Source organism: Platalea leucorodia (assembly GCF_965183815.1).
Source record: "Platalea leucorodia genome assembly, chromosome: 20".
Taxonomy (NCBI): Eukaryota; Metazoa; Chordata; class Aves; order Pelecaniformes; family Threskiornithidae; genus Platalea; species Platalea leucorodia.
The window spans coordinates 1,798,005-1,919,900 of record NC_138842.1 but is presented as its reverse complement, the minus strand read 5'-3'; the positions used below and the strand labels follow the sequence as shown (position 1 = coordinate 1,919,900).

The 121,896-nt window shown below is 51.1% G+C and overlaps 1 protein-coding gene across 2 annotated transcripts; it reads left to right on the top strand.

The window, feature by feature from the left end:
* Window positions 1-277: 277 nt before the first annotated feature.
* Window positions 278-77,987, top strand: ETS1 (ETS proto-oncogene 1, transcription factor). Of its 2 annotated transcripts, XM_082330661.1 has the most exons (10): window positions 278-370; window positions 7,010-7,092; window positions 9,205-9,349; window positions 53,461-53,580; window positions 54,230-54,430; window positions 57,848-57,925; window positions 58,834-59,082; window positions 62,549-62,809; window positions 72,650-72,768; window positions 73,341-77,987. In XM_082330661.1, the coding sequence occupies exons 2-10, from the start codon at window positions 7,021-7,023 to the stop codon at window positions 73,554-73,556; spliced, it is 1,461 nt and encodes a 486-aa protein (XP_082186787.1). In that variant the 5' UTR covers window positions 278-370; window positions 7,010-7,020; the 3' UTR covers window positions 73,557-77,987. The 2 variants fall into 2 exon arrangements, with proteins under 2 accessions (XP_082186787.1, XP_082186788.1); XM_082330662.1 differs by lacking the exons at window positions 278-370; window positions 7,010-7,092; window positions 9,205-9,349 and adding an exon at window positions 29,675-29,854.
* The last annotated feature ends 43,909 nt before the right edge of the window (window positions 77,988-121,896 follow it).

Below are 121,896 nucleotides of genomic sequence, written 5' to 3'. Positions count from 1 at the left end.
GAGCAGCGCGGACCCAAAGGCCACCCCGCACCGGCGGGGCTGGCAGGAGGCTGTCCCCCATGACCGCCTCCAAACAACGTTATTTTGTTTTTCCCCACCGGCGTGACATCTGCCAGAGGTGGCTTTTTTCCCGGCTGGCGGTGGCCTCCGGAGCGTGAGCGGCGTGGAGCTCGCCATTCCCACCGCCCTGGATGCGGGGCTGACCACTCCCCCTCCCTTTGAATAGGCGGCCCTGCTGCAAACACTATGGTATTTCCATCCTCTCCAGCTCCGGCGCAGAGGATAGCACCAGGTAGTTGGAAAGAGATCGGAGACAAGTGTGGGAAGCCGTGGAGGACATAAGCTTTTCCCCTGGTCTTTCAGCTAAGTAGTAAGTGGTGGTGGGGAGAGAGTTGCTTTAAACTCTTTTGCGGGTTGTAGGTACCTGTGTTCATTTTCAGGACATCTAAGATTTGTTTTGCCGGTGATTTACTTTTACTCTCTCCATTTCCAGTTTCACCCAGTAACTGATTCATATGCTTGCTAAGAGTACTGCAGGATCTTATATAAATGTCTGAGCTGATGTTTCCCTTTAAAAATCCCTTTTTTTTATATGGAGTGTATAAAGTTTACATGTATGTTTAGGGGAACATTATTGTTTTCCTCATCTAGGTAGAAGGCTGCGCCTTGGCATTATTACAGTGGATTAAACTTGCAGTTCCTTTTACGTTTTGAGTTGCATTTTGGTTTGGATGGGGGTTGGTTTGTTTTTCTTGCGAGGCAGGGGGAGAAGCGAAGTGCCCGGGGTCAGATGCTCACTCGACTCCCTCTAGCCCTGCGCACAGACAGACAGACAGACAGACAAGGAGCGGACCCCCTCAGACCGGGGCTGATTCCTGTCTTTGGAGGGATGCTTGTAAGGGGTTCGCTGCCGCACCTCCGCATGTTTTCAGTGGCAATGCCATCCCCCAAAGAGCAGAAAGTGCCACAGGTGCCAGCGTTTGCTTTTGGGAGGAATCGGAGCCCCGAGTGTGACGGCCGCAGCGCCGTGCTGCCGTGCCGCCGCCGTTCCTTGGGAAGGGCACAATCCTGCACCCCTCACCCAGCCAAAAAGGGCCAGCGGGAGTTACGAGTCCCTGAGGAGCAGAGCCAAGGCCTTCCCCCTTCCCATTAGTCTCTAAATCATTGCTTTGCATGTGGCCACTCATTTGGTATTACAGTTACCATCAACTTCCCATCCTGCGCTGTCAACTGACACCTTTGGGGGCTGTGGGCTGGGTCCGGAGCGGTTTCCTGCTCACGGGCTATTCACGCTGCCTCTAATTCGGCTGTTTTTTTAAGTTCACCCCTGCGTGTCGTGTAAATAATTTTCTGGCAAGGCAGACTTTTTGGGCTACCCAGACATTTTCGCCTTGGGCAGCAGGGAATGGCAGTGCTCACCCAGCGGCTGGGGTTTCTGTGCAAGTTGGCCGTGCATTTTATGCATGCAGCACGGGGATGTGTGTGTGTGTCCCTTGTCCTCAGCTTCACCGCTGAGCTTTCGGGTACCACGTGCCCCTCCAAGTCAGAAAACACCCTCGTGCTATTTTCCTCTTCATACATCTGGCAAGTTGAGGCACAGAGAAACGAAAGGTAACCCAACTTTCTAAAGCGGTTTGGATGGAGAGAGGTGCTTAGTGGGATTTTCAAAGCCCCAGCAGGTCTGGGCAGGCTGGCCCCGAGCGTCCTGCTGGGGGTCATACAGGGAGTCTGGAGCAGACTACAGCTGGGCCTTCAATCCCTAACCAAGAGCCCTTTGCCACGGGGCAGATGGGGCTCTCTGAGACGGGGAACGCACGCTCCTTGCAGGGCCAGATCCTTCCCTGGTGCTGGGGATCCCTCGCTGAACAGCGGGAAACTCATCCAGTTCTTTCCCCTTTTGCTTTGCCCCAGCTGAGGATATGGCCCGTGACGTTGTGCTGCAAGTCTATTATTTCACGGAGGGAAATTCGTGAGTGGAATAACAGATGACCTAATTAACCCCCCCCACCCATTCACATCTTCCTGCAATTGCAAGTGGCTGCTAGGATCCAAGAGAGAGCAACATGATTTAACGGCTACAGCCTCTCTGGTTTAGTAGCCCACCTAAACCCCTCTCCTTGCCATGACCTGCGCTGCCAGCTTGCTCTAGATTTGGTGGTGCTGTGGACGGTGGCATTATTTTAGCTTAATTATAAAATAGCAGCTGAGTAATAGACGAATGAGCAGGGCAAAGGAGAAGGCTGAGGCAGAAAGCAGTTTACTACCAAGCACGAAGCACAAGGGCTCATGGGTGCATGTGTATACGAGACTGGTCCAACCCTCAGCTGTCCTGGCACTATCTCGCGACCGCTGTCATCCATCCCAGCTAGAGTTTGTCCAGCCAAATGGGAAGGCTCTTAAGGTACCATCCTATCTCCTTCAGATCTGACAGCTACTGAGAAAAGAAAGAGCGCAGCGTTAAAGCAGAAAGTGATGTGCTGACAGGCAGCCCCTCCTGCCCCTGCGAGCCGCATCGTTCCCAGAAACAGCGCCGACAACCTTCTTACGGCAATGCTAATCCGACTGCAATCACCACCGTGTAGTTAAGATAGCGGCTCAGGGGCTCAGATACTCGGCCTCTCACCCTCACTTTCTCTGCATGACCTTAGCCAAGTCCTTTAATCTCTCGGAGTATCTCCTGCGGGTGCAGAAGGGCAATTGCTATATTGCTCTATTTACCAGAGCATCATTATTTACTGCCCTGCCCGGCTTCCCTTCAGTAAATCAGGTATTACCTTTGAGAACGCTGCAAAGTTTTAAAATCATAACAAACGTGGGATCCCCTGATATGAAACGGAGACAGGAGGTGGCCGATCTGTTAAAAAGCCTGGCTTGGAAATAGGCAGCAAGAGAAACATGCTCCTTTCTATTGCTTGTATCCCTGCATTAGGGATGCTCCTTTTATTTTAAGCTGGTGCCAGGGTTTGATGAATTGAATGAGGTTTTTAACATGCCAACAGATCAACAAACACTCTTTCCCCTGAGAACTGAATTGGCAGGCAGCCTGGAAAGTGCCAGGATTTCAAGGGTTAAAGCCTTGCGGAAGAATGTCATTTCCATGAGCTATTTTCCCCACCCCCTCAAAGATGATAAATTATTACTTGATGCAAAAATAAAATGGCCATCACTAAGCAGCTTTGGGTCAGGGAGGCTGGTCGTGTTGAAGGTGCTGCTTCTCATTTTTAAAGTCTTCATTCACGTTCTTGAAGTTAGAAATATTTTGATGGGGTTGCTGATGCTGCCCCATCCTCCTGCCTTCCCATCTAACCCCGCGGAAAGGGAATCTTCTTGGCTTGTGGGGATGGAGAAAGGTGCCCGACTACAGTTTTGTAGCTGTCCCAGTCGGGTCACCCTTCAGTGACACCTTTACTGGGTTGCCAGCCCGGGGCTGAGGGATATGGGATGGGCAGAAGCTGAAGTTTCCTACAACTCGGAAACTGGGGAGCAATCTGAGCCCGAGGATTTTGCAAGAGACAGGGGAGACCCGTGCCCAGAGCATTAAACTGGGAAACAGAGATGGGAGCTGCTGGTCTTGACTCTGCCACGGGAAAGCCACCGCGTCTCCCTCCGCTTCCCTTTCCCCATCCTTACAACAATATAATACTTAGACATTGTGTGGGAATATTGTGAAGGGTCTTCATACATCCAATAGACAAAGTTTGCTTTGTTTTAATAGACATTTTTAACTCCTTCCTAACTTCTGCATGGGTGTGTGTCTTAATCATGAGGACAAACAGCTTTTGCCTTTTTAAACTAAGCTTGGTAATGCGTTTAAAAAAAAAATCTCTTGTAAAAGAGGAGGGATGGATGTTGAAATGAAATTAAAATTTTAATTTAGTTTAGAAATGACCCAAGAGTCTAATAGCTTTGGCTGGTACTTGATCAAGTCCCAAAATAAATGCTGTTTCTCCCACACATGTTTTCACAATAAGACAGGAATAATAAGAGCAAACAATAAGACTGAAGTCAAGCTGTTAAGTCATTAAGGATTTTACCAAATGGCTCTGATTCTCTTCTATTTATTAGCAGCTCTCAGCAAGCTGTGGATCTTGATTATCTCGGTGTAAATCTGCAGCGATTTCCTTAATATCGGCCAAGTTACCTGCCACGAAGCGCGCTATCATTGAATTTAGCTCGGCTGCAAGCTCCTGAGCGGTCATTAAAGCTATCTAATGGCATCCAAGGGGAGGAGAGGAACTATTTAGGCTCTTATTAGAGGAAGCTAAAGAGAAGAAAAATATCGCCCAAGCATCAGGGAAACTTGCTGACAGTGAGAGATGTATTGGGCTGTGAAGTAGTTTCCTATGGGAAGTGGTGGAAGTTCTGTTAAAATTAGCCTGGACAAAGCACTCCGGAGCTCCCTTTCTGCTGTCGTCTTGCCTCCTGTTGCTGGCCTTGCAGACCTGTTTTTCCAGAGCACGATGATTTTGTGCACAGAATCTGCTCACCTGCCTTTTTCTAGCAGGGCTTCTCCTCCAGGTCCTTTTCGCAGCCTAAAGCCCGCGTCTCTCTGTCGTTTAACCGTTACCACCCACCAAATCTGCGTCAGGTTGGGGGACTGATTTGACTTGCGTTTAAGTTGGACTTGTCTTGAACAGACAGGGCTGGGGGTGCAAGTGGTTGCTGAGGTTTGCATTGCATTTCTGACCCCCCTTTGTGCTTTTTAACAGTACAGCTTGCAGGGGAAGAGAAACCGAAAAGCAAACTGTCCTCGCTATAAATCTGTTGGAGCTGCTGTCTAGAGATGATAATTCCCCTTTTCCAGTCCAGGGCTCGGGAGGGGGTTGCTGCTGCTGCTTTACAGCTCTGGCAATCTTATCGGTATTCTTTACTGCATGAAGCCTTGTCCTGGGTGTCAGGATGGGTTTAGCGCTTCTCCTGCGACCGAAGCTCATGCTGCTTCGAGCATCAACGTGTGGTACTTTGCTGGAAGGTCCAGCTGGCAACGGCATCCTGAGAATGACGCAAACGACCTTCGGAGAGGCACGAAAGCGGTTCTCGAGAACCAGCGCGACTTAGGTGTCTTGATCAAAGGAAAAAGAAAAAAAAACCAACCCCAACTGCCTACTGCACAAGCTGCAAAGCAGGAAAAGAGCTGCTCATGGGGACTGCTGTTTTAACTGCTGTTTTAACGCCGTAACTCCTTACTCTCGGACACGTGCATGTCATTGAAATAGGTGAATCAGCCCGGAGGTTTCTCCGTCTCCATTTTGCAGTGTCTGTCTTGCTTTGGTACAGTTTGGCAGCACTTTAGAGCAAGAGGGAGATCAGTTCATGTTTACGGGAGACGGCTTACTCTTGTTTAAGGTTAGGATCAGGGGGCAGGTGGATGGACGGATGGACAGACGGATGGACTGGGACTGAGCACCGTGCCCTTCATGCAGAAACGGGCTCCGTGCACCTTCGTTGTTTTCCCCAGCTGCAGGCTGACCCAGCCGCAACGAGATTTAAGCAAACGTGTTTTAACACCTAGTTAGGCAGGCTGGTAGGGTGTGCACAGATGCTGAGATTAGTTAAGGCTTCTTAGGCACAGTAACTTACAACATGTGCGGTTTTGGGTTGCTCTAAGTGCAAAGAGAAACAGGCTCGTTATTCTTTCACCACGTAGGTAGTTTTCAGTTTTGTGAATTAAAAAAGAGAAATTAAAAAAAAAATACTGGTGTTAGAGCAAAAGTTAGTAATAACAAGCAGGAAATGATGATAATAATTTAATACGCATACACAGGCAGGTGTTTCGCATTTGGGCATTAGTCAGAGCGCGGTGGGAGACGCTCTCTGGAGTCCCTGTGTGCCGAGGTGGCGAGTGAGGCACAGCTGAAGCGGGCTCTGCCCCTTGCCCGGGCGGCTGCTGGCCGGCCCCCGCAGCGGCGAAGCCCCTGGCTCCCCGCGCGGGGAAGGAGCGGAGGGGAGAAATCAAAAGGGAGGCCTGCAGAACTCAAAAGGGAGGTATTTCAGAGGAGCCGCTGTGTCCTCAGAGAGGTTAAAGCAGCGGCAGCTCTGCCGTCTCGCAGGCTCTGCCGCGTACCAGCGGGATGCAAATAGCCATTCCCCTTGGCTCCCAGTCGTATCCTGCCTGAGCGAGCCCTTCCGAGCCCCGGCTACTCCCCCTTTACTCTTTCCTCCCAGCACCTTTGAGTCATATTCCCCAAAACACAGAAAGCGCATTCGTCGGCCTCACGTTTTCCGCTGGGCATTTAATGGAGAGGGGGGAGAAACAGCTACATGTTTGAAAGCAGAGCCAGATTGCAGCTCCTCTGCCTCAGCTACACAAATGGGCTAATTGGTGATTAAAAATCGCGCCTAATGAGCAACGCTGGCAGAAGGAGTTGCTCAGAGGAGTGCATCCCGTGCTAGGAATGACAGGTGAAGCTGTGACATGCTCCTGTGGGCTGAGGTGGGTATTTAGGGAGCTGTACATTACCCAGGAATACAAATCTTAGCAATGCAAGGGCGAGCTTTAGCAAGGGAGACGTAAGCTAATGCAGGAAAACAGAAGATGTCTCTTGAAAACAGTGACGTTCTTTGAGAAACAGATTGTTTTCGACGAAACTTTTACAGGAAAGGTGTTGATCTCGACAAACTGGCTTTTTTTTTTGGTTTTTTTTTTTTTTTGTCAAAAGAAAAAAATTGGCAACAATTTCCCACCGATTCTACAGCAAAGGAAATATGACCTCATCTTCCCTCAGAGGAGCTCCATCAGCGTCCAGGTGATAATTCATTCACCATTGTCAGGCTCTCATCAGTTTACACTAATGGATCCCTCTGTTTGCATTGTTGGTACAACACATCTAATCACAATATCTGCTATTAATACAGATATTTTTCCTCTTAACCTTTCCAGCTTAAACTCATTAAGACGATAGTCCGGTCCTAGCTTTGTATGGCTGTGAGAAAGCACACGTTTAGCTGACGCTATCAATTTTTATGCTTTCTGCAGCAGGGCATCTAATGTCCGTCTCCATTTCTGCAGGCACCTCTGAGATGATGAGTTATTATATGGACACAACCATCGGCAACACAGCCCCTTATCCTTTGGCTCGCCCTGGAGTGATGGTAAGAAAGGAGTTTGGGTTGTTTTTCTATCCCTAGCAGTGGGTTTTCTCTTGGGTTGCTGTGACTTTGCCAAGCCGTTCACTGACACGGCTTGGTGTCGGCCGCTGAATCGTTCCAAGGTTTCACGTAGTTCGGAGCAGCGTCCGAACGCTGGGTGTTTACCCGCAGCTTATCTGAACCTCTCGAGCTCGCAAACCTCAACTGGAAACAGGATCGCTGCATCGGATTTCCTGCGCTTGCGTCCGGAGGAGGATTGTTAGGGTAACCATTGTCCCGGCGCCTCCGCTCCCCGTGCTGACCTTCGCCTGCTGGGGACGAGCGCAGCGGGATCAGCACAAAGCAGACCGGGCTTCGGAAAAGGCCCGGGTGGTTTGGCTGGAGCTTTTGGACAACTTCGGTGCTCCCTCTCCCGAGCCAGCTCCTTTCTGTCTGTGCAGCCGATGGGTGGTTAGGTATAATATATATCAGACTGGGATCCTGGGCATGCCCGTGCCGACTGCCAGCAGCTACGGGACAGGTTTGACCGTGCTTCGACCCTTATTTAGAGAAATCACATTAATAGACGCTTGCCCAAAGATATGCTGGCCGGCGTTAAAGATCCCAGACAAGGTCAGATGAAAGCGCTAACTCTGAGCCGAGACACCAGGCTGCAGAGAAAACTTGCTAGAAAGCAACGTTTTCACCAAATTAGGAAGAAAAGACCACTCTGACACATGAAATATTTCTAACACAGCTCGATATTTTGCCATTAAATGGTTCCAAGCATGCGTTTGGCATTTAAATATTGATTGGAAACGAAGCAAAACTATTTCCCTGCAGTGAAATAATAACAACAGCAACAACAACAACAACAACAACAACAACAACAACAATAATAATAATAATAAAGAAAAAAAATGAAAACATCCTGAATTTATTTATATGTATGTACATGTTGTTATCCTCTTATACAGAGATATACACATATATGTACCATATCTATTTTTTGTGGTATGTATGTATATACATGTATGTATGTACAGTAAATATGTATATAAGGTATATACATACATACACACAATAGCTATACATATTTATAATATATATGTATAAAATAGGTATGTATAAAATAAAATGAAAATTATATCCTGGGATTATTTCCATATACCTATATATGCTTGGATATATAATACATATATTTTCTTTATAAAGTATAAATATAACTTTATGTACAATAAAACCAAACGTGTATAATATATAATGACAGTTATAACCTAGGATTACGTACATGTGGGTATATACATGCCTATAGCACACATACAATCAATACATGTATATACATATAATGTATTATGTGTAATCATACAATAATACAGTATATTATGTAATATATATGTAATAATACATAAGTTTATCCAAATATACACGTGTATATACTTCATGTGTGCATACCACATAGGTATATACACATATATGTCCATGGCCACATATATGTCCGGACACATGTATGGCCATACACATATACGTCCGTGGCCACATAAATACACCTAACATAAGTACAAATAACACAAATATAAAGATAGACATAAATATAAACATAATAATGACAAATAATATCAATACAAATAGGAGCATGAGCATAAACACGAGGGCTTGCCGCAGCTCCCACCAGCGTGGGGCCGGGCTCCCCCGTAGTGCCAGGGCTGCCACCCAGGCAGGGCTGTGGCCTCTCCGCCCCCTCACAAGCCCCCCACATTTTTGGGGGGGAATACGGGGGTTCTGCCTCACGCTGCCAAAAACCACCACTTCCACCTGGGGGGGCTGAACCGAGCCCCCTCTCATGGCGGTGCCCTCCCACAGCCGGCCCTGAGGAAAGCCCCTCCCCGCCGCCATCTTGCTGAGCACAGCCTCACTGCAGGCCTTCAGGTTTTTTCCTCATGTTTGTCTAAAAAAGGGCCTTCCCGGCCTCGTCATGATGCCCCTCAGCCAGGTGAGTTTGGATGACGGTGCTTCTTCTGAGCAAACGCGGGGCTTCGCGCCTGATCTGCGGGGGGAAAGGTGCGCTGCCACCTTGCAGAGGGTGGGCATTTCGGGGTCCCGCTCCCCTGACGCTTGTCCCTCTCCTGCTCCCAGAAGCAAGGTGCCGCCGGCCCCTGCGAGGATCCCTGGGTGACCTGCGGCTTTCAGTCCGCCTGCTGCCAGCCGAGGACGTGCTGCCCGCTCTGGGACGAGCCTGCCACCCAAGAAGTGCCCACCGGCCTGGAGCACTACAGCACGGGTAGGACACCATTGTGGGGGTGGGTTCGCGAACCGGGATGGCGCCTTTCCCTCCCGTGCCGTGGGGCTTGGCTCGGGTGCGAAGATGAGCCTTAAAGCCCCGCTATTTGTTGTCTGGTGTGTCCCCCTTGTCTCCTTCCTCCTATATTTGCTTTCTGCCCCAATCCTGACTTACTTAATTTATTGGGGCGTTTTGCCCTTAACACAGCCATAAGGCAGCTACCATAGCATCGCCAGTTTGGTACCTGCCTTGCTGGCCGCCAAGGGTCTCCCTCAGTGGAGATGGGGCCGGAAAGCAGATAAAAACCTTAAAGCTGCTTTGTTTAACTATTAACTATTGTCGGAGCAGTGCTGAAGGATGGGAGCTTCCTTCTTCCCTGCCATGGCATGGGTGCCTGGCTGGGAGGACCCCTCTCCTCTTTCAGGTGGTGATTTTGATGTCTTGTGTGCACCTCCTTTGCATTTAGGGACTGCAGCCCTGGTTACTGCTCCCTCAGGTCTTGACAGACATGGAGGTCTCTGGGAGGACACCATGGGCAAGGTGGACCTGCCAACCTGCTGGTTGCATCTTCAGCATTTCTCATAATGTTTGCAGGACTGATGTCCTTGCCAGTGGCTTTGGAAAGTGGCCTTCATGGAGGGTTGCAAGGAGCTGGGGACTCCCAAGTTTTAATTCCACTGTGGTTGTAATTTTGGGTCTCTTGTAGCTCATTGCCTTGCTCCTTGGGACGGTGGTGACATGGTCTTCAGGTCACCACAACTGGAGATGTGTGGTCACACTGAGCTGTCAGGGCTGCGTGGTTGCAATGTGCTGCACAGCTAAAGCAATTCACTGACTTGGACTAGGTGATCATCTTCTCTAATGCATTCATAATTTGAAAGTCGTTACAAAATCGCTGGTGACTAATTCTTGCCCCGCACGTTGTTCAACCCGTGAATCTTCAAGCTGAGTTTGCAGTTTGGGCTGCTTCTTGTATAACCAACTGGCATTGCAGATGTCGGGCAGGCAGTGGGTCCTCCTGCCTGCGGGACGGGTGACGAGGCAGCAGCAAAGAGCCCGGTTGTGCAGTGGCCGAGGAGAAGGCTCAGGTACGCCGTGGCACAGGCCAACTGCAGGAACTAAGCGAAAGAGCTCAAGTTGCATGAATGTGACCTTTGCAAAGGGCCAATATGAAGTTTATGTTTCGCTTAAGTCCGACATAAGCCTATCATGAAGCATTTAAATCCCATGTAAGCTTTTGCATGGCATGTGCTGGTCTTCTGCGACTTGTTCCCGGCTCGTTAGTTATGCACATTGGCCCCTTGGGAGGGGAAAAGCCCTGATGTTTAGAGACTTTTTGCAGCTAAAGAGTTCAGCAGAACCAGTGACTGTTGCGGTCAAATGTACAGTTTGAAATCTCTCCTTGGCAAATATTCAGGCATTTCAGTTTTTTTTTTTCTCCTTTGGTGAGCACTTGTGTGTGAGCAGGAGATGGACGCAGAGTGCTGCGCCTGTGGCTGGAGTAAAACTCTGCTGCCTATTCCCAGCCGTTCTTATTTCAGCTATTTGCTCAACTCCTGTGGGTGACCTCTCTCAGCATGATGTCAACTCTGCTCTGACGAAATCTGCCCTTGCAGCATTTGGATTTACTCAAACATTTTGCAAATCTGTGCCTGGAAAGTTTTCTTTGTGTTTTTTTTCCCTACCCTCTCCCCTTTTCTATGAAAGTGCTCTCTCGAGGGACCAACATATCTGCAACCCAGATCTTCATTGCCCCATGCTGGGTCTGTGAAATTTCTTGTTGCAGAGACTGGAGCCTGGTTCAAACCTCAGCGAAGCCAGTAAAAAAAAAGCTGTCGTTGTCTTCAACAGGTTTCGATCAAACTTTCGGTGCATTGGGACGGGTAGGGCAGGCCTCTGATTCTCTTGCAATACCTAAGAATTACTTTTCAGTTCTTCCTGTTGCACTGCAAGGTACTCTTTCTCTGATTTTTTTTTAATACTGCTGTTTTTTCAGCCTAGAGCAGTTGCTAATTTTAAATGAGAGGAAACTCTTATTTGTATATACTGCTAGGAACGGTCTTTCATTTCTCCTTTGTGTTTCGGGTGCACATTAAAACCATTTGTCATCTATTCTTCTAGCGTACTAGAGGCTATTTTGGTTTTCATGGTCTTGATGTTGGTGAAAGAAAGAAGTCAACAAGGAAAATGCAAGTGTGAATATATCCTCTTGCAATAGAAACCCACAACATTTCTAAAAGTTTTAGAGCTGCTTGCGTTTAGAGAAGATACTTTGCCTTTGAAGCTTGGGTGAGTTTATTTACATTGTGCTTGAAGTCCGATTAGATTATTCAGTGATATGGATAAAGGAGAGCCTGATATGGATTTAGTTTGTTGATAAAGACAAGAAGGGGTGGTGGTGGTTTTTGTTTAAAAAGCAAAAATTTGGAAATGGTATAGAGTCCGTTTTATTTGGTAGCTTGCTACCACAATCTGCGGTGCATATGTTGGGACTATTACTGCTCAGAGAATCAACCTAAACTGGGTCCACAGCAAGCAAAGGGCACATCCCAGAGGAAAAAAACTAGCAAGAAGGGAGCTGCTCCCTGTTTATGACAAGTAGCTCTGCTCCTTGGACAGGTGGGAGCAGGAGCGCAGAGGCCATTGCACCTTAGCTGAACCATCTGGCAGCCCAAAATTAAGGGTGCCATGTGTCTGCCCGCAGCGGCAGGGTTGCTGAAAGGATGCTGCAAGCCACACTTAGCCCCGTATGCTTAATTCCTAAGGTAATAGTATCCTAATGTTACCCTCTGGTAGTGTTTTCTGGCTGAGACAAGGTTAGGTACAAAACTGGAGTGGAGGAAAAGATTTGATAGCAGTATTATCATTTCAGTACGGACATAGTCCTGACTGCGCTGCCTTTCTGAGCCAAGGCCTCTTTGACAGCCCCTTCCACTCTGAACTCGTTTGTTTTCCTTAGTGATAGGGGAGATAAAACTGTTGTTAATGGCAAGCGAGGGATGAAACGACTCTGGCTGAAGAAGTTTCTACGACTGTTGTGCTGAATTAGCAGGCTTGGACTGAAGGTGCTCCCAGCCTTTTGGACACTACAGGAGCTTTTGGGGGAGTGATCTTGCTTTCACTAAGGCAAATGGGATTGGCTTTGGGATTTGCAAGGCAAGAAATGAAATGAAAGCGTTTTCTAGAGGAGAAATTAGAGCTGCGTGTCTGATGCCGCCGTGAAAGCAGTCCAGCAGATTTCGGTCAGACTTCCCGCACGGAGACACTGTCACGAATAAAAGGTATCACCGTAGGCTCATCCCCAGCACCCAGCGCCGTTCAGGCCGGTGCTGTGGGAGACCAGCCTTACCCAATCTGTTGCTGATGCCGTCTGGACATAAGAGCTTAGTGCCACCTCTCAGCCCAGAATATTTTGGGTTTCTTGCTTTGGGGGTGGCATGTCCCTAACGCAGCAAACGTGCAGCTGACCCCCCGGTGCTTCACGGACACCGGGTCCCTGCAGCCTGGGCCACAGCGGTGTTGTGCTGGGTTTGGCAGGAAAGCAAAGCCCTTGTAGCTGGAGCAACGCATTGCAGCGTGCCACGTTGCCCCACGCCCACGCAGACAAAATAGGGCTGCCTTCCCTTTGCCCCCACCCTGCTAACTCTGGCTGTGATCGTCCTTCAAGCCCAGCTCTCAGCTCAGCCTGGGCTGCAGGCAGGAGTCCCATGGGGACTGCCTGCATCCATGGCGAACTCTCCCTGCTTTTCCCCACATTGCCCCCTCCTTCGCCGCGAGACCTGCTCTTTCCCTGGTGGAGATCCCCGGAGGAAAGCTCTTTCTGTGAGCGGTTTCTGGGCCGTCTTCCAGGCCCACGCTCGGAGGAAGGGGGCTCGGGGAGGAGGAGAGAGGGGGGGAAGGTGAAAGCTGACCAGGCTCAGCCCGATGGCTTCTCCAGCTGCAGCACATTTTCCGAGCGACGCTTTTAAAAAAAAAAAATAAAAAAAATCTGCATTTTTTTTCATGTCCTTTTATCCTATTTTTAACTGCGGCCTCCTTCCTTTTCTCAGCCTCCTCCAACACTTCCCCCCTCCCCTGCGCTGCTGCCGCCTCCCCCGCACGCTCTCCGCAGAGATGAATGGGCGTCTTTTCACAGGGCACGCACATCTGCTTGCGGCTGCGAGACCTAGCAGGACTTCTCAGGCAGTTCCCCTGGACTGGCCGGTCTGTCCTCTCCCTCCTTAATAAACGAGGAGCAGGCAAGGGAGGACGTGGAGGAAGGTGAAGGGAAACAGAACAGGGGGAGAAAAAAAAAAGGGGTGAGCCACCACGAGCGAGAGCCGAGGCGATGGAGGCTAATTCATTTCAAGGCTCAACAAAAGCCGTGCACAAAATACCGCCTCTGCCCAACCTGCTGCCCGTCGTTCCCCCAGCTCCGCAGCCCTCCCTGGCCGTTCGCTCCGGCCCGGGGGATGAATGAGCCCTTTCTGCTGGGCTCTGTTGTCATCCTCTGGCCGGCGAGGCGGCGCAGCCTCTTGCAAGCCTTGGGGTCTGGCGCTGTTTATAGCCTGGTTGGAACGGGGTTTTTCTTTGACCCTTGTTCTTCCTGGCAGTCGTTGGGTGTTTCATTGGCTCCAGTTAAAGGCATGTCACACCTACTATACTCCGGCGCTCTGCGTTTGTTGAAGGACACGCATAATTTTCTCCATTAAGAGCACTTACTCCAATCTGTTGGCGGAGAGAAAGGATCCCTCTATGCCTTGTGAATTAATTGCAGAGCCGTGGGCTGCCTGCGGTGTCTTAGACTTGGCTGGCCCTTTTGCACGGGCCCTGTGAAGGATGCTGAGCGGTTACTGGTTTGCTCTTCAGTGGGAGCTGGACTCAGCGTCTGATTCGTGTGGATCCTTGTTGTTTCGCAGGTGAGGAAAAGATGTGCAGGTGACCCTGTGATAGCTGGTGATGCTCCCTCTGCATCCCCTGCTGTAACCTGCTGCAAGTCAGCACTTGGAGAGGTTTATTTGCGCTGAAGTAATAGAATGACAAAAATCCAGGCTTTCATTTTTCCATTTGTTTCCTGCCTGACTCTGGAAAAATCCCTGTCTCGCCTCTCAAAGACAAAACCCAAGGGAGCTCCCTGCGTGTTGGGTCATCACCAGAGAATGAGCGCTGAGCTCTTTTCCCACTTGAGCTGCAGACTGGTGTCAGCTGGGGATCAGCTGCCACGCAGGGAGGAATCGTGCTCGGAGCAGGGCGTTGGTCCCCTGGATGAGGCTGGGTGAAAGCTGGAAGGTTGTTGCTTGGTTTTTGGGTGATGCCGGCAGGTTTGCGGAGGGCCTCCAGTATAACAGGGGGACGGGAGCTCCGTGAGAAGCAAAACTCAAGTTAGCGCGCTGCACCGGGACCGTCGCAAAAATGAGCAGCAGCACTGGCAGTTTCGGTATGTGGTGGGGAAGGAATAACTTGATATAGCGTCGAGGGGGAAAGGGACTAAGCAACAGGCTATCCAGGGCTTCTGTGGTGCCTCGAGGATGACTGCAGAAGATGTCTTGTTTTGGGTTGGTCCTGGAGTAGGACTGATCCCTCTATAGGGATGGAGTGTGGTGGATATACCTGTTTCTTTTTCCGGAGGGCTATCCTGAGCCACCAAACACTTGCTTCAGATGGGCCACACAAAGCACAGCTGCTTTTTCTTTTGACCTTTCCCAACCTGCTTTGCCTTCAGAACCATGCTGGGACCCCTGAGCGCTTGCCTCTGGGGATAGTGAGCAGCAGAGCACCCTCTCTAGAGGGTTTGAGTTGCACGTGGCCAGCCCTTCTTGTAGCAGCACCTAGGTGGGCTTTGCTACGCTGGCGTGGAGCCGGGAAGGCAACATAAGTGAGGCCAGCTACTATTTTCTCTCCGGATGGACAGGACTGGCTGGGTGATGCCAGGAGAGCAGCGTGCGTATGTGCAGGGCAGGCAGAGGGGGACGTGGGGAGCGCGGGGGGCTGGGACCCTGAAAACAGCCTGTTTCTTTCAGCTCCTGGCAGCGTGAAGCACCTCTCTCTCCCTCCAGATGTTCACTGTGTTTATAGCTGCTGAAGCAAGAGACTGAACTCTCTCATTAATACATTTCTCTCTCCCTTTCTCTCTCTCTCTCTCACATTGAAGCCAGAAGTCTCAGCTCAGAGATTGCAGCTGGAAAGGAGCTGGGGGTGAGGGGTGGGAGAGAGAAGGGAGGTGTATGCAAGCCTCCCATCCCATTCAACTCCCCCTCTCCACTTTCCTCCCCCCGAATCCTCCCAAAATACACATGCCCCGAAAAAAGAAAAACACTAGCAGATTTTTTATTTCAGAAAGTAAACACTTAGGCCATGGGGGTCTGGAGGTTATGGGAAAAGAGGAAACCATTGGGCTAATCAGGCCGGGACACACTTCCCCTGCTGAAATAAACCAGAAATCATTGCATTACAGGGCGCCGCCGCGGTTAACCCTGGTGCTGCCAACACAGCTGAGCGCTGGGGAGCTGCGGAGAGCCCGTAGCCTGCCCACGCGTTTTCCCCGGCTCCCTGGTTTTTAGCCAGGGCGAAGCGCCGATGCGGAAGGGGAGCCAGCACTCTGCAGCAGCCCTTTGGCATGCCGGCCCTTTGGGAACGAGCCGTTGGGAATTTTTTAGTAGGAAATGAAACCTTTTTTTCTATGGTTTATGAGCCATCCTATAGAATTTCATAGTTATTCTTGCCTGAGAACTCTGCCTGACGGTTGCAAACCTCTACAGAGAGGAAATCTTTCTCTGCTTGAATCAGCGAGATTTGGGGGTAATTTCTGCAGAGCTTTGAACGGTTTTCAGAAAGCTCTTTTTTTCATCCTTGCTAGATTTGCATTAGGTGTATAAATGATTAGATTACTGATTATTTGGTTGCAAACCCTTTGGGGAGGAATCCTTCTTGCTGTCTTTTACCCCTCTGTTTGTAGAGCACCCAGCATATGGGATCTGGCTGTAAGATGGGGGACCCTTGATGCTCCTGCAGCACAAAGAATAACTGTAGTCCAGGTGTAAGTGAGCTAATGGGCCCTTTGTACCAACTTTACAAAGAGATCTCAATTTACCCTCTCTAAGCCTGGCCTTGGACTTCCCCTGGCTCCTTTCACAGTCTGAGTTGCATGCTATAAATGGATGCTTGCTACCAGGTCTCACACATTTTGAGACCGCTGCAGCTATCTGTGTTTCAGAAAGGCTGGATCTCTAAGCACAAATGTTTATCGCTGTAAACGAATATTAGAGATTGTCCATTACTGTGAGCCTGGGTCTGTTTCATCAGAGCTCCTCGCCGCGATTGCCGACTCCTTTATATCCTGCCAGGCTGAGATTTTCGGAGAAGCCCGGGTGGGCTTCGCAGCCAGCTCCATGTTGCATCCAGGCTGCTTTGGAAAGCCCAAATCTCAGCACGACGCCCATGCTGACACAGTCTGTGACGGAGTTCACGGCGAGGCACCCTAAGCCGATGCTCTCCCGCAAGCCTTCCCTCTGCTAGCAATTACTGAGAGGGAACACGGCTGGAAGGAAAAGCCAGCATGGAGCACTTTTTAGCCAAGGGAAAGTGATCTTTCCATTGACACCACCGAAGAAGGTTTTACCTCATCTGTTACAGTGTAAGCGCTAGCGGTGAAAGGTGCCGTCACCGGTTCCTTGAGCCATCATCCCGGCTCTTGCAGCATTCCCACCAGAAGGCAAATCCCCAGATAGCGCATGATAGGGGAGCTGCAGACCTGCCGTGTCCCACCCCGCTATCTCAAGAATGCATTTGAACAGTAGCTGTTACTGCAGCCTCTGGAGGTCGAGGCTTCAGATGGAAATCGAGCTCTATGGAGATAGTCCCACAGGGCAAATTTCAGAATTTTTGGAGTTGGTGTTCGAGTCAGATAAGCCCTTGAGAGCTCAGATACTTTATCTGAACCTTATCTGAGCTATTTGCATCACTTCAATCTGAGAAACCAGGCTGTCAGACACTTGGGGAGGGGGGCAAGTTGTATTAGGATGGTCTGTCTGGGGTTTTTTTGTTATTTCTAACACACAGACACCTCCAGGAGGACTGGACTGTCCTGTGCCCCGTGCAGCTCAAGGGGCTTATATGCAGGCTGGATAGATGAAGAGCAGGAAGGAGAAATACCATGCCTAGAGCCACACAAGAGTAAGGACAGGATTAGGACCAATATTCCCTGAAAACCCTGTAAGGGATTGCATCTCTCTGTTCTCTTTCTAAAATTGAATAGAAATAAGCTCAAGCTGCCCCTGTTGTCAACTGCGGATGGAAATGATTCCTCCTTTTCAGAGCAGACCCAGGTCGGAGCTTTCTCTAACGCAGTGTGCTTTCTGCGCCTTGCTTACTAGACTCTGTTTTGTGCACGTGAGGTTTCTCACTTTGGAGCTCCTGGGGGGAGATACAGAGTCCGTGCTCTCTCGCTGCTCTCAGCATCTCTCCTCTTCGTTCCTGCTTTGCAATCAGCTGTTTGACCGAAAGGACCCTGCAATGCCTGGTCTGTATAACACAGCATCCTCTTCCCAGACCGTGGGGTGGTTTCATTCACCTGAGCTCTAGGTCCTGCTGGCTCTTCCCCAGCATCCATGGTCTTTTTCTGGAGGAAGGGTTCTCGGGGGTAAGAACAGCAGATTTAGGAGATCTGGCTGAGATGACGGGGTTTTACAGCTGGGATTTGGAAGACCTTGGCTACTTCACTTAACACAAAGTCTTTAGGCATCTAAACCCCACTGACTTCCATTGGAGCGAGATGCCTAAATCATTCAAAAGGCTGCCTGTGAGCCACTGCGTAGCAGTTTCTCACGTTGGAGATGCAGATGATTAATTCATTGCACATTTTGTTGCGATGCTTAATTCATTGAGGTCAGGCAAGTGGCTGGAAGTCCCTGGAGAACGGTGTTGTACAAGTGCTTGATATTGTAAAAAAAAAAAAAAATAGACGTCTTAAGTGACACTGAGCTGCTAGCGTGGCCGAGCCCTTGAAGCTGCTGAACACGTGCTGAAGTTTACACAGCCCACCGGATGGACCTTACCCTCTGGGGTTTTGTATCAATAGGCTTTGAAAAAGTTGCAGCGGGTCAATTGTTGGCTCTTTCACAATAGATGAAATACAGTTTCTCTCTCTGCAGCTGGTTCCCGGGAAGGGAGGCTGCCTCTCTGGCAGCCGGCAGGGCTAATGAGGTTGCGTGTGCACGTCGGGAAGATGGTTTCTCTGCAGAAGAGCCATGGGAGAGTTGCAGCGGGCAGCTTGCCGGCCTCCAAGTTACTTGAGTGAGGTGTGGGAAAAGCATGGGATGGAGGGCGGAATTTGCACGCGGGCTTATTTTTGGCGTTAGGCTTATGAAAGGAGATTGTCAGCCAGCGTGAGCAGTGCAGGTCCATCCTTTGGGAGCTGCCTTCGGAGACCTGTGATCCCCTCTTAGAGGTAGGGTTCCTCTTTCAGCATTTTTTCTTCCCCCGCAATGCTGCAAGGGCAGGTTTGGATTCAAGGCCAGGATCCAGCCTTTAAACCCCCGAAGCCGGCTGCAGCCCTCGGCGAGCCTGCAGGAAAACAGGGTTGGCTTCAACCCGCTCAGTAGGAACGCTGCCATTGATTTTCGCGATGGAGGGGGTGGGTGCACACACCAAAAAGCAATATAATAAAGTTCATGACAGGACTTCCCTTCCTGGAAAGGGAAACAAGGCCGCTGACATGGCACACGCTGCGTGAGCAGGGGCGCGCAGGGCGGCAAAAACACTTGCAGATACTCGTGCTTCCCGTAACACAAATGGGATGGAGCAAAAGAAACTGCTCTGCCAAAGCAGAGATTGATTTCTAAGAGGAGCTGGCCCGAACTACTTCTCCCTAACTCATCAGCAACTATTTTTCAGGAGTCAGAAATACCTTTCTGCCCTGGTTTGTGTGATTCACTCTCCACATCCTAAGTTCAGGGGGGGCCTGAGGGCACTCGTTTTGGCCAGACTGATGTCAGCATTGAGGTAGAATACGAAAAAAGGAGGAGATGCCCCAAGGGAGCCAGTTCATGGAAAATTTCTAATTTGGTCAGTTCCAGGCATCTCACAGAAGAGCCTGCACTTGGGAGATTTCAACCCAGTTTTGCAGGCTCAAGAGGCATGAATAATTACAGAAGGTAGTGATGGAAATAAAGCTGGCATCTCAGTCCTGCCCTGGACCAGCTCCTCTCCACACTGCAACCTTGGGCTATCTACATCTCCTGTGAAACGTCTCCAGAGACGGTCAGACCTTCTCTTGCCCTGCTTTGCATCTAGTTACTGCCTAACCCTAGGAGACGGGATGCTTCCTTTGTCTGGCAGCTTTGGTTGTGTTTCTATCCAGGCAAACAGCTACTACGTGAAAGTAGTAGCAGTTTCCCTTGCGTTGCAGTAATCAAAATGACAGGATAACGAGGCAACCCGGTAGCCTGCTTTGCTTTCCACTTGTGCTGAGTTCCAGGCTGGGTGTCAGCTTAGTCCCCTGTCTAGATGAAATACGGCTTTTTGACTTTTTTTCTTGTTGCTGCCAAAAGTAACGGATTGTTCTGCGGAAATCATCAATATTTTGTCAAAATGAAATCCAAACATTTCCAGCCAAAACTCAGCATTTTCTGGTGCTGGCTGTGTTGATGCAAAAACAGAATCTCCGTGGGAAATGCCAACATGGAAAGAAAATGGAGAAATAGGTTGGACTATTTTGCAGAATACTTCTCTTGGCTCTCCAATTCAGATGCGTCTAAGGGCCTGCAAGGCAGAGGGTGGTTGAACCCAAGAGCTTAATCTGGATCACTCCTATGTTTATTTAGACCAGATTGGTGTAAACAGACGTGCTCTGTTGACATGCACAAGGAGCCTGGTCTGCGCAGTTTGTGCCACAAAGTATGCGTGCACAGTAACTACCGATTCTCGCTCCCTGCTTTCCAATATCGGGACGTGGCGCTTCATCCGAGCTACAGCTTCAAGTTAAGGGAACTGATTTTTAAGGTTTCATCCATCTGCTCTTGCCTCAATTCACGTCGCCCTGTCTTCCTTCCCCCCACATTTGCACCTAGTAAGGCTGTCGGTCTGCCTCTGTGTTTAGCGTAGCAGATACTTCCATAACCATCCATCTTCTGAAATCCCTCCCCGGGGGCCACGCAGGGCTGTAGTCGGCAGCCTACAGTGGCACCGAACCGCGGTGGGAGGACTTTCCGCTCCACACCCACCTGAAACAAAATGGTTTTATCGGGGCTCTCCCACGCCTGCCAAGTGCATCTCGACGCTCCCCTCCCCGTTGCTGCCGCTCCTTCACTTCATTAGCGCTGGAGATGTTTATAAATGGAAGAGATAATATTTTTCGTTTCCAGTTTGGGTTTCCAGGGCAGCCACTTTCTAAAGCACTTAGGAAGTTTAGAGAAGATGAGGTTATATAAACGATTTTTCCCCCCTGGGCTCTTATTAATCAAGTGGCTTGTGGAGCCATTCCCATAGCTTTGGGATCAAGGGCACTAGCTGGGTGAGGGGAGGCAGGCGGTTAATACAAGACATCTTTTTCTTGGCTCTTGCCCTTTTTTTTTTTTAGATTAGTGATGAATGAAGCAGTCAGACCTGGCTGTTGGGGTTTGAAAGCAGCTGGAGGGCTGAGTAGCATGCTCCCAGGTTACTTTCAAACTGTGTTTTGGGCTTGACTCTTGTACCAACCCCCTTGTAGGCCTTCAAGCGAGTCATGTAGCATCTTTTAATGATGATTTACCTGGCCCTGTTGATATGTCCCTGTAAAATTTGATTATTTGATGTAAAATGTTTGCATTGCCTGAGCGTAGGGTTTGTATGATTTCGTTAGCAATGGGCAATGAGTTGATCCTTGTGCTTTTACCATAAAAGCCTATGAACATGCGTACACACACACTAATTAATATATTTCCCAGCAAGCCCTGATGGATTTCTAAAGCTTCCCAGCATTTTCCCACCCAGGCTCCAACAGCAGCTGCTACCCAGGATGGCTGTGAGTAGCATGGGCGGCTCGTGAGTTTGGAAAACAGGAGCAGGCTTTCGTTCCCATAGAACGAAACCAAGCTCTGCCTCCGCCTCCGTGTCCTTCCTCCCACTGTCTCCCCACCAGGAGAGCTGAGGAAGGGGGTCTTTCTGTTTCCCTCGGGTGGATGGAGCTCCGTCTGTAGCGGCAGGTCCAGCTGTTTCAAGCCTAGAGCCGAAAGTCCCCAGGAAATCAGTTCGTTACTCTGTTGACCCACCTTCCCAGTTTTCCAGCCATGCTCTCTCGGTGTGAAAATAATGATTTAAATAGCCAAGGGTGGAAAATAATGATTTAAAGGGGGTAAAGGGGATATTTGCAACTATTGCTGACTGTAGACTTGGCAGAAGGAAACTGTATTTCTTCCGGGTCTTGGGAGCGTGTGAGAAAAGGTGTTGAACATCTGGAGCGATTTAGCAGTTTCGTGCTGTTGTGCGAGGCTGCGCGCTCGTGGTGGTGCAAACGTAGCTCACCGTGAAGAACCGGGATGGGTTGACGGAGATAAAAGCCGCTTGCGGCATTTGGCTTGAGCAGGGGCAGGTTGGACGTTGCAGAAGAGCCGTGTTGACCTCCTCCAGGGACAGCTGATGGGTCGTGGTGGCCCCCGGCCTCCCTGAAGCATTGCTCAGGACGTTGCAGACAGCCCCTGTGATGGTTGCTGTATCGTCTGAATGGGTTTTCTTGACTTGCCAGAACTAATTTTCAGATTGGAAGGAAACTCCAGCCGTCGGAGATATATTTTGTTTCATCTCACTCGTGATGCTAAAACATGAATTGGGCTTCCCAGCTCAAAAGGCAGAGTCATTTCAGCTCATCTGCATCCGAGATTTACCCCTCCCACAGAAACCTCTTCGAAGAGGTGAACTGACTGGGCGAAAAGAGGGTTTGTTAACAGATTACTTTTAACTGACTTTTTTTTTTCAATTTTGAAATTTCTTCCCGTTTTAAAAGTGCAAAGATAGAAAGTTTTAGCTCAGGTTGAATGACACACCATTTTCCTTGTTTATTTTCTTTTCGCTGTTTTAGCCCAATGAGTAGTGTGTGAAAAAAAACCCAAACTGGTTTGCATCAACCCGGAACATATTTAGAAAAAATATTTACATATGCTTTTTTCCTCCAACTACAAGCAAAGGCCCCAAAAAAATAAATAAATCAGCTGTTTTCACAACTTTTGCTGCAGGTGGTGGGGCAGCGGATAGAGAAGGAAACCAGTTTGTGTGCTGAACCCCCTTGTATCTCAAGATCTGCGTTCAACAGCTTTCCAAAGATAATTAAAAAACCTGAAATAACTGGTGATGATGACGATAGCTGTCGATGGGTGACCATACTTCCACTGGAGTCGCAGGCCCCTGCCGACCAGCTGTCTCTTCCCCATTTACACCAGCAAGGATTTAGGACCTAGGCGAACTAATCAGGAGACCCTCATGGGGAGAGAGGCGTGTTATTTAATTAGCTTTACAATGGACTGACTGGGAGGCACGTGGTGGCTCTAATGGAAGGAGATAGATGTCCTTTTAGCTGGGCTAATTGTTAGGAAATAGCAGAGTCTTTGTTCAGCCCCAGCATGTGGCCTGTGATCTCTCGGAGCCCAGGGGCTGCCCGCTTATAATTTTAGACAGATCTATTCAAGCCTGCTCTGTAGCGCAGGGCCGAACAAGACGGGTATTGTTGCAGAGCCAGGATCGCCGTCCAAGAAAACCACCCCGAAAAACCCAAACACGTGTAGAGCGGAATATTTCTCTGTCGTTTATTCACTATTGGGCTGGGTTGCCAAGTGGAGACAATTGTAAGCGAGGAGGTTTCCAGCGCCGGGCGAGGGTTTTTCCTCTTTGAAACGCATACGCGGACGAATCCTTCCTCCCAGGAGCGATGCGGCGGGGCCGAAGGGGTGTCTCTGCCAGCAGAGCCTCTCTGGGGAGGGCAGCTTTAGGGCTTTAATTGCTAGTGTGGGTCTCATCCTGTAATTCCCTTGCTGTGGGCATGGTGTACGTGGGGTAATGGTGCCCACCGCTGAATTATCTCCGTAGACATGTGCACCTGTCATCTCACGGTCATGGTGGGACAGTGGTTTGGGCTGGAGGGATCTTGGCCATTGTGGATGCAGCATCCGTGCCTCCCAGGGTCCTGCATGGCAAGGGATGGGAATCTCAGTTCTCTTTCCTGAGCTTTCCCCTCAAATCTCTCTCAGGCAAGACCCTGTCATGGTCCCCAGCTCCTGAGCTTTTCCTTCGGGACTGTCGAACTGATGCTCCCAGCCCCTTGTGAAGCGAGAAAGTGTCGTTTCGTTAAAAAAGGGGGATGGAGGCACAAAGGTTTGTAAGAGGTCATGTGGAAATATTGACCAGGAATTAAACTTCCATCTCTCGAACCCCTCTGCCCTGGCCACAGCGTAACCTGGGGGTCATTGCAGTCAAGTGTTTTATTTCCCCGTGCTGACCACTTCCAACTGGCTGTGTGCAAGCGTGTTTTTCTGGTGGCTGCCATTTCTTAGGCTGTGAATTTGTATACTAGAGGTTGGTGCTGGACTGACCTTCCTTGGGAGCTGCTTGTGTGGCTCCTGGCACCTTCATGAAAGTGAAATGTGGCTGTTACTTGGTATTTCTTGAAGTAGTTGGTCTTTTCTTGTTGGTGATGGTTTTTTGAAAGATTGAAAAAGCAGAGAAGTGTTAGGGAATACAGTCTAGCTGTCCAGGAGATCTGCTTTATTAGCCATGATCCCATTGCCTCTCCTTCATAATCCCTCACCTGTGTCCCAGGGAAGGGGATCTCAAGGACCATCAGAAATCAGTTCAGTAACCTCTGTCGCCAGAGATTGGTGAATGCCAAGGGTGAAGTCGCAAGCAGAGATGTGTTGCTTAAGTCTGAGCTGGCTGCATTTGTTTCTGCCACGAAGGAGGCTGCCCAAGAGATCTGACCAAAGATGAGAGGTCCTGCAGGTGAGGTTTGGCGTGTATCATCTGTGCGTGCGCAGAGTAATTGCGCATAGCAAGAGTTAAACAGCAAAAATCTTCAGGTTACGTTTACCAAGAACTCGGTGCCGTTACTTGAGGAGGAGAGGGAAAATGTACCGAGAGCAAACAGCGCTGCAGAACGGCTTACGAGGATTTTCCATCCAGCCAGTTCTTCCAGCAGGGAAACAAGTGAGTGACAGCACCCCCCGCCAACAAAATTCAAGGCAGAATTACATTGCTGGAGCCCAGATTAGCTAATCAGGTTAGGAATCAGCATGGGACCTCTGGGAAACCAATAGCAGGAGGCACTTGAAGATGCTCAAGCAGCTTGTGAGACTGTTGATTGAGGTACCTACGGCGTGCGGGCCGGAGCCGTCGCTCCCTCGCAGCCACACGGGGCTGCGTGTGCGCTGGAGTCCCGACGCCTAGCTGGCCACAAAGATGCTTTTGTGAGCCATCTCCGCTGGGAAGTTAATGAGAGCAGGAGTCGGGGAGGCTTGGAGGCGGCTTCCTCTGCTAGCGCCTGGAGGGCAATCAGAGGACGGTATTGTGGCAGCGCTGTCTCGGGGCCTGAAGTCTGGATCTCCGCAGCGTGAACAGAAACTTGCTTTTAATGCAGACAGCGCAGAGGATGGGGACTTTCCGTGACTCCAGCCCTATAGCGCGGAGCAGCGAGGGGACCCCAGAGGCCACAGCCATCTGGGTCACGGAGGAGCCAACGCTTTCGTGATGGTCATCACCTCCTGGCCGCAAACGCTGGATCTGAGAGCAGCCTGCCTTCCCCGCAGACAGCCCGGGGGGCACACGCAGTACGTGCTGACTAACGAGCTCTATTTCCATGCCCGCTGCTTAGCCAGAAAGGGGAGGCTGTAGTCACGAGGACTACTAATCCAGCCTCCTTCTACCAGCGTAAAACAACTCACTCAAATACTTCCCAGCTATTACGGCGCTTGAAAGAATTTCTCATATCATTTTAAATTCCAGGAAAGGTATCTCCCTGGGGAACGGTCATGGCAGCTGCTTGCTCTTTCCTCTCATTGCAGAGGGCCACCTCCACACCCAGAGCCACCTCCCTGCTCTTTCCTTTCTTGGAGTGGTGGCTGCTGCTCTTTCCAACAATGTCCCCCTTACGATAAATCCTTTCATGTCTCTGTTTCTCCCTGGAATTGCACGACACTTTTTTCCCCCCCCTTCCCCTTTGCTCCTGATTTCTGTCTCATGCCCTCTGGATATTGTTTACTTGACAAAACATCAAACCGAAGCCCTGACCGCTTGCGGTCATTAAAAATCCCATGGCAGTTTTGGGGAAGGCTCCAATTTGGCTAATTACGTTCTGCCATAAATATCCCCCTGCAGTTTTAATTGGATATGGTGTTCTTCATTTCCTGTCCATAACAGCTGGGTGGTGTTGCTCCGTGTTATTACGTAGCCGTTGTATTTCACCCCAGAGGTGGCCGCGTTTTGGTAGCAGCGGTGCTAGGAAAAGCTCCTTCTCCAGACTACCGGTAACACCTAATCCCGAGCCTGCTGTAATGAGAATGGGTAAAGCCGAGCGGGAGGAGAAGCTGTCCCAGCTCCATAACATCTGGAGGGGGGCCAGCAGCTGCCCGTTCGCAAAAGGGACGTGACAGGAGCGGATTTGGCCCTGCCGGAGGGAAAGACCCGGCCCCAGCTAGGAGAGAGGGCGTGGAAGAGCAGTCCTGCCCGCACTGTGCATTCGGAAATCGCAGCAAAGGCTCCGGTCGCATAATACCTTTCCTCGATGCTAAATGAATAATTATTATTATTCTTTTAAACCAAGGTTAGTCAGCGTCCCTGGGAACAATGTGGCATTACTGCCCGTCCTTTCTTTGTTCCAAACTGTTGAAAAACAGTCAGGCTGCATTGTGGAGGGAGGGCAGATGGTTATCTCTGATCAACGGCAAAATCTTTTGGCTATATTAATGGCAGGAGGGCTGTTCTCTGCAACTCAGCATCCTCCCTCGACAGGAGAGAGCCTGAATAGATATTACCGTTGAATAACGACAGAATGGAAAAGGAGGGTGAGACTTGGATGTGGAAGAGGAAAGATTTTTCTAAAGCCTGTAAGCAGCAAATAGGAACCAGTTGCTGAGGCGAAGTCATGTTTGGCAGGTCTTGGACTCCAAATGGTCACATCCCAGCTGAAGAAACTAATCAATGGATTCCTTCCATGCCTTCTGCGAACACTGAGCCATTGAGCGGCTCAGCTGGAGTTCAGAGCCAGGGCTTTCATGTTGCAGGCTCTGAAGTGAACACAAATTAAGGCAGCCGCTAGGACGGAGTGGAGTTCGAAGGAGAGATTCAGCTGCCCTAGGAGGAAATCTCTATCCACAGCCTCTCCGTTCTTTTCCTCCACTTTGGGGGTTTTCGCCCCGGTGCTACTTTTGGAAGCATTTCTAGTTTCCGCACTCGTTGGGGCTGCCATACATTGCACAAGCAAAATGAAACAGAAGTTTGGGGGAGCACGGAGTGGGGGGTGAGGCAGGGGAGTGGAGAAGCTCAAAGCTTCGCCGCAGCCATGCTGCACCAAGCTGTGGCTTAGTGTCATCGGCTTTGCGGGATCAGGGCTGAGCCGGGATGCCAAGAGCGTGTGTATCTTTCCTAATAAAAACCACACAAGCTGCAAGAAAGATCTTTATTAGAGCCTTTGCACTGGTCCAGAAGAGAAGGAGCCCCATTACAGGTGCACTGGAGTTCAGCCAGTCCTTAAGACCGTAATGCTTGCAGGAGAGGCCGAGCCAAATGCGTCGGCCCACGGCAGCAAGGCTAAAGCGCAGACACCGCAGGGGCAGCCGCTGCCTCCTCCGGTGCCGCTTTTTAATCCCACTGGCAGCTCCATCTGGGACCATCTCTGCTTGCGAGAGCCTTCTCCTGCGTGGCATCGACAGCCTGTCCCGGTCAGCGCCCGCTCGGGCGAGCCTCGGCGACCTTGCTGCGCGCCTCCTCTTCTGTTTCAGTTTGGGGATTGTGGTTTGCTGCGCTCGCTCTGTGCAGGATGGATTATCGAGCGCCGCCGAATCGGGGGGAACGCTCGGGTCATTTCAATACGGTTGGGACCGCAGGTGCTTTCTGATGGCTTCATCGCCGCGGCCGAGAGCTCGCAGCCAGCTGCGTAAACCGGTCCCCCCCGCGCCAGCACGCACACACGCAGGCGCTCTCCCACGCTCGCCCCGCCGCAGAATCGCAGCCTGCCTGTGCGCACGCTTGCCCGGGAGTTTGCAGCGCGCCCAGCGAAGTGTAGGAAGGGAAGGATTGTCAGGCTGCGATAACTGCATCAGGTTTCTCTTCCCAAGCCCGCTCTGGAAGGGATCATATAGAAAGGCAGCTGTTTCTCCTGAATCCCCTTTTGATTTTCAACTGGAAATGTTCTGCTAAATTTCCTCTCTATCGTTTCTTCCTTCAGTCATTGCTGTCCATCCCGCATGGGGACAGGGGAAGGAAACCCAAAACGAAGGGCAGGTGCAAGCACATTATCCTGTATGGGGAGAGGCAGTGGGGACCAAGTTTTATCCTTACAGCCATCCTCTTTTCACTTTCGGATTTCCAGGTTCATTCCTGTGGTAGGTTTCTAACCAAGGACCCACCATGGGAATCCAAAGCACACGGGAATCAGCGGCGGGAGGTTATGTATTGGTCACACAGCAAATCGCTGCTCCGACTCCACTGCTGCAGGAATAGGTTACCCATAACTGAGCTTGCAAGTAAATTGGAAAGACGATTGCCTGTAAAATTGGAAATGCGAGTGCTTGTCGATGGGTGAGGTGCCTGAAAGATGAACTTTTGGCTGGTGCTAACTGCCTGCCGGGCTTTGCTAGCTCTTAGACTTGCTGCCTCTTGAGCTATCCGCCTGGGTAAAACCAGAATCAGGCTCTCGATTTCTGGCCCCGGCACCTCGTAGCTGCTTTTAGTTACACGAACTTTTCTTCTATAAATACGCCTTAGGCGACTGAGAAAGGCACGGCTGAAGAAGCTAGAAATGCTCCCGAGCTGTAACGTTTGCATCTGCAGCTCATCTTTTGGTGCGTTTGAAGGTTTCTATGGTGTTTGCAAGCAGGACCCTGGTTCATCCTATGGTTAACCCGGCGGCTGACTCACGTGGCTGCCCTCTTCCCCCCGTGGCAGCCGGGATGTTCATTTGAGCCCACCTTTGATCCGAGCAGCCCGGTCTCTGCCAGCGTGTCGGAGACTGTTAAGACTTTTGGAGTGAGAGAACCACAAGAGCTGGTTGCTAATGACTTTTTTTTTTTTTTTTTTTTTAACACTTGTACCGGTAAATTGACATCTGTGAGTCATAATCTCCCTTCTGCTCTGCCGTTTGTGGTCTGAAGTTTGTGCTACCTAAATATAATAAAACATATTTCATGTGAAAACCGATATTCTTCTGTTAACTCCATGCCACGCTGGCACGATGCTCGTCTTGCATCTTTAAGACGCTTTTCATCCCGTCAGTTCCCAAACCTTTTTGGCCTCCCACCCGTACGAAGCACGCCCGTGAACACCCACCCCTGGCCGTCACCCGTCGCCACGCGACCGAGCGTGCCCGTGCACACGCGCTCTGCCCTGACCAGACCCGCACATTCGGATGCGCTTGCGGGTGGGAGAGGATCGGGCCGCTCCCAGCGGGCAGCAGTGCCGGCGATGATGCCGGGGTGAAGGGGCGATGATGCGAGGGTGAAGGGGCGATGATGCGAGCGTGAAGGGGTGATGCGAGCGTGAAGGAAGGGGTGATGCGAGCGTGAAAGGCGGCGGTTCGTGTCGAGACAGGCAGGGTGAAGGCAACTGGCCCGGTTTCAAGAAACACCGGGTTTCGGCAGGCCGCCGCGGTCCCAGCTCAGGGGGGCTAAAACCGCAACTCCCTTTTCCCCCTTCGTGTTTTGGGGTTGGGATGCAAGCGGAGGTCGTGGCGGAGGCGCAGCAGCACCCAACTTTGTGCTGGATGCCCTGAGACCCCCCTCCACCGCCCCGGACCCCCCGCCATCACCCCGCATCCTCCATCCCCCCGCACTTCTCGCCTCCCCGGGCCCCGCCGCTCCCCGGGACCCCGGGGCCAGCGCCGGCTCCGCTCCCCGCGGCGCCGGGTGCCGGGGCCGCCTCCGGGGCGGGGGCAGGCGGGTCCCTCCCCGCCGCTGTCACCGCTCGGGGCCGGCCCAGCGCCCTCCCCTCGGCGGCTCAGCCCGGGCCGGGGCGGCGGCGGCGGCGGCGGGGGACGGGCGAGGCGGAGCGGCAGCGAGGGAGCGCGGAAGGGGCGGCGGAGGAGCGGAGCAGGAGAGAGGAGCGAGGAAGGAAGGAGAGAGGAGGAGGAAGAGGAGAGAGGAAGAGGAGAAGGAGGAGGAGGAGGGAGGAGGCAGGCGCCCGGCCGCCGCTGCCCCGGGCGCCCCGCTCCGCGCACGGCGGGGCTCAGCAGCCGCCGCCGCCGCCCCCCGGTCCCGGCGCGACGCCCCCGCGGCGCTGCCCCAGCCATGAAGGCGGCGGTGGACCTGACCATCATCAAGACGGAGAAGGTGGACATCGAGCTCTTCCCGTCCCCCGGTGAGCGCCTTGCCCTCCCTTCCCCGGCCCCCCCAACTCGCCCTCTGGATCCCTTCTCCCCCTTTTTCGCGGCGAGGGCGGCGGTGGGGAAATATCTGCCCGGTGAGGGTTGTTTGGTTGGGTTTTTTTTTTGGGGGGGGGGTCTTTGGGAGGGGAAAATGAAGCGCACCCCCCGAGTGGCAGCGGAGCGGAGCCGCCCGGGCGCTGCCGCCCGGCCCGGCGCTCCCCCGGCTCTGCCCCGCGGCACCGCTGGGGGAAGGCGAACTTGCTTTTCGAGCACTTTTAAGACTTTTCACCCCTCCACCCCCCCTCTTTCTCTTAAAAAACAGCCTTCCAGCCTCCTTTTCTCATGCTTCTGGCATCTTTGCGGGGATGTAGGCAAGCACCTCCGGCTGGGAGGCGGGAGAGATGCACTCGGATGGGTTTGGGTTTTTTTTTTACGAGCTCCCCAGGGCACCCCTACCCATTCCCGAGTGGGTGAGCCACGCCGGGGCTGGCAGCCCTGCACAAGCTCTTTATCTGGGATGTACGTTCCCCCATCCCTCGCTGGAAATGGCTTGTGTGGTCCAAGCACTCCTGGTATTTGGGAAGCAAAACTCCAGCGGTACCTCCTCTAGATTTACCACGTTTAAACCAGGAAAGCCGGCTGCTTTGATTTTTTTTTTTTCCCTCCTTCTCTGGAGCTGGAGAAATGGGTGGAGGAAGGGTGCAGGAGCAATCAGGGAAGATAGCAACATGTTACTGAATCGAGGCGTGTGGGGTTTTTTTTTGTTGTTTTGTTTTGGCGATAGGTTTAGCTGCTGCTGGCTGTGGTTAACGCTAATAGTTGAGCCTTTACCATAATAAGGGCTGTTGTTCACATACTGATGTCGTCTGACTGCCTGCTGACCCCAGATGCTCAACTGATTTCTGCCTTGCTCAGTCGAGGTAGAGGATGGGGCTTGGAGGACCTCCAGGGAAAAAAAAAAACCTTCTCTTTCTGGGTACAAGGGAGGGTGAAATGAGCCCTGTTGCTTCATCTCGCCGTGCTGTAATTTCCACTGCGCTAAAGTGGAGGTTTGCTGGATTTTGTGCAACGCTGGTGCGCTGAAGAAAATCAAATCGGAGTTGTGCGTTTCTTTGCCACTTAGCAAGTTTCTAGGAAACCCAGAAAGGGGGCTCAGCTCCTGCCAGGCAATCTGATTTCAGGCTGCATGTGGGAAATAAAATGACAGCTGACTGCTGGAGCGCAAGGCGGGCCGGAGCGGCGCAGGGGTTGCTGCTCAGAGTTAAAATAGATGCTTGTGTAGGATCAGCTTGTCTGCAGAGAGCTCCAGTAAGTCAGCACAAGCCTGGCGGCTCTGCCACCCATGGGCTCGTCTGATGCGGAGAGAGTGTCTTACGCGTGATCCATCTTGCCGCTCTGCCTGCGCATAGAGAGGACCCGGTCTCTGGTTATAGCTATTTCGGTGCTCTGTGCCTCTGACAGTAAGGCTGAGCCTGGCTTTCAGGTGTGGGCTCTGAAGAGCCAGGCTTCAAAATGCAGTGGGGAGGCTGAGGATGATTTTCCAAAGGACCTATGCAGGTTAAATGGGAGGCTCTGGTGGAGTTGAGGACCTGTTCGTGCCTATTTTCTAAAGCTTTGGTTAAAAGAACATTTACTGGAGACTCATTCCTGCGCTTCAGGTGGTGACAGCAGTCTGTTTGCTTGCAGGGACAGAAAATGGGATAGGAAGAAACACCTGGGCCATTGGGGCAGGTCTGGGAGGACGTGGGGTTTATTCTTCAGTTCAGACCAAAGTATCTGTTTAAATTTACACGTCTCCTGGCATGGGTAAGAGCATGTTACAGAGGCATCTGTGTTGTTTAGGTGTTTGAGCATTGGATGAATGTAATTGCCTTGTGCCTGAAGGAGGACTCGGTGTTTCGTGCTGCCTTAAGTTCATTTTCTTCTCTCCATGAAAGCTCTTTTGCAGCTTATGTCAGCAAGCAATTTTTAGAGTTGACCCAAAGTTTAAACTTTGGCAGGAAGAGCGCTGAAAAACAAAAACCAAAAAGGTAGAAAAGAGCTGACTCCCTATCAGCTTCAGCTGCAGTCGCTTCTGTTTTGGTGGCTGCGCTAACACTGTGAGCCAAAAAGGTCAATGTTGTCAATTAGCTGGCTTAACCTCATTTCCCCTCTAACTTTTTTAGAGAATGCTGAAGCTTTCTTGCTTAGTCGGACTGATGTTGAGAGAAGGAGTATGGATGCTGCTGGCTTATGTTTCTGGGATCCAGCAATGCCATGTGTAGGGGACATAACTTTTCTCTGCTCCTGCCTGTTTTGGGCTGCCTCTGAGGACTTGACTGCTCCCTGATGGCTCCTTCAGCCCTTGGTCTCGGTGCTGAACCTGCCACCGAATGTGCCTGTTGCCCTTCTTTTCAAAATGGCTATCAGCTTGGCTGAGAAGGAGTCCAGCCCCTTGTTCCTTTACATGCCAGCAAGCAGCAAAGCAGATTTGCTTCACGGTATCCATAGGGTTAACCTTACGCAGGGAGAGTCGTTACAGGCATAGGTTTTCAATTGTGCAAGATGTTTAATGTGCCAGGTGCTTGATGCCCCGCAGTTTTGATGCGTTGGCCGCACAGTACCGTCCCCCTCTCACCCCCCTGAAATAAACCCTGCTCCAACCCACACGTGCAGGCAGCCTCTGCATGTAAAAGTTCGATGGGATTTGTAGTGTGTCCAAAGGGTTTAAAAATAACCTGAAAGGGATGTGAAGTTGTCCAAAGCTTCCAAAGCCAAATTCCCCCCTGCTGTTGCCAGCAAGAACGTGTGAGTGAGATGAGTGGCTCGGGAGCCAAAAAACCACTGTGGTGGGTTTCTCCTTTAATATACAAGTTGTACGTGCGTGGGTTTTCGTTACAAGGATCTGATAGAGTAGATGGTAACATCACTTTTGATTGCAGATATATGACTGATCCACCAGTGGGTTGCTGGGACTTAGTTTACCGGCTTTTTTTCAGACAGTAAAAAGCCAAACCATGCGAAAATCAGCTCTAACAGGAACTTAACCTTGCGACTGGTAAATGCTGCCCTCCGCAAATAAATTTATTTCCTCCGGTTCTGCAGAGCTCTGTGTGCTCTCTGTGGTCAGAGTTAAAAGCAGCTCCACAACCCTTGCTGGAAGCTGGCAGTGTGTTCTTGGGACTCCCAAGTACTGAGATAACGACATTTCTTGCTAATTAGGCTGCTGACTTGCTGCCCCCGAGGTGTCCCACAAGGTACCGTAGAAGGGCTTTAATGGCAGGTGGTGATGCTGGGCACCGCAGGTGAGGCAGAGATGCTGGGCTCCCCGTCCTCCTGCATCCATTCCCCCTCTTGCTTGCTTTCTCTGGAGGTGGGTCGCAGGCACGCTGGTGGATTTGTTCCCGCCTGGCCTGAAAAGAGGAATTGGTCTGTGCACACGCAGCGTAGAAATCCTGACTGACTGCCGGGGGACGGAAGGACCCCGCGCGTTTCAGCGCTTCCCATGCGTACCCTGAGGCCAGCTGGGAGACAGACGCGGTGTTTCCGCTGGCCTGTGCGTGGGTGGCATCCCAGGGGTGTATTTTTATCTGGCAAGAGCCTTTCCCTCTCCTCAGGGTTTGCGACACCACCGGGCCGGGGCTGAAGCAAGATTTCTCTTGCTGTGGTTGCTGCAGGGTACAGGGAAGTGGACAGCTTCTATACAGTGTATATTTGGATGCAGAACCTGCCTGAATGACGCTGCTTCCCCTTCCCATAGCCAGGTCAATCTTTTCATTTTGTCCTTTGCTTTCACTTTCAATGCAGGCAAATAAGGGAGTTTTGCATTTAAAGCGAATCTTTTGGCAAATGCATGCCCTCCTCAGCAGTGCCTTGCTGCAGGGAAATGGCGAAAAGTGCTTTACGAGTCTGAATGCATCTTCATTACGGCCTTAGGATGGGATCCTTCATCCTTCCCTCTACTTGTCTAGGGAGGGCAAGTTTCCAACCATATGTTCGCTCCCAGGTCTTTATATATGTGCACAGCATAGGGTCACAGCTGGATCAGGCCGTTCGAGGGAGACACTTTGCTGAGCTGGTTGGGGATAACAGAGTGCACAGGGACTTGGAACATCACCTCTTCCAAAAAAGAAGGTTTGATCCCGCGTTATCCTTGCACAGCACTCAGACTCCAGGCTGGTTCCTACAGCTGTGTCAGCCGCTGGGTGACTCAGTTTCCCTGCTGCTGTTAAGAGATCGGTCTTGGTGGTGGCTTGCGTGGTCACGTTTTCGCACGCGAGATGAAACACAGCAGCAGAACACCAGCGTTTCCCTCTCTGCTTTGAGATGTCCTCTGTCCTTGCCTCTGCATCAGCTGTACTGGAAGAGCATTTACCAGTTCTCAGCGGGACGGGCTGCACGCACACAAGATGCCAGTGTTTGCCTGGGAGCCCAGCAAAGCCTGGGGAAAGGAAACAAGCACTGAAAGGTGAAGTGATTTCAAGGATGCAGGGAATTGCATCCAGCATCTTTCTGAATGCGGTGGCTTCTGCATTAACAGCAAAGGTGAGAGCTCGGCTTTGGCTGTGGATTGCTCTGTGTGGGCATGAATCATCAGCCAACAAGGGCGAGACTCTAATAAATTGAGGGCTGTGGGCTCCTCTGGCATTTTCGATGCTGATTGCCTGTGGAGGAGGTGAGAATTTGAACTGAAAAAGAGCAATTATCTTTCTATGCACTTACAAAATGCCCATCACTGTGGTATCCAGCTAGGATGGGGGAATGATAGCTTCCCAGGAGGGAGGGGACTGTCTGCACCTGGCTGCCACCAGCTCCAACTTTTTTAGTGTCAACTTCTGTCTACTTAAGAGACAAAGCTGTAAAAAGAGGTGGAAAGAGGGCAACTCCATAGACCTTTCCTTCAGGGATACACCAGCTAAAGTGCATTCCTGACTACAGCATTTTTAACCTGGGTGCAGGGAGTGAGATTTCCAGGAGAAAGGAGTGAAGCCCCATTCCTTCCACTTTTTCATCATAAACTCCCTAAAGCATGTAACAACTGTGTAATTACAGCATAGTTACATGAAGAGGCCGCTGATTTGCCATGTAATTACGGCGTGCCATGCTTTGATAGACCTTACAAAATGAAGGGATAACACAGTCTCCTGCTGGAATGCCGCGCTCGAGCTCGAGCTCTCCAAAGTGAGCTGACGAGCACGTCGTATGCCATCCCGCTCTCCCAAATCCATAGCAGATTGCTGGCAGGCAAGCAGCAAGTAGCTGGGAGCCTGCGCGGTGTCCGGCGGGACCGTGGCATGCTGAGTTTTACCAGGAGAACCGGTTTTTGAGTGGAAAAAACTGCAACTGCATCCTCCTGGATGGGTCCCTGCTGTGTGGCTGAGCTGGGGGAGCAGAGGGAACCAGGTTTAGGGAAACGGCGGTGCGAAGGTCGTCCTGTGGTTAGACCTTGGGATTACAGTTTGCTGCTGGAGGCAAAATGGAAGGTGGCTTGGTGTTCTTCACCAGTTGCTGTTTCGGTGAGAGCAGATACATCTCAGGCACTCGGGAAAGAGGTAGGTGTGAGTAAGACCAGACTTTTGTCTGAATACAGTTTAGGGATGTGAACTTGCAGATGTGTCACCAGAATGGCTGTTTTCAGTCGTGGTACCGATATTGGGTGGGATTTTGGGGAAGCAAGGGTCTTTTCCTTTTTGCACTGTCAGCTGCTTCTTGCATGGGCACAAGGCAAGCAAATTACATGGCTTAGGAGAGCAAGTGTCATTGCTGTCCCTAGAACGGATCCAAAGGATGGAGCTGCTGGCATCTTCCAGGCTTACAAATGTTGCTCGGGGGAAGACCTGTGCTTGGTAGGATGGTGCCAGGGGACTAAGTGAAGTGAAGAAGGAGGGGATGATCTGCCTTACTTGATCATTAAAATGCCCCGGGAGCCAGGGACTGACTCTTGATTGCACTGTGAGTTTGGGGATCCCCATGGAGACTGGGGTCTTCCTTATGGGTGCAGAATTGTGCCTCCGTAGGTCGAGACCTGACTCCTCAGGTTTGCTTCTTGGCCACGAGTCACGGGCCGATTTGCAGCTTGTCCAAATCAGCGTAGCTCCACTGAAGCCGGGGATATATGCTCTGATCCAGCGTAAAGCCTCATCACTGCAGAAGCCAGTGGGACAGATCTGTAGCTGATATAAACTGTACAGCTGTCTTGCAGCCAAAAATTGGGCCTGCATCCCCCTTTTTTTTTTAACCCGCGACATAGTTATGCATCTCAACTCTTTTGTTCCTCTTCCGTGACTAAGCTGCTCGCTGCCTGTGTTTCTTTTTTTTTTATTTCGTTGTATAGTTTATAATCTTCCAACTAGATACAGAAAAAAATTTGTTTGCAGCGCTGGCCAAGAAGGCTCTGGTTTCCCTGGCGTGGGGCCATGCTTACATCTCCAGTCAAAATACTGCTGGTTAAACAATAAATATTTATTGATTCTCCTACAAGCTCCTACATTTTTCCCAGGTGCAGTGGAATTTGAGGGGGGGCCACTTGACTCCTGCCAATCGTAAAATTGTGAGATGGCTCCGGAGATAACGTCTCTCTAGTGGTCTCGGATGCGAAGGTGACCCTTGCAAAGCTGGGTTCAATCCTGCTGCGTGGCCCCTCACGTCCAGCCTATAGATCTCTCTTCTCTCCGTCCCAGCTTCTCCAGGTTTGAGGATTTGTGCCTGTGACTGCTGCAGGCTTTGGTGGTAATTATGTGAAAATGTGCAAATCTGCAAGTCGCTTTACCTGCCTGGATATCTCCTTGAACACGAGGGACTCGCATCCTGGGGGGGACAGGCATACTTCGATGTCGGGTCTAGAGAGGTGGCAAAAAAAAAAAAAAAAAAAAAATCAGGGTGGTTTCAGTTTGTAATTTGGTTAAAAGGCTCAGCCTTCGTATCTAGATTGTAGGCACCCGCCGGATCTGAAAGCGTGTAACATTAACAGGCTGCAAATGTTTGCATGCAAAGCCTGAGCTTCTGCAAGGCTGCGTGTGTTTAGATGAAGGCAAAGCCCTTGGCGCTTGCATTCAAAAGTGCTCTAAGTTGTCCTCTTCCCTCCTCCACTGTGGTGGATGGCTCAGAGTGACTTTTGGCTTGTTTAGCCCCAGATGGGGGGCAAACCCAGAGCTCTCCACCGTTGCTCGCCTCTTTCTGAACTGTAAGATGAAACTGCACGTTTTTGTATTGAGTCTTTTTTTTTTTTTCCCCCCACTCACCTGGCAAAAATCTGAGACCTTGCTTGCTCTCCTGTCCCATGAACAGCAGCACCTCATTGGGGCAATATCTGTACATGCAGGACTGGGCAGGCGATACGTTCTTCCTCGTGGTCTTGCTGACCGTGCACGATTTTTTGGCATGTCTCAAATTGCTGTCGATGCCTGGCTCCCTCCGTCCAGCGGCCTGGCCTGCGCTCCGCACAGGTGGACCTGTTGTTTGCAAAAAGCCAGGATGCTGTGCTGGTGCAGCACAGTCGTTCAGTCGTGCCTCTGGTTCCTGTAGCCGCCCTGCCTGTGGATAAATATAACCCTCCAGAAAAATATTACAAATGCAAGGAAGCAATAGCAGCTTTCTTTCCCAGAGAGGAAAATCCCCTTGTTTCTGTGGTTCCCTCTGGTTTGGGAATGAGAGCCGAAGATCAGAGGTCATTGTGCGCCCTCAGCTATTTGCCGTGTGCTGGCGGCAGCTCCTGTTGTGGATTGGGATGTGCAAAGTCGCAGGGCTCTGTCTGCGTCTGAGCTGGTGGGGCTCTGGGGCTGTAATTCCCGTCTCCATCGTCTTGTGGCTGGTGCTGGACACAGCAGCAATCCCCTGCTCCGGCAGTCCCCTGCTTTCCAGCTTTTTTGCTCCTGTTAAACCTTTCCTATAAAGCCAGCAGAGGCAGAGACCTCCATTTCAAGTGGCTGGTGCAGAAAACCCAGCGTTATTCGGACTGCATCGCATGTCCGGTGAGCTAAGCCGTGCTGGCTCAGCATCCCCCAGCACTCTGGGTGGCTTTGCAGGGAGGATTGCTCTCCTGTAGGATGTGGCTGCGCGTAGGAAACCTTCCCTGCTGCAGACCGTGGTGCTGGGGTAGCTGTGGAGCTGCAGGCTGGCTCCTAACCCCAGCTAAGCGTTCAGAGCTTGTTAATGAACGAAATGCATTTTCTTACACGGAGGGGATTTTAAATTGGCTCCACATGGATTATGTACGTTGTCGCACTTTCCCGGAGGGTGATGGCATGAGTAGGAATGTGGGTTTGATGAAAGAAGCCAGACACTGAGTCAAAAGCAGAGCGGCTCCCCCCGCGCTCCCCTCCCCGTGCCCCCTCTCCCCCCCATCTCATTTCAAATATTTGACGTGATTCCAAGGCATTCTTCAGATGGCTGGTGGGGAGCGCAGGAGAAGTCAGCCAGTGGGACTTTGCTTTTTTTAAAATGCAGCATGCTTTTGGGGCCTCTGACCCCAAAAGATGTTGAAGAAAGGCTTGATGAGACCTGGTTTTAGGGGAAACAGAGGCACGGTGCCCCCATTAGGCTGCAGCAGGGATGTGGGAGCATCCCCAGTCGTGTGCTCCAGGTCTCCCTCTACTTGCAGTATTTAGGTTTTCTTACGGTCTGTGTTAAGCCGTACTGCACCCCTCTGGCTCCTCCGCAGCACCAGGCAGGCCAGGACCCATCTGCCTCTTGGGATTTCCAGTTTGGGTGTACTGGTTGACTCTGATTTGGTCTGGGAGCTAGACTGGGGTGGAGGTGAATGGCTCAGCCATGCGTCCCTCCAGGAACCAAGTGTCTTGCACAGCAGGACGAGGGTTGCGTGTCCTCGTGGTGGCTGGGATTTCCACTGGGATGCTGCCTCTCCTGCGATGTGCTTGGAGGTCTCTGGATGAAAATGCTGACTAAGGGAAAGCTGCCGCTGATGTTGCAGCCAGTAGACCCCAGAAACTGGAGCCGGACACTGGGAAACGCTTTGGGGTTTGTTTTCTGTTGCTTTTTTTCCCCCCACCGTCAGCACCATCTATCACAATAATCAAAATGTGGCTTTTTGACCCACATGAAAGTTTTTTTTTTTCATAGGTGTCTGCATGTGTTTGTGCAAAACCACTTAATTTTGGTCAGTGTTCTGGAAGCAGCAAGGCGGGTTTTTTTATACCTTTTAGTTTTGAGAAATTGTTTACCGAAACATGAACCGTCAGAAGAAACAGCTTGCAAAAGTTGAGTACTCCTGGCTTTTTCCACTGGAAAATTAAAAAAAGATGTAGTAGAACACGTGAAATTTGGGTCTTTTTTTTTTTTCTTTTTCTTTTTTTACACATTATTGTTAGAAGTGGTTTTTGAATGCAATGCCAAGTGCTTTCTCTTTTAAAATGCTCAAGGCATGTTACCCAACCGCTCCATCTCTCCAGACTGCTTTGTGAGGTCAGTAAATACAATTCCTCCTTGTTTGCAGCTGGAGGTGGGGAAAAACTCGTTTACTCAATCCCCAGCATCAGCCGCAGGCGGCAGATGAGTCCGGCAGGTTGGTCGCAGCATCGTGGCTCCCCATCCCGTGCCCCGACCCTCTGGTGTTTCCCGGGCCCGTCCTTTCGAAGGGATACGAAGAAATTTGGGCTTGATGTCAGAGGGCTGTCCCCGGTTCTGGGAAGGCCGGTGCCACTGCGGCGCTGGGAAAGTTTCGCTTTCCAGCATCAGCACTGGGGTTTCGGAGCTGTCACGGTAGCCGTGGCCCGTCGGGGTGGTTAGTCACTGAGGCTGGTTTCCATCCCTTTAAGCGGCTCCAGATTTGAAGCTGGCTCTAAAACTTGCAACTTGAAAGGCCCCGGCCATGCGCCTGTTTTGCCTTCGAGCTGGATGACTCTCGTGCGTTCCTACTTTCAAACGGCCGAGCCCCGAGCAGCCGGGGCCATATGGATCCTATAGAGTGACCTGGCAGCCCATCGGACCGGCGTAACGTCAACAGGGCGAGGAGGGAAGGGGGCTTGGCAGGGAGCGGGAGGCTGACCCTGCTCTGAGCTGGTCCCGGGCTGGACGAGCCCTCTTGCCGCTAGCCCAAGCCGTTTGGCATCTTCAGGCTGTGATGGAGGGCTGCTGCCTCTTCCTCGGCTTCCCCGGGAGTTTGCTGGCTGCCGGTCCTAAGCACTCATTGAAAGCCAGAGTTAGGCCTAAAAAAAATTTAAAATTAAAAAAAAAAAAAATAAAGAAGAAGGGGGGGAAAAAACGCAGAGAAAAAGAAGAAAAGCAAAGGGGAGGGGTATTGTGCCTTTAACAGCTGTGCGCCAGCGTGTGTAACTGCGCTCGCTAATCTGGTGACTAATTCGGTGCGTTGCAAAGCAGCAGCGAAGCCGGCTGCCAAGCCGGGCTGCGTCCCGGCCGAAGGCTCGAGGAGTCATCGGGTCCCCTCCCTCCTTTCATCCCGCGCCCTGCCGGGGCGCCGTCCCCCCCCCAGCCACCCCACCACTCCCCATGGCAATTTATTTACTCATCTGGAGGGCACAGCCCCGGCGGTCTCTTGACTCAGCAGTCCAGGGCCGATGGGAGCCGCGGGAGCAAATTCCAGGGAAGAAATAATCTCATGACTTGTCTCGGAAAAGATTGCTCCGAAAAGATCCCCTTACGGTCACGGAGCGCTCCATGCCCGCCCCTCCGGCAGAGCCCTGACGAGGCTCCCGATTTCCCAACCTCGGGGAGCCGGGGCAGTCAGCCAAGGCAGCCCGGGGGGACTCGCTGGACCTTTCTCCTTGGAAAAAAAGGGATGGATTCGGAGATGGGGGTGGTGTGGGGGCCCCGGAGCCGGTGCCTGTCCCCTGCCAGGGAACAGGGTTGTGGGGAGCTGGCGCTGCCTTGCCAGGGCAGGGAGCCCAGAGCTTGGGGTTGTGTTGATTTTTGGGTCATTCCTCCTTTTTCTTCCCCCACTTCCCAGGGAGGGGTTCAAACCCTTCCTTTGCCCCCAGGCAATTTCAGTTCTTCCATCAGTGTTTTTGCTCAGGCACCAGCATTACCTTCAGCAGGGCTGGCACCGTGGATGACTTACGAATCAGATTTATGCTTTTTTTGCCTGTTGGCATTTTTTCATCCTACTTGTTTCTCTTGCGCTGGCCTTTTTTCCCCACCTCCTCCCCATCCAGAGTCACTTGAGTCCCATCCCCTTTTGAAGGCACTTTGGGAGGTCTGGTCCCATGCCCAGTGCTGGGGATGGGGTGGGATTAGACCAGGTTAGGAATCGAGTATCTTTGCAAACCTGCATTTTTCTGGGAGGAAGGCTGGCCCCATGGGCGAGCAGGGCTGCTGAGCTGACAGCTCTCATACCTCCTTCTGAAGGCTCGGGAGCACGCAGCTCCTGGGGCTGTGACCACAGGGACACGGGTGTCTGCGGGCATCCTGGCTCCCTGGAAGGGTGCCCATCCACCGTGGCGGCCGTGCTGCCTTTTGAGATGAAGATGCCTGGAAAGAGGAACCAGTCTCTGGGAAGAGGCTCCTGCTTCCCATATACTTAGGGTTTTACCCCAGCCCCTAAGCAGGAGCTTGGGGCCGAGACGCCGAGGGCAGCGGGGAGGCTTGCACCCCCGAGCCACCCATCCAGGGCCCTGCTGAAGCTCCTCCAAGCTTCTTACGGTCGGTGGAGGATTCCCAGAGTTCCTGGCAAGGGCTCTCAGCTCCTGAGTCGCCAAATGACACCCCCTCCACCCCCTCCTCCATTTACGTCTCCTCCTAATAGCCTCTTGGCCTGAGCAGCCGAATTCAATCAGCCCTTTCACCATCTGCTCCCAGGCACTTCTGCCGGGGAAGGCTCGGGGCCAGAGAGGCTGTAATTCCTTAATAGCTTCCGGATGCTGCGCGCGGGGTGGATGCGAGGGCTGCGAGTGTCTCGGCCTCTCTCCCCCCAGCCTTCCCTGAGGTTTCCAAGCTCGGGCTTCCTCTGGGCAAATCTGAGCATCTCCAGCCGCTCTGATTTATCCCTTCGCTCTCCCGTCTCTCCGGGCTGAGGCCAATAGGTGACATAATCCCCGTTCTGGACAACCCTTGGCTCTGGGATGGGGATGACTGAAGCTGATGGGGCAGCCCAATTCATCTTTGGCCGCCTTCCCCAGCTCACTCCCACCTTCTTCATCTTCCCAGGGCTTTGTTTGGCCCAACCTCTGCGCGGGTCCCTTCCCTGGTGAGAAGTTTCCTAGAAGTCGGAGCTGGAAAAGACGACCTTCCGGGGGTCGTTTGGGAAAACCCTTGCTCTCCTGCATGGGTGTGCTTGATAACCTGGAGGTTGCACGGCGTAGCCTGGAAGGGGCAAAGCCCAGGAGCTCTGGTGCTCACCTAGGGGTGGAGGAGGCTTAATCTCGGGGCTGTTCAGCTCCCTGCTGTGCTTGGGAAAATCCTCTTGTTCTTCACCTTCATTTCCTTGTCTGCTTAAAAATAATACCAGGAGAATCGTTCTTGGGATGTTGTGAAATGAAATTGGTTTGGCACTGGTGTTTCTGAGGCACTCTCTCTGGCGTGGGCTGGAGAGTTTTGGTTCCCAGGTTTCTCCAGGGCCCTTTCTGGCCTCCATCGCTGGAGGAGCTGAGCAGCTTGGTTCACTCTCTGGGAACAGGGGACAAGGAGGTGTAACAGTGTCAGGCTGGCAGGCAGCACCCAGGGATGGCCTTGTCCCTTGTCCCCCCCTGGCCCCAAGGCCGATGTGAAGCTCTCAGCCCAGCCAGCAAAATCCTCCCTGGTTTGTGGCTGCTGAGGTCATCTGCTGCTGTGCAAAGCACAGCTGGCTCGGGGCTGGTGGGTGGAAATGTTCAGTGTGCAATGGGTGTAGAGCGTGTGCGGCTCTTGCTCATGGGCTGGGACACGGATGGTGCTCATGGAGGTGTCATTTGGTGGCATTAGTGGAGTCACAACCCTGAGGGCTGCCGGGGCAACCGAGGAGATGGGGCTGGCTCAGGCAGGTCCTTTGCTTTGAGCATCTTTTGCCTCTTTTGTTTGCTTGGTTCTTTCTCCCCTCCTGTTAAATGATGCTGTGCTGAGAGATGCAGCTAGCGTAGGGAAGATGCTTGGAGTGTGCAGTGAATATTGCGAGCTACTTTGGTTTTGATTTCAGCTGCAGGGGGCTGTTGTGTGTATTTGTGAGCCACAGAGAGGGAGGAAGGATACCTTCAGAGAGGAGGCGTCGAGGTACTTGCAAGTGCAAGTCTTCAGTGGCAGTAAATCCAGTGATGCAAAGAAGTAAATCCATATCTAGCACTGGGGAATTAGAGGTATGTGGATTGTTACGCTACCTGCCATCTCTGGGCAGCTGCTAGCAGAGTTGACTGTTTGCTCTAAAGAGTTATAAATAATTTTGTTGATTAAAATGATTGATTATCCTTGGTCTAATATTATTTAGTCAGAGTAAACAGTGCTGAGATTTACCAGCCGTGCGCTGACCTCCCAACCCTGGTCTGTTTGCAAAAAGCCTGTGCGATTGCTTGTTTGATTTCAAAGCTAAATACCCTAATCTCTCCTCTTCTCCTTTGGTAACTGCAAAGATAACTGGACAGCTCGGCCTGATAAGGGAGGACAGACCAGGAGTCCTCGTGTGCGGTGGCAGGTCCCTGGGCAGAAAGGGACGAGGAGGTGAGATGGGGACCTGATGGTCACCAGGTGAGGACAGGCTAAAGCTCTTGGGCTTCTTCTCCTCCCCTGCACGTACTTGCCTTGCTCATTAAGTGCTGCCTGCGCTTCTTGGGCAGAGCCGAAACACTCCCTGCTGTATGGAAAAAAAAGATGCTATCAAAAGCCTAATACTAGAAGAAGGGCTTTCTCTGAGTAAGGCAGCAGCAGCGATCCCTCTGCAATCCATGGGGGATGTGATACGCTGCAACTTGTACCCTCCCATTGAGCAATCGGCCGCGTTTTTTGCCGGCTTGGCTGTACGTCTGGCTGGCGTTGCCCTGAAGGGAAGGGTTGGCCAGGAAGGCTGCGGAGGTGGAGGTGGGATGGGCGGCAGGAATCTGCAGCTGCAGAGCAATGTGGCAAGCTTCGCCCCCGTACCCTGCCGCCCCGGGGCAGCGTGCGTGCTCGGGAGGTGACCCGGAGCTCCCGAGCCTCCCTTCCTCATCATCGGCTCGATCCCTTCTGCATCACTGGCTTCGTGCTCTCTGCATCATGTGGAGATGTCCTGGGCTTGAGGAATGCTGTAGAAATACCCGTGGGCACCTTCCACTCATGACCGATAGCCGCTTTTATTGCATGGACACCACCAGTGTGTCTCCACAGCTGGTCCAGCCCTTCCAGCTTTAACAAACATCCTTGGTTTATGAGTGAGAGAGCTGGTGAGTGGAAGAGAGCGACTTTGATGTGGAGGGAGATATTTTGGAGGTTGAACATCATCCTAGCTTGAGGGCACTTCAGACTGTGTCCTGCCATGTGGTACCCTCGTGTCTGGCATGATGTGGCATTGACTCAGCCTGGGGGCAAGGGCTAAGGCGAGGACACAGAGAGATCAGTTTATGCAGGACTTGGACTGAAAATCAAGTGAAGGTTGGGGAATTCCTTGGGACAGACAGATTGGAGGCGTTTGGCTGAGCATCTGCGTGTCTAATCCCTTCCTGAGGCAAGGATAATTGAGGCTCCTTTTTAGGACCAGTGGGCTCCCAGCAGCAGGGACATCTGTGGTGTCCATCTACATCAGAAGTGTGGTGAAGGGCAGCACAAATAATTGGGTTTTCATTCTGGGCACGGAGGCATTTCACGTGGCCGTGGATATGTGATGAAACCATCCCGAGCTGGGAGGTCATGTGTAGCTGCTAACAAAATGTGTTGGCACAGCACGTTCTTCAGGTGTGTTTGAGCTGACTTAGAGGGGTTGGGATCTCTTTGTGGGGTGATGAAAGAGCTCAACATGAGTGAAGGTTCCTTGGCCCTTATCCCTGCTGCGAGGGGACAGCCCTGCCAAAAGATCTCAGCCTTCCCTTTTCACACTTCCAATCCTGACAGCATCTTCCTCGCACAACATACTGCCGATGAACCTCAGCCCGGCCTTGCAAAATCTCTGCTCTCCCTTTTCTGGGAGACTATCACGCGTGGTTTGGCAGCCCCATCCTTCCCCGGAGCAAGCAGCTGGAGGCGTTGGAGCTGAATCCCCATTGCGTGTCTGTCTGTATGCCTGGATGACGAAGGAGAGGGAGATTAATATCTGGAGGAGAGAGTGAGGGCTTGTTTGGATAGAGAAATGCTCACTCTGAACTGCTTGGGTGTGATTACAGCAGTACCTTGGTAGCATCCCGTGTGTGCTTCTGCAGCCCAGGGTAGATCTATGTCAGGGGAGATACATCCTTCTCCTGGGACAAATCCTCCAGTCGCATCACTTCTTCATCGAAGATGCCAGAAATGGCATCGTCAGCCAGAGATTTGAGGTGAGGGCAGCAGAAGTCATGGTTTTAACCTGGCTGGAAAGAAATGTATGCTCTCGTGGATGGTGGGAAGCACTGGGTGTGGATGACCTGGACCACTGTCTCCTCTGCGGAGTGCCGGAGCCCAGCTGTGGGTTTGCTCTGGGAGTGCTCCGGCCGTGCTCTTGCGGCTGTGGAAACCTCCAGGGCGGTGAAGCCGGCATGGCTGGCCTTGCAGGGCTCCCAGCCCAGCCCAAAGAGAGCGAGGAATTTCAAGAGGCTTCTGGTCCCAGGAGCGAGCCATTTGAATACCTCGGGCACCCTTCCAAGAAGCAAATGAATATCTAGTTGTTTGTTCGGTGGGGATTGCTGGGTTTTTGGAGGTTTTTTTTTCTTTTTTTTCTCATTGCTGTTGAGCAATTTGAGCTTCGCTGGTGGGACCCCGGGTGTGAGGAGCTGGGTTTTAGCCGCTTGTTTGCAGAGGAGCATCTCCCGGAGCTGGAGCGCTGATGCGGGGCAGCTGACACGGGCATGACCTGGACTTGCTATTTACCCTTGACCTCCTTTCAGTCGGGGCTGGGTGTCCATTACAGGCTTTGCTGAGCCCACCCCGTGCTCCCATTAGTGCGTGTGTGCCTGTGCATGGGGATTAGAGCTCTTTAGCAGCGCGGTTAGCGGGGATTAGAGCGAATTATCGCAGGGGAAGCATGTCTCGTAGGTTTGCGTGGGCAGGGAGTGTCCTCCCAGCCCTGCTAAGGAAGGATCGGAGGCAAACAAGCCTGAAAGTGAGACGCTAATCCTATCTTCAGAGGGGACACCCCGGCTCATGTGATGTTCGATTGGGAAAGCGGGAGGGTGAAGGGTGATGGGGGCCTGACTGCTGCAAGAAGAGGCTTCGCCTCCCGAGCAGGAGCGATTTGGGCACGTGGAGGTTGTTCCTCGCTGCCTCTGCGTGGGCTGCAGCCTCCTGGCCTGGCTATCTCCAGCGCGCTGACCTGTGAGCTCAGCCTCTGCACGGGTTCTGCAGGCGTTTAATTAACCCCGCACTCTGCCGTCAGGCCAGCGGGTTTGGAAAAGGCTTGCGCAAGTTTTTAATTGCTATGCTGTTAAATCTAAAGCGAGGGAAGCTGTTTCGAGGCTGATTCAAGGGTGTTTGCCTTTGCGGGGCAGGGGGGAGCTCGTGTTGAGTTAACGGCAACGCTGGAGCTAAACCACACCAGCCTCGTAGCACAGCCTAACCTCTGCTCTTACTTCGTCTTGATGGAAAAATCTTTTTGCTGACTGCTTTGCATAGTTTTGATGAGCGTTGTTAAACCATGGCTGCGTTCCCCAGCCTCAGAGGTGGCCGCATCTCCCCGGTGCTTGCTTTTATCCATCTGTGCTCCTTCCAGCAGCTGAGATGGGGAGGACAGAGCAAAGCCCTCCACCGAGGGATGCCCTGCTTCGAGTTGCTGCGGGGAAACGAACCGTAGGTCCTGTCCCTGCCTGCTGAGGCTGGGGAAACTTTCCCGTAATTGCAGCGAGCGTTGACTCAAGCGCTGTGGTTTTGCTTAGCTTTTGTCCAGGGGTTTCTCTAGCACTTCTTTCCCTCCTCTTCCCCACAAAAGCCAGGGAGGACTGAGCGAGCTGACCACCAGGCTGCTGTTCCTCTGCGAGCTCCTGGGACTGCAGGGGATGCCGCTTTCCCAGGATCTCCGTCCAACACCCACATTGTAAAGCTGGGAGAGAGAGAGAGGGAGCGGAAAGGAGCCTGAACAAGGGCAGCAGGCAGGCTCGGAGGGCGAAGCCTGCAACTTTGATAGCATCGGGATAGAGGGTGAAGCATCCTTTCACCTGCTGGTGCTGTTGCCTGTTTCCTCGCAAGGTGCAAGATAGCCAGAGCCAAAACAAACCCTCCCTCACCTTTTGGTTGCTCTGTGTCCATGGGCACGTCTTCCCCAAGCACCCTCTCCTAGCAAGCTTGCACCCATGCAAGGGTGTCTCCATTTTACAGAGGGGTGAAGCAATTTACCCCAGAGGCCGAGCAGAGCATCCTGACATCTCACCCTCACCTTAACCTTTCCCCTTCCTCGCTCCCTGTGATGCTCTAAGTGCCGAGAGTCCAAACTTGGAAGAAATGCTTTTATCTGCATTTAGGGAAGAGAGTTTTCAGGCCCTTTATTTAGGGGAAGAGCTCACCCCCATGACACACCACATCTCCATAAGAAAGCTGCTGAATGCCGGAAGAAAGCCGGCTTTGTTGTGCTTTCTGCAGCGCTAAGCAGTGTGGGCTTTCGGTTTCCTCTCTTGTTTTTCTCTTGAAGCCCAGCTTTCATCTCAGAGTATTTATTTTTCACTGCTTGAAGGATGAAAAAAAAAAAGACTTATTTTTCTTTTTCTTTTTTTTTAAAAAAGAAATATATTTATTTTAAATTAAAATAGCAAATGTCTGTGCCTTTTGTGCCATTCCTTGCAGAGGGAAGCAGGGCCGGTCTCTGGCAAGTTGCTGCAGGAAGGGGAATCAAACCTCCCCTCCGTATTGCTTGGTCCTCTGCCTCTCTCCCCCTCTCCTGTCCCCGCATCCCCAGCAAACGCCTCTCCCAGTGCTCACCCCTTCTCCCCATCCATCCTTGCTTCCCAGTTTTGCCTCTATTCCCTTTTTTCCAGCTTTCTGTCCCACTTTCCCTTTCCCCCCCTGAATTTCGCTGCCCTTTCGGTCCAAGGAGCCCTAATTGGAACAGGCCGGCTCCTCTCCTGCTTCCTGCGTGGGAGTGAGAGGCAACGCTTGTGAAAACAGTTCAAAAGTGCAGACAAATTTTTGCCTAATCCTGCCTAAATAACAGGGGGCTCAGCCAGGGTTATTTGCCCGGGTGTCCCTGCTCCTAAGCTGGGGGCACCTGGGAAAGGCAAAGCTGCCCCAGGGGGGAGTGGAGGTGCCTGGTGGTGGTGGAAACCTGAGATGGGGAGATGGTGCCTCCCCGGTGCCCGGGCTGCTTTGTTGGGGAGCGTGGGAAGGGTCTCGGCTCCCGGCCCCCCTCTCCCCAGCCTCCTCTTATCCTGAGAAAGGTTTCTCGGCTGCTGAACCCTGCCAGCTGGGGGACATTGGGAAATACTCTGTGCTTCAGCTTCCCCCATCCCTAACTCTGCTCTAGTTTTGGTCCTCGTGAAGGCTGGGATAGAGGGGGCTCGGCACGGCGGAGGGATGAGCTCAGGCAGCATCGGGCTTGGTGTGGGCTGGAGATGGGGAGTCTGGGGGCTTGGTGGTCACGGGCTCACTGTAGGCACATGGGAAGAGGGCAGGAGAGCAAACCCATCTATCTCCTTGCAGAGCCTCTGAAAAACTCCTGCTCCATCGCAGACATCCAGCAGCGGGGGAATGTCCTGGACCGTGGACACCTCGTGGTGGGGCAGCGCTGGTGGCTGTCATGCACGGGGGCTCAGAGGAGGATCCCAGCCAGCTCGGGGCTCAAGGACTGAGGTCTTTTGAAGGAGCCAGGCACAATTTCATGCAGCCCTTGGATGCGTGGTCCCAGAGAGATGATTTTTCTTGACTCTCTGCAAATGATCTGGTTAGAAACCAACACACATCTTCTCCCAGACTTGTCCCCATGCCTCTTTCAAGCCACCAAAAGGCCTGAAATCCTCATGATATTGGCATGCCGCAGGGTTAGTCTCAGGCCTGAGAAGGGGAGGACGAGGAGGCTGGGCAGGGAGCAGGCTTTTACCTGAGACAACAGCGCGTTGGGTTCCTGACCTTGGCGTCCATCCATCAGAGCAAGGGCAGGAGGAGGCCGCCAGGTCAGCTGGCTCCACTCTGACCCACCGTACATCCATTTACGCACAGGCTACTGGGTAGAATGGTGGGGACCAGACAAGGACACGCTGGGGCTTTTGATGGGAAAAAAAGTGAGTGGCCGAGAGGAGCTTTAAGGATGCATTGACCCCGAGTGGAAACTCGGGTGAAAAATGACTTTGCTCCCATCCTCCTGCTCAGAGCATCTTTTTTTCCTTTACTGCCATTTATTTTGCTTATGCAATCAGATGCTAATGCTTTGGCATGCAGCGGAGGCGCTTGCATTTTAAGGTCAAAATCCCTAAAGTTTGTAAATTGTAGTCCTTTAAAAAGATCAGATGTGTAGAAATAGTTTATACATGCGGAGCCTGGTGAGAGCAGAGTGGGAATTTGGCTGGGAGATGAACTTGGCGATCTTGGCCTCTTTGTCCGTTTGCTGGCTGGTTTTCTCCCAGGCTCCACGTCTGTTGGTGCAACTCCCAGCACAAGTCGGGTGGTGGGGTTTGGGCAGATCCCCCGTAGCATAAAACCTATATAGGGCTGCAGCGCTGGCTCTTGGCAATGTCAGGGTTGTCGTTATCCTCTTGTCTTTCTGAAGTCCCGTCCCCAGGGATGTCAGGGTGCTGGAGGAAAAATAGAGGTCTGGTTTTTGAGAAGCCTTCGGGGTCTCAAACAGAGCCCCCAGATCCCTCCTTGCTTTGGAGAGCTGCAGCCAGATGAATAGCTGTCCTTCTCTGCCTTCCCACCGTGCAAGGCAAATTACTTATCTCTGCTCTACAGATGCTAGAGATGCTGGTGACATAATTTTCCAGAGCGACTGCAACTCCTGTTAGTATTTAAAAATCAAACCATAACACCCTGCCTGGTCCCCCAGGAGGAAAATCAAATGCAGTTCCCTGTCAGTGCAGCGGCAGCAAGAGGAGGACATGGCATCTAGGCAGCAAACTGCACGTGGCAGCCGTGTGATGAGGCTTTAATGGGCGTCATAAAAACGATGCAGCAAACCGAGTCTGGGATGCAACGCCGTGGTCGCCTGGCCCCTGCTGCTGCGCTTGCTTTTCGGATTAAAACGCTGAAATTTCTAAACTGAGCTTAGGTGTAACAGCTGGGTTTAGCGCTGGCTAATGCTTCTGCCCGTACATTTCTTCAGAGCCTGTGTGTGTGCATGCATGCATGCGTGTGTGTACTTTGTGGACAGCAGGAGGTACACAAAAGGAGACATTTTATTTGTGCAAGATTTGATTAAAATCTTGGAAACAGGTTTCAGATGGCAGTGAAAGCTGAAACCGGGGGAGCTAAGCCTGGGTTGCTTTTGTTACTGCAGTTCTGCTTGGCTCTGACCTTTAGGCATCCCAAACTGAAGGCAGAGGACTTGGCTGTGGGTGCTGGAGGACATCTCCAGGGCTCGGTTCTCCTCCCTGGGAAGTAACTCCCCTGCACCCAGCAAAGTTGCAGCGGGGAGAGCCGGGTAAAACCCATCGTGCTCCCTGGACACTCAGGGTTTAACAAAGAAAATGCTATTTAAGTAAATTCAGTATCTCAAAACCAGCAGAGGCAGAATTTAGATTAAAAACTGTCCGTCCCCCCCCGCCTCTTTCAGATCACACGGCTGAGACTTGTCCACAAACACGTATGCAGAGCTTTACAAACACATTTAGTTTTACACGTGTGAGCTTTTCTATAGATGTGGGACACTGCTGACTAAAATAAGGCTTCTGCAAGCGTTAGCAGGCTTGGGGCTTTTTGGCTGTTTTGTCTTCTGAAGAAATTTTAACTGGTAGCTACGGTCTAACAGGAAAAAAAGTAGATGGTGTTTCAATCCTAAATCTGCCAAGTACAACGTATTATGAAGGAGAAGCCTTGAAATGCACATTTTGGTTTATTTTGGTGTTTAAATAGAAACCCTCCTCTGGCGCTTTGCTTTTACATTTTTTTTTAAATTTGAAAATAGACTGTTTGCTTCTCCGATGACCTCTCCCTGGGAATCGCTTTTAAGTCTTCCCTGTTTTGACATGTTGTTTGTGCAGAGCTCAGCATTCACCTTACTAAACTAAAACCTTATCCCCTGCTACTGAAAAATTGATTCGCTGGGTATGTGCAAACTCAGCCCCATGAGTCCGGCGGGAGAAACCAGGGGGATCGGCGATAGGTACTCGCTCGTATTGCAGGGACAAAAATACAATTTTGTACGCACCTCACCTTGCCCTGCTGCTCTTCGTGGCTTGCCTAAGGAGGTCATCTCTGCACAGGTTTTTGCGAGTGATTCAGTGTAAAAATTGGGGTTAGAAATGTTTTTTTTTTTTTAGCCTAAGCCTGACTCATCTTCCCATAGCACCCGGGAGCAGTGAACTGCCGTTTAACCAGCCGGCGGAGGGGAGCGGATTCCTGGGTGGTCCCTGTAACCACAGAGCACAGAAAGCAAAGCATTAAAATGTAACATGAGGATGAAGGGAAAGGGGCACTGAACCACTTTCTCCCAGTGTTATCTCAAAGCAGCAGATGGAGAACAGAGATAGCGAGGGTGGCTGCTCATTTTTCCGTGCCCTCTCCAGCCAAATCCAGTAAATAATGAAGTGTAATTTGCCAAATAGCCTTTGAATGTATTATTTGCTTTCGAAGGTCCTGATACTTCTGCTGTGGCAGGGAATCCTTGATTTATGTGGTGGGGTTAGGGGGAGGAATCGGGTCCCAAGAAGCTCGGTGTCGGGGGTTTTACTAGTCCTACCTGAGCAAAGAGTTGTGCAAATCGTTACATGAGTGCTTTGGTGACTCACGTTAGAGGGAGCTGCAAATAGAGGGGGTGATTTTGCATGTCTTTTACTTGGGGACGATAGGCCAAAGGTGCAAAGATGGAGACAGAAAAGTGGTTCTGTTTGGTTTGGCGGTGGAGTTGCGTGTGGTGCGTCCAGCTGATGATTTGGGGATGCTCTGCAGCGTGGTCAACCTCACCCTGTGCTGCAGAGCTGCACCGTGAGAGCTTATTGCCCAACCCTCAGATTCCCACTTGCAAAAAAACCCCAACATTGCGTTGTTTGGACTTTAAATGATGCCTGTGAGTTTGGCTGTGGAGGACCTGAGTGGAACAGCAGCCCCAGACTGGGTCAGACTGGAAAGCAGCGTTGTTGCACCGGGCTGCCCGTGCTCGGTAGCTGCAGTGCTGTCTCCAGCCCTGACTCGCCGTTGCATTAGGGATGCACTCAACGCTGCTTGAAACAAGCACTCGCCAGCATTTTGCAGGTGTCATGGCTTATTAAATCAGACCTTAAATTAACTTACAGGGATGCTAAGCCGCGGTGGATGGGATTTCCACAAAACAGAGAATTCCTTGACTTTCGATGTCCACATCCAGACATTCATGAAAACACCAAAGGAGCTTGCGCGTGTTGTCATTTTTCCACTGAGAACAGTTTTCATTGAAAAATTTCCAGTAGGCTACAGTGCTAAACCGGCCTCAGGTGGAAGATTTACATACGAGACCGATAAAGTTCAGTCGTTTGAGATGGTGGTTGCATGAGGCTTTCCTTCTCTGCGAAAGACGTTTTTCAGGAATGCTTAAATGATATGAAAAAGAGCCAAACCTTTATTCAAATCAAGGAGGTTTTGTTTTTTTCAAACGGTTGCTTTTGTTTATGACACTCTTTGGCTACAAATATCCGCGCCCTTCCAAATAAATTAGAAAAAGAAAAAAAAAAAAAAGCTTTGCTTCTCATCAGGACTTACTCCAAGGCCCGGCTCTTGGCTTGGCCCCGCGCTCTCCCATGGGGGCGGCTGAGCATTGTTCAGTGACTCACCCCGAAGCGCGTCGCTCCGTGCTACGGGCTGCGCATGATGTAACTCTGTGCTAACGTGGGATTTTCCAGCTCTTTGTTTTCCCTCCCTCCTCGAATGGGTTTTCTGCTGGTTCTTCGTCCTGCCTCAGTCTGCTGTCAACTTACTTTTTCCAGGATTGCCCATGATTCTTTAAAAATATTCTTTCCCCCTTGCTTTTCTTTCAACCGGGATGCCCAGAGGTGGAGCGGTAATTCAGAGACGCTTTTCTCCCTGCTTTCTTGTTCGCCCTGGTGTGGGACTCTCTACCTTCACTGGCGTCTGGAACTGCTCAGCTATCTCCCAGGCTCCAGACACCACCTGGGGTGATGAAGCCCAGCAGGCTGATGGCTGAAAAGGTCTTTGATATCACCGTCAAATTTCCAGTAGCTTATTCATGGTTGGCTTGTAGGGAGACCATGTGCACCATGTAACCTGGCTTACCAGACGTGGCTTGTTTATGCCCTTTAAGTATTCAGTATTAAGTATTTCAGATTCTTGTTCTTGTATTTAAGAAGCCTGCGCGTGGACTTGCAGGGTTTAGGTGTAGGGCTAGAGGCTCTGGGTGTGAAAATTTCAGAAGAAAAAAAAGATTTCTCTGTTTTTCTGACAATTCAGTGGCCAGAAGGACTCCTGTCATCTTTCCCAGTCCCATGTCCTCATGGCCATTTTTCTCTCCTCCTTTCAGATATGGAATGTGCGGATGTGCCTTTATTAACTCCCAGCAGCAAAGAAATGATGTCTCAGGCATTGAAAGCCACCTTCAGCGGCTTCGCAAAAGAGCAACAGCGGCTGGGAATCCCCAAAGGTAAGACATGGCTTCCCAGTGAGCGGCCGTGGCAGACACAGAGATCGTGTCCTCCTGCCGGGCTGCCCTTCTCCACATCTGCCATCTCTTTTGGTGATTCTCTTCAGGTAGTATGGCCTTGTTTCGTGGCAGCTTCAGCTAGGAAAATCTGGACATACAGGCAAAACCTTTCAGTACCACTTGCAAACTACACCTGTCTGACAGATTGTGCCTGTCTGGCCTGCTAACTTCTGCTGGATGACTGCTCTTGCAGCTTTGGGGACCTGCTCCTTTTGGAGGCAGCTCCAGGACTTCTATTTGCAAGCCATCTCCACTATACGGAGAAGCAGCGGGGACCCTTTACAAGAGGCTGATGACAGCGAGAAACCAAGCAAAATGGAGAAATGGGTGGGAGATGGGGTCAGAGAACCGGTGGGATTTTTAGAAGTCCCAAACAAACCCAGAGCTCGTTCCTTGTGTGAAATGGGGCTGATCCAAACTGTAGGTACTGTGTTCCCCCGCCACATTTTACCCTTATGCCAATGGACTGTCTATGGGGTGAAGCTCTGCAGGTGCTTATCTACTGGGACGGCTGTTTGTGTCCTGTTTTCCTGGGGAAATGGCTTGTGGTTGCACATTAATGGATCTCTTCTACAACCCCATGTTGCAGATCCCCAGCAGTGGACAGAGACGCACGTGCGGGACTGGGTGATGTGGGCGGTGAACGAGTTTAGCCTGAAGGGAGTGGATTTCCAGAAGTTTTGCATGAATGGAGCTGCCCTCTGCGCCCTGGGCAAGGAGTGCTTCCTGGAGCTAGCGCCTGACTTTGTGGGAGATATCCTTTGGGAACATCTGGAGATCTTGCAGAAAGGTGAGTCCTGGAGTCTCCAGGGTGAATGGCTCACACCGTCCTGGCTAGCTTGATTTTGGGCCTTTCCAAAGACCTTGGCTCACAGTCTGGCTGTGCAATAATGAGGTGTTCACCTTAGGCTTTAATCCCAATAAAAGCAGCTTTCAAAGCCCAGCTTTCCAGTAGAATTTCAAACGGGCATCCCAACGGGTAGTGGGCAGCGCAAGTCCTGGCACTGCTTGAAAGAGGAAGGGTGTTTGCACTGGCCACTTGGCAGGAATCCCCAGTGGGCAGGGACGCTCTGCCTGCCTGGAAACGATGGTGGGATTTTCCAAGGCATTCTTCCTCAGCTCGTTCAGCTCCCGTTGTGAATTTTACTACTTCCTCCGGTGGAACCGAGTACAACAATACCACCAAAATCCCACCCTAATTTCCCAGTTGCAAATGGAAGCTGCTTTGCTTTGTTTCATATCCCAGAAGGTGTAACAGCATTTTGTGGAGTGGCTGTCATCCCCCCCCGCCCCAGGAGAAGCCATCTCTGCCAGTCCCTGCGTGACAGCATTTAAGGGCATTAATATTGATTGACTGGGGACACACACATTTATTTTTGGGTGTCGATTTTCATAGCGTTTGGATGCCCAAGCAACACTTAATCTGGGATGGTTTCGAAAGAGCAGGTGAAGAGCTTAACACCTTTAACTGAGCCACGAGCAGGAGCAGCAGCAAATCTGGGCTTCTTCTCCAGCTCCTTTTTGTGCAGAGCTATTTGCTTTCCTGGAATATCCCTTGCGCTGTCATACCAACCCTGCGTGCTTGTCAGCGGGCCTGTACTGGTGGCAGGAAGGGGAGGGGGAGCAAAGTTATGCCTTCCAGGAAACCCTTGACAAATGGATGTTAATTGCTGATTACTAATTTTACTGCTACCTGTGGTTTGCAAAAGGTAAACACAGCTCTTCCCAGGGTCTGTGTATGACAGGCTGTTTTTCTGCTCTTTAACTCTATATCTGTTCTGCTCTTCTCATTTTGCATAATTTTTATTGAGTGCTTATATCAACAGCGAGCAGTTTAACCAAACAAAGCAAAATGTTGTGGTCAGTCCAATTTCTCCTTGCTCTAAGCCATCACTTGTAATGCAGCTCTGCCTTCCTGCATCCCTTCTTCATTTCTTTGGGCTGTAACCCACTGGAGAGGGGTGCAATGTGCTGCAGGTACTGACTGAGGCATCAGAGCTGCGTTTGCAGCTCCTTCCTGCAGATTCCCCAAGGCACGGAGATGAGCTTGGCGCCGTAATTTCACAGCAAAGTAGGGATCGTGTTTCCTTATAGCATGGACACACACACACGTGTTCAGATGCTGCAGTCATGAGGATGCAAAAGGTCTGAGCCACAGAGGAGCTTTTACAAAGAAGCTGGAAATCTTTGTGCCTGTTGCAGCTTTTCTTCTGAACGAATGAAAAAGAATAAAGCTGAATTTCTGTCTCGACACTGCTGGTGTAGCCCTGGGAACCAAGAAGTCTCCGTTCTGTGTTCAGTTTTACTTTGTCACTTCTTGCATAGGCTATCTGAGCCTTAGCTTCTACGGTGCGTTCTTAAGACATTTCCCAGAAGGGCAATATCTCTGAAGTATGTGGAGAGTAACTAAGAAGAGCTTCCAAGAAGTAACCAACCCAAGGACTAATTTCTGTTCCCTGCAAGTCATGGGGCTCGTCTTACGGGTAGTACATCGCCAAACCCCTGACAAGATCTGGGTTCTGATGAGCTGGTGCTGCACAAACGTGACGTGCAAAATTCTCCCCGTCGTGTATCTCCCCACGCAAGAGGAGATGGCTGTCTCCGCTTTGCGGCTGGGGATGCGAAGCGTGAAGAGATCAAGCTGTCCCCGGGCTCACCCTTGGAGTCAGGGTCCAGTTTGCCAGCCCCTGTGTCTTCCATCTTCCCCAGCCACCCACCATCATCACTTGGGGCTGTTGATGCTGGGAGTGGTGGTTAACCCCAAAATGTTTGGCTTTACCTATAGCGGTGCGACCGCTGGCGTCAGGTCACGCTGGGACAGGCTGTGACCTTGCTGTCCCTTCAGCTAACATGCCTCCCTTGTGAGCCCTTTCTGAGAGTGACTCATGTACCACAGGCTGCTCAGGGTTTAAAAACGGCAGCAGATGGGCGACTTTTCCCTGCATGGATTTGGGTATTTTCAGGCATATTTTTTCCAAATTTCTTCCTAAAATAGCTTCCTCAGTTACCAGCAGTCAGCAGTGCCCTCCACTTGACTGTAAGCATAGCTGAAGGTTGCTGTCTTTCTCTGTGGTCACCCACCCTGCCCCTTGGCAGACACCGTGGGGAGAGGAAAAGAGCGTTTCTCATTAAGTCTCTCTGTTTGCACAAAATCTCCTTTTGTTAGAGAATATTTTCCACCCTGCAATCCTCAGGAGAGAAGGCCAAAATTAGGCTCCTTGCAAGCGAACGTGCGTTATCTTCGGTTCGCTTCTCTTTAGCCTCAGCAGAAATAAACATAACCTGGAGTTGTCTGTGTGTTTTTTATTTTGGTTGCCCTCTGCAAAGAAAATAAAATCTCCCGTGCCGGTATCTCTGCCCACATGCCGTGCTGGAATGAGTAAGGTGTTAATGGAAAAACTGGTCAGGGTAGGAGCAATGTGGCTTTTACATGGGAAAGCAAATTCAGCGCCAAGCCCAGGAGCACCAAAGTGCTCGGAAAAAGCAATGGAAAGCAGAGAATCTGTGCTTTGATGTGATACGTGCTCTTTCTCAGTGACTTATGCCTATAGAAAGGCTAAAATTTTGCGTGCTGCCCATATATGCACCGTGGAATCTGTATCGGGAGTTGGGTGATGGACAATGCCGCAAAGCTTTTCTGAGCATGGGATCCTCTGCCTGCATCAGGTGTAAGGTAAAAGGTGCTGCGTAGGCTGGGAATTAGCATTAATTTGGGGTTGCAGGAGCTGGTTTTGGTATGCGTTACCCACTCACTTGCACACACCTACTGCTGGTCTAAAAATAGGGGCTTTTTCAGGAAAACAACTGTCCTTGTATGGTGGGGTTTTTTCATGAGCTCATACATGTAAGTGCGATAAGCAATCCTCAAGAGAATGAAAGACGACAAAAATTAAGGCAAGCAAGGAAATTATGCAATTAGTATTTCAGAACCACCTGGAGCCTCTGATTGAGAAAGTTGTTCCTGTTTTGTTTCGTTTTGTTTAAATTTGAGCATGCCTGCTGCAAGAATTCCCAAAGGAACGCAAGTGCATCAAGCACTCATTACGGTGGGGTTTCAGCTCCTAACTGCTTTCTGTTCCTTTGAACGTCCCAGTTTAACCCAGAGAAGAGCGTTTTAGGAAGTTCAGACCTCTCCGTATTACAGCAAGTCTTGCGAAGCACGATATGCCGATGGACATGTGACATTTCCTTCCTTCTCTCTTTGCAGAAGAGGTAAAGCCATACCCAGCAAATGGAGTGAATACAACATATCCAGAATCCCGCTATACTTCAGACTACTTAATTAGTAAGTCTCAATTATCAGTATCATTCTGGTGCTTCCAGGCATGAAAGTGCCACCTATTAGAGGTTTGTCTGCATCGCATGAGGACTGCACCATGCAGTTGTTGCTCTGTCACGGCAGAGCATGCAAAGCGTATAATTTTGTCTTTTCTAGTGGTTTGGGTTTCTTTAGAAGCTATCTTTATTTTGGGGGACTGCCTTGAGATGCCCTAATCTGACTTTGCAAGCACTATTTGTTTGAAGCTGCAGCTCAGTAGACCTGAAAAGCGACCTCAACACCCCGGAATGTTAGGAATTTTAAAAAATGTGTTAAAAAAGGGAAGGTTTAATTCTGAATTGCTAGGTAGGAGCCTGGCAAGGAAAGAGATGAGTCGTCGATCTAGACTCCCGCACTTGCCATTGGTTTGGAGATGTTCTTTAAGGGCATTTGAAATCTGTGATGTGTTTCATGAATGAGCAAAAAAACCCAACTCACCTGAACTGGGATTCCAGGCTCTGGCCAGCAAGGAGAGGTGACTGTGGAAGTGACTCATCTATTACAATCATCAAGGAAACTTCTTTGCCTTGTATCTCTTTTGCTGAGACTACACTCTTCGTGATTTTCCAGCTTTTTCCCACTAGCAGCTTGCTTGAGAGGAGTTCGGCGTAATGCACATTGATGACAGTCGAGGATGTCTTATTTGTGTTAATTGCTGCAATGATAAGACACAATCTCTGTAGCTTTTAGAATCTTTACTCAAAATTATTGCCCAGTTGTTCCAAGTATTTTATATCCAAAGAGAGTCTCCTCTTGCACTGCAGACCTCAAATCTCACTGTGCTGTGGGAGACTGGAGGGGGAGTGAGCAATGCTCTGGTTTCTTTGAGCTGCTTGTGTTTGGCTTGCTTTCTGACGCTCCCGTTCTGCCGGCAGGTTATGGCATCGAGCATGCACAGTGCGTGCCTCCCTCCGAGTTCTCTGAGCCCAGCTTCATCACAGAGTCCTACCAGACCCTCCATCCCATCAGCTCGGAAGAGCTCCTGTCCCTCAAGTACGAGAACGACTATCCCTCGGTCATCCTGCGTGACCCAGTCCAGACGGACTCCCTGCAGACAGACTACTTCACAATCAAGCAAGAAGTAGTAACGCCAGATAACATGTGCATGGGACGTGCCAGTCGAGGTAAAGTCGGGCATCTCCCAGGGTTTGCTTGGGTTTTTGCCACTTCTATGTATACCAGCATAAGCCCTGCCTTCCCCTCTGTAGGAGATGTACTTTGGGGGGGACCAAGGCCTTCGGGGCACCGTGCAATGCCAGTAACAAAGCCATATATCTTATGAGGTTGAACTCTCAGATGGATTCCCTGATGGCTTTGAGACCTCCCTGCCTTTCTGTCTGGGGAAAACATGAAGAAGGTCTTTCTCTGCTCTGCTCTGCTGCCTGTTTTTACAACATCTGCAGAAATGTAGCGTTTCTGGCGCTGTACTTTGATGTCAAACTTGAGTGAAGTTGAAATAGGGTTTAAGGTTATTAGGGAGGACAGACTGCTGTGTGGTTGTATAAATCTCCTTTTCCTAGGAGACCAGGCAAAACCCCACAAATCCTTCACAAGTTCTCATCAGGAATTGCTGTCCAAGGCTCTGAAAGGTTTTACACTTGATGATCCAAAGTCTTTATCCATTATCTCCATTGATTTTGATGGCTGTTGGCTGGAATTGATAATCTGTTCTGATGAGCCCAAGCCCTGTGCTTTGTTAGGAGATGCAGATGTCACGGGTTGAGTCAGCGACAGAGCCGAAAGACCCCCCGAATCCTTGTGCTACAACCCTACGCCTCCAAAGAGTTATAGGTACATGATTCCTGTTTGAGATGATGGGATTTAAACACCTGAACACTTTAGAGGATCTGAGCCCAAATGCCTTTTCAATTAATATTATTAAATTCTGAGCACATGGGGCCCAGATGCCCAACCACTTTGTAATTACATCGCTTAATGCAAGGCTGAGGATCTGGCTCACAGTATATATTCAAAGCAAAAGTTTAATCCGTAGAGCTCAAAGTCACTTACAAAGGGCTATCATTATCTCCTGATTCCAGGTAGGGAACCTGAGGCACGGGGAAGAGATCTGACCTGCCTGCCATCGTGCCCTGAATAGAATCCAGGTGTCCCCAGGCCTAAAATTCATTAGAGTAACGTGTTGCTGTGAGCCAGGTTTGATGTTGAACGTTTAAACCCATTCATTCAGCTACGAGAGCTGAAGACGGGCTGGTTCCCTGTGAAAGCCGGAGCCCTTTTGCAGGTCTGCGTCGCATATGCCTTGCTCAGTGGAGCTCAATTTTAAGTTTCTCATTCTTTTTCCAAGCTGGGAGAGCTAATGACAGGAAAGTTATTATTTGTATTATTACCTCTACTTCTGCTGCTGGCGGAGTGTTAATATGCGAGAGGTGACTTGGACGATGCGGTGAGCCAAAAGGGCAGCAGTGTTATAATTTTAGGTAAACTCCTCTTTCTGGGATTGTTTTTATGGCTATCTTTCATCAGTGTCTTTTGCTTTTCTTGCCCTTTTCTTTAACATAGGTGATTCCTTAATAATTCTCATTGAAATGCAATGATTCAGGCATGCTTTTGCAATTGTACCTTGAGCCTGTTCTCACTGGCAAGCCTAAAAAGGCTCCAGGGGAGGGAAGAAAGGGTCCCTAACTCAGCATTGGGGACCAGGGGCCGCTGCTTTTAGCAAACACTTTAACATACTGATTGCAATTGAAGAAATGCAACAGGCTACAGCTGTGCTTACACTAACACTACGTTTCAGCCACATAGAAGGGTTTTGGGTGGCATTAATCCTCCCAGAGTGGTATAAAGAAGCCTTGATATAAAGCAGAGTCCAACTTATTTTTATTTACGTACGTCTTTACCTTCCACTGTATTAAAAGGTTAGTCTGTCGCGAAGTCAAGCGCTTCAGCAGTGGGAAATTCAGGATGAAGGTTTTCCAGCCAGTCGCCTTCTGTCTTTCCTTCTGTGGGCTTTAAGAGTTAATTTTGTGGTCCCATGGGAGTTGTTTCACTCTGCCTTATCAGTGAGGACCTAGCTGGAAAATGTAGCTGCCAAACTCTTAACAAGTTTCTCCTGAGTAGGTGCAAGGCATGATTTTTCCAAAGGCTCATGTTTAGGTTAAATTTAGGTGAATTTTCAATGAAATGACCCAAGTCTCGTCTCCGACGCTGCGGCTGTTCATCTGGCGGATTTTTAATTCCTTTTCTAAATGAGCTTGTGCCGCAGGACTTCTCAGGGAAGTGGTTATGCCAATTAATGCACATGTACAGAGCGGTGTTAATTTTCCCCTTGCAGGATTCAGGAAGTGATTGAAGTGTTAAATTCTCAAAAAACTAAAAGAAAAAAAGAAAATGAGTTTGAAGCATGGATATTACCAGCAAAACTGGGCCAAAGGATCCAAACTTCAGATGAGTCTGGGCCAGCAATCAGGACAGAGCCTGCAGTAGTTGAGTCTTTTCGCAGCAAGTGCTCTTCAAACTACAACACAACAAATATTTGGGGGAGCGTGCCAGCGTCCTTCCATGTTCCTGTTCCCCTGGGATTTACTCTCTGGGCCCAAGCTGTGGGTAGCTCTGCCAATGGAAATTTCTCCAGGAGCTCTTGCACAATCCCAGCAGCTGTTTTTAGCCCAGTTTGGGAAATTAGTGAACTTGAATGATCCTGTTACGCTCTTAGTTTGTCAGTAAAGATGTTGAGCAATCGGCAGCGTACAGGAGATCAGAGAGAGCAATTTCAGTTTGTTCTTTGGATCCTTTTTTAGCTCTCTGTTTTAAGTACAGAGGGTATACTTACACTGTCTCTAGTGGGTGTAAAGCAGCATAGCACTGCTGAGGATCCGGCCTCTCGTGTTCTGGTCTTTACGGAAAATACCCCAGAGAGTAGCCTTGATACAACCCAGCTGTGCTCACCTTACCAGAACTGGAAAAATAGCTGTTTGAGCTCTCAGCCTTTTGCTCTCCTCCTCCATCAAATCTGCTGCTGTTTGGGGATTTGGGGGTGGAAGCTGGTTGTAACATATGGCAATAAAAGGCTGCTGTATAGTTTTGCAGGAAACATCAAAAGTAAAGAAGCTGGGTGTCCAGTGCCCTTGAATATGCCTGATCAGTCTTTATATAGGGCTGGCAGATAGAATATGGGACTTATTGGAGACCCATATTTTTCAGCAGCAAGAGCAAGAGGTCCTGGAGTGTCCATGTTTAGGCACCTGAACTGAGCCTTGAATATCTGTCTAAAGTGGATTATTTCTCTGCCATTGCCTTTTTGAAACAGAGGACAATTTCCAATTAGCCGCAGGCATCAGTCTTCGGTAGAGAGTCAGGACTTTGGCTTTTTCCCCTGACTCTCTCTGCCTTGCTCTACTGCCTGAACATCTCAGATAGCCCTGCTGTGAATTACAAATATAACAAAAGTATCCCAGTTTCAGGCTGTGCTTTGGAGTTTGTTTGGAGATGAGGCGTAGTAGGGCAGCATCATTTGCCTGGTTGCCTTCTGCCTGCACAGCTGGCAGGCGAAGCATCCTTCTCCTGGCCGCGGCAAGCTAGAGCATCCCCATGCTGGCCAGGCACATCTCACGTGCCCTTCCTTCTCACCAGGTAAACTGGGCGGCCAGGACTCCTTCGAGAGCATAGAGAGCTACGACAGCTGCGACCGGCTGACGCAGTCCTGGAGCAGCCAGTCCTCCTTCCAGAGCCTGCAGCGCGTCCCCTCCTACGACAGCTTTGACTCGGAGGATTACCCCGCCGCCCTGCCCAACCACAAGCCCAAGGGCACCTTCAAGGACTATGTTCGCGATCGGGCCGATATGAACAAGGACAAGCCTGTCATTCCTGCTGCTGCCCTTGCTGGCTACACAGGTAGGGTCACGCTCCTCAGGAATGTGCCTCTCTGCTGAACATCTTGGGTAGAGCCTCTCCATCGGTGGAGGGCAGAGCCTCCAGGGTCTCCGGGTTGCCCAATGTCTGCGTCGCTGGCTCAGTGGTCTGTGAGTGAGGGGTTTTGGGGTGCCCCTGGGGGCAGCCACAAGCCTGCGGGCACACCTGAGAGCACGCAGCCCCCCGAGGCTGCGCGTCTTTCAAGTGTGGGCACTCCAAACCTCATGGAGGATGTAGGACCTGGCTGACCGCAGGGCATTTGATGCCTTGGGTTCTCATTTATGCCTGGATGCCTTCTGCTTGGGTCTGGTAGGAACTGGTGTCTGGATTGTATTGCTGAGAACACAAGGTAGTGGAGAGCCCTCATTTCCCCCTCCAACGCTTCTATGCATTGTGCTGGCCACTTGCTTGTGGTTTCCCACCTCAGGCAGGAGCGGCTGCGTTTCTGGCATTGCTGTGTGTGACGTGAAACGATCCTCTCCCCTTTTGGCATGGAGGAAGCACTTGGTTTTGCTCTTTACCTTGGTGCAAGTCAGGGATGTGATGGTGCCAAAGCAGACCCAGACATTTTCCATTCCCCGCACTGGGAGAGATGCGAAGGTGATAGACCACGGAAACTCCGGCTTTTTATATGACAGCCCTCCAGCAATCTGGCATCTCCATGGAGAGAAACCTGGTGGGACGGGGCTTCCAGCTAAAATTGAGATAATCCTTTCCAGTTTGCCTGTGCCATGTCTTTTCCCGGTACTATAAGTAAAATTCACAGGGTAGCCTGCTGCCAGTTCCCCTTTCCCTCCAACATACTGATCTCTCCTGCCCCAGCTGGTAGCAGCTGTGGCCCGGAGGAGCCAAGCGGTGGAAATAGTTTGTGCAGATAAAGATCATCGAAAGGTTCAGAGCAGATCCTGAGGTGCGACTGTCCCTGAAATCTCCTCCCACGCACGGCTCATCTTAGGGCTGATATCTAGTTTTTTGTAAGGGGGGGAAGAGATGCAAAGGGGAGGAGAGGTGGAGAGATAATTTTAGGAGCTATGTGTAAAAAAGGAAGTGGTTTGTTGCTATAGCTTTAGTTAAGAAGAAAGCTCAGCCCTCCCTGCTGAATGAGCCTGTTTCGGCCAAGTTTATGCAAAATAAAAGTGTGCTCTGCTATTCCTGAATGGTTTTCGACTGGGGGATGTGGTGGGGAGAGGCATGAGTGGTAGGAGGGGCCGTGCCCCGGGACACCATCCCCCGCCGTGCCACGGAAGTTGATGTTCCTAAGAAAAGAGACCAGTGAGCACAACTTGCAATTTTTATTCCTATTTTCTCCTGATTGATAACGCCTTTCACTATGGCCCGTGGAAGTGTTTTGGGTACCCAGTGCCTGGTCAGGAGTGTTGGTTGCATTTTAACAGCTAGGGAAACTGAGGCACGGAGGCACTGGCAAAACTAGGAGCTTCATTTTCCAAGCTGGATGTTTCCCCCCACGTTTGCTGTAGCTCATGGAAAAGAGCCGCCCCCGTAGAGAGGCGGCGTTCCCAGCTCCCGCAGCAAGTGAGGAGCCGGAGTCAGCGGCTGGACCCTGTGTTTTGCCAAGGAGTATTAGCACCCCAAAGAGTGTCCTTGGACTCGTGCCGCCAGGAAGGGGAGACTTCGGTTAATGCAATGCCAGAGCACGCTTCCAAACGTTGTGCGCTGCGTAACATTTTCCCTTGCTTCATTTCAAACCCCGTTTTGAGCCGGGAAGATAATCCCTTGGCCCAGGCATTTCAGTGTGATCAATAAGTGGGAGTGCCTGATTTTTTTTTTTTTTTTTTTTTTTTGCATTACTTCACTTGAGAAACTTTAAATGGGGAGAGGAAAATCAGAGGTTTCCAGGATCAGCAGGCACTTGGAAATCCTTGGGCTGGAGCACTGCTTGCTTGCTCCGAAGGCTGCTAAGCAATAATTCAGTCCTCAAACCTCCACAGCCTGCATTTACCATTGGGAACGATCTTTGGACAGATGAAGTTTGCAGGCGTGTGACTCCAGAGATGTCCTCTGTCCCTTTTTAAAGCCTGCTGGCCTGTCAGCACCTTACGTTTGCTGTGCAAAGGGAGCCCAGCGTGGGTGCAAAGCGAAGCCAGGTTGCTGTGAAAGCAGGTCACAGCGAGAGCGAGTGAGAACATGTTGCATTACAAACTGTAGGAGAACTGGGCACTCTCAAAACTGTTTTGTATTAGTGTATTTCTGCAAAAAAGAAAAAAAAAATCCAGGCTGGCCACTGAGAAGTGCTGGACCTCTTTCTTGGGCCAGCTGAGCAAGGCAGAACTCCTCGGTCCTTCTTTTTTTGCTTTGCTTTACATTACTTTTACTTTACTTGGGGGAGGAAGTGCTGTCTAGCAGCTAGAGCAGAGGAACTTCAAGTCTGGGCTCCGTTTGCAGCTCTGGTGAGGAGGTGGAGCCTCCAAACGAGCAGAGCAGGGGATTACCAGCCCAGGGTCCCGAAGCGGCTGGGATGAGGCCTCGAGCACATGTCCAACACCCGTCGCCAGGCAGTGGAGCACCCAGCAGACACGCCATGGTGTGCACCTTTTAGGGCTGGAAGGGTGAAGCCTGGGAGATGGCGTCCTTCATCTCCAGGGCTCTCTGGGTTGACTTTAAGAACTTGACAATATTGTTCAGGTTTTGTTACCAAGGCCCTGTTTTGCCCAGGGAGGTGGCACAGCGCTTTATCGCAGCCGTGGCAGATCTCTGATGGTATCTGCCCTAGGAGGCGCATGCTTTGGTGAGAAGGTGCATTTTGGCGGAAGCTCCATTTGCGTTTGATGTGTTCTTCACCCAGCTCGCAAGCAGCTTTTCAAAGCTACGTTATCTGCCCCCACATCTTGACCTAATTTAACAAGTTGCCATGGCTGCTCAGATAGAGGTTGATGCAATTTTCTTATCTTTTTTGAAGGAGAAACGTAACTGCTCAGGAGTTGGTGAACTTAGTTTCCATAGCTGCAGGGAGGGCCGGCTCTGGACACCTCTGTTTTTTGGGCCAGTTCTCTCAAAGCTTGGCTAGTCTGAGTCTTACATTAAGCCAGGTTTTATTTTTTTTTTGACATGACCTAGGAAACGGAGACAGAATGCATCTATTAAATTGAGGCAAGCGGTGTGTCAGGGTGCGCCTTCTCTGTAGGCAGATGTGCTAAACCCCACGTTGGCTTAGCTGAGCTCGGTTTAAGCTCCCTCGTTCATGCAGCAGTGCAGTGTTTGGTGTGGGTGGGCGGCTCGTGCTAGGTGCGTGCTGGCGCACGGGCACAGATCCCTCCGTACCTGAGCCCAGCTGGGCTAAAGCAAGCTCAGCTTTGCCTCCGTGCCGCCTGCAGCCCTGCCTGGGGCTGTGCCGTAGCTGGATCCTGCAAACCGCTGCCTCCGGCGGGTACCATGGCCACCAACATCCTTCGTGAGACCTGACGCCACGTGGATAAGTGCGGGCGGTCTGCAGCCCATGCAGAAGGCAGGTGGTGTGGGTCTGACCGCACTGGTCTTTGGCCTTTCTGCCCTATATTTATTTTTCCACTACTCTGACCTACTTGTGCTGCTGCCCTCCTGGTAATGCAGCTCCACCGGAGGTTCAGACCCTCCCTCTGCCCCTGAGGTTGGCGATAGCCACTCAGGGCTGAATTGTTTTTGGCTTTTCTTGAGCACCCCAAAGCACCTGCGTGGGTTCACAGCCAAGATGTGGTGTTTGTTTGCTTTGTGGCACGTAGGACCTCAGCATCGTCTGTGCAGGCCGGGGCTTTCCATCTCGCGGTGTTGTCTGCATTGCCACAACACCAGAGCTGTGATGTGCCGAGCTGCTGCTCCACATAGCTGAACAGAGAGCGCAGAGCGTTTCCCCTCGTGTTTGAGAGGCGAAAGGAGGAAAGAGGGACAAGAAAGGTGAAGTGAATGCGCATCAAACCTTGATCCCTCATCTGCAAGGCTAGTTTTGCGTTTGTGCTCCTGTCCTTTCTTATGGACCCGGTTAGGAAGTTGCTGATGCCTTTATAGACAATCACCTGAAGAGTTAATGCCCCCTTCCCAGATAATATCACACATGACCCGAGTGTCTCTCTTAGCGACAGATTGATGCTATCTTCACTATTATGCTGCCCTTAAAGAAGACAGAAAGTAGTGCAGGGAATAGCCACCTCTGCAGATGCTATCTTGCCTGAGCGCCCAGGAGTGCTTCTGCCTACCAAACTGTTTTGCCTGGGCCAGATCCAGCCCTGATCCTCGCTATCAGCATTCGCAGTACCATGTTGATAGGGCCCAAATTTGCCTGCTAAACCCATCTGCCCTGTCCAAATCATCTGTGGTGCAGAGCCTGAAGCCTTTGACAAGCCTGCGTTTCTGAGCGATGCTTATCTGTGACACAGAAGTGAAAGCACGCAGCTGCTGTTTTGCAAGAAAGTCAAGTTGGTGCCAAAGAAAGTGGGTCTCTTTCAAGAGAGCTTGTGTGTTGCTTCCCCTCTTCTTCTTGTTGCCTGTGCTGCTGGCCTGAGGCTTCCACCAGCGAGCTCGCTGGATGTGCTGTGGTCATCGGCATCCGAAAATCTGCCAGAAGCTGCCTTCCTGGCCCCTCTCCCACCAGGGGCCGGTGATCCGGCTGTCCTTGACATCCCGAGTCTGTGCAGTAGCTTTCCTAGAAGCATCAGCATCCTTCCTGCCTGCTTCCCTGCACTTCTGGAGACGGGTGCCTGAATGGGCCTCTGTGCCACTTCTGCCATGGGTTAGGGGAATTTGGAGGTGCAGTCTCTGATTGCACAGATTGCCCCAGCAATCAGAAGCAGCACAACAGCACCTCTGGCCCCTCGGCAATGCAGGGGTGGTTGTTAGCTCGCTCGTTCTGGGTTATACCCTTTACCTGCCCTTGCAGGGTGACTTCAAGTGTGACCAGCCAGCAGCTCCTGCCCGCTTTCTGCCTCCAGTGCAGAGCCTGCATGGGCTCAGCAGCCCTTTTGGCCTCTGCAAGGTGGGGAGCTCAAGGGTGGGGCTCGGGGCTGGTTCAGTGGCTCCTGCTCCACCTGCCAGACATGTGCAAATGACAGTGAAATCAGCCCCACGCAACGCTGCCCAACCGTGACGGCAGCTCAGCTCTCACCAGAGCCGCTGCAGCCGCCAGCAGCGGTTTCTCAGCAGCCCGGAGGTGATGGCAAAGCAGCAACTGTGGCTTAGTCCCTCCTTCGAGCAACGAGCTGGAGCGTTGCACGGCAGCCCTTGGCCTGCAGGACCACCTTCAGGGGGAGATGTGAAGCTCACGAAACCCCTTGTGCTTTGCTGGATGTCTCGGGAGTGAGACCAGTCCTCCCAGCACGTTCTTCCTCAAAACAGAGGAGATGCATCAGGAAAGCCAAACTGGCCTAGAGTGGCCCGCCTGGCCGCTCTCCTGCCTGTAAGCGTGGCCAAAAGCACGTGGCTCCCAAAACGTGCTTTCTGGGTCCTTCCTTGCTTTCTTCACGCCTGCTCTTTGGAGATGCTTCCATCCGAGCTCTGCCGCTGCCCTCCCACCCATGCAAAGCCGGCACTTTGCGGTGGCGTGACCTGGGCGAGAGCTGGGGGGGAGGCGGTTGGGCTTGGTCTAACAAGGGAGTGATGGGGATGAGCTTTGCCGTCCCCGACCCCGGTGCAGCGGGGGGGGATTGGGGACCTCCAGCACCACAGTGTCATCGAAGGGGACTCGGGGAGGGCGGGCACATGAGCGAGGCAAAGGCTGTTTTGGAGATGTTGCTATGCCCAATTGTTTTGTTGGGTTGGAACCACAAACCACAGAGCGAAAAAGCTTAGGTGCGCCGTTTTTTTTTTCACTAGGGTTTTTTTTTTTCTTCTTTTCTTGTTGTTTGAAAGAAGGAGAACACAACAGAGGCCGTTGAGATGGGTGGGGGTGTGAAACCGTCTCGAGAGAGAGTGGGGATGATGTGTTTTGGGTCGTGCCTTCCCGGTTACGGCGCGGGTGCCTGTCTGCTGCAGCCGGGTGGTACCACCATCACCGCGCCAGTGAAAGTGGTCGTCGTGCGTATTTTGGTTTCAAACCCCTCCAGAGCCACTGGGTAGGAAGGTGGTAGGGAAACTCCAGTCCCGACCAAGGGAGGATGGCACAGCGATGGCGCGGCACCAAACCCTTTGCTCTGGGGACGCCCGTGGGTGCCGTCAGAGGACTGGTGCCAAGGAGGCACCGCTCCGCCAGTGCTTCCCGCTGTAGCAGCCGGCTGTCATCCGGCTTAAGAGGCATATTTTCCCCCTGACGCGGGAGAATTCCTGCGGTGTGACACTCCCCACTGAAGGACCCCGTTCAGTGCCACCGAGGCCAGACAGGGCCCCCATTGTGGCCCTGTCGGCGGGCGAGCCCCTCCGGCGGGCACTATTCTCAGCAGCCTCCGTGGGTGCCGGAGGTCGCGGCGGGGCGGGAGGACGTCCCACCGCCCTCCGAGTCCTCGCCTTGTCTTTTGTGGAGCAGGGGCTGCCCCCATTCCCCAGCCAGGGCTGGGCTTGCTCTGGGAAGCCCCTGGATGTGTGCGGCAGGACCAGTGCCATAAAAGATGGCTTGTGCCCCTCCACCCCACACTTGGGGCTGCAGCCAAAAAAAGGCTGCAAGAACACTCCAGTGGTGGTTGTTTTTGGAGATAACCAAGGCAACAGGTCGCGTGGTGGGGTACGCCCGCCGAGCTACGCCGGCCCTGGGACGGTCGGTGCGGCTGTGCGTGCTTGTACCATGAAGTGATGTGGACCAGGCGTCGCAGTGGGGATTTCCAGCCCTGGCTGGGGACGAGTGGAAGGGTTGAAGCAGAAGGGATGGAAAATGGGCGCTGCTCCCAGCTCCTGCGGGGGCGGAGGTTTGGGGTGCGGAGACAAGCCTGGCAGCTTGCCCTGACAGCTTTGGGGACGCGACGTCGGGGGGGTGGCATCTCTGCATGAGGCAAGAGTCACCTGGAAATCCTTTTAGGCACTGAGAAAAATAACCCCCTGCTCCTTGCTGGCCTGCAGAGCGGTCAAAAGCGGCTCATTTCTGAAGATAGCCCTCTCAGCACTAACTACAGCTGTACTGGCCCACCAGATGATGCATGGATCTCCAGCACGCCTTCTCTGATCATTTCACCTTCCTACCTTGCGGTCTCCCCAGAGCTGTTTTCGGGCACGCAGGCTCGGGCATGTGCCAGGGTTTGGTTCCTGCCACCTCGTGCATCGCCCGCCTCGCTGACGTTTCGGAGCCGTGCCCCAGCAGCAGCGGCACATCTGCAGGGCCTCTGCTGTCTTCCCCTCTGGCAGGGCGTGTGTTTATAGGAGCTGAGACATGCCTGCGAGCCCTGCAGTAAACACATTCTTGACATAATTGCTTGTCCAACACAGAGGAATTTGGGGTTTTACGCGTGTCCCGCAGGCAGCTCGGAATAGACCTTGGGAATCCCTGTTCCAAGGATGACACTGCTTCCTTCAGAATCCCAAAATACCCGGCAGAGCGGCACCCGGCACAGCGGCAGGAGCCCTACCTCCCTTGCTGGAGAGAGGGTGAGAAATTGCTGGGTTTCCCGACACCTCTCCATGCCAGCTGGCAGCCGAGCCGCGAGCCCCAAGCGTGAACTGCGCCGGCCGCTTGGCTCGGGGTTAATGATGCTTGAACCTTGAAAGGCTCCCGCAGAGCCAGGGTGGCTCAGGGGTATTTTGAGGGCAGTTGCTTACCCAAGAACCTGGCGCCTAGGGGGTGGGTTTCCATCCATCTTATTTTGGGGAAGGAATAAAAAAAAAAAATCCTGGTTCTTTGGTTGGGCAGGAGAGAAATCAGTGCGAGGTGATGAACCTGATCTTGCTTCGGTCTTGTCTCCTAGGACTGTTTCTCTGTTAGCCTGATTTGGGTGTTGGATGCTCTCGGTATGCGTGTAGGGAATTGGTGTAGAGTCAGAAGGGCCAAGAGGGACCGGCCTCATGTGAATTCACCTGCGATTCCCCATGGAGGACCTCAGGCGGCTGAAATAACCTTTTTGCCCAGTGTTTTCTCTGTATTTAAAGCTTGCTGCTATAAATAGGTCTAAGCTTTGAGATGCGGTGGCATTTCAGGCCAGGGTTTTGGCTCTTCCCTTTTGGATGAGAGGCAAAGGCGTCATCTGAATTTCCTCCGTTGTTTTGGCGCGGATGACCCAACTCCATCCCTACCGGAGAGCGCCGTCTCGGAGTCAATGTCTTGGCAAGCTCCTGCCGAGAACAACGGGGCTGGAGCCTTTCCCCGCTGAGTGTCATCTTCCCATTTGCAAGCAGAGATGCTGTGAGCTCCCTGCTTTGTCCTGCCCACGGCTGGGCGATAACCCCCGGGGCTTGGCGGAGGACCTGATGCCTGCAAAACCCTGGAGCAGTTCCTTAGGGATAACAGGAGGGAAACAATTTGGGGAGGGCTGGACAGCGATTCCCCTGTCCCAGAGCCAGCTCTCTCATTTCCTCCTCCCCAGCAGCTTGTCTGCTTTTGAGTCATTTTAAACCTTGTGGAAAAGGGGGAACAGCCCTCTCTTCCCTCCGCGGGTTATCCCGCAGCCACAGCTCTGACAGCCTTCATTGTCATTCCTGGAAATCGGCTGTTCTCAATCCCTTTTTCTAAGTACATAACTCTTTTTTCCCTGCTTGAAGCTTGTGCTCATTGCTGTCAGCAGGCGGGTTTACCCCAGCCTGCCGTCCTAATCCAGCCTATGCAATTCTTTTTGTGATAAATCATTTCCTCTAACCCCGGCTCTGTTTATTATTATTATTGTCATTCCTATTATTAGTGATATATTCTAAGCTGCATTTAAAACATGGCAAAATCTCTCCCAAAACATGTTGCCCAAAGCTAAGTGCAATATTTTGGGTGCGGCCGCATTTGGAAGTTGCTCATCAAAGGGATTTTGGCTCGAGGGCTTCTCCTCTACCTTTGATTGGGACACAAGCACAAAGAAGAGATAAGCGTTTCGAAATCCCTCCACGTACACCATTAATCCAGCCAAAACCAGTCTGCGAAGCCGCAGGCTCTCCGTGGGGTGCACCGGGTGCTGCAGGTTAGATGTGCCGGGCTCAGGACCCCGAGGCAAATTGCTGGTGGCCAAAATTAGCACCCAGGGGAAAGATGGAGACCACGGCGTTGTAAGGAGAGGCTGAATGTACTTGGCATGGGATACTGCGCGCCGCCTCGTGCCTCTCCGGCTGGATTAAGGGAACCAGCAGCCGCAGGGAGGTTTGCTTATGGCTTTGCTAAGACCGTGCCAAGACCGTGATGGGGAGATCCGCCGGTCCTGAGCTGGTGAGATCTGTCTGTCGAGCCAGCCAGCCCCTGCCTTCCCCGTGCGCCAGCAGCCCGCTGAGCTCTGCGAGCCGGCGTAGCCCATTCCTGCAGCAACACGCTCTGGAAAGAGGCCAAATAATTTTCATACCTGGGTCCCCCCTTATCTCGCTAAACAGCGACGGAGCAAAGAGTCAAGGTCGGGAAGCGGGAGTCTGCCGGAGTTCATGCGATGGCCAGGAGCTTTTTGGCACGGAGGAAACGGTGGTGCTCTTGTGCCAAGACAATGACTCCTCGCAGTTTGGATGCCAGAAAAATAATCCTATTTATGTAACTCGAAGTGAAGCATTCCAGTGCATGAATATTCAGCTCTTACTGCAAATAGGAAGCTCTTTTACCTGCAGGATTTAACTCTCAAGCTGTCATCTCAGCCCAGATCTTGCCCTGTGGCCGTTGATGGGGTTTTTTTGATAGTAGAAGGTTTTATTTTTTTCAGTGAGCACCATTTGCATGTGATTCCCCTCCCCGCCTCCCTGGGGTAGAAGGGGCCGTGCTTTTCCTGGCATTAATGTCTCATGTTTCCTTTGTCTTTCTAGGCAGTGGACCCATCCAACTGTGGCAATTCCTGCTGGAACTGCTCACTGACAAGTCCTGTCAGTCCTTCATCAGCTGGACGGGCGATGGCTGGGAATTCAAACTTTCCGACCCAGACGAGGTAGAGTGCCCTGGAATTAAGTGCACAGCCCAAATGCCGCTGAAATATTGGTGTGGAAAACCCTCCCCTCCTCCCTTCAGGGCTGAGATTTGGGCAGTCACGTTGTTCTGGTCTTGGGTGTGTGTAGGGAAAAACAATGAGTTAGAGCCCAGCTGGAAACTTGTTAAAAATTGGGCTGCAGTAATACTTAGGAAGCAGTAGTTTGTGCCCAAAGGTGGTGTGAAGTACGTGAAACACCAGAGAGAGAGCCAAAGCTCTTCAAATAGGATGTGTACAGGTGAGCGGGGGGGCTTCCCAATGATTTTGGGGAACAGATGGGACATTCATTCCCTTCCCTGACTTATAGATCCTCATAGAGTCCTCTGCAATGTTCTGCCGTTGCATGGAGGTTGGTTTTCCCAAACTTTAATGCTTGTGACCCATCTGTGCCCATCTTAAAGATGAGGAAAGTCCCTTCCCTCGTGTCCAGCACTGCTGCTTGCCGATGGCTACCCAACCAAGCCAGAAAGACTTTTCCTCCCCTTCCCTGCGACGTGCAGTCCCCCCTTTGACTCTTCCCACCCCTCTCCCAGGTGGCCAGGCGATGGGGCAAGAGGAAAAACAAACCCAAGATGAACTACGAGAAGCTGAGCCGCGGCTTGCGCTACTACTACGACAAGAACATCATCCACAAGACGGCCGGGAAACGCTACGTCTACCGTTTCGTCTGCGACCTGCAGAGCCTGCTGGGCTACACGCCCGAGGAGCTCCATGCCATGCTGGACGTCAAGCCGGATGCCGATGAGTGAAGACGGCCGGCCGGGGCGGAGGATCACCCCGTGTCATTTTGGAGAGTTGATGGGACTTTTGCTGTTGGTCCTTTTTTATTTTTTGTGGTTATTTTTGTTGTTTTTTTGTTTTGTTTTGTTTTTTTTAAAGAGCAACTCAGATTTGATGCTTTGAGGATGTTGGGAGAGAGGGTGGCGGAAGAGGCAAACTTTTGGCCGAAACCTAACAAGTTTGGTTCGGAGAAGGATGGGCTTTTTTTTTTTTCCTGAAAGCTCCAAGACAGGCTTTTTTGGGGTGAAATTCTGAGTTTTAAGAAAGCCAGAAAAAATGTAGCTCACTTAAAAAAACCAAACCCCTCCCCATCCCTTGCTGTTTAGAAAAAATATTATCAAGTGGATCCCTTTGGTTTTTGTGTTATTCGCACACAAACTGACAGTTCAGGAAATGACAGTGTTCCCGAGGATTTGAGGATTTTAGTCTTTTTTTGGAGGGCGGGGAGGGAAAACCAAAGTGGGTGAATATTCCTGCTTCGGGGAGGGGCAATATAGGAAAAAACCAAGAACTGTTTGTCGTTCTTGTTACATCGCCTTTCTGTCGGTTGTCGTCTTTTCTACAAAAGACAGATTTTTTTGCTAGGAGGGATCAAGACTCTTTTTTTTTTTTTTTTTTTAAATTGTTAAAGTTTTATTTTATTAAATTTTGTGCCAGTATTTTTTTTAAATAGTCTTAAGCTCTAAGATGGTCTCAGTATTGCAATATTGTGTGTGTTTGTTTCTGTTATGCCAGCAGAGAGTTTTATCACAGTGAGGAAAAAAAACAAAAAACAAACAAATTAGTTTATGTAGACCCCACTGGAGAAGTGTAGCGCTACGACTCGGCATCTCCGAATCGTATGTGAAGGAAAATGTAATTCCAAACTGGCTCCTAGTGATGCTGGCTGGGTGTGCCGCTCTTGCTTCCAGTCCCACGCGCTTTGCTCCACCGTTTGCTGATAAAGCTGGTTGAAATTTCCGCTTTTTTTTTGGTGTGGCTGTGTTTTGTGCATGAAACCTATCAAGATTTACGGGGAAAATGTCTTTTTGCGTTTTCCATATCACTTTTTTGCTCAAGGAACACTTCGGTGCTTTCAGAAAATTTGGGTTTGGTTTTTTGGTTTTTTTTTAGGGGAAAGGGGAGAAATTCCCATGTTCTGAATGTGGTAAATGGAAAATATAGAAGTTGATTGGGGGGAAAAAAATCAGGAAAAAGTTGAAAAACCACAGGGAAATGTCTTTTCCTTCCTGTTTCGACCAGCTCTATCTTTATTGCTGTATGTCTTAACCAGCCTGGGCACACGCAGAAAGGAAATTGTCCTTGCAAATGGGTTCTTTACTGCTCTTTGTAAGCCTGATCCTGCAAACCCTGTCAGGGTGTGATTAACATGAAGCGTATGAGCAGTGTTGGCGGGGTAAACGAGAGGTCTCGCGTGCTTGCCCGAGACGGGTGCAGGATCAGTCCCGGGGGGAGCTGCCCCGTCTGCCCTCCAAACCTTTTGCGGCGTGGTTTGCGTTCAGAGGGGTAAATCCTGCTGCGCCCAGCACGTCCCGGGATGCTCTGAGCAGATGGAGGCCGACGGCCGCCTTCGGGCTGGGCTCCGCGTGAGGTAGAGGATCAGGCGGCGAGCGTTTCCGTAGCCAGGTAGCACCCCGAAGCCGGATTCGTGCGGATCCGACTGCCGAAATGGGGTCTTTCGCCCCTGCGAACCACTGGGCGTTTTCTTTTTAAAGACAGTATTACGCTTTTGAACCAAAAGTACCTTCTTTTTGTGTTGTTTGTCCGTCTGTGTGTTTTAGGTAGTTGCGTTCATTACAGAGGCGCTGTGAGATGGTAGCGGGGGGCGAGCCGGGGAGAGACTTTGTAGAGATGCTCGCCGGGCGATGCCTGCCTGATCCAGGCTGATATATCGGGTCGGCAGGACGGGACTCTGCGTGCAAAGAGCCGAAATATTCGGGCACGTAACCCCCCTGCGCAGGGGCAGAGTCGGACGGGGAGCTCGACCCCGGGGCAAGCTGATGCTCAGAGGTGCTGGGCTCTCCTCTGCTTCCTCCGGAGCTGGGGACACCCAGCACCTCTGTATCCCCAGTTGGTCATTTTGGGGTGAGTCAGCCCCAAAACTGCTGCGTGCTTAAAAAAAGGTGATGGTGGAGGGGAAACGAGCAGGCCAGGAGGGAGCTCCAGCCAAGGGGGATGGAAGCAGATGGTGGTTTAGGTAAGGGAGGTTATTAGTTCTGCTGTTAGCTCATGGGGCTGGGGCTGCGCATCATCCCACTGAGCATATGGAAAGAAAAGGGTGGGATGGACGGAAAGGAAGGAAAAGGGGATGGAAAGAAGGTGGAAGGAGCATGCACCAAAGGAGGAATGGGACACTGCCCGCTGGGAGGTTACAGTTCAGCTCATCTCCTCGGGCAGACGGCGGAGGGGAGAAAGCAGCTTGGCCGAGCTGGAGAGAGGAAAAGAAAACAGAGTGCCTTTTTCAAGCAGAAAACAGGGATAAAATTCCCCTCCGACAGAAGGAACCGCAGGTTCGGGTACCAGCCCCATCCTTCTGCCAGGCTAAATCCCTCGTTCGCTCCGCCGTGTTTATTTTTCCCAGGTTTCCAAGCCCAACCTGTGCGTGCCCAGTGATTTTGGGAAGATGGTTTAAAGGTTAAAAAGGGCGAGTCGTGGAAAGCAGCTCTGTTTTTTGGAAGTAGCCCCCGGCCGGAGCTTCTCCATCGTTTCTCCCAGCCGTTTGCCATCCCAGCTCGCAGCCTGTGTGCAAGTGCAGCAGGAGAAGGGCAGTACAATCCTAGGGACGTCAGGTTCATCATTTTCTATTTTCCTTTACTTTTTATTCCCGTTCTAGAGACCATCCCAGAGAGGGCTGTGCGCTGTTTATACACTGGAAATTTGCAGATTTGTTTTTGTTTCCTTTTTTTTTTTTTTTATTTCTTTCTGCTTTTTAATTGCCTGTTGACTTTTGGCAAGGGATGTGCTGAACCAGATGGAACCCAAACCCTCTGACCTCCTGTTCTTCGAGGCCACGAAAATTTGGTTAAGCCACACTCACGTGCTGGACCAGAAGGATGGGTTTGAGAGGGATGATGGAGATCTGCTGGGGATGGGACTCGCTCCTGTGCTGGTTTCTCTGCATGGGGCTGAGCTTCACCCTCGGCAGATACAGGTGGCTTTTGGAAATTGGGTAATTTTGTCTTGTTTTGGAATGTCTCAGGTGCGTTCGGTAATTTTGGGATATTTTCTGTGTTCTGCTCGTGATCTGCTGTTCTCCATGCAGGGGCATGTCCCCTTCGTCCCCTCCAGCAAAGCCTGAGCCCTACCTTGGGAGCTTAGCTCTGCAAACAGCTTTCCAGGGCCTCGGCAGTCGATATATGGGGCCTCAATAAAAGGAAAAAATACCCCCAAACTGATGAAAAATGCAAGCACTTTTTCTGCTGCCCGTCTCTCTCCATCTCTGTGTGTAGGAAGGCCGTAATCCATCGACACTGGTGTGCGTGCAAGTGTAGATCCATTTTATTTCCACACTACCGCCGTCCCGCTCCAGGCGCCATCATTCAGGTGGCGAAACAGCCAAGCAGGGCAAGAAATAAAAGATGTTGTAAGACTGAACCTTCTCACATCTTTCCAAACCTCCAAAAAACCAAGGTCCCTGTAAGCACCGATAAATTCGGATGCTGCGGGAAACGTCTCCGTCTTCTGCCTGTTGCTTTTCTGGAGGGGTTTTCTGCGAGGCTCTCGGGCTTGGTTGCTTGTTCATCCTCAACGTCGCAACATTGGGATGCCTCGGCGTGCTCTGCTCTCTGGTAGGGTCTATATAACATCCGTGAGCTGTTGTCTACATTCCAAAGAGGTTTAAATAAATGATAAATCTATGTATACGTATATGTTATAATGGAATATCTCCAGGAATTAACTGCCTCAGTAAAAAAAAAAAAAAAAAAAAGAAAAAAAAAGAAAAAGTCTTTGTTTTGTTTTGTTTTGTTTTTACACATGGGATTTTTTTTTAAGCTGATAAACATAGAAGAAGAAGAAGAAAAAAGAGATTGTTATATTGTGCTGTTCGACTATTTTCCAACTTGTATTTTCATATAATTTATATTTTTTAAAAGTGGAAAAAAATTTTAAAAGCGAGATTAAAAAAAAGAAAAAGCAGGTGCTTTTTAAAAAAACTGAGCTGAGGTAGCTTAGAGATGTAGCGGTGTGTGTGTGTGTCCGTGTGTTGTGTTTTGGTTTGGTTTGGTTTTTTTTAAAGGATACAAAAAAAAAAGTCCCTCCTACATTGAATTCTTAAAGAAGGAGGGGATTGGTTTTGTTTTAATTGCTGATGCTGGCACATCATTTTGCTGGAGAGTTTTTTATATACTGTAGCCTTATTTCATATCGTATTTTAAACCATGTGAAATTAAAAGAATAATAATTCATAACCCTCGGTGTCGGTGTGCTTATTCCTTGCCTTTACTCTTTAAATTCGGGGAGCAAAGTGGGAAGAAAATGTGAAAACTTAGAAATCCCAGCAACTTCTATTTTTTTGTTTTCATTATTAAACAAAATTGCACGGTGATAGGAAATGAGGGTCTGGCTGGCGTCGCAGCGCCCGGGCTCGGGGCTGGAGACGGGCGATGCCGCGCCGCGCCGGCTCCCTCCCGCCTCGGGAGCGCGGGTTCTCCTCCCCGGCGCCTCGCAGGCCGTCACCGCGCCGCGTTGCCCTCCCAGGGGCAATTCCAGCGTTTCAAAGTGGGCTTTCATCCTGAACCATCCCTGGGAGCTTGGGATATCTGTGGTTGACCACCCCAAATGACTGCTGTAGTAGTAGTTCCTTCAGCGGGCTCTTGTCAAATGGGTGCAGCCAACTGGCGAAGCCCTGTGGCCACCAGCTCGCCCGCGCTGCAGCCTGAAGGTGCTGCTGGGCATCTGCTTCGCTACTCGAGACCTGGGGCTGTGGTCCATCACGAGGAGAAACCTGCCTCTGGGCTCCTAACAGACCAGTTTGCTTCAGACCTTTGAAAAATATATATATTTTTATACATTGTTTTTCCCCAGGGGGTTTATGCTGGCTCGGGTATCTCCTCGTCATCCAGCCAGGAGGAATTCTGTGTTGTGCCTAATGGATTGGAGCCCGTTAGCGCCGGGGTCTGGAAGTGCTGATTAATGAGGCCAGCGTCTCGGGGAGGTTCGTGGTCCAGGAGCCGACACTTATTCATAGGGCTGGTGAGTTTGCGTGATGGGAAATTCCCAGAGGACAATGTCATTGACGTTTGCTTGAATCAGCATGAAGTGGCTGAGACAAAGCGTTCAGATTTGTTGAATACCAAGAAGGGCGGAGGAGTCATCGGGATAAAGAGGATGCAACAGATGAATCCAGGATAAGGAATATTTATAATAACTCCATTTATAGTAACTCAGCTTGCAGCCCCGCAGGAAGCAAGACGTCCCGGGAAAGGACTGAAGGACAAGAGGTGGAGAACCGTGATGGTCCTGTCCTCATCGCAGCGGTAGCGTGGTCCCGGGATGCCTGTGGGACACCCCTGCGTTTCGAAGGCTCGGCTAACCCCCGAGCTTAACACCACCAGGCAGAGAGGCTGGGTGAGACCCCGAAACGGGGACAGCCCTGGGGACAGCGGCCAGGCGAGCACCCAGCCTGCTCCGTCCTTGGCTTGGAGGCACGGAGCTCCAAGCAGAAGCAGAGCTTGCCTTTGCCTTTGCCGCCAGCCGAGCCGCCGCGGGACCTTGATCTTGCCGTAGCTCTTTTCATCGCAGCTGGAGCTGCGGGGCCAGGCGACGTGGCCTCGTGCTCGGCAGAGCCCGGCCGCCCTGGGTAAATAAACAGCGAGTGCAGCTCCTTTCCCATCCGCCGCTTTCAAGTCTCCGTGCAGCCTTTCCAGGCTGGAGGCCTCTCGGTGGAGGGCGAGCGGCTAAAAACCAAAGGGGGGACCGTGGCCCAGCTCTTCCAGGGGGTTTTGCCCCCCTTGCAGAAGGGCTGTGCGAGCAGGGGAGCACACACCCCTCTGCAAGGCCTTGCAAAACGCGAGGATGCTGCTGGTCCTTGCAAGTGAGACGGAAGGAAAGGAATGAAACGCTGAAGGGGAAGCTGAGCCGCAGGCACCCAGCGTCCCTCATCCCCACCCCGGCAATTGCAGACGATTGCTTTAACGCTTGCACTAAAAATACCGGCCGGTGGCCTGCCGGGGGAAGCCCCCGCGCACCTGGGGCACCCGCTAGGGAAATGATGGCCAGCAGTTAACGGCCCCGGCGGCCGAGCACCCCAAGGGAAGCACCGGGGACTGCGGACGAAGCAAGTGCTCCCCCTTTGATGCCCCTGCCCTGGCCCCCCATCCCATGTCCCATGCTGTGCCAGCACCAGGTGCAATAACCTGCTTAGGAAATTTGGGATGGGGAAGCGGAGTTTGGGGAGGGAGCCGGAGCTCTTCCCGCTGGAAAAGCATCGCGGCCGCGGCTCTGCACCCCCAAAAGCAGCCCCTGGCTGTTGCAGCAATGCATCCTGCAAGCAAGCTGTTAATAAAAGAGCATCAAAATTGAGCTTAATGGGAAGGGGGTTGCTGGGAGGGATGAGCTCTCCAGCAGGAAAAGCCTGCCTGTGCGGGGAGTTGCACCTCCAGGAGGATTTTGCACGGCGTGTTGGCCCCAGGTGCTGCTGCGTGACTGCTCAGGCACCTGATTTAAACAAAGCCAGAGCAGCAAGCAGGGTTTTTCCAGATTCTAGCATATATATGTCCAGGGATGTATGCATCCAGCAGCGGAGCAGGAGGCAGCGTATCCCCGGGGCCAGGGGCTGGTGCCTGCGGGATGGAGGGGGTTTTGCACGCTCGAAAGCAGCCGCGCATGCCGAGAGCTGCTCCTCTAAATAGAGGCCAGAGAGCAAATGGGTCTTTTTCAGGTCGGTGTCTTGAAATGAGACATCTAAACTGGCGCTTGAGGGAAATAAAGAGAGATTGAAACAGGAACTGAAATTACTGAAGACTAAACTAAGGGAAGGGCTCTCTAGAAATCTCTGAGATAGAACAAGAGAGGTGGAAGGAGGCAATGAAAGAGGAGAAATGTGAATATAGGGGAAAGCAGCAGAAGGATGGAGAGGGAGAGGCACGAGGAGGCAGACCGGGGTGCCGCAGCGGCAAGGCGACGAGCTTTGCTCCTTCCCTTGGCGATGCGGGGCAGGCACATGCATGCAGATGCATGCACACACATGCAGATGCATGCACACCCTTGCACGCACGTGCAGATGCATGCACACGTGGCTGAGTGCTCGCTGGGCACGATGAGGGCCTTACACCAGGATAACTGGAGATTTAGGGCTGCTGGAAGGTGTTTAGACACTTGGGCCCTATTTACCCAGCCGGGGCTCCCCGTGCCCGGGCTGGTGCTGCCGTGGGTGGTGCTGGGGGTGCCAGGGCCGCCTCTCAGAGTCAGCACTTTCCGTTCCATGCACTGTTTGCTTTCCACGGCCGGCTGCCTCCCGCTGCGCTGGGGCCTCTGAACGCCATCCAACAGCAACTTTCCGGCTCCTCCAGCGGCCTTTCCCCCGCGCCGGCGAGCGCTGCTGTTCCCTGGCCTCGCTTGAAAGCTGGCCCTACAATGAGCTATTGTGCCAGGCTGCTCCGGAGGGGAGGCAGCGACCGGGGCCAAAACCCGGCTGCCGGGGGGGCCGTGTGCCTGCCAACACCCGGCTGCCTCGTGGGGAGCCCAGGGCCAGGGATGCTCCCCAAAATGCTGCATCCCTGGGGTGGGGATGCTCCCCAAAACACGGCATCCCTGGGGCAGGGATGCTCCCCGAGATGCTGCATCCCTGGGGTGGGGATGCTCCCCAAAACACGGCATCCCTGGGGCAGGGATGCTCCCCGAGATGCTGCATCCCTGGGGTGGGGATGCTCCCCAAAATGCTGCATCCCTGGGGCAGGGATGCTCCCCAAAACATTGCATCCCTGGGGTGGAAGATGTTCCCCAAAATGCTGCATCCCTGGGGTGGGGATGCTCCCCAAAATGCTGCATCCCCCTCTTGCCTGCAGCATCCTTTTGGGGTTTGGGGTGGGAGCAGGACACTCACAGCCCTGGCCATGCTTAACCTGAGCTTATTTCTTCCTTGAGACAGCACTGTCTTCGCAAGGGGGAAAATTGGGATGGCCTAATGCCCCCCAGCTTGAATTGCCCTTGAGGGACCCAGTGAGGAGACCTGCTCCCTCCCGCTCTGCACCCCAGCCCAACTCTGTGCTGTTTCTTAGCTGCCTTCCTGCACCCCCTTCTCCTTCCCATCCCCTTCTCCCCTCCCAGCATCCCAAACCCACCATCTCCCACCGCCCCTCCTGCCCGGGGTCATCCCTGGCCCCCTCCCTCCCATCTCCTCCTGCTCCAGCTCCGGCACCGTGGAAAAGGCATCGCAGGAACGGTGCCATGTATTTTCAGCTTCGATTAATGACATTTACCAGCTGGAAACGACGAAGCAAAGCCAGAGCCATGCAACCCGTTGGCTCGGTGCAGACCACCAGCGTGCCCGCCGCAGACCACCGGCGAGCCCGGGGCCCCGAGCCCAAACCCAGGCAGGCCTGGGGCTCGCGGGGAGCTGGGTGCGAGTGGCTGCGTGAGCTGGGAGGGATGGAGGGGAGGGAAAAGTGCTGCTGAGCTCAAACCCCAGCAGAGGAAGGAGTTTCTTTCGGAGGGGGAAAATCATCCTTTCAAGGACTAGGCACTCCAAGGAGAATTAAAAATAAAAATCCCTACAATGGGGTTTTTCTTTGTGATTTTTATGTTTCTCCCCTTCCCCATCCCGGTTGCTCCTGCAAAAATCCCAGCTGCGGCTTTGCGCTGGCGATGGCACCGCTGCCCGCGTGCCGGGGGCTCTGCGGGAAGGGGGTGAACCCTTTGCTAAAGGAGCTCAAGAAATCAGGCAGGGGGCCTGGCAGCGGGAAAGGGGTTTGCTGCCGGCCTGAGAGGGCAGGAGGGGTTGGCACGTGTCCCACGGTGTAGGTTTAGGAGGCAGAAGCTGTGACCTGCGGAGCTGTTTGGACATTTGGCTTCTTTCGCCCTCTGTGCCTCAGTTTCCCCAAGTGCAAACCCGTTTCCCAAGCCCTCCCTGCCTGGCTTAAAAGGACCACACGAGTGCTGGGGGTCCCTGTTTGGGAGCGGGACGGGATGGCTGCTCCTGCCAGCCCCGCCACCGCCGCCTTGTTTTGCTGAAGCCTTTTTCCAATTACCCGTATACTCAGCCAGAATAAACCCGGCGCTGCAGAATAAACCCATGCCCGCCTCTCTGGCAGCCTTTCCCTGGCTGTACCCCAAATATCTCCCAGGAGGGTGGGATGGGGGTCACCGGGGGATGTTTTCTGGGGTTTTCATGGGGACACCGCGGACAAAACCTGGGGGCTGGGACCCTCCGCAGGAGGCTGCAGGGATCGGGGTCCTGTGGGGCGGGCGGTGGGATGCTCTGTCTGAACAGCTCGGGGCACTTGTTTCCTATGAACAGCCTTTGCAAGTGGTTGTATTTTTCCAGATGCACCCACCTGGGTCCCCAAAATGCTTTTCTGGGAAGATGGGGGACGGCTGAGAGAGCAGAGGCATCAACACAGAGGATTACAAATGAACCTGGGTGATTTTGGACCTTAATGACGTGCAAAAGCCAAACCCCGCTCTGCAGAGCATCGCTTCATCCAGCTCGGACCCACCCTGCTATTTCGGGGGCCGGCGGGCACAGGGACACTCGAAATGGGGTGGGTGGCGGTGGCCGCACCTCGGGGAGGGCGAAGGCGATGGAGTCGCCGTGTCCCCCTGCAACTGCCCCAAGCCCTGGGGGAAGGGGCCCTGGGCTGGAGGCGTTGTGCAGCCCTTGGCGGGAGCACCATCAGCATCTGTTTCCAATCCACCTGCCAGCTTGTGCTCCGAACCCCCCGAACCCCCCCAAAACCCCCTCTCCTCCGCACCCCCCAGTCTGGGCAAGCGGAAAGCCCTTGTCGGAGCAGAGCTCCCCGTAAATCACCAGGCTCTGCATCACCGAGGGCTCGTTTTTCATCACGAAGGCACCAAAAAAAATAGCAAGCGGGGGAAATATCGCTCTCGGCACAAAAGTGGCACAGCCCAATTTCGGCTGTGGCGTGAATTTTTCCCCCGTCCTTGGGCAATGCAGGGGAAAACCCCTTTGCTGGTGCAAAGCAATGGATCCGCTCTGATTCATGCCCTTAAGCGTAAATCTGAATCCTCCAGCCCCTTTCCCGCTTCAATTTGGAAATCTCTGCCGCTGTTGGCCTATTTAAAGGCAGCGCCAAGCTCTTGGCTGGGACGTGCCAAGGGGTTTCGATCCCACGGTGTCAAATCTGTTCTGGTTTCTCTGGGATGCCAGCAGCTCCTGCGGTGATTTCAGCTACTCAGCACCCACCTGAGCCCCCCTGGGACTCCCAGCACCCATGGGTGCCTTTGCAAAGGGCATCTATGGGTGCTCTGTGCTGGCTGGGTAATTCAAAGTGGTTTCAGCATCTAAGTAAGCGCAACCCAGCTGCTAGGCTCAGATGTTATAGAAACGATGAGTTTTTGCAAGATTTTGTTCGCTGTATGAGATTTTGCTTGGTGCTGCCATGGGGTTTGCCAGGTTTTGGTAAGATCTGTCCTCAATTTTAATGTCTGTGCATCCTTGTCCCCCGCTAAAATAAGGATAACAACCAAAAAAGAGTGCCTGGTCTCACGTATCTGCCAATATATGAATCTGATTTTGGGGTGAATAAGCAAAAAGGGGAATATGAGCTAGGAGCAGCAAGGAAGATCCCCGCGGTGTGACAGCTTTTGGGCTCCAGCAGCACCAATATTTACAGCCGGAGTGGGGGAGCTGCAAAACTGGCCGCAATTCAGGGCAGAGCAAGGAAAATGATTGGAATGAGGCTCCGGGAGCTTCATTTCTCTCCCTACGGCTACGAAAGGGCTTATCCGGCTCGCAGGCTCCCTCCCTCCGCGGGGAAGAGAAATTTGGCAGCGGAGGGCTGAGGGATCCAGAGGCAAAAACCAGGCAGTGAACAAATTGAAAGTGGAACTGAGGAAGGCGTATTCAGCGGCAAGGTTTGTTAACCGCTGGAAGGGCTTGCTCATGACTGCCGTGGCTTAAATGGAGCCGGGGGGGCTCTTGTTTTGCTTTTCACCCCCCCGAATATTTGGTCTAGCTCAAAGAAATGCATTCGTGCCTTGTAGCAGAGGGCACAGCAGCTCCTCGCGGAGATCCCATCGGGCTGCCAAGGCGGAGGTGCTGACAAGCCTGGGATTTTCCCATGAGTTTTGGAAGAGTTTTTGCAATCTTATTTCGAGCTGGAAACGTACCTCGGTGCCAACGGGAAGCCCACCCCTCGCTAATCCCGACATTGCAATGCTGTAGCAGTAGCAAAATGGGATTTTGCATCTTTTCCTTTCCCAACCACCCAGGGCTGCACCAACCCAGCGCAAAGCTGGTGCCCATCCCCAAAACCTCACGACCCGGACCCAAAATGACGGCTGCAACCAGGCACGCAGGGAAAAAGCCAGAGCGAGGAGGCCGCCTTTGCCTGGTCACGGTGAGTCAGTGGCAACCTCAAGACCGGCGAGGCCATGTCAACTGCTTGCTCACCCACCAGCAAAGTGAAAAAAAACCCAAGGCGAGCCCAACAACTCAACAAAAAGCCATTTGCAAGTCTTCTCAGGCAGAGGCACCCGGTGCACACGCAACACGCTGGCAGGAAAACACGATGCGATTTCCATAGGAGCATTCCTGACGGCAGCCTGGGGATCTGTGCAATCCTTCCCCGTTAAAATTAGCAACGAGGAATGTGCAATTCCTACCGGGATGGCTTATGGAAATGATAAACAGGAACAGAACAAATAAAGTTTTATGTGTGGATTTAGAAATCTCGGCAGCTGGAGCCTTCGATTCCCCCACCGTGAGCATTGGGCTTGTAGGAGAGGGGGGAAAAAAATAGAGCGCAAGCTGCTTCCAGAAGTTGCACATTTTAGCTAAATTAGTTTAATAAACAATTTGGTTTATGATTCAAACTTGCTTAACCACACAAGCAAAACTGATACAAATCAGTCGTAGGCTGGTATGCGCTCGCCAGCTGGGTTTGCACGAATCTGCAAACTGGTCCTCGCTCCCCGTGTGCCTGCGTGGAGATGACCCATGGCAGATAAGGACTGGATTAGTTTGGGAAAGTGGATAGAAGAAGGATTTGAAGAATTTAGCCCCAAATCTTGCCTTGACCATGACCAAAATGAGGTGGCACAGGAGGAGCACCAGCACAGAGCAGGTGATGATCCTCCAGCCCTGTGTCGCATGAGGACCTGCATCCTTTTCTCTTTGCTCAACGCATCCCTCCTGGACCCGGACGGCCTTTCAGCCTCGTTGACAATTTTCTCAGACATTCTTTTTAAGCCGTAGAGATCTTCGTTTTGGGTTGCCGTAACTACAGAAATAAACACAGAAGTTTCTGGTGGTGGATAAAAATGACTTGTGGTTTTTGACTGACCAACTTCTGTGCATTCAGCTTCCAGATGCTTTGAAGAGGACGGCTTTCCGGAGAGCGCTGATGACGTTGTCTGGGAAAAGCTGGGCTGTTAAAGACATTCAAAGTGGGGTCCCAAAGTTTAGGGCATGGTGTTATGAGTAGGAGCTGATGGAAGCTATGGAGAAGGGGGGGTCTAAGCTTAGCAACATGCATGAAGGTGCAACAGGAAAAAATGCAGGTGCCTTCCCACGTGCACTTCTTATGGGTGACGAAGGTGGTCTGCAAGGGTTGATTTGTTCAAAAAGCATCTAGTAGGTATGGTTCACATCCTAGCAGATATTAGAAGTGCTGACAAATGGGAACTCAGTTCTTGCCTTCCCTGTTTTCCCCCCAAAACACTGAGAGCCACTAGAGAAATACCCAGACTCAGTTGCCCTTTTGCTTTTCTTGTCACGCTCTGGTGGCATGGAGAGGTCCAAGCCGTGCATGTTCCCATTTCTGCTGGACAAACCCTCTCCCTGAGCTTCATCTCACCCAACAGCAGCCACCAAAATCGCTGGCACAGTCCCTGACTCATTCCTGAAGCCCCAACACAGGGATGTGATGGGTGGTAAGAGCAGAGTCTTGGGGGACTCCAGCCCTGCATGTCCTGATGAAGAGTCCCATGGTGTCCTCCTGTGGATGAGATCCTAGCCACCAGCAGATGTGTTTTTGGGAACACCCCTTGGAAAACCAGCCAGGGAGGAGGCCAGTAGATCTCCTTTGGGAAAAGCAAAGCCTGTAGCAGAAAAGCTGGTGGTAAATGAATGAAAGTCCAGCAAAGGAACTCAGAGCTGTGAAGATCTCAGCCCGCTAGCAGGGCTGCCTAACCTAAACCAGATTTCTGTAGGAAATAACTCTAGGACATTTCCACCACAAACTATGCACTGCTGCTGCTTGGATAAGTCCGTACACCGTCATCCCACTTTATTTTTTCCCCATCTTCCCTTCCAAGCATTGTTCCAAGTCCAAAGATGCTGCTGCAGCCGGCTGGGTGCCCTGGGAAATAACTTTCCCACCACTTTCTCTCTCGCCATGAAGGACACAGGGGGAAGCAGACAAGAGGTCTCGCCGAAGTCAGCGGGAAGTACGCGGTTGCGTGCGCATGTGTTATTATTTAGCAGCATGGTTGGGAAGAGGCAAAGTTGGCTCTTCATCCCCATCACCAGCGGAGCAAAGCTGGGGTTGAGTTGGTTGCTCAGGCTCCATGCAGGAAAGCGTGGGGCGGGCTGGGAAGCGAGAAGCCTGGCTTGAAAGTCAGGATGGAGAAGACAATATCCATCTGCTTTCCAGGAAAGGAGGATGAACACAAGGGACCATGACCTCAAGAAGAGTTGAATGGGCCAACGCAGCCCCAGCTTGCTCTCCTCTTCCACGCCGGATGCTCGGAGGCGCGGGACATGTCTACCCTGCAGCCCCATGGCTCTGCCAGCTTCTTGGTCGCTTGAATTGCTGAATGAAAGGAAAGCCTGAAAAGGGTATAATTTGCATTCCTGGAAAAGGCAATAATTCCTCAAAATAATTTTCTAGGTGAAGAATGGGTTTTCTGATAAATTGGTAGTTTTTTTAAAAAGATGTCTGCTTTCCATAGACATTCTGGGATTGACATTACAAAAGAGGGGAAGGAATCAACACAGACTTACACAGAAATACTCATTGTGTGGGAGTAAACTGGGTAGAGTTTGACTTTTAGCTGAAAAATAACAATTTTGTAGGGGTGGAGAGGAACCAAATTAAATCAAAACATGTTTTGACCAGCTCTCCAAAAAATCCCGGCATCTTTCTCTCCCAAAGGCTGCCGGGTACTGGAGTCTGTAACCCAAGCAGCCTTCCCAGCATGGCACAGGGGCTCTTTCTTCCATCCTTTCCACATCTTGTAGCCCTTTCTGCCTGCAAAAGCAAGCCCTGATCTTGCTTTGAGAACCATAGCCCTACAATAAGATGATTTCAAAAGCTTAGAAATAGCTGACCATGGGCAGGTATGAAGAGCTGCATCTTCTGAGATGAAGCTGATAATGCAACATTGATAAGATTGACGTGAGAGAGAAGGTACCCATCACCAGCAGGCAGAGGGATAAGCAAGTAAAGCAGTTAAACGTTGGCTGGGAAAGTAAATCAGATATGATTTGATTGCTGGCATCTCCCCCAGGTCTGTAAGCAATGCCGTGCCGATATTTTGAGCGGCAGAAATCTCTGTTTCCAAAGACAGCCCAGCCCTGAGGATCCTTTTGGAAGGAGCAGGGGATGGAGGTGAAAATGGAAAATGTTCAGAAAAAAAATCACCGTCAATGGGATTTTTAAAGGGTTTGCAATCCAGTGCAATGGTTGTTGGAGGTCAGCGCTGATGGCTGCAGTTTTTGGTGGCCATCCAAGGCTTTGGAGGCAACCGAGAGGGATGGATACCTCCATCTGCCTGGGTGGAGAGAGGTGGCCCAACCAGCCTGCTGAGGTCTTGCTGGTGCATGGCAATGCCACCATGCATCCTGAATAATTCATGCACTTCTGAGGCCACCTTGTTTTTCTGGGCAGGGAGGAGTTTTGTTTCTGGGAGCTGGAAATGGGGCAAACCCATGGGGTTTCAAGGTATTTGGGGGTTTTCCCCCTGTAGGTCCAGGCTGGCTGGTGAGAAGGCCGCAGGAATTAACTCTCCAAGCATCTACCAGCCCCTCAACAGCAGCTGCCTTGGCCTGCAGCCCAGGAAAGGATTTATACCGTCAAGAGCAAAAGGATAAACTTCACCTCTGCATCGTTGACAGCTAAAGCTACCTGGAAGAGGAAACTTTATTTTTTAATGTGGCGTTATTTGAACATCTGTTGGAGAAGGAGTTTGGGGAGCCTGGGCATTTCCTCCTGGGGCTAATCTAATTAACCCAGCGTGGGGAAAGCTTTACGAGCGCGCCTGGGATTGCCATGGTCCCTTTGGGAGAGGGGAACATGGGGTTTAACCCTCTCAGGGGAGATGTGGCTTCACCTCTGAAGCCCAGCCGCAGGAGCACGGGGACTCCTAACCCCGAGCTTGGTGTGCATGGACTGGATGGGGTCGCTATCATCCCATGGCCCTGAAGATCTTCCCAGCTTTCCTGATTCTTCCTAAAATTCCCCTGTCATCTAGGATTTGGGAGTAACGAGCTCTGGTCTTTGCAATTTGAACTAAGTAAAACAAATAACACTATAAGGAATAAAGTAAAATTGACTTTAGTGATCATTTTGATAGGGAAGGGATTGAAGTAAGCTGAAAATTGCTGGGGGTGAGGAAGATGCTGGTCCTGGAGGTGGCTTTCTGGATGTCCCCAGGACTTTATCTGCAGCCAGGGAAGGAGGAATACTGCTTTGATCCGCTTCATTTCACGACTGCCATTGCAAACCTCTTACTGCCGCTCACTCCCGTTCCTCCCCATATTGCACGACCGGGTTTCCCACGGAAGAAGCCGGGACCTGAGCACGAAGAAAACCTCTGCAGAGAGCAGGGAAAGCGGGGGGTACCCCGGCAGCTGCCGGGACTCGGGGTGCCCTGCCTCGCTGCCCTGCTCCCACCCTCCCGGCGAGCCGACTTCAAAACGCCGGCTGGTAACATGAACTCAGCTGCCCTGTAGGAACGAAGGGTTTTACCAGAGCTGGTACCAAAAATTCCCTGAGTCCCTGAGCAGTGTGTAAGCCCTGGGAGTCTAAACATGTTCCCTGGCATTAATCACTGGTAATAGAAACCAGAGCTGGCTCTTGTCCCCGCTGAGTCAATGCAACCCTTGACAACGCGTTGGGAAATACGCATGCAGGCTGAGAACGGAGCATGAAAGAAATTCCAGGCAGGGCTTTTATTTTATTTTATTTTTTTTTTAAGTGGAATTTCGAAATTGGAAAAACATAAAGGGAGTAAAAATAGAAACAACAACAGCAGAAACCTCAGCAATCTGCTGGCCCTGAACCTCCCTCCTCTTCTTCTACCTCCCTCCTCTACCTCCCTGTCTCTTCCCAGTCCCTACACAAAGTTTAGCTGGGCTGGGGGAGCAGGTAGGACCCTGAGGCAGAGAAAAGCCTCCTATCATCCAGCTGGCAAGTGGTTTCATGGCACCCCGGAGCAGAGGGTGTCGAGGGGGCATCAGAGCTGCACCATCCTGCGAGACCTCCATGAGTCCCACTGCGATTTCAGGTGCCACCGCTTGATGTTAAAATAGCCCATCCCAACCATTTTGCCATGAGAAGCAGAGATGTCACCTGGAGGATCAGGTCTAAATCCTTGCTCCCGACCCTTCTCCATCCCCGGGCATCTCATGTTTGGATCTTTCCCCCTTCTCCAGCTGTATTTTATGGGATGAGCTCAGCAAAGATTGCTGCGAGCCTAATTGCAGTCGCAGGGACCGTACAAGCACTTAGGAGAGATGGACTCTCAAAACACTTAATGAGGTTTCACTGAAATGGCAGCTAAATGTAGGAAGCGATTGATAGAGGCTCCTGATGGGGACATGAATCTCTCCACAACTTTATCGGATGGTGTCAAAAAGCAAAAGGATTATTTTTGAGTCAGTGTCCGTAAGCATCTGGAGTCACTGGGGTGTTTTGGAGCATCAGGGCTTGATGTCCACACAAAGAAAATTGCAATCAGGAAAAAAACCCGCCCCAAATGCCCTAAACAACCATCTTCCCTCACTGCAGATTTTCCCACCAGCTGAAAACTTGGATGTTTTATAGAAATGTTAAAAATGTGATGACAATCCCAGCCCCTGCTGCAGCCTCATGCTGATCCCTGGGGGGATGCTGAACTCCAAACGTCTTGAAACCCCCCACCCCGGTCCCTCATCTCATAGGAGTTATCCCTCTAGCAGGGGTTTCGATGCCTAGCGGGGCTGGCTTCTCTTTCCCTTTAAATTCCTGCTGGTTTGATGCTGGTCCGATGGAGGGAATGTCATGCCTGGGGACGGCACGTGGAAATGTTCCTTTAAACATTGGGGTTTTTGGCAAAGCTCACCTAGGCATGAAGTTTTAGCATCTCCCTAAGATAAGCAGGGAAACTGAGGCACGCTCCCAGGCGCAGGAGCTGGCAGCGAGTGCCTATATCCCCCAATGATGCTCCTGCGGGAAAAGGAAAGCTGGGATTGCTCTTTCCTTTTTATCTTCTACCCTTTCCCAAAAATATGAAGAAAAGAGAATGAAAATTAGCTATTTTATAAAAACTTCTTTCTTAAAGGCTCCGTTGAAAGCGCCCTAAGAATAATATCATGTATTTGCACTGTGGTAGCATCTAAGAGCCTCTCCGAGGGAAGGGGTCATGTTTATCTGTGATCTGTGAGAAAAAATGGGGCAAAAACCGGTGGTGCCTGCCCACGCACTGTGGCGTTGAAAGAGATACTCCGTCCCAGATGGATGCAATTAGGGGGAAGGCAGCAAGAAAAAATATTACGCAGGTGCTGTGGGACGTTTCTGGAAACTTCAGACGCTGCTTTTCCCAATGCTTGAAATCCCACTCCTATTTACTGAATTATTGCTGTTTTCCTGCGCGCGCAGCCCGGTCCCGGAGGCTTTAGGAAACACTTGGATGGTGCTGGAGGGTGTTTTACCTTTTTGCCTTTTTCCTTTTGCTGCTTTTCCCAATCTTATGCCCAAAAACATGGTTCTCGCAGGCTCACCGCTATCTGCAACCATGTTGGAAGGGCTGGCTCTTGGCACAGGTTACTCTTCACCATGGGACTTGTGGCTTTGAAATAAGCCCTTTTTTTTCTCCGATTATCCTACCCGGATAAAAAACCCCAAGTTTTTCCAAGGAAAGCACTGCGGGGAGGCTCCTCGCTGCTGGCCGGTCGCTGCCGGCCGTGAGAACTTGGGCTTTTAGGAGGGAATTTGGTGACTTGGTTTGTTTGATTTATTTATTTTTCCTCTGGCAGAGAGAAAGGGGATGCGAACGGATTTGGGCAGCACAGCGGAGGGTGGCATTGCTCCGGGTGGAGGGCATCGCATGTGTCTGTGGGGAGCCGGGCAGCGGCTTTTATTTTGGCTAGGATTGCAGGAAAGCTTCCATGAAATGCCCCGTATAATCCCCAAGATATGAAGGGGAGGGCAAATCCCATCCCTGCTCCGTGCCTCAGTTTCCTCATCTTAAAAATGATATTGAAAAGCACTTCTCTGTGGGTTTTTTTGGCTGAAGGGATCCCCAGGCTCTGCAATTTAGGTCCAGGACACGGAGCTGAACAGCACCAGTGGAAAAGATGGAGGAATGGGAAAAGAAACCCCAAAACTGGGGGAAAGTCCTGTTTCCGTTGCCACGCAAACAGCACAGCAAATTCCCGATGGCACCGCTTTTGCAGGGACAAGAGGAGCCAGTTTTTCTGCCTCCCGGTATTTTTAGCAGCTGCTGCCCCTGGGCAGCTCATCCTAATCAGTTAGCTGCCATCTCATGTTAAGAAATTTCGGTGACAATGCGTCTTACGCGGGGTCATTTCCTCCGGGGCAGGCTTCTGCTGGCCGCAGCAACACTGCGAGCTTCTGTTTAACATCTGGTCCTACTTCTCCCATGGCCTTTTGGGTCACCGGCTCTGCCCAGCACATCTCCCCTTTCACCCTGGCTCCCTCGGTGGGGATGGAGAGGGAGCATCGTTCCCTCCCCATCTCCCGCTGTCACTGCCTCCAACACCCCCGTGATGAGTTTTGGCGTCTGGATGTGTTCCTTGCCCCCGTACGAGGTCATCCGTGCAGGTCACATTTAGTGGCACTGGCCTTTGACCCATTGCTCCCAAAGAAAGCAGCTTTCCCCATCAGATAACTCCGTCTGTGTCAGTGGGGCATCACCGCTCCAGCACGGTGCGGTGCATTGCTGAGCCTGGTGTTGTATGAGCATGCTGGCCGCCTGGCATCCACCTTTCCACCCAGAATTTTGGGTCCAGCAACCAAGTTTATCACGAGCGTAGAGATGCTGGGCTGCAGCACGAACTCAACCCCTTACTAGACACCAGAGAATCTCCACTGCAGCTTCCATGAGCCTGTCAGAAACTCTGTGGTTCCTGCCTGTTAAAATTAAGGGTTTGGCTCCCTACCAAAAGTGATCAGCTTTCTGCTTTCCAATAAAATGACTTCGGTAATGACACGAGGAACTACAGTCCTCAGGAGCCGTGGAGATGGAGGTTCAGCAGCAAAGTTTATGGCCCTGGAGCCTTGGTTTTTTACATGAAACCTCATCAAAACATCAGTAAAAATTCTTCCCTGCTAGTTTTACATGACAGTGTCTCACCTGGGCGAAGCATCACCCTTGCCAGTGTGTGGACTTGGCCTCCTGACTTACTTGGGTATCACGTGGTCGGGACGGGAACGTCCCCATGGCCACCTCCGTGCTTGGGCAGGAGGATGGGGCATCCCTGGGAAATCAAGCACGTGGTTTTAATTTTCCTCTCGATCCACAGAGAAAAGGAAAGCAAGAAGATTTATGGCCTCCCTTCTCCTCCTCCAGGTTTATAAATAGCGTTTATCAGGTGCTGGGCACATGGTGGCTTTTGGGGGAACGGCGGAGGGGGATCAAAAGCAACGTTGGGTTGTTCCTCCTCTCCCCTTTCAACATGTCTAATCTCTGCTCCCATCTATAAACGGCCACATTAACCTCTCCGGTTCAAACTGGAGATTTGCTGGGGGGATTTTGCCGCCTGAAACCCTTGAAACCAGCCCCAGGCTTCTGTGCACCGGCCCCGACTCCCCACAGCTTTGATGTTTGCCCTGGGAAGCTCAGGTTATCGCATTGATAGGGGTGAGAGGGAGAAGATCCGGGGGTCCACGCGAGGGGACCCCACTTCCACAGGCACTTTGTGGTGCTCAAAGCATTAAAAGGATCCTTGGGGTGAAGGAAGGCAGCTTGAGGAAGAAAAAAACAACCCCAAAAAATAAAACCTGAGGACGGTTGCATATTGTCATTGCGCAGAAGTGGGTCAATAAGTGGGTTGTCCATAACTTTGTTTTTTACCATTATTTTTCACTTAAGACACTGATTTATATTTTTCATAGTGCCATTTTCCTGAAAATGTTTTTTCTAAGTTTGAAAATTTTTACTTCTAAAAGTAAAGGCCAATTTAAAAACAAAAAGCTGAACTGAACTCACAACCAACCGCTCCACAAAAGGAAAAGAAACAGATGAAAAAGGCCGAGGTGGCAGAGAGGGGAGAAGGGTTTTAATAAAGAGAGGAAAATAATTTCTACATTTTTTCCTCTTTTGCCTGAATTTCTGCAATTGTGTCCTTAATGACGGCAGCCAGCCTCCTTGGGATGCTGGGAGGGTAACACTTGGCTTTACCAAAGAGCTATTAAACTGAATTACCAGGAAAGGGAAAAGCAGATTTTTGATACCAAGAAGTAAGAGCCTCTAAGGACACTTAACAGAAAGAAAATAACAGCTTTCGAACCTATAGGGCTCAGTTTCTAAATCACCCTTCTAGCCAGAGCTCCGGCTTTGAAACAACACAATGTTTCATTGGAAACACTCCGGGTCTCTGGGCCAAGATGGTCTCCAGCCGAGATGTCACCATTTGCGGAAGCCATCACCGCACGCCGCGTATCTCAACCCGCCTCCCTAAAACTGCAACCCCCTGATGAGAAGAAAGTACCCAAAAATCCTCATAGGAGAAGTCATGGGCTGCCCCTGGAAGGTGTCGTGCAAAAAAACCACCAGGCGATGGTTTTCCGTCGAACTTTTTAATGCTTTTTAGGGAAAAGGAAGTTTTTTCCCAAGCGGCGTCAGTGCAAGACCGGAGCTGTACAAGCGATGGCGCAGAAACCATGAGCATTTATCTTTCCCTGCTCCGAGGCAATTATCACACGATCGTTGTCTCCCACCGTTAAAAGGAGTTACGGTGCAAACACAGCGCAGGGGCTAATCCTCATCCCTTCCCATAGCAGAGCACCCAGGGGCACCCCAACCCAACCAAAGATAATGAACCCAACCAAAGATAACATTTTCCAATGGGAATACGGCTTCCAGAAGGGCTGATGGCAAAGTTGTGCTGGGATTAACCTTTTCAGACCCCTCTCTGAGTTTGGAAAGTAGTTGGTTTTTTTTTTTTTTTGGAGATGTCAGGCCCAGGAACAAATAGATGGGAGAAGTTTTCCAGCACTTGATGATTCAAATCTCCTTCCCCTTCCACTTACAAAGGGTTTTGGTTTGTTGGTTTTTTTTTTTTTGCAGATGCCTTTACTGGTTTCAGCGTAGCTTTGCATCAGAGGAGCCGTAAATGGAGAATTAAAAATCTTCAGTAAACAATGCTGCTCGACACACATTTGGAGCAGATTTCCAGGTGATATAACTCCACGAACGTCAGCAGGAATGGACATGAGGTTGGAAAATCATTGTCAACAGAATTGCAAAACAACCAGCTGCTGGCTTAAAGTTGCTCTCTTAAAGCAAAATGATGACACAATGGCTTTTTAACTGATTACTGCGTTTTAAATGTGTTTTTTAAATGCTTTTTTGCCCAAGTGCTGGAGCCCTGTGTCTGACCCATCTTGGCAACCTTCCCTCGCATGCCCCATGCTCTTGGCTGACACGTAATGTTGATTTTGATGAGCACGGGGCATCTTTGGAGCTCGCAAATAAATGAATCGCAGACTTTCCACTGCTGCTGTGTGCCCGGGAAAAACAGGCTTCGTACACCCACTGAGGAGTGGGACTTTCCAGCCCCTCTCAGAGGTGACCTTCTGGCCAGCTGGGTTTAAGGGATTTGAGCCTACTTGCTTGACTCTCCCCAAGTCCCGTGGCCTTTGCCTCTGCCGTTTTGCACAGTGTATTCCATATTTAGTTTAGACGTTTTCCAGACTGACATTATCTCCTGGGGCTGGCCATTCCCACCATTACGGGTGCCCCCATCCAACCCGGGCAGCTCTGCGTTCCCGCGGTGAAAGCTACCAAACCCAACCAGCCAAAGCACAGGGGAAGAGCTCGGCCATGTGTTTGACATCACCTCAGTGGTCGACACGAGCCAGCAGATGCCGAATAAAAACTCCAGTGAGCAGTTTCAGTCCTGTCCATCCGTCTAAGAGGTCCAAGGCATCCTCACCAACAGCTTTGGGCTGTGCAATCTCAGGCCATCGCCCCCAACAAGCTCCTTTGAACTCCAACCCGCTGGGCCACGGTGGCCACGAGCGAATGTTGTTTGAACATGGTTTTAATCTGGTTAGATATATTTAATGCACTGACATGTCTTAAACTGGAGGAGATCTAAGCCCTGCCTGGCAGGTGTGATGGAAAGCAGATGCCGTCTTCGTTGGCTCTCTGGCTTTGGAGGTCCTGGTGGGAAAAGCATGATCAGAGGCACTTGCCCGGATGTTTTGTGGTGTGCGAGCATCCAGCAAAGCTGGGCGAGGTGATGGGGGAAGGTGAAAAAACACAGAAAGTGGAAAGGAAGCAAAGGAAGGTAAACAGAAAAGGGCACAGAAAGACGAGATGATGGGGACGAGGCACCAGGACAAAGCACCAGCTTCGCAAGAAAAGACGAGGGCGGTGGAGCTGGCACTTTCCTGCTGACTTCTTGTTGAGAGCAAACATTTTCAGAAGAAATTGGTATTTTCTTGCACTTCCCTGTTTCTCTTCAAAAAATGATGCATTTCCAGCAAAACCCAAAGCCAAGCTCCTTTCTCATGGAGTGTGTATTGTAAACAGTGCAATTTTTAGGATAATTCTTCTTTAACCTGAGCATCCTCATTTTTTTAAGTCAAAAAGTAATCTTACAAAAATGTGGTTTAGGTAAATGGAAAACACCATGGAAAGGATTGTATATTCTGCATACTTTGCTGTGTTGCCGGTTTTTGTTGCCTTCCAGGATAGACTATGGAGCCGGGAAGCTACTGCCCATTTCCACCCCCGGCGCTCCCCAGCCCCAGTGAATTAGTGCTGATTTATCCCGGCAGGGATAACATGGGGGAAGGAGCAGGTCTGGCCCCTGCAAAGGTGAGCGAGGAAAATCTCAGCTCCTTTTTCTGGCACTCCCACAGCTGCAGTTGTCTCTGCACAAAGTCTGTGTGATCTATTAAACATCTCAAATAAGGATTTAATTTAGTTTTAATAAGACAGTTTGGGAGATGTTAATTAAATTGAGTTATTAAAAACATATGGGCTGGACTTGGCTAATACATTTCCTTTTTTTATTAAGTCCATTAAAAAATAAGAGAAGATATAAGGGGGGGGGGGAAGCTGTCTTTAGATGCAGAAACCCATTCAAAAGGCTGCTTTTTCTTTTGCTGAATTAAACATGTCCCAAGCATCGCAAGAGATGAACAAATACCAAAAAAACAGCCAGGTGAACTTGAATCCTACCAGGCTCAGCAAGACTTGGCTTAAGGATGAAGCTGAAATGATGAATCCCCTCAGACCTAAGCGTCCAACGAGTCTCCGCACGCTCAAACCCAGAATTTCCTCGCACCTCCATCCCCGCTGCTGCACGCTGCTGGATTATTGATGGGAGCGATGCTGGAGCGATGCAGCCGTGCATCACTTCCATCCACCGCGTTATGCTCCAGCCGGGAAAATTGCAGCAACGCATCTTTTTATCATCTCACGTAATCAGATTTTTCCTACCTCTGGCAAAAATGCTGCTGGGAATCTCTTTAGTTGAAGGGATTGTCAGGGTGATTTGGTTAAGCTGAAGAAAAACTCCCACGTGCTTTAAAAATGACAAATATTTTATTAGCTGGAAGTGTAACCAGCCATAATTAGCTTAGCAGTCCTGAGTTAATATATTTATAAGCTTTAGAGGATACAATGCACTGGTGAGACAATCTGAACTGACCCGTGCAGGAAATTTATCCTGTAGTTCCCAAATTAACCTATTCTTTATGTCTGGGCTATGCATATACAGCTCCTGGAGAAGCACGTGGTCCTGCCCCAAGGGCTGCAGAGGAGGGGGAACCCACCGAGGCTTTGTCCCAGCTCTCTCCAACCTGTGGGGCAATTTGGGGCATTGCATTATCCCACTTTCCTCCTTAATTTCTCTGGATTTTTTTCTTTTTTCCAAAGCACCTTTTGTTATTATTAATGACATGTCAATATTGGCAGCTCACGTCTCCCAGCTGCAGGTGAGGCTTGGCAGATGCATGGCCCTTCTACACCCTTTTCTGCTCAGCATGTGGATGGAAAGGGATTAACACCATCGGGCAAAAATCTTAGGGATCTGATTATATTCACCAAAGCTTTGAAGTGCAGTGGAAAACAAATGAAAACACTGGAAAACAAAACAAGACAACCTTCTCTCCGTGCCCGTCCCCCTCAAAGAGCTTCGCAATGGATTTCTAGTGGCTCGCGGTGCAGAGGCGCCCGTCTGCTGGCTCCGTTGTTATGAAGATTAAGATGTTAAATGCCAGAATGGCATTAAAGAAGCATATTTATTATATGCATACCTTGTGCCGTGCAGGCATTCACTGAGCCAGGGTGGAAAAGATCATTAATCCTGACTGAATCGCTGGGGAAACTGAGGCAGGAATGAGGGCAAGCTTTTGGCAGGGTGCTTCTCCATGCTTGGTGGTGTTGCAGTGGTGCTGGTGTGAAGGCATTGATGAGTATTTTTGGATGTGTCCCCGAGGAAGCTGGATTTAAGCTAAACCTCTCCAGAACCAGGTTTTGGAGGGGGTTATTGGATTTCCATGGCCTTAAGCTGGGCTTTTGCTGCCCTGCCCAGAGCCACCCACCAAGAGTCCCATGCCGCTGTCCCTATGGGTGCATACAGCGGGGAGACGCCACCGTACCATGCACATCTCCTCCTTGCAGCGGTGTTTATCCTCCTGTCTAAACAATCTTCTGCTTATCCCAGTTGCTCATAGCCTGGATGATCCCGGAGGAAAGAAAGGCAGAAGGGTTCAGGGCTTGGGAAGGTTTCTGGAAGGGCTGGTGGGGAAGTGACTTTTGTTTTCCTGGTGTGGGGAGAGGGATGTTGCGACACAAATGGATGCAAGAGGTTTTGGTGAAGGTGAGGAGGGGCAGGGATCTGGTTTTCATTGAAATCTCATAAATTTTCAGGGGACTTGTTTCCTTCCCCACCAGAAGTAATGATTAATTAAAAAGAAAAAAAAGAAATTGTCATCTTTTTTGGCCCAAAAATGTGAATTTCTTCCCCAAATTCCCCTGTTGCAGGGCTGAACAGCTCTGCAACTCCTCCCCATCCCATGCCAGCCAGCATCACCGACCGTTTTCCCCCCCGCAACCCTCCTTGCTCTTCCTCCCCCCATCCTGGGCACAGGGAGCCACAGCCACCTCCACTTTGGAGTAGGGAAAAAAAAAAGAGTGGGTGTTTGATTTGGCATATCCACTGATTTTCCAGCTTCTAAACATCCACAATGTTCCCGCAAACCCCTGTCGTTGGCTTCTTCCCATCTTTGCTGCTAAGATCTCCTGTTTGTCCTCACCCCATGTGCCCAGAGCTCTCCTGCTCCTCTAAATCCCTTTTCCCATCGAATCCCAGCAACGTTTGTGTTCACCCTGGAGCTTCATCCTGGGCGTGAAGGGCAGCAGAGCTCAGGCTCTATAGGAAGGAAAATCCATCCTATAAATGATACTTCTTCCCCTACCATGGGTAAAATAAATCACCCCCCAGACAACTTCAGCTTGCCCTGGGGAGCTGATCCTGGAAATGCTCCATGGAGCCATCCCGAAGCATCTGCCACGGGTTCTCCAGGTCTGGGACTTCCTCCGACGTTTCTTACCATCCCCATGCTGAAGCCATCTCTTCCCTGCAGAAGAAAAGCCACCTTTGCAAGTGCTGCAGCACTATCGTAAGCATCTATGACGTTATATTAAACATAAATATATGATCTTATGTAGCAGAAATGTCAAGGTCAAGGCCGGGGGAGGATGGGGCTGGGTTGACGTGCCTTGCAAAGCCTTTGCTCTCTGCTACGCCGTGGTGAAGACCACAGAGACAGCAGCGTCTCAGCGGCATGAATGAGAGCAGTGTGGTTAGGCATGAGCCAAATTGCTTTGAAAGCCTACCTATATTCGGAAAAAAAAACCCCAACCAGCCGGTCTCTGGTGAAAGCCACCAGCCTGAGCCAGATACACAGAATTAAGGTGAATTTCTAAAATAAATTTGGAAGATTAGGCAGGTTTTTTAGGCCATGACGTCTCACTGTTTCTCTTGTAACACCTTGCCTCAGTTTCCCCATCTGTAAAATGGGTGCGTTTACGTGGGCAGTGTCACATGGTGCGGACTCCACGAATCCAGCTGTGGCCTGGGGATGGTTTTTAGGTCTCATGCCATCTCCTTCCTTCCAGCCTGCCTGCACAACAAAGCAGCCTGTGTCCTCTCCCCCCCCACCCCACGCTGGGGCCTGGGCTCTGATAAAAACTGCTGAGTTTACAAACAGGGAGGCTCTGGTTTCCTGAGTCACAGCAGCAAGGCGAGGGGAACGCGTGGGAGGCTGCGACGTGGCTTTGTGCAGACGCCGGCTTGGGATGTGCAGCGAGATGGACCTGGGAGATGCAGCGGCTCCAAGGGCTTTGAGTGATCCAAAAGGAATTGAATCCCATGGGTGCTATGGCCATAGAGCTGAGATTTATTTCTTCTTCATCTCAGGAAAGGCTGGGGGGAAAGGGAACCGGAGTGCCCCAGCAGTTTTCTCCCCAGGTAGCCCAAACCCTGCTTGCTCAGTGTGGTGAGGCTGTGGCATGTGGGACCACCTCCGTTCAACAGCCTCGGTGGTTGCAAAGCACTTTGAAACTACTCCAATGGTTTCAGGGCACCGATTTTGGAGCCGTGTACCCATGGGATCCGGGGCATTAGCCCCGCACAGACGTCTCAACCAAGATGGATCCCACCTTTAGCAAACAAGCACCAATGCGCGCCTCACCGAGCGGTTGTCCACCCATTCATCTAGATGACCAGGAGATAAAGAAACCCACAACTCTGAGTGTTTCTTTTTAATGACCTGAATATAAACAAAGGGAAATTCCACTTCCCGTAGCTACCACTAACCAGTCAGTAAAAGAAAGAGCTTTTCCTTTCCAATAACTTTATTTCAGATGTTTTTAGATGTTCAGTATGAACCCAGCTGGGCTTGGTGTCCCGTGGTGCACGAAGGCTTTGGGAAGTCTCCTCTGGACATGGAGGAACCGTGGGTTTTTTCGATTACACCATCAATGTGTGACCCTGTTCTCTCTCTTTCTGCTTCTCCATATTGATTAGAGATGGAGTTTATCTCCCCTGACTGTAGGCTTCAGACCTAGGTAGGAACTATATTTTTCCTCCAAATGAGGGAAAGAGCAGAAAGTGATGGGGGCATCTCCAGAGACTTCATCAGTAGCACCAGGAGCATCAGTGCAGCTGGGGACTTGTGTAGGGACTCAACTAGGAAAGTCCAAAGGGAGAATTAATGCAGGGAGAAAATCCTTGGCATAAACCCATGGCAGCTCTTTCAGAAGCATCCTGGCTACCGTGTGGAAGGAAGGTGGGTCTCCAACCTCAACTACATCAGCTGCAATTTCCCTGCTCATCTGAGGTGGGTCACCAGCACCATCCTTTCTTTTTGTCCTGAAAAAATACGCATCTCCCTGCTGTAAACTCCCATATCACACAACCCCCATGTTCCTTGATGCATAATTTCTTTCACCGAAAAGTGCCACCCTGCTTGCAAGATATCGCTTTCCTTCCCCAGCTGCTGCTTGTTTGCAGGAGGACTTTCAGGGGGATGAAGGTGATGCAGGATGGGATTTATGCTGGCAAATGGATGCACGGTGCTAAGGCAAAGCTCATTTTGCACTGACTGAAGCAGGTCTAGCAGATGAGTAAATAGTCACAGCACTGAGAAACCTCAGCCTACGCTGGCAGCAGGACCTTCCTCCTGCCAAGACGTGGGTGGGATGCTTTGGATCTGGTTCGCCAGCTCCACCTCGGAGGTGGTGACATCCAGACGCGGGCTTTCTGTGGAAAATGCGTACGCTATTTTGCTTTAGAATTAAAATAAAATTCAAAATGAAAACGAAAGTCTATTTCTTAAATTTTTCTCATGATATCTAGTTTTGCCAAAACCAACACATTCGAAACCGTACCAGGAGCTGCTTCGATCCCGTCCCTACCAGCGATCGGTGAAACCTATGGAGTGCACGTGTAAGCCTTCAGCTGGGTTTCCATCGCGTTACCATCCTCAGCAAAGGAAATTCAGTTTCCTTGCAAAGGCCAGCTCTGTTGAACGCCGTCATGATGCAGTGACATTTCTACTGACTCCCTTACAGGGGATTATTCCTGTTATCCATCCCTCTCCCCTGCCCCAAACCCCACAAATAGTGATAGCAATGACCTAATAAATAAGAAAGCACATGAGATTTTATTTTGATATTAAATATTGATTAATAGCTGCTCTATGGAATTTTTTTTTTTGCTTTTTTCCTATTTTTTTGTGACAAAGTCAATGTTTGCAGGTGGCTGCTCCCTCCTGCAGATGAGCCCACCACCAGCCTGGCTGAGCAGGCAGCCCAGCACTGAAAAACCCCAAAACCTTGGGCTGGGCTCCGGGGTAGGAAACATCTGGAAATATATTTGCCTCGCCTGTCATAGCCAGATAAAGAATAAGTGTTAAGTGACAGCCGTGGGCTCTGCACATCTGAGAGCCCAGCCGGGCCTCCAGGTGGGATTTCGGGGGGTAATTCTCCATCCACGGGTCAGGACCGGGAAAAAAACCACAAATATTGGAGCTTCATGAGCCATGGCAGTGGGACCGGGGGCTGACGCAATGCTATTGTTCGCACGCTGCTGTTTGCACGTCGGAGGGGGAAAAAAACGACTCGTGTTCCTCCAGCGATGAGTAGACGCGGGGATTGACGTCCCCACCTGGACCCAGAGGTTGAGGGCTGGGGAACCGGCAGCAAAGATAATTATTTATACAGCGTTTGACTAATGAATGGCTTTGAACGGGGGTTTCCTGGAGCGCTCGCTCCACCCAGCTTTTGCAAGGCTTAGATTAACGCTAGGAGGGTTATTGTTTGGATTTGTTTAATTCCCGCTGCTGGGACTGCACCAGGGAGTTTCGGGCAGTGGGAGGGGACCATGCTAGCGAGGATGTCGGATGGGGGATGGAGTTTGGCCCTATGGGTAAATTTTACAAACGTTGGTGTTAGTAACATCTCTGTTTAGGTAAAAAAAAGTGGAAAAAATGAGGATAAATCATCCCCCTGTGCAGCGCAGAGACGATGATGGTGGGAATGGGCCACCCTTCTGCCCAACCTGCTGACCACAACCTATTCAGAGCAAACCCAAGGGTTGGTTCTCCTCCTTTTTGCAATTTTATCCTCTTTCGGGCGTGAGCAAAATGCCTTTTCCATATGCCTTGGCTCTCTGCTGGGACAGCATCATGCTGATGGCTGGGGAACCCTCACGCTCAAGCAAAAGCAACTGAAATTGGGATCGGGTGCTCACATTTTCTTGACACACCTTTTCTCATTAAACATCAAGTTATTTTTTTCAGCCTGAAATGTATCCCTCCAGCAGAGAGAAGGCCAAACCCTGTCCTGTTTTTGCCCAGCTCTGTCGCAGAGGTCACTGGCAGGGGGGGAAATGCCTGCGAGCTCTCGGCAACACCCGCGCCCCAGCGAAGGTCCTTTGCCAGCGCTGTTAATTTACCTCCCCAAACAATAAAAGGTATTCGGGCAAAAGGTCTCTCTTGCTGTAATAAACTCTTTCACGCATGATACCGGGGCAGAATGTAGATTTTTTTCCCCTTTCCTAATACAGCACACATACAAGACTTGCCTGCATCAAGGCATGGCCATGGCCATGGCCCACTGGGCTACAACCTTCTACCTGCTCTAGGAGAGAAGAAAAAGCCCATTTTGGGCCCAAATCTGAGCCTGGATGTTGTTCTGGGGTTACACAGCATTTCAGGGAGGTAAAAGGACTTGGGATAGCCCAGATCTTATTGCTTGGTGCAAAACACGCCTGTCGTGGAGGAAGCAATGAACGCAGAGAGGGTTTGATCGGACAAACAACGCGGGAGCTGCTCTCCCACTGACAGCACCCATTTTTCCTCTGCAATGGGTGAACAGTCATAGGACAAACCCATCGGGGATTGCAAACTGGCGGCGTGCGTGACCCATTTGCAATAACGATAGGATGTCTTACAACGCATCCTGCCTCAACCCATCTTTTCCCAAATTTCGGGGGCCTTATGGATTTGCTGGACCCATCCCAAGCCGCTGTCCCCCTCTCTGCTGGAAGGACAAATAGGATTTTACGGAGGCCTCCGAGGAGTGGCTGGGACTGGCTCCTCCCGAGCCCCGTAAACAGGAAAGCGAGGAAGCGAGGAGTCGAGCCCGGGCTCATCCAGGACGCAGGGTGCGCGCTGGGGCTGCCGGCACACAATGCCGCGCCGGAAAGGGGGGTTATAAATACCCGGGGTCAGGGCCGGGCTTCGGCGAACAATAGGGAGGGGGAGGATGGAAAAGGCCAGCGAGGACAAGCTGCTTGCGCCGTGGGGCCAAGGCCGCCACGCTGGGTGGTAACGCAGCGATGCAGCTTGGCTCCCAGGGGTTTTGGGCATGCAATCGGCCTCTGCGGGGTGGCGGGTGCTGTGGGGTGTTGGGTGTTCCCTGAGCTGCGTGGTGACCTCCCATCAGCAGAGTTGTGCTGGTTTCTTTGAGTAGTTTCATGTGGGAGGGATTCTGGGGTTTTTGGTTTGGCAATTGGAGCTCCCTGTTGCCGGCTCCGGGGTTTCCACTCCCCAAAAAAGGGTGCGTGTACCTCTGTGGATGATGGTTTGCCGTGGTGGGGGTGGCAGGGGACACAGCACCCAGTTGATGTTGGACGGGGTGATTTAAGATACCACCATGGTTTCACGCTGAGCATCCCAACAGCCTGGGGAGGAGGGGTCACACCCACACCTCCTGCTCCACACCAAGGCTTGCAGGACTTTGCAAGGACACCCTAAATCTAGCCAGGAGCTTACATCAATGTAATTTTAAATAAAGGTGTTTGGTAACGAGGGAGCCGCTCATGAATGATGTGGGCATCTTAGGTTGCTCTTCCAGAGCTGGCTGGAGGCAGGCAGGCTTTCCCACCCTGCTCCAGCATCTCCTGGGGTTACCTGTGCACGTTGCCACGATTCCCGAGGACACAGGAGGCTGCGACGCTCCCCAGCTGTATAATCCACCCCATGAAGCCACCTCCAATCCATGCTGATCTAAAGACGTCAAAGGAAGCACGAGCCAATGGACAAATAAACTGGGATAAAGGGGGATGCTGCAGCCCGGCTCGGCTTCAGCAGGAAAGGTCAGCGATAGCCAGCTGCTGCGGGTGCTGAGCATCAGGACCTCGCTCGATAACGAAAGCCAGGTCAGGGCCGGCAAGAATTGCAGGAAACATCTTGGCCGCTCGTGACCGCCAGCAAGAGCATCGTGATGGCGCTGGAGGGGAGCCCAGCCCCTTCCTGCGCCCCAGACACGGCGTGGTCCCCCGGCGCGGGGATGCTCAGGAAGCCGCTCTGCTGGGAGCTGCCTCTGAGACAGCAGACGCAGTTCAAATACCTTCATATACATTGATTTTCCATTCTGGTCCTTCAGAGAGGCACGCTGGGCATCAGAACCTCCCCTGGGATTTGTACTCCTGCCTGAAAGGGCTTTTTAACCCTGTGTGTGAAAGTGTTTGAGCATCGCTGCTAGCAGCACGGAGAGCTCAATGAATCTGGCCCTAATTTAGGTCAGAAGCTGGCCTGGGGTGATTGCTCTGGTCTCGGGACTTCGCACCTTGGCTGCTCAGCTCTGAGCTCGCCTGCAAGATCATCCTCATGTTGAGACCTGGCAGGTTTCTGTGAGCCAAAAAAACATTTCTAGCGGCCTCCTGCATGATGGTTAGCACCTTACTGGAGGCTCTGCTTCACCCCCAGACTACAGACTCACACTTTTCCATGGCCCAAAAGGATTAGGGAGCAGGGCTGGACCTTGTAACCCACACCTGCATCTCTATGGGGCTGAGCTCGGAGCGGCACGGCCAGATCGCCTTCTCCAAGACAGAGCAATCCCTCTTTGCTCCCCCTCTCCGCCAGCTCTCCCCTCACCACTGCCCCTATTGAAGACTGCATTTCCCGTTTCTCCTCCTTAATGGTGTCCCCGAGGAGATGCCGCTTGCTCTTAATGCCTCTGCCCCCGCGGGAATTAGCTAAACCGACGGGGTTAATTCGGGAGGGGGCAGAGGAGGCTGGAGGTGCTGATATCAATTAGCGATGACAGCTTGGAAATGGCTGGGGAGAACGTCTCCCGACATCCCCATCTCGGAAGCATCCCTGCGGGTCCTTATTGCAGGAGCCAAAATACCCCCGAGTCCGCTCCTGTGGGGTCTTTACCTTTATATTTTATAAGTTGAAAACCAAATATCACAATGGAAGAATGCCAGGAAAAGCTGTTCCCTCTTTCGCTTCATAGAGGAATGTGGAAAAGCAGTTTAAAAACCCCAGGAGAAATAATTATCAATTTTCAGCCGCAGCTGCCTGGAGCCGATGGGGTCCCGCAGCCCATGGGCATTAGCCGTGGCAGGAGGGTCAGCATGGGGCTGTTCCAGCCCAGGAGCTGAATTCCACCCCTGAGAAGGGGAATTACATCCATACAAATAGTATTTATACGAAACAACTTTATACAGGAACAAGTATATCCAAAATACAGATTATAAATACATATAAACGTACCGGCAATTGCAAATGGGGTCTAAAACGCGTGAGATACGCTGTTGCAGGAGACTTGGAGGAGTCTCTATAGCAAAATCCTTTCAAATAACTGCTGGCACCTTTTTAATTTCAGCTCTTTTTCTTTTTTTTTTTAAGTATATTTTTTTTCTGGAGGGGATGCCCGAGCAGCCCTGCCATTTTTAGGGCAGTGGATATGGGAAGCACATATGGGAAGGCACCAGCATTGCTTGACACACTTTTTGGGCCCTCTAGTGGTGTTGGCTGTGCTGAGGGTCAGCTCTGCTTCCAAAAAAACCACCAAAAAAAAGAAGCAATTTTAATATTTTGCCTATTATTTTTCCTTAAATGACGAGAAAAAGCCCCAATCCTTGGTTTGTTTATTTTTTTTCTTTACTTAAAGCACACCTATGGAAAGAGCTGTGCATCCGACCGGTTCAGACCTTTTTCTCTGCACCTTTTGAACCAACGAACAGCGAGCGAACACTCATTTCAAAACTGCAAAAAACCCTTTCGAGAAGCTAAAGGAGGAGTGATGCAGCGGGAGGAGAAACGGGGCTATGTGGGGACCAGGCTCTTTTTCTAACCTTTACTTTTCTCCCTTTCCATTTCAAAAGAAAACGATGTTACAGGGGGCTTCAGGTTCTTACAGGGATGGTGGATTTATGAAGAGCTTACGTGTTTGTTTCCTAGGCATGTTTCTAAAATAAATAGATGTTTATTTTGGTTGCAAAGGGAAAAAATATTTGACTTTTATTTCCTAGCTGGAAGCTGCAACCATTTTAACAAAGGGGAGAATGGGAAAAGGCAACTTGAAAAGCATCCTCCTTGTATATTTGAGGTTTGTTTATTAAATAAACCATAGATAATAAAATAATCCCCAAAGCCACCCTGTCCCTCATATCCTAGCCCAGTTTTTCATAGGAAACGTGCAGCTTTACGTTCTGCCTATACATGAAGTACCCCCCACCGGTGTTTATGCTGCTATAGCTTTGTCAATTAGCGGTGTGATTTTTTTGCCAGAAATAGCTGTTTCTAGGGGTTGCAGCGGGCGTAGGCAGCGTTAGCATTTCTAGCGTGGGCTGTGAAAGGATTTGGGGTGGATTTCTGCCATCTGCTACCCAGACATCCACCCTTCTGGCACCTCCACGGGCAGACAGGCTCGGTCAGGAGGTAAAAAAAAGGATGCAGGGGGCATTTTGATGGATATCCAGGGGGAATAACTCTCATGGAGGCCCGTAGCCCGTGCTCAGAGTGGCTTTTAGAAAAACCTCCTATACCATATTGAATTATCAGGCTAAAAATGACTCTCCCATCCCTTTCCCATCCCCTCTGATGTGAAGGAGCTAGGGATGGGCGGTGCGTGACACGAGGTGGATCAGTCCTCAGCAGCCAGGAGGCTTCGGTGGGTGTTTTCTCGATGCCAAAACCACCGTTTCCCCCTCGTGTACAGGTTGTAAAGGGCTGGAGGCATCACCTAACGCCTCCTCAGGCTGGGGCACAGATAAGATCAGGTCACGGGGAGGGTGGGAGCAGAGGCGCGGGGAACGGGGCCAGGGCTGCGGGGGGACGGTACCCCCAGGCTGGTCAAGCTTTCCAAAGTCAAGGTTGTTCTCGGGTCATTTTGGGGAGATATCTAAGTTGCAGAGTTGACTGATTTGGGTGAGTTTGGGTTCAAAATGGATTTTTCTGGTGCAATTTAGTGTGTGCACACTGGTGGAGTGGTCCAAAGGGCTCTGCATAAGGGACCCCAAATTCAGCATCATTCAAATCCCCACCCTGAGCCCCAAACCTGCCCTTTTTACTGGTTTGCAAATGCACACCAGTCCGATAGTGCCACTCGGCCAGCCCCCGGGGGCTTCATGCCCACGTCCTGATGGCATTCACAAGGTCTGGGTGCCGGATGGCACTTTGAGAAGCCAACCTTGAAAATAACAGAGCAAGACCAGAAGGTGCGAGGATGGAGGGATGCCCCCCCTCTCCTTAATTACGTTATGGGTGATAATAACACCAATAATAACGATTACTATGGATGAACGCAGAGGTGGCGGGGCGTGCTGAGCATCGTGCAGACCAGAGGATGAGCAGTCAGTGGCAGGAGGGCGAGACGGCAAGAGGCGAAGGATGCGGCGATGCCAAAGGGCACTTTTTTATAGGTTTTTCTCTTTTCTGGAGGAGAAGGTGGGTGGGTGGGGAGGGAGGAGGCTGTGTTGAACCATAGATGAGCAAAATGGAAAGAGAAGATAAGGGAGACGGGATGCTGAAAAGGATGAGCTAGAGGGGGAGGGTGGATTTGCCAACACACCCACTGCTTTTGGAGGAAAAGCATTTTTGCTTCACTGCTGGCTGGGCATGGTGGGCTGAGTCAGTGCTCCAGAGATGAGTGTGCGGGTGGAGCTGGCAACCTGCAGCTCCTCCACGGCGGGGTTTGGGGCGAGCCCCGGAGGGACCTCCTGCCTGCATGGAGCCCGGGGTACCTGCTGGGCTCTGAGCCACGCCGAGAAGCACAGAAGGCTTGATAAAAGTTGAAAAAAAAATAGGAAAAGGGCTATTTCAAGTGCATCTAATCCACCTTGTGCCGGAGTACAGCAGCGTTTCACTGGGTTCATCATTATCAGGTGAATTATCAGCATCTGCCTGCACATCTGGACACGGCTGGGGCTCTGTGGTGTTGGGCACAGGGTGAAATAAAAGCAAACAAGAGCTGTTGCTTTTTTCCCCTTTTTTACAAGGAAAATGCTGCCCAGCTCGGGCTCCTTTTCACCAGGGTGAATGCATCGGGGTGTGCATCTGGCCCAGCATCTCCCCCGAAGCGCAGCTCTTTGGGGGAATAACCCAGACCCAGATGTTGCCAAGATCTCTATGGGGGCAAAGCTGGCTTAAGATGCTCCCATCCTCTCCCGCTTCATTTTTTAATAACTGAGGGTTTCTTTAAGTATATAACACTCAGGAACAGTGCCTTTGGGAATAAATATACAAATATAGATATAAATCTTCCTCTCAGACGTGTGTAACGCTGGCCCTGCACCACGGGATGGGCGTTTCAGCGCAGGGTTTTACCGTCTATCTCCATTTCTCCATCTCCCCGGCCGTGCTGTTATTTTTGGATTGCATTACACGTCTCCCCAGATGGAAAGCTTCACTCCCCGGGGGGCAATAAAATGGATTAAAAAAAAGAAAAAAGAAAGGTCCTGACCCCATCAGTAAAATAGTAACTGCGTTTCTCGGGGAGAAAATCCTTTTACGAGGCGGGGAAGAGGAAATTTGGGGCTGGGGGGGATGGAGCCGGAGGGAAAATGGGGATCAAACGCACTAACCCCATTCATTTAGAGACTGTTGAAGGTTACAGTCGCACGAGGAGGGGATATAATTACACCAGGCTTTGTTAATAAACTGCTTTTCAATGTGAAGACGAGCAAAGAGGGGATGAAGGCGAAGTCTGAGGTCCCCAGGATGCTCCAGGCCTTCACTGCTTGGCAAAACAGGCTGTGAAAGGTGGAGGCTCTTTGCTTTTTTTATTGGTATTTGGTATTTTATTTGGTATTTTTATTGGTATTTGAATTGAACCCAAATTACTCCTTTCTTCTGAGGCCTTTAAAGTATTTTCTCATGGAAGGGAAGGCCTTGTGGTTGATAAAAAAAAAAAAATTAATGTATCCGTGGAAAACTGGGATTTTACTAAATGCAAATTGTCACTGGGCTTGGATGCTTTCTTCCCAACTTTTCCATAAAAAAGAAAGCCAGAAAGTTTGAATATTTCTGATCCTGGAGGTTTTTGGTTTCTAAAGAAAAGCCGGTTTTGGGAGGAAAAGTGAATGGAGAGGAAGGGGAGAGTTTATTTTCATCCGAAGTTGCTGATGCTCCTGGGCAGACCTCTCCATTTGACCTAGGGGCAGACAGGGACTTGGTGAGGATGCCTATATATGTTATTTATTGACCATATTCTCTATTATTTATTTATTCAGCCTTTATTGGGATACTTGAACAGGCAAGGTGGCTTCTCTTTTTCATGGGCAAAATGCAACTTTACATGGGAAAATACCAGCTGCCTTCAGAAAAGGGGGACTTTGTCCAAACAGACAACGCTTTGCATTTTTGGAGATGAACTTGACCTTTTCAGCGCAGTTTCCTCCCCTGACTCATTGTCAGTCAACGTTTCCCTGGACACGAGACTATTTTCTGACTGGTTTATTACCAGCTCCCAATTTACTCCACCAAAGCCGTAACAACGAGCTCCAAAATCCTCCAATAAATGTGAAATATTGTAGCTGGCCATGATTTCTCCCATCCGTGCAAGCAAGTCACATCCCCATGCCGTGCCTCAGTTTCCCTATTTCTATTAACAGGGGTTTTCTTCACTCTTGCAAAGCGCATCGTGCCTTTGTCATCCTCCTGTGAAAAATGATACAATTAAAGGCTTTGATCTGCAAATGGGTTAAAATCCTCCGAAATAAAGCTTATTGCAGTATCTGGGCCAGGAGCTCTTGCATTTTCGCCTCCGATCTCAACTCCTTTCAACAGATATGCATCGATCTGCAAATTTTTACGGGGAAAGTGCTCCATCTCTGTTTGCAAATCTGGAGAAAGGACTTGAAGCCCATAAAGCCATTTTCTGCTCCAGCTGAATCGTCCCCCAGGTTCTGCCACCATATAACTGCTCAAGAGCCAGAGCAGGAGCACCAACCCAACCACCACCCCAGCATTGACTCTTGCGGTTCTTAGCTCTCTGCACCTATTTATTTTGTTTTGCCTATCGCAGGGTCCTCCGTTGCTATTCAGCCCTTTATCTTGATCGCCAGCGCTTTGCTCAGCTTCTGGGCAAAGCATCTGCAAAACAAAACAAAACACAAAAAATTAAAAAAACCCAAACCCTCCTGCCTTTAAAAAAGGAGCTGTTACCAACCCGACCTGCAAGCAGAAATGAGATGGGGAGCTCTTTTCACATCTACCCGAAACCGATATCACACATACCTCTGAGTCACCGCGCTGTTTGCCTTGGTGTTTTTGGGTGTACATGGTAACACTCAGCACGAGAGGACTCGTAGAAATCTCTTTGCTGCATCTACGATTTGCTTTTCAGAGAGATGCAACGTAAAAGAGATGTTTAAAACAACCGACGTGTCTTGTTGCATGGAGAGCATCCTACCCAAAAGCCTTCTCCACTGCTGAGCATCCCTGACAATATGGCCCAATATGTTCAGAAATGTGGGTCCCTTATTGACTCCTCGAGATGCAGATTTACGAGCCGAGCATGAGCTGCACCCTTCTGAAAAGTTTCAGTTTGCAGTGGCAGAAAGTTTGGTTTTAACCAGATTTTGGCTATTAAAACTTTGCTCTGATGCTGGGCCTAAGAGCAGTGCCAGATGCTCCATCACCAGCTCGAGCTGAGCACCTTCATCCAGCTGAGCCCTTCTTTTTCTCTCTTTTTCTTTTTTTTTTTTTTTTTCCCCTATTAACAAACTACCTGCAAGGTGGTTTCGGAGCGGCTGAGCCCGGGTGCGTGAGTCAGGCATGGGAGGACCATCTTTCAGTCCGTGGGCAGCAAACTGCTCTTTGGGCTTGAGGTTTTCAGAGGCATCACTGAAAGTTGCTCGGACTTGGGCAACGAACCACCGCTTCCACCCCTGCAACCCTCCCACGGAGGCCGTGGGCAGGATTTTTTATGAGACCTTCATTGCCTGTGGAGCACAGGTTCACTCAACCCCATCTGAGCGAGGTTCAAGCTCCTAAATCATCCAGAAACCTCAGTGCTTTGAACTATTTGGTCTTCATAATATCTATGATTTATTGCAGGGTTTTATTTCTGCCCTCGTGGCGGCTAAGTCCTTTTTTTTTCTTTATCCTCCCCCTGTTCTGCAAATATCTACCCAGGGTTGTCATCTCAAACCATGGAAGGGCAGAAGGTGCTGGAGAAGACTGTGGGAAAAGGGGATGCAAGCAGGACAGCTTGAGTTTTCGTCCTCACTTGGGTGATTTTTGCTTCTCCAGCCTTTTTCCACACTGTGCAGCAAAATAAATCCACACATTAATAAGAAATAGCCTCAATTAATAAGAAATATCCTCAATTAATAAGAAATATCCTCAGTTAATGGGCAACATCCTCAGTGGCATGGTCCAGCGCAGGAGAAGATGGTGAGAAGGGGCTACGATGCTCCTGGTATTTGCCCTGTGGGCTGCCGCGCACCTTCCTAATGGGATCCGATGGGATCTTCTCCTGCAGGATCTTGCGTTAACCCTTTTCCTGCCGCTGCTCAGGATCACAAATGCTGCGGCAGAGTTGGAGCCCGGCTCCCACCAGTTCTCAAAACCCTTTTTGAATCAGCAGATGCTGAAAAGCCTTTGCAAAGCTGCCCCATACTGTGCATAAGGAGCCAACCCAGAGCATCATTTCTCATCTTTCCATCCACACTTAAATTTCTTTTATTTTTGCACTGCATGCCTACAAACAGCCACCGAGCTGTGCAGGGAATGTTCACTGGAGAACAATACTCGGTTGAAGGCTGCCACCAGGCAACAACATCGGCCAAACAAACTAATTATGGAGGAAAAACAACAATTCCTCCTTATACCTATTTTTAAAAGCCTCGTCTCCTGTTAATTAGAGATCGAGCTGCAAGTGGTTGCAAGCAACGCTGGCCACATCGCACCACTGCTGTGCTATATTTCCAAGGGGATTTATGTGTCCTGGCTGGCTGGGAATGGCTGATGATCATCTCGGAGCCAGGATCTGGAGGACCAAGTCTACAAACAACTGGGTAAATCCCGTCTGCATCGCTCCAGCCACTGCGGGGAGGCCGCGGTGGGGCTGGGGGTCCTGTTTATTGGCAGGGTCCTGACCTCCCCCCCGTTTATGACCCCCCCGGGACCTCCGCATGGAAAGGGGATTTGTAACGTAACACTAACAATAACACAGCGCAGACAGCCGTGACAGGGTCGTTTTCTCCTACACGCCGCAGCTGGCTCACTGGGACGGAGACGTGCGGGCGAAGGGGGCGAGGAGGGAGATGCTCAGCACGCAGCTCATTAGCAGAGGGGTTTTTCTACCTGGGTTTTGGCTCCAAGCTTGATCTGTTCCTTTTTTATTTGGTTTTAAAAGAGGCTCCTGGACACTGGGGATGGGAATGTGGCAGGACGGCACGGCTGAGCCATGGTGGATGGCTCTGTGCTGAGCCATACCCAAACACGAGTGACAAAAAAAGACCTTCCCCGGAGGGTTTTGCCTCGGCCTGGCGAGCAAGTTCAAGTGGTTTCATCTCTGGAAACATGTTGCCCTTCCCCCTCTACAGATTGCGGGATAAAGGAGGAAAAAATGAGAAGAAACTACCAATTTCTGGGAATGCTGTGGATGGAGAACCCAGCTCAGCGCTGCTTTTGGATCTGTTTTCCAGCCTGGATGATACAGGATGAAGAAAGCAAAGCCCAGGACTTTGAGAAGAGAAGGAGAGGGGTGAAAGGGGGCCAGGAGACACGTCCCCACGCCACGTACCGGCTTTCCAGCTCTATTGGCTGGCTGCAGGCAAGTCCTCAGAAATGCCCATGCTGCAGGCAATTTTTTTCTTGCCTGTTAGGATAAAAACCATGTGGGTAAAGGGCGCTTGGCACATTTACATCCAGCCACCACCTGTGCTGCAGATCTCCAGTCCAGCCAAATCCTTCTGCGCCTCGGTTTCCCCAGCACCATGCGTGGTGGTGTGGATCCCATCCCTTCGTCTCCGTGTGCACCATGGTGTTATTCCTTGATCTTCATTATTGCATGGGAGATACGGGAACCATGGGAAACCCATGGGAAACCCAATACTTCTGCTTTTTTTCTGCACTTTTTGGCTCTTTTCCTGCTCCAGTTTAAAATTGAAATCTTTGCATATGCAATGAGTTTGGCCAGCCAACCTGGCCAGCTGCGATGAAGCTCCTCTCATGGCAAATGGAAATAAAAATACCAAAAGGTGGATGCAAACGGCATCGTGAGCCCTCCCTTCTCCCCCCCGCCCCCGGTGTGGACAGGACCTCAAAGTTCATGAGCTCTTTTTATGCATCCTCTGGGAACAGGCAAGGATTTTCTGAGCCTCTGAGGTGCCCCAAGGTCACGTTTTTGAGATGGAGTCAGGTCTAGAAACCTCCTCAATTAAAAAGAAAAGAAAGCTGAGGTTCAGCTGTAGTGACGGGATTCCGGGAACTGGGGCTTTTAGGAGAAATATAAAGAGTGTGAGACACAAAACCAACCCTGGCATGGACGGGCAAATTCAGCAGGCTGACAGATACAGAGAAACTTCACTTGGCTTTTGTAGTTTTTTTCAAGCTTCCAGCTTTCATCGAAATGAAGCCAAATGAGGTTTGCTTTTGATCTTGAAATGCAACCGAGGGATGCTCCCCAAATCCTTCCAGGCCTTTCGCACCCCGAAGTTGCAAGGAGGCTGTAATATCTGCAGGTCCACCCGATGCACCCACATCTCCCCCACCCCAGCAGTATTTCCAACCATGCTTTCTCCTGCAGCAGGAGCCTACAAGGGTACCGTTATGAGCAATCTCAGCGTGACAAACCCACAGCTACATCTCCGGCTCTTGGTTCAGCTGAATTTAGGTAACGGGTAGCCTTAGTGACATGGTCGTATTTTATCAAGCTTCTCTGAAATGTCCCTCTGGATCTGCAGACACGTTGGGTTTTGGCAGAGGCTGGGCTTCGATTATGAGTGTGGACAAGATGAACATGAAGAAATGACGCTTAGTGATGGAGCAACAACCCGAGGAAAGCCAGGAGTTGGTTTCAGAGTAGCTGTGGGTTTTTTTACCAGTAGGTCATTGGTAAAATAGAACCGGGAAGACAGTGGGAGCTGCAAGGAGAAGGACAGAGCAGGCTGTAGCAGAGGACCTCTGGCTGCAAGGGAGGAATAAAGGAGATATAAGTCTTCAAAAACAAAGGGATTTGCAAATGAAAGATCGGCTGATGACACTGTATGCTCCACCTGAGTCTTTTAGGTTTCCAAATTATGTGTCAGTGGAAATAGCAAGTTTACAGCCCGTAGGCGGCTGTGGGGAGGGTAGTTACTCTGTTGGGTGCCCAGCTAGCAGGAGCAAATGCCCCTACAGTGCAGGGAGCACTTCACTTCCTTGGGCATCTCACAGATAAGTGAGCCAGCACCTATCTCACCATAGTCACGAATTTCCACCGTGACAGTAAAGAAATCTCCCTCTTTCCATGCGTCACGTCTTTGCTGGTTGAGGAAACCAGGGCCATCTGATGGGGCAAAGATGGGAGGAGCGCAGAAAGCACCTCTGGTGCAAGCACAACCGCATGCAGTGAAATCAGCCTGCAACCCCAGTATAAACCAACCAAGGACTTTCCCACTATACCTCTATCACCCAGCACACCTGTTGGATAGGCCCTGAACACTCCACACCAGGGATGAAGCCTACCAGCTCCCTATGGACACAGTCTGGGAGGTCTTCAGCTCCAAACTGTCCATTTTTTGGTGCGAGGCTTGGCCCGGCAGTTTGCAGTTGGTCTGTCGAGACTCAGATTTGGCAATGATGCTCAACATCCCCCATTCCCAGGGGATCTTTGGTGACGTGGGTACCCCCCTGCCCTTCTTCCCACCCTATTTCTCCCACGTTCTTTCTCTTGGCACCATCTAGTGGTTATAGGGATGGAGATGCCTCCTCTGCTTTTGGGTTGGGGTGGGAAGGCCACCTCCTCCTCTTCCTCCTGCCTCCAGCCTGGCTTCGCTCCTTTGGGATGCTTTGGGACACCTTTGGGATGCTGGAAGCATGAAACTCAAATCCTAAAAGATGAAAGGCCTTAGGGAGAAGGAAGAACCCAACCCTCCTGGCTCGTAGGGTCTTTGGGAGCTATTGCCAGCTGACCTGGAGTGGTTAAATTTCAATGCATGTGTAAGCTGGTGTGAAACATTTATTTCCAAGAGGGAAACATCTCTCTTGCTCTCCCTCTCCACCAGCCCATAAACAAATTCTGTAGAAATAAAGTTTCCACTCGGATAACCACTTAAAATTGTGGGGTGGCTGGGTTTTCTCGCTGTGGTCTGGGGTTTTATGTCCAGATCGGCACATGCTCTCTTCAACACCCGCACAGTCCATCCAAGCCCTCACAGACCAGTTTTGCGGCATCTTCAGCAGCAAAAAAAGCAGTTTCCTCCATCCAGCACTGAATTCTGTCCTTCTAGGGTGGTTTTCTAATAAATTGAAAGGGAAACACCCACCTTCTTGTAAAGATGTATTCATTAGTTCCAATGTTTGCAAATGATCCTGGTTTAGGAGCTTTAAGAATAAGGCTGTAGCTCTTAGAAGAGTTTACATAGAAAGATGCTGGTTGCATTTTTTTTTCATGAAACTTTTAAAATCTTCCAGCAAAAAAGTTTTCCTTAAAAATACAGAACTGAAGAGATCAATTATAATTTTTCAAAGTATGACTATGGGTTTCTGTGCTCCTCTCAGGAAATTCCAGATGAAGGAACATATTTCATTCAGGGAAGAAAAGCCAAATGTGAAAGGAGAAAGCTGCTAGAAAATTTTAACTTAACTCAAGGGCTTTGAAACCCCCTATGTCTCTATTTCTTATAATCCTAGCAAAGGACTTCCACTTATCCCCAAACCAGAAGCACTGCTGAAAAGGTCTAGGGATGCATTTCCATTTGCCGTGACATCCTCCAGACACAGAGCATCTTTGCGTTGCTGCTTATGTTCAGTGTATGCAGTAGCTCCGTAGCACCCAAAATCCCCCGACGAACATAAGATAGCGATGGGTGGTGGGAATGTTTGCAAGGAAAGGATTTTTTTTTTAAACAGAAGATGTGATTTCTGCTGAATCCAAGGGAGATCAGCGCTGGCCGAGGGCTCGGGGGGGGAGGAAGGGGGATTTAGCTGCGTGTCTGCAAGGCATCAGGAGGATGCGGGCAGCGAGGGCTCCTGCGAGTGATGGATCGCCTACAGGGGCTGGATTCAGGGTGATGGATGGAGGTGGCCAAGGGTGTCTGCAGGCAGGCTGTGAAAGCTTCATGAGTGTTTTCATCCCAATCCTTGCACTCTGCATAACCCAAAAATGAGCTCCCGTTCCCCCTCCAGACAGGGAGATCCAGGCAGGGAAGCGTCTGGGCGAGGGGAGGTGGGAGCTGCAGCCCCTCTGCACTAACAGGGTGGAGAAGACCCATCTTTTAGGTCCCAAACCAAGGTAGAGCAGTGGATCCCACAGGCCATCACCTTACCGGACCTTCTTCCCATCTCCTGCAGGCTATTTTAATCAGTCACTAAAGTGTGGCAGAAAAGCCAATTCCGTCATTTCCTATTATTCAAAAATAAAAAACAAATGTTGGGCTGTACAGCCCAGAGTTCAGATCAGGGGAAAATCCACAAATCTCTTGGCCGTCTGGGACCTTTTGTTTATCGCTACACTTAATCCCATTTTTGGGTCTCCCAGGCTCAGGCTTGAACGAAAGATAAATGAGGTGCGTCAGAAGCTCACCTGATTCACTTGGCTAATTTAATGATTTTGTTCTTTTCCAAGGCTGGTTTGGAAAGGGAGGGGAAGGAATTTGTTCATGCAGAGTCTCAGCCTCGTGAAGGCGAAAGAAAAGGGCTTTTTTGGGGGTTTTTCTTTTTTTTGCAAAGGACAGTTTACAGGGAGGGTGTCAGCAAGAAAATATTGGGTAAAGACTGGATTTTCATTGCACCTCAGTTTTGGCCGGAGCCAGCGCATCGTGATGCCATCCCCTGCACCACACAGCGCTGCAAAAATAGCAGGTTTTGCTGCAGATGCCCATGAAATCTGTGGTGTAGATGGAGACCAGCCATTGCAATGACGTACCCACCCTATTTCCTCTGCTTTTCCTGAACTAAAAGGTAAAAAGAGGAAATTTCACCGTGCTTTTTGAGAGGCTCTTTCTGTAAGAGACACAGCATCTTGCATGGCAATACAGCACTCCTGCCAACCCTAAAATCCTCCCCAGCATGTTCAAACAGAGGCATGGAGTTCACGTGGGCACTGTCTCCCATCCCAGCTGAAAAAAACCCAAAATTTTCCCCAGGACTGAGGGAACCAGGACTTCTCCTTGTATTTTTTCCCATGTGAAATCCAAGCCCGGCAGCGGGCAGGGAGGAGGATGTTGCATTCATGCCTGGCTCCCGCTGCAAGATCTGGGTGAGGGATGGGGAGAAAATGTGAAGACAGACCTGGGGACTGTCAAACCTGCCATAAGTTGGGTCTTGGAAAGGAGAATGGATTAACTCTGCTTCCCAGGATGGAAAAAACCCTGCCGTCCAGACGCTTGATATACATGCATGATTTTAGGCACCGCTGCAAGAGCATCCCTACAAGGGAGACGCGGCAAAACCCCCATCGCTGGAGGCTTTATCCTAAATTTTATCCCCCATCCCCGGGGCACCTCAACTCTCTTTTTGTCAATGATTTATTTTAATCGCTGTAGCTCACCGGGTCCTGATTCTCTCCCCGAAAAAAAAAAAGCCATCCTCTCCCATCTGGTTTGGGTTAGGAGCCTGTCTGCCGAGCGCATCGCCGGGGGGGGGCTGTGAGTTCAGCCCCCCTCGAGCGACGGGAGCCCGGGGTTGCTGGCGGGGGCTCGGCCCCAGCCGCTCGTGTCCCTCACTGTGCCCCGTCCGCCCCCGTGCAACAAGCTGCTGCCTCCAACATCTGCTTCCAATCACTTCTTCATCTGACCAGGGCTGGGAAAAGCCAAGCTTTCGCTGCGGTTCGGGGTCTTAAAGGCACCCTGTGCGGACAAATCCCACCCCCTGCGCCTGCTTTGGTGCCATCCAGCCTAAAAAAACCCTACTCCAGTAGGTTTTTGCCTTTATTTAGTAGCAAAGTGGGGTCTTTTTATTCCAGGTAAGCAAGACAGATTTGAGATTTTCTTAAAAATTCTGCTTTTCTCCAAGCATGCATCAGCACACGCCACGGGCGCTGGTCCTTGGGCTTTGTGGTGGAAGTGATGCATGTACCCATGCAGGATTTGGGCCTTTGCAATTCCTTAGGGACAGTCCTGTACTGATCTTTGCACTGCCTTTAATTCTTGCCCAATGTCACGACAGCCCCTTCGTGCTCAGCCCATCCTCGGCGTGGAGCTGAGACCCGATGTGCCGAAAGCAGCGTTCCCACCTCCTTGCAGCCAGCCGGCTGGAAACCCTTTCCAGGCCAGTCACAAGAGGGAGACAAAAAGCCAACAGCCACCGCAGATTTGGGCTGGAGACCTGGTTTGGGGGGAAAAAAAGGAAAATGTTGCATTTCTGTGATGAGAAGCCCAGTGTTTCAGCTCTTCTTGCACTGGGAGTTGAGTAGGGAAGTGGCATGGACCCAAACAGCCCCTGGAATTCAATGTTCATTTTCCTAATGGATTGAACTAATCAAACCAGAATCTTTTCTCTTGGTGAATTTAATCTCTTACTTGAGCAACCCATGAGACTGTCCCAACTGTCAGAACTGCAAGGAGGGAGACAGAGACCCATTTTTCCATGCATAAAATGCACTTGGCTTCTGTTAAAGTGAATTTACACAGCTCTGCAAAAAGCAGGTGGCCTTGTTAGGGTTGCACTCCCCTCGGTTTGAGCCTCCCCTGCACCCAGTGGTGCTCAGCAGCACCCATCGCCCTCCTCCTCCAGCGAGGAAAGCGGTTCCCGGCGTGGATCCCATTTCACGGTGCCGCATCAGTGCATCCGAAACCACTGCAGCCCCATCCTCCCCGAGCATTAAAAGCTGGAGAGAGCACAAAAGAGCCGTCTTTAAAACACTCAAGATGTACTCAAAGTGCAGCTGCAATGAGCTGTGAAATCTCAGGGCAGCGCCAGGACTGGGAAAGAGAAGGGGAAAATCTCTTGCAGAGGTTCAGAGGGCCCAAAACTTGCATTTTCATGGCAAAAAAAGAAAGCAGAGAGTGACTCCACAGCAGGAAAACTCTTCCTTCCCCTGCCGTGAGCAGGATTAAGCCCTGGAGAAACCTTCTGGTGGGGCGGGTTGCTAAAATTAGCATGGAGAAAGCTGGGGAGATGGGAGAGCGAGAAAGCATCTGTGTTGCTGGAAGAGGCTGAGCCGACCGCGGGCTTTGCGTGCGGGGTCTGAGAGGGGCTCGAGCCATTTGGGATGGTGAATTTTGCTTTATTTGCCCCAAAATTGAAATGCTGGCAGACGGCCGGCCCTACCTGCCACCTGCCTGCCGATCCGGTGGGGAGAATTACCGCCGATATTAATAGCTGCCCTTGATTTCAACTTGCTGACACTGTGAAGATGGTTTTAATTAAAACTCATTAGCAGCAACCTGTTCCTGAAAATGAGCATAACTAACCCAATTATGGAGCCGGTTCCTTGACGATGCTGCTCTTCCCAGAAACCCATCCTGGGCACACATGTAAATCCTCACCCTGCTCCTATTCCCAGGGTTAAGGAGGGTGGACATCACGAAAGAAAAGCTGAAAATTTGGGGTGCTGCAGGGCTTGGGGTGCCGGAGCACGGGGAGGGATGGTGCTGTCGCATTCATAGGACCGTGGGACCAGTCCTCCTTGGAGACCTGTGGTCTGTGCAGAGCAGTGATTTGAGCTCTGCAGGCAGTTTGGGGCACGGAAGGGCTATTTTGGGTAAAAATTTGAGCTTATCTCCTGGGCGTGACCTTGAGCCTGGGCTGGGAAGCTCAGCTCTGGTGCTAGATGGGACCTCCTCCGTGCAAAGCTTTTCCTCCAAGCAGGGGCAGGGGGATGCTGTCAGGAAACGGCATCAGAGCCAAGACTCACTCTGGGGAATGGGAAACCCCACCAAGAGCTTCACCGGCTGGAAAAAACGACCCCGGCACGTGTGTCAGCTGCATCCGCAGGTGAGCAGGTCCCAAGAGCTGGCTCGGAGGGTCCGAGCATCCTCAGCATCCCCGCCGCCAGGTTTTTTGGATGCCTCCTCCCCATCCCTGCCTCATGCTGGAGCCTTGGGCAAGGAGCAAAAATTATGAATGGCTCCTTCTCCCTGCCCCCCCCCAGCCCCTTTCACTTTGCTCTGCCATCCCCCACAAGCAGCTGTTTCCTATTACCATAAAAGCTGACAAGGTGCAGGGCTGGAGCGGAGCCTCCTTTGGCAGGTAATTTTGATGAGAGGCAGAGGGCCGGGGCCGGGTGTCTTTGATGGGTTTCCGGGGCTGTTATCAGCCCGGCGCGACCCCCTCCCGTCTGCGGACCCGCTCGCCATGCCGGGAGGGGAACCGTGGCGGCTTGGCAGCA

Bases quoted from the DNA above. Each gene is read 5' to 3' on its own strand.
- ETS1 (XM_082330661.1), top strand. From the start codon at position 7,021: ATGATGAGTTATTATATGGACACAACCATCGGCAACACAGCCCCTTAT. The intron at 9,350-53,460 runs GTAGGACACCAT...TCCTCCTTTCAG, and splicing joins CCTGGAGCACTACAGCACGG to ATATGGAATGTGCGGATGTG. The intron at 59,083-62,548 runs GTAAAGTCGGGC...CCTTCTCACCAG, and splicing joins CATGGGACGTGCCAGTCGAG to GTAAACTGGGCGGCCAGGAC.